Raw genomic sequence first — 126,856 nt, forward strand, 5'->3', positions numbered from 1 at the left:
GATGTTATAAAACATTGATAAGAAGGCATGCACGTATTTGCCATTGTTTCTCACTACTCAGGATATTTGCTAATTTCCATTTTCGCTATGTGCTCATTTTTCCCATTGGATGTGGTGTCACTTAATGTGCAATGGAATGAGACTTTCTGATGATGCTGACAGCAAGAAGAGCACATTCCTTTCGGAATTCAGCTGGAACAATATGCAGAACAAATGTATATGCTGAACCGAGGAAATGTGGTTTAAAATATACATAAAATATATTTGCTGTGTTGACTTGTTAGCTGAAACATATTCCAGGTACATACTCAATATGAATTTTTTTTGTCTGGATAAAGCACCCTGGTTGTTTAAACTAAGTTACTACTTCAGGTTGTTGAAGAATCGCCCATGAACAAACGGCTTATGAGAAATGGGATAAGGGGGGTGGTCCGGGTTTGATTTCCCCCTGGATGTGCTCCCACCTATCCATACGCTCTCTGCTTACACTGTGCTCATCTGATTGGAATTTCATGGTGTGACATGGAAAGCTGAAACCCTGAGCCTGCCTGGCTGTAGCATCCTACCATCTGCTCTCTGCCCCCACAACAAGGGTAATCTGTGATACCATTTTCATCAAGTCTGTCAAATAAAACCCTGGCCATGCACATCCAGTCCCATCCAGTTTGGCACATTTGTGAAGAAGGCACACACATGGGCTTAGTAGTCGTAGTGGTACTAGTAGTATACAATTTCATAAACACACAGGACTGGAGTGTGATACTTGTAGCAATAACATAATAGTAGCTATGTAATGTCTATAATGTATACACTTGGAACAATATCATAATGGTAACTATAATGTATATAATGTATACACTTGTAACAATAACATAAGAGCATAATAAGGTAACTATAATCGAAAAATGAGGGTTGCATAATGTGCAGTGCTTTTTTTCTCACTTAATTCAAACAGAGCCTGATGGTTCATTTATGAATGCCCTTGTCCTTTAGAATGGGACGATTACCATTTTATAAATTGCAGTCCTAGCAACAAGCCAATGTTTTAATCTCCCTTCTCAATTATATCTACTATAGAAAGACTTAATGATGGAAATGGACCACTGGCAATTTCAGCCGGGATTGATCATGTAAAGCTCTGAATTTGGTTTGGTAGATCTTGCAGCGTGTTAAGCTCACAACATTAAAATATGCCCGTTGTGCCGTTCAGCTGTTTATTAGCTATTTGTGGATCACCCCTGAATGCAGCCTTGTGTTACCTGGCAACACGAGTGGACTGAATGGGAGAAAGCCAGTCTCTTCCCCCAATCAGAATTGAGCGTGACTGTCTCAGTATGCTTGGGGTAGGGACCTTGACCGAGGCTTTCAGACTCAAACTGTTGCAACACAGTTGCTTGTATTTGAATGAATTCGACCTCTCTTTAAAGCAAGTCTTGTGGTATCCCTTCAGGATTTAAAAAGCGGCAGTCTGTGCTGATGAATTTTAATCATCCGTTTGCTCCCTGTCGAGTTTCGCTCAACCGAAAAACAGAAATGAAAAGCGAGTTTAGAGAGAGCGGTGTAAATGCTTATGTTTTTCCGACCCACAAGGCTTGCTGATCGTTATCATCCTTTGTGCCCGTCACATCGTATAAACATTTCCTTCCTGTTGTGGGAAGAGAGCCACTTCTCTCTCTCTCTCAGTCTTCCTGGAAAGTGGGTGACTGATCTAACCTAACCTTCCAAGAACAAAGTCTCCTGCTAACTGTTAGCCTCCTGTGGAGTAATTTGCATTGACTGAAATGAGTAATGACAGACAATTCTTTCCAGGGCTACTTTCAAGGGAGCTTGAATTATAATTCTCTCTCCGGCTCGATGTGGATTCTTCCGAGCGCAATGCTGCGTTTTGACACCGAACGTAAAAAGTCCCTTCTTTTCCAGGGCTCTATTTTCTAGACCGTTACGGTTTCCATGGCAACAGGGTGCATCTGGCAGGCTCTGTGCCTACCTGGTGTTCGCCTGCAACTCGCTCGCCCGTAAGCGTTAGCTGCCCGTTCACATGGTTGGACAGGCTGTCAACGTACTTATCACCTCCCCAACAAGCGCTACGTGTCACCCCCCCTTGGGTACGAGAAGCCTGGCCTACCAAAGGCCCTTGGAGTGGGAGACCAAGACCCCTGAAAAAGGTCTCGGACTGTGGGAGAGTCGTGCATGGCTGTATCCCGCGAACAACAACTGCTTAACCCTGAGGCTGCAGTCAATGTAGGCTAATGTCCAGCGTCCTTGTCCGGGTACAGTGGGAGTACTAGGAGGGTCACACAGCTCTGCAGGGCTAAGGGGAAAGGAATTCACACTTCCTCAGCCTGAGCGGGTAAGGCCATTCTTCTGCTATCACCGCGGAAGCAATCACACCCAGCAAAGCAACTGCAGTGACAGACACTGATCTGAGAGGGCATCGAGGTGCAAAAGCCCACCGAGCCTAGCACCTCCCCAAATAACCCATGATAACTGGTTATTATTATTTTTTTAAATATATTTTTCAGCTTTATTGGACAGTATAGTATAGAGAGACAGGAAGAATTGGAGCGAGAGAGGGAAAGACATGCGACAAATGTCAGACGGTCGGATTCGAACCGCTGACGTCGCGGCTCGTAATGAGCATGTGGTCAGTGCTCTACAGGCTGCGCCACCGAGACACCCGTGATAACTGGTTATTGTGCTAATATGAAAATCTTCATCTCAAATCCATGACAATGTATGGTGTTTTCCTTCAAGCGTCTGCCTCCTGAGGAGTGTAATAGCTGACCGGTCGTTTAATTTGATTCGTTTTAAATGGTTTCGTTTGAGCCATTACACATCGTTAGGAAGCCATGTCTCGAGGCCAGTCTTGAGTGATTGCAACAAAATTACAAAATTGGCTTCAGGGGGGAGAAAGAGCAGGTCCGCAGAAGGGAGAATCTGGACGAGAGCAATCACTCGAGGCACACTGCAGACTGGTCTGCCCTTCTCAGGGCACGTGGTCGGCTGCTGCTGGTGCTTTGGGCTGGGTTTGGGAATGAAACCGGTCTGATGTGTGAACAGCCAGAGCACTGAACCAGTTTAGGGTCCTGACTTACTGGAACCAGAGGGTTGTTGAGTTCCTTGGGGGCATTCTTTGCTTGAATTGCTCAAGTAAAGGGTTAGGTATGAAATAAGTAAGGTGTGAAATAAGCTGCCATGGAAGAGTAGAAAAAGGATTTCAGAGACATGAAAAAGTATGTGTGGACGTGATGCTTTAAAAAAAAAAATCCCTTCACAACCTTGAATAGACTTGATTGTGGCAATCATGCGGTAAGCATCATCCTTGCAAAAAAAACATCGAGCTAGCCGTCATGTTGGTTTTGTCCTTTTCTGCAACCAATGATTTTTCAGGATTCAGTCATGAAATATCTCAACGTGCTTCTGAAACTGTCCACCATGACACATTGTGTGACAACCTGTTATTATGATTAAACTAAATTATTCTTGTTGCAATGGTGTTTTATAATTGCTACATGCCCTGGACGGATAACAGTGCACAGTGGTGTTGGGGCAAAGTGTGTCTCAACGCTCTGCAACAAGAAAATGTGTCGAAAAACTGACTGGAGAAATAAGTGGTATATCTGTAAATAAAAGTTTGTTATAGATTAAATGTGCCAAGTCGGGTACAGTGCTTTCACATTATATTTCAGCAAGTTTTTCCTATTTATTTTTTCTCATTTGTGCACACTATATTAGCTAAGGGATTTAAAAAGTGAACACTCAGCTCCTGGTGACCTGATAGCTGGCCTCATTTGAACAGCTTACGTTGAGGTGGAGCTCCAGACATAAGCTGAAGTTGGTTTGGTTACTTAGCAGGCTGGAAGGGTCCACACTAAGGGACTGATTCACTAAGACCTTTTGCACAAGAAAACTAGTAACACAACCATTGATTGGTGCAAAATAAATACCATGACCAATCATTGATCATATTACTGGTTGTGTGTGTACTAAAAGGTTTTGCATGTGTTAAAGGTCTTCAGTATTACGGGAAGTATTTACTGCAATTGTTCATTAAGTCTCAGGAGAGAAAGTTCTTCTGTCGCTTCTGCAGACTACAGCAATATTGGGCTCTTCATAAAATGTCAATTTTTCATAACATTTCCCGAATATACAAGAGAAGATAAACCACCACTTCTGTAATAAATCTTTTTGCAATGCAGATTGAATCCCCCCAAAAGCTGAGTCAGGTGTCATTTGTCTTCCCAGAGTGCTGTTGGCAAATGCAAAGCACAGCATTTCAGAAATGTTAGAGCTGTGAATGAAAGAAGCACTGCTGAAAATGTTTGTTGTAGGACATGCACTAGTGACAGTTTGGGACGGTATATGTAAGCCCTCATTTTGAACACTGCTGCATGATGACAGGCTTTGTTAGTATATATGTATTTATTTATTTTTCTTTGCTTGTGCTATCAAAGTCAATTGCTGTCAGCCCATGTCAGAGCTTTGTCAGTGAAGAAGATGAATCCGAGTCAGTATAGCGTAACCGAGGTGAGCCAAAAGCCCCCATCGTCAGTAGCCATGATGTGTGGGAGGAGCCAGGAAATGGCCCATGTGTGCATGTATGAATAAGGTCATGTTGTTTTGCCCTTCGTGCATTAGGCTTTAAAAGGCCAAATAGTCAGGACCAAGCTCTTCGCAACACTGCAGTTCTTCCTTGAGTTGGTGAAGTCACGCAGATGTTCCCAATTTCACCTCTTTATTTGGGTTGCCATGGAAATCCAAGGCATATCTCTCGCTGCAGCATAAAATACCCAGAAAGGGAGAGAATTAATTTGGCTGAACGAGCCTTCATGGCATGGTATTCATACAAAGGATTTCTTAGAGCTCCAAAATAAGTTTGTACAAGATTGAAATCTAATTTGCCATCTTTGTCCTGAGATACATTTGCAAGCTTAAGGCCTCATTTTAATTGCTACGGGTGAGAGTGAGGGGAAATGAGAGAAGGGTGATTGTAGCCCAGGGCACTGGACTGTGGGTCTGCTGAATTTTAGCAGAATTAATAAATGGTGCACGATGGCCTTGATACCCCTGCCTATTGTTACAGTTAAGCTGATTTGTGTGGGTAAATCTTGTGAGCTCAGGAAGAGAGCCAATCAGAGGCTAGATTAGATCAAAACTTTGTCGCACTCGCTGATAAACTCCATACAAACTTCAGAAGTAGCAGTCACCGGTAGTGGGTTTTTGTTCCTGGCCCTTGAAATGTCAAATGTAGAAACTATAGCAGCAGGTCTGTAATCAGTGATAAAGAGGTGTGTCAAAGATCTAATTTAATTCTGAGATAGGTCAAGTGAGATTAACAGGCTCACCTTGAAGACTCAGGGGTTGGACTGGGTAATCCTTTCCTGTTGTCCGGGGAACACACACGCGGGTAATCAACATTACTGCCCTATGAAATCATAGTTCCGTGACCGTACACGGTAAACACATTGTCCCTGGTCCGCCTCAGGTGGCATTACCACATTATGGTGTACATACACAGTTTCCTTTAAATGCTTCCGTGGGCTGCTGCAGTTGAGTCAGTTTCTGATTGGTGGTGGCAGGAGGGGCTCTTCTTAGGTCGGTTGTTCAAACTCCACTAGGTCTTATAGCCTTAAACCCTGAACAGAGTGCACTACCTAACGACAAACAAGATTACAAAAGGCATTGAGGACTGCCTCATTTTCCTTCTCAGGTTCTCCAGTCATGCCCCTGTCACACTGAAAAAGTTTTTGACTGTGATGTTCAACAAGGTGGTAAGTTACTGTACTTGCGACAGGCAGCACTTCCAGGATTCCACTCATTAAATGGAGTTCTTCCAATTCAACACAGCTGGTGTACATTTGAGATCCTGACCTGAAGCCAATTTGGACTGAGGTGTGCTCTTTTTTCTGTAGCTACCACCTTCAATTTTCCTTTCAGCTCTCCGAGCGAGATAAACAGTGAGAGTGGGGCCTAATGTCTGTCAGCCAAAGGGGGAGCCAGCCAATCTAACGAGTGACAGGATGCGAAAGCTAACAAACCCGACGAGCCAGCAGGCAGCGGTGGCATTGCTTCACTGCGGCAGCTTTGGTTGGACTAAATGGAAAGCTCAGTGCTCAGTTTTTCCACACGCCCGCTTTAAAGGCTCGGGTTGTGTTTAGTTTTTATTTTCGGTGAGGAAGAAAGCGGGTGAGTGGAGCGGGACCGACGGGTGACTGAAACCAAACGAGCCGGTGAAAAGACACGGGCACGGTCCGCTCGGTCCTGGATGAAGACCCCGCTGTCGAGTGGGAGACAAACGGCCATTGTCAGCTAGTCTGGCGACGGCTACATCCGGAACCCCGCTATCGCCACCCAAGCGGTTACACTGGCTGGAGAGAGAGAGTGGGAGTTTCTCACCTCTGCATGAAGCGCGATAGCCTACTTCACCATCGCGGAAATATCGAGGTTCTAGAAAATCCATTGTTCCGATCTTCACCTCCCTCTATTTTAGTCGCAGAGGTCGACTGACGAGACGGGGACATGGACACAGACTTTCCCCGCCGATCTTAACGGCCGTGATTAATTGAGGGGACCAGGGATGCTCCCAAAAGGTTCAGCGTGCTGGAGCGGAGATAAATCAGTCCTGTCCCATTAGCAGCTGTTTTTCTGCCTGCGGTGGGGCTTTTTCCGTGATCCTGAGCTCGGCATACAGCACCGTGTCACATGCACAGTCAAGCTGGGGAGTTTATGTGGAGACAACAACATGAAAATAAACTTGCAGCGCTTAAGATTATGCCACTAAATCTTGTGCCAGACAGCTGTCGAACATGTTCACAATTCGCCTGAGCAGGGACTGCAACAAAAACATTGCTGCTGGGAATTAAAATAAATGATGACATTTTTCCGTTGTTCCACATTTGAAACGACCCCATGCCTCGCAGACAATTAATAACAGCTTCCTATTGGCGCTTCCTTTTTTTGTGTCGTTCTGCTGAGTGACATTTCAACAGAAATTGATTTCGAGGATTTTTTTCAGTGTTGGAACCAGCAGTGATTAAGCTGCCGATTGATTGTGCTGAAGAAAACGCGCTCCATTTTTAAAAGGGGAAAACTGCAATTCGGACGGCTTGTAAAACTAAAATAATGCCTCATTGGCGTAGGCACCACTCAGACCAGTGTTAGCAGTAGGCCATCAAGTAGCCACGTGATGTTAGGTTTTTTCACTGGTCTGTGCAGACCCCAAACATCTCTCCAGCAGTAATGTGCAGTAACATTACTGTAACTAAGGATCTTTATAAAAGAAATGATATCACTGCTTAAATTATTCAAGCTAAGGGGGCACTAGGCTATAAATATATTATGATAGGAATGGTGACATGAGAGAAAAAAAATGGAAATACAATTTAGGTCGAGGGCCGAAAAACTCAGATGGGCCAGGATCACGCATGAATAACAGTTCCCTGATACAAATAAAACCGAATTACTGGAAAAAAGTGAAGAAAATGCACACAAAAAAGAAACAGACAGAATGTAAAGGCACACTGCAGGTTATTTTTAGTCTGGCGGTATCCTGTGTTTGCAATTAAAGCATCCTCAACCCCGCCCACTCACCTCAGTTTTTATATTTTAAAATAAATCTAGCGTTTTTATCTTTATGTCTCCGTTTTTTCGATAGCTGGCACCAGTGAGGAAGGAGCCCAGTTGGCTTGTGGTCCCTTCGCTGTACTTTTGCCTCTCCACCTCCACCATTGCAGTAGCTGGCTAGCTACAAACGCTTAGCTGAAACGTGTCCAGTCCTGGGTGCCGGTGTGTATGCAGGATTTTGCTGCCACTTGTTTCCCTGGCTCAATCAGCTAATTAGCCATCTGCACCATGACTGATTTACTTGTAAATTAGACCACAATGAAATGCTACAAGACAAGAACATTTATCAGCTGCTGTTTATATTACAGACTGTGGCAAAAAATGACAAATCATGTAAATGATCGGGCTAATTAAATGAGAGAGCAGAAGTTGGTCTGAGATCCAGAAGCCACACCCGCCCAGACTAGAGCACTGCGCCCAAAAACATCCCAAATACATTTTAGAATAACAACTACAGGTAAAGGAGCACGAATTTGGCAATGCCGCACAATTGCTACACACTGCTAATGAATCATAGATATGCTGTAGCGTGGTTACTTTATACTGGAATATTTTTGAGGTAAAAATCCTGCCTTTAATTTAATCTGAAAATCAAGAATGACTTCAGTTGCTGGCTTCCTGGACACGCATCCAGGAGTAGGACGCCTGGAGAAGAGGGGACCAACCTCCACATTCTCACTGGTGCATTTCTGCGTGCCTTTCCTCCAAATAACATCTTATCTGGGTTGATATAGGCCAAGTCACGAGCATTCGCACGTGCAACCCGAAGAGCCGGACCAGCTGCATGTGGTCTCCAGAGCAGAGAAGGCTGTAAAGCATTAAACCCACTGCAGTAAATCAGATGCAAACTCCGAGATAAGGGAGTCCAGAGCAAAGGTCCATCCCTATGATTTACACCCCTGTGGCAGTGACTTCCTTACCCCTGCTGAGGCACTGAACTTCAATCCCTGGATAAGACTGCTGGCCAGACCCATGTAGCCCCATATTTAACCCAGCAGTGATAGGCTACATTTCTGTTGAGTCCATAGCTTATTTGATGCAACTTACCTCCCGTCCTTTGGTGAGATGTACCGTAGGGTAAAATAGCCAACTCATTGACTTGCCCATTTTATGCAATCGATTTATTTGGCAGACACAGTCATCCGATGCAACTTACAAAGCATCTTCACGAACAGGTGGTAGCCCGCTAACAACAAAGGCTACTTTGAAGAATGTTCTAGACAAGGTGATTTCATCGATCCGACTGGCGGAACTCGGAGGACGGGCTTGACGGCAGTCAGTGTCAGATGCCAGGACTTCCTGTTCCCTTTGGCACAAGGGGCCAGGCTCCGACAGTGTGGCTTTTAAGAGACTGTGAGTTGTGTGTTTTTTTGGGGGTTTTTTAAAACCAAAAAACGAATTTCATGTCCCAGGCTTTTTTTCTGCTTGCTTTTTTGACATGAAAAGAAGAACTTCACAAGCACACTTCAGTCGGCTCTCATCACACTGAAAGCCCCATGGAAACACTGAAAGGGGAGCTCTCAGTTTTTCCTACTCCCCTGTTACCTCACTGTCTGTATCTCATTACTTCAAACACACAGAGGATGGCCACATTTAACCTTACTTATTTCTTTTCTTTTTTTCCCCAACTAAAGTCTTGAAGGGAGTCAATTCGTAAGACAATAAATGACAAAATGACAAAAATCAAACATGGCATCATTACTGGAATCATATCCTTCTGATTTTATTCCCCCTCACCTCTTCAATGCGGCTAATTACAACACACACAATCTGCACCAGCTACGCCTGGTTTACTTTAGTAAAAACCTTTTGTGAATCCCCAAAATGAACCACAGCGACAGCACACATCGCAGTATCAAATGACACAGTGAGACAAAGCATAGTTTAAGGTTCCGGTGAACTTATGCAAAGTAGTAAATAATGTTTCAAATCATGTTTTCAAGTGCAAGGTTATAACACAAGATCTGTAATCATATTCATTTCATAAGGCCACTTTGGAAGTGGTAATTTGAGGATCTTCTTTACTACAAGCATGAAAAAATAGTGTATTTTTGTAGCCAACCAACGGGTGTCTTTTCCCCACAGCATATAAAATTAAATGTCTTTTAAAAACGAACAAAAACAATGGTGGATTCAAATGATCTTTAAAGGACCTCTCATGTCTAGTGAATGCTCCGTTTCATTGGCAGACAGTGAGGTCTGTGCTTCTACCTCCCTTCCGGGTGGAGTGCAGATGTCGCCGCCCTGGTGGTCAGCGTTGGGCATGGCTTGCCCCGTGGCAGCTGTGAGTTCCTGGATGATCCTGGCCCGGACCGCCGGCTGAGACAAAAGAGCTTTTATCCCGTCCAGCCTCCTCGAGAGACTCCCCGTTTGCGTTTGCAACGCTTTCCTAAAGAAGCCCGAGTCATGCTTCGCCCCTAAGAAAAAAAAAAAAAAAAAAAAAGAGACAACGTCCTCCGGTTTAAAACTCAAAAGGTTATTCCTCCAACCCCCTTCGTTACACGTGAGAAATCTGGCCTGTGGGACCACCCTCTCTCTCACACACGCGCACACACACGCACAGCTTGAGCAAAAGCCAGGGTGTAAACATGTTTCGCAGCGTGCTCTAGGTCCGGAGTGCTCCCCGGTAGCACTTAGCACGTTAGCGATGTGGATGCTGAATGCAGTTGATTCTGTAGTGATTTTTAGCTGAGTGGAGCTCCCGATTGTCTTTACGCCACGCGGCGCTGGCAGTGGAGGTGCCGCCGCAGACAAAAGCCCGGTCAAGGGACAATGCCGGCGGGAGTAGAGTTGCTGAAACCCCTCCGTCACCGAACCATGACCTGGAGGGGTGTCTGAAGCCCTTCGGCCAGGATGACAGGGGTCCTTCCACCACCTTCTGTATGAATTCCATCAAAGTTTATATCGCTCCCAGGGACCCGTGGAAAACAACAAACAAAAACAAACTGAAGGATATTCGTGATTTCAAACTAACTGAAACGGAAACGGTCGGGGCAGGGGTACGTAGGTGGCATCGGAGTGCTTGAAGCGCGCCGACAGTAAGACACGTATGGACTCTTCGACACGTCCCCCGATCCCTTTCCCCCCGAAAACACTCCTCTTCGGCGCGGGTCAGTTCGGGCCCCCTGCCCACGGGTGTCCCTGCAGCTCTCGGGGTCGGGGGCCGCCGCCCTGCTCTGAGGCCCCGGTGGCTCACTTGCTGGCGCTGGCATTGAGGTCGGGGCCCTGGGGCTTGGACTGGTCCCCGGGCTCCCCGGGGCCCCCGGCGCTCTGCTTCGTCTCCTCCATGTACTGCTGCACGGCGCGGAGGACCGCGTCCTCCACCAGCCTCTTACTCAGCCTCAGAAGCTCCTCGTCGTCAGGCCCCGGCACCACCTTCTTGTCACCTACACAACGACACCATCACAACAGACCAGGGTCACTCGCCTACCACAAGGCCACCGGCGACTGCAAAGGTTTAGAGAGCTGGCTCTGCAGCTCCAAGGCCGCTGGTTTCTTTCCCACGAGGGGGGGCTGCCATTTTTAGCAAGGAGGTACTTAATTTGAATACCTTCAGTAAATATCCAGCTGTATAAATGGGTGGTGTGTAAGTAATGTAAACTGTGTAAAACACCCAGGATAAAAGCAGCTAAAATGTGATGTTATGTAAATGTCATCTGCGGCTCCAAGCAACTGCCCGCTGTTTGGACACGCCTACTGTAAATATACGCTCAACGCTCTGCTTGAGCACTGTACACCTGATGCTCGTCCAAACACATAGGGCAGATCTATATCTATGAGCAGGATGTCGGTAGCTGCTATACTCATGCAATGTGAAACTGAGGCGCTCGTGAAGCACAAAGAAGCTATTGTCTGACTGACAAAATATTTTGAAATTATCAGCTCTGCATCAACCCAACGCTGAAAACAAAGCAGTGTTGCTCATTGTAATGTGAAGGATAACAGAGTGAAGATGGAAAACGCAAATGACATGATGGTGACAAGATGCTTTGGCGGAGACCCTGAGCATTGAGCCTTGGGCTTTAGTTTCAGCTGTTGGAATTGGTGCAGTCAGCCTGTGGTGTTGTCCATGCGGTTAGCTACACAATGCTACGTCTGTGCTAAGAGCATGAGAGGAAACACCACAGTGGAGCTCAAACACACGAGAGACACGTACTTGTCCGAGCAGCGCGGGAAGTGCCCTGAATAAGATCTGCAAGACAAATAATATCCATTTCACAACCACAGAATGCATCAGCACAAATGGAAATAAAAATAAATTAATCAGCAACTTTCTTTTAATCCGATCAAATTATCAAATCAGATGTCACCAATAAGAAACTGTGGCTGGATGGAATTAATGTGTTCGTTATTCACTGTTGATTTAGTTACAGTGGTGACATCAAACACAGTGATTGGTGAACATGCTGTGATCAGTTATTTTATGTAGGAAGCTGAAGGCGTTGATTGGCCTTTCAGAGAGACATTGAATGGCTTAATTTAACGATTACCCCCAGCTTCGCCTTGTGACAAACAGCCGGGCTGCCTGCTACTCCAAAGTCATTAACATTTCCACAAGCGGGCAGTAATTAGTTCTGTTGGAAGTGCCAAAATAACAGCCTTTTGATTCATGGCATACTGGGAACCCAAAAGTCAACGGTGCGGCTTTAGGGGAAACTGAGAGCGGAAAAATCAGAGGGTGTAAGACAACTAGACAAGGATTCTAGCACTAAAACCGTGAACTAGGTTGCCTGCAAATGGATGCCACTTTGCTCCTTGGACTTTGGCGGGATGTCGTTGTCCAGTGCGTGTTGACGCGCTGGATATTAATCGGATGAGAAGGCGATAAGAAACGCACACGCTGCATCCGGGCGACAGTGGGCTGGGGGGGCCGGGCGGGGTGGGCACTGTGCAGCCGCGTCGAATTAATGCGCGCAACGCTGTTCTCTAGAGCGAGAGTCTTTGACACACCCGGCACCCACAACGATTTGTTGCGCTGTAATAATCATAACGTTCAAATGCGGAACAAAGGATGAATTAGCCTATATTTCACTCGCTGGTGTTAGAAAGCTAGCTGTCCGCTTATATAACCATATGAGCCGTAAACGCGGCTCTTTGTCTGTGATTTATCTGAGAGGAGAGATAGCCCTGGAGCACAGGACACGGAGGATAACTTTTAACTGTTTAAACCCAGGGCGGTCTCGCCTTATCCGTAGCCAGGATTCGAGCATTTGGGTCAGGTGCAGACCAGTCATGTGATCTCTGATTTGGCAGGGACCAGATGAGACCCCCACCGACTCCTGCCACCGATACCGGCTTATGTTTAGCACGGATTCTGGCAAATCCCTTATTAATGTAGGGTCTTTCCTCAGCCTAACAGTGCTTCCCGAGAGGAACCGACGAGGCCATTAGCGAGATCCTGTGGTCTCCTCCTTAATTTCAGGGCTAGCTGAGGAGAGTGGGACACTTTCAGTGCCCTTTCAGGTACTGGACAGTAATTTCTGCAAATTACCGCCAGGACAGACCTCGATACAGTATGAAACTGTATAAATAATCAGTGGAAAGGCCTTGGGAAGTGGCTTTGACGAACACACATTTGATGCTTTTGGCACGGCAGACTGCAGCTGTAGATTTTTATTCATTTACATAACATGGCCTTAGCTTTCAGAGCCACTCGCGCATCCCCTTGATGTAAATCCTTTTATAGCAAATCCATAAGCCCGGGGTTTGTGTGCATTCCCATTTAAAAAGCCACGATTGTTCCGCATTCTTCTGTAAACACGCAGTAAGGTCTCCGAGATCAATTCAACTGGATTCTACCCACGTGCCAAAGACGACCCAGGCTAACACTTCTTAACTTGGAGTTTATAACTAGTAGTATACATATTACTTTTGAAAAATGAAAAGTGCTTCATAGATAAAGTGCATTCGTCTTCTTATTTTTATTATTATTAGTAGTAGTAGTAGTAGTAGTAGTAGTAGTAACCGTAGCAGCCGCATTTGTAGTAGTAGAAGTAGAAGGAGGAAGAGGCCATGCCGCCCTGAAAAACATGTATCAATATGAATGGGCTCCTCTTCCAGTTCCACCCCAAATTTCTTACTACTGTACATACTGAAAATAGAAGTCTTTAGTAAGAGTAAGAACAGTTTAAGTGTATCCGCCTGTATCAGACAGTGTGGCACGTGCGTTAGCGTAGACAGCGAGGTGAGCTAAAGGTCAGGTGTCCAGGGCAGCAGGTGTGGGCCCACAGGGGCCTCCCCAACACGGACGCACAACACAGGACAGCGCCCCCGCTGCCATCAGCCGCGGCCCAGCATGCACTGCGTGCCACTCGTAGCGACCGCATGTGAGACAGACGGGTCAGGCCGGGGAGCGCAAACACCTTGGCTACGGCTGCACGCCGTTCGCTCAACTGGTTGTATGTGATGCACGCGTGAGCGTATGGTGCGATTGCAGAGCAGGAAAAATGGACAATGGAATGATCATTAAAAATACATGCAGGATCGATGATGTGAAGGAAAGGTAGAGAGGTAGACGATCCCACTCGATACAGTGTGTGGGAGCACGTGTCAACATTCAGCTGTACAAAGCACCCGCCAACCCCCCTACTCTTCCCCCCTCCTCCTGAGCAGGAGCACTGTCTGACCGTGCCCCCCCGCCCCACCCCACCGCTGAGATTTCTGAATCTCACTGCCATTATTTGGCACTGCGGGAGCTGTCTGATCCCAGCAGAACAACAGACAGGCCCCTGTATTTGAAAACACTGCCACTGTTTCACACAGCAAGCAGCAGGACAAATGTCCCCCCTATGGGCTGAATTCTGGCACACAAACAGACGCATACACACACACACCAAATCAAACCCTCTCAATCAAACCGACTCCTCCTATCCCTCCTTATTCTCTGCCTTTCTCTCACTCACTCTCTCCCCTCTTTCTTCCCCCCCCTCTCTCTCACTCACTCTCCCCCTTCCTATCTCTCCCCCCTCTCACTCCCTTTCCCATTCCTCCCTCTCTCTTTTTCTCTCTCCCCCACCCTCCCATCACACCAGCCAGAACTGGGGCATACATGACAGGCTCTCTGACTGCAGCCTAGCCCCACAGGCAAGAAAGCACCGCTCTGGGTCTCTCCCTCCCCCCTTCTCTCCCTCCCCCCCTCTATCTCTCTCTCCCTCGCCCCTTCCCTCTCTCCATCTCCCTCTCCCTCAGAGAGAATTACAGTGGGAACATTTCCGCCTGGTTCCTTTATGGCCAAAACTCCTCTCCTCCACTCCACTTGTGTGCTCCCGCTACACAGAGCTAACGTGCTGCATTGCTCATTGTTAGAAGGGCACTTACCTCACAGAGACTCTCCAAACAAACACATGCACTTTCCCACACAACTCACAAGTCCCTGGTTTTGCACACGGCGGTACGTGAATCGGGTTTTCTGATGTTCCGTGGCATTCACGGCTAATTATATGCTCACCTACTCTGCGCTGCAAAGACAGACAAAGCGTTATTTAATTAACATACTGTCTGAGTCTCGCTTTCCCTCAGAGTGTGCACACAACAAACACACACACAGACCAGACAGACACACACACACACACACACACAGACACAAAAGCTGCCCTCGTCCTCCCGACTCCAGCAGTAAATCGGCCTCGGTCCCCACAAGTCAGCGTGTCCCCACGACACTGGTCTGCAGCCAGCCCGGTCCGCCCCGGCTCACGGCTCACGGCTCACTTACTGATCTTCTCCTCCGCTCGGGTAAAGGGAAAGCAGCACAACTGCCCCATGACGGCGCGCGGAACGGCCGCTCTGCTCCGCGTGCCTCCCCTCTCTCCCTCTCTCTCTCTCTCTCTCTTTCGCTCTCTCCCCCGCTCTCCCCTTCCCTTCCCCCGGTGGAGACGGGCGTGCTGTAGAGTCCAGGAGCGGCGGTCCTAACGGCGACTCCACACTGCCTGAGAGGGAGCGAATGGCTTGCCGCTGCGCCCGGTCTACTGTGACAAAGGGGAGGGGGGAGACTGTGTGTGTGTCTGTGTGTGTGTGTGTGTGCGCGCGTGTGGGCGTGCACGCATGTCTGCGCGTGTGTGCGGACTCCTCCCCCCCCCACCCCCTCGCTGCTCGGCGCGTTCGCTGGCAGCGGGCTGTCCGGCTCTTTCGTTTGCTGATCTCTGAGCTGAGCCAGAACGGGACGCGCTCCCGTTTCTCCCGGTTCGGATTAGCCCTCTCCCTCCCCACACGGGGCAGCCTGATCCCAGGACAAGCCTCTCCCCCTTCTGCTGAACACACACCTAGAGACGCACGCCCCCACGCCCAGATTCAAAACTAAAATTTCTCAATGAGGACAGAAATAACTTGTGCCGGGAAAGCTACCGTTTTTGGCTTAAGGCTTTTATAAAACAAAATCTCATTACAAAGAGCAGCTGGACTGTGACTTTATTGTTTTGCCCCATAAAAAGAGCTATCCTAGAGAACATACCTGATAGACTCCTGACAAGATAATACATATACACAGGTAACATAATCTGTCTGTACCCTGTCTGTACAAATTGTTCTGTTGTCCATATTAAAATTTATCAGTAATAGTCATGATTTTTCTTATTATTCTTAAAAAATTTTATTTGGCTGATGTTTTTATCTAAAGCGACTTACAGTTGATTAGACTAAGCAGGAGACAACCCCCCTGCAGCAATGCGGGGTTAAGGGCCTTGCTCAATAGCCCAACAGCTGTGCAGATCTTATCATGGCTACACCAGGGATCAAACCACTAACCTTGCAGGTCCCTACACTGAATGCCAACACCATGGTGACAAATATGAAGCACATAAAAATTGAATCTTAAGTGGTCCCTTTATCTATGGTTATCATCTCTTCAATAAATGATAACCTTTAAGGTTAGCTATGACTGTCCCACCTAATGTTGATAATGATGCACTGGCACAGCTCGAGGAAAGACAATATTTGTCCAACCTTGACTGGGGCTACACCCCATCAGATATCTAATTATCCTCGTATTTCTTTTTCTCCCTCCTTGTCGCACCGGATCTGGGAACACGACACGCTAACAACGGCATTACATGAACTACTCTCGAGCCTCGAGACCGAACGTGGCATCGATTAGAAGGAGGGGGAAAAAAAAGACAATCAGGCAGAAAACAAACGAGTGGAGATAAGACCATGTTTCCCTGTGTCAAACTGCTGGAGCGGCGTGTAAACACGCTATGAGTCTGTCTGTGATGACAGCCCCCTCGCTCCAAGCTAGCATGAAATTCTGCACCTGAGCTGATGCTCATCTCCGCTTAACCCTCCCCAAATTGGATTGGGTCCCAGGTGCACTTCATTTTGCACAGGGTACTGGTATACAGGTACATGCAAGGCAGCCATCAGGCAATTGTATGGCCCAATTTGGCCTGGTGACTCTGGAGAAGCCTCCCTCACATGCATTCTGCCGCAAGCTGAACAGTCCCAGGGGAGTCTAAATTTACCCCTCTTTAACAGAACCAATAGTGCCAAGATAATCTTTGCAAATAACATCTGCTGTACCAAATCCAGACAACTGTGTCAATTCTTCCAATGATATTTCAACACAAAACAGGGTATGTAATTGTCTAAATAACCTGGATTTTTGCATCGACTGGTTGAAGATGTGTAGAACAGATAATATCCGAAGAATATATGGAAATATTAAATGTTCTATAAGCTGAGTTATACCTATACTCATCTATGGATATGTTGTGCAACAGAATTATCCCCATGTATTGAGTGTTCAGGTCAGGCGGAATACACAATCATCTTCCAAAGAGATTTTCTGGTTTGAGCAAGGAACAATGCTGAGATTGGTGACAGACACTGATCAGGAAATGAAAAATGGACGTGGTGGGGCTAATGGAAAAACACAAGCTTTCACTCTGAAAACAGGATTTAGTGCCAGCAGATTTAATAACTCAAACGCACAGCCAAATCAATAGAACTGTACGTTTAATATCCGCAAACTAGGCAACATCACAGTGCACAATGTCTCCTAGACCAAGCACAAAAAACGAATCGGGGAGAGGTCAGCTGCTATTCTGTAAGTGACATTTTTCATTTTTCGCTCTGTCTGTTCATAACACCTGCTTCAGCTGTTCAGCTTAGAGAGATCGATAGCAATCAACTGCATGATTGGCACAATGATAGAGCAGGAGACGGGGGCTTCATAAACACCCAGTTATTTATCTGAACCAAACAGAATTCGTAATGATAAGGTCCGTCATCTTGGACCTCGTTCACCAGATGCTCCTCCTCGAGCTCAGACGGTGAAGTGATTGTTCTGTTTAGAGGTTGCGAAGGGTAAGGGGTCAGATAGAAGCCAGGTCACCGATTTGAACAATGCACTTCTGACCAGAAGGCTTCCTACCCGTGGATGTTTACTAAGGAGTTCAATATCGACCAGTAATAAAATCAACGTTTTCTTCAAACTTTCAGGGAGCCAGACATAATAAAATGGTGTAAACAAAATATTTACCCATTACAAGAGCCAGATTGATTTCTCTTTAAAAAAATACAGAAACAGAAAAAGGAATCACATAAAGAAAAAAACTGAAAGGGCTGCAACTAAGCGATATATCACCCAAACATTACTGCCCAGGTTCAAGATGTAGCCACATTTTGTGTAATATAGGCCATTTTACAGTATAAATTATTTAATTTAAAAACGCACCACACTATATGCATGCAGTTAAATATACAAAAAAATGTAATAAAATACAACAGCTGATTGTTGATATGTCCAAACTACATTTGAAGGAGTTACCTATTAAAATCCTATGGCCAGAAATCCCATGTACAGAGGCAACTATTATAATGCCACAGAATATTTTCGCATCTTTTTGTGAACAGCGTTTTCTAAGGCCTATCTTGGATCTCAGGCATGAGTTTATTCACTTGGCGAAAGGTCGGCTCAGCTGGGCTGTGAAGCTATTACTCTATATCAGAGCTTGATGGATGAGATGCACTGATAAACAGCTGAAAACAGCAGATAACCTTTGCTATTTCACCGCCCGTTTTCGCTAACAATACTTAATTTGCTTTTCAATTTCGCACCGGGAAAATTACTTTCAAGTCGCAAAGCTGTCGCACAACGCGTTTCCGTGTCCATGGAAATCTCTCCCGACAGAATGGATTTGTCAGCTCACAAACTTATTTATTTACGAGAACACAAATCCAACTCCTGGGGAATTTCTATTACCACATAATTTACAGTTACAGTTATTTAGCTGACACTTTTACAAAAGCAACTTAGGGGGTCTAAGGGTATAGAGACAAGGCTATAGGCCGCCCCACACACTGTTTGCGTATTGTTAATCAAACGACCCAAAATTGCTCGCCATTGTATAGTGTTCACTTTGGTGTCATTTCAGGTGAGGTTTTTATACATTTTTGGGATAGAGAGATGAGTGCCACCAACTGGTCATCCATGAAAATAACATCGGTCACATCTTTGATGTCCACTCTATTTATTGCATCCAATGAGCTGTATCCCCCTGCAGTTTTCTTTCCGTGAACTAATGCAGTGTGGCTCTGAACCGGAAAATTATTTCCTGGAAAAGGCTCAAATTGAAGCCATACGGTTTCGATGGCAATACAGCTAGAGCCTTTATACTGGGAGAAATATTTTTTCCCCATTGTTATGCAGTTGTTAGAAATACAAAACCACTGATTATGAAACCGATGTTAATAGTCAATCTAAAAAGAAATGTTTTTTTTATTTTTTATGAGAAGATTCTTCTGCTCATTGTAATATGCCTCATTTTAAGCTATGTATGCGTGTATGCATGTGCATATTTATGTAGAATCTCAATCTGCACAGAACAACCAGTTTTATGTTTATTTAAATGCGTCTCTTGGATTTAATTATTTCTGCATGATGAATTATTATTGTCAGTGTTCCACCAATTCCACCCACTATTAGACAGAGTGAGCAAACATGAAGATACGTGCTCATTCCAGAATCAGCCTCTTCTAATTGAAAACATGCAGAGAATAGAAAACTATGGGACACGTGTGCTCTTCCGCAAGGCACGGTTTGAATGTCACTCCAAAATGAATTCATTTTACTGGGGGCCATACTAAAACTGTCTGATCATTTGTCACCGTTCCCAATCTCTTTATAGCAAATGTGGATGAAAGCAGAGGTCATCTGTGCCTGAACTAGGGTAAAATGCATATACTGTACAATAAGATGTTCCTTCCTGTGTCTCCCACAGAGAGAAATCTAATCAGAGAGGATTACACTGTTCACGTGGTGCAGCTATGGGATTACAGTGACTGTTAAAGACAACAGCCATTAAGATTTTAAAACGGAAAATATCCATATACTGTACATCAAAACAGAAGCATGAAAATAAGGGCATTATTACATTATGCAGATTAACTAGAATAATTCTAGTTATGGAAAAGTATGTCACTCAAATACATCACTCGAAAAACTGCAGGAAATCATCAGGGAAACATCAGAATTACAGATTTAGAAAATTTCCCTCAAAAACCAATTTGGTAAATGTATCCTTTGGGGAAGTTTCAGCCAAAGTCATATTTTCATTGATTTGAGTGGACATGTCGCCTATTAGAAGAGAGAGACCAAAAACTTGCTGCCCAAATTCCTCCAATTAAATACATGCTGCATTGTAAAACTAGATGTATTAGAGTATGTTGTAAATGTACAAATGATACTCACAATTAAAATGAAAAAAAGGAAAAAAAATACAGCTGAGTGCTGTGTTTCTGAATTGGAGTCATAGGCTCAAAAGGGCAATATCAGTTCCTCCACATTTCAAAAATGCCTATGTGTAAATTTGCATAATTATGCAGAAGACGAGTCACTTGAGGTTCTTTAAAACCAGCTATTTAAGTTTCAGATACCTTTCATTTAAAACAAACAAGCCTCATGAATATTAATTCATGCACAAAAACATGTTTGAAACATTCTTCGGTTTAAAATTGTGATACTTCCATGTGGCCTGTGTTGGCTGAATATTTTTCCGGTTTAACATTAAAGGTATATATACTACAGTATAACATAACATGGGCATAGGATTTCACAGCGTAAAATGGCAGGAGTGGCAGGAGTTCAAACAATCAGAAAAAATGGTTTTCTGTGGTGGATTTGTGATGAATCCTGACAATGACAATCGTGCTCCTTCACTCCACCCTTTGGAGAGATGGAAAAACTGAGGAGCACTGTAGTTTAAATGAGAAGTATAAAGCATGTCCTAAGAGCAATGGCTGAGAATCAAACTCAAACAAATCTAACTCAAACCCCCTTCAAACTGAGCATACACAACTTGCTCCAATGACGTCATATCTGCAGAAATATTCCTAACAAAGTGCAAAATACTTTCCATTCAAAGGAATGGGACGCATGAAACGGAGCATTTGATTTGTGACATCTCGCCATTTTCACAAGCCACTGGTGTTCCCAGGTCTAGCGGCACTATTATTTATAACATCCAATGGTTTTAACAAAAAGAGTGTTTACCTAGGCCAGGTTTACATAGCCTTTCTAGACTGCACCTTTTCAGTAGCAATTACAGCATTCATGCCAATGCTCTGGTATCTGATCCGATGTCAAGACCTGCATTTCTCACTCGGTGAAAAACGCACACAAACACACAATTATTTTTTCAGCTATTGGAACAAGGGTTGATAGGAATGTATGATGAAAACGTCTGTAATCTTGTGATCAAGCAATTTATGTGGCTTCATATCAGATCCCTCAAAAATATGTAAGCATTATGAGAATTAATTCCTTGCATGCTAAATGCAGGTGTGCCAATTTAGTAAACATGGACCGCCACCCTGCTGTGTGCAGTGATGATCCACCATCCCCCTCCCTAATTGTGTGTGATAGCTTCCTAATTTATATCCATTAGCATCTTCAGATAGTCCGTTTCACTTCTGAATACCCAACTAACTGCAGGATCTATGTGACACAAAGTCCCGAAATAACTGCATAATTTGTGGTCAAAACAATCCCGCAAATGATCAACAACAAAGATGTCCAAATGGGTTCAGCATAATCGCGCTGTTTTGTGGATTTGAGGATTTTTGAGCTTTTCCGAGTTGACATGCGGCCAAAGTCCAGGCCTGTGTCTAACAGCTGCTGTTCATCTTTGGCTCTTGTAGATCCTGCAGGCTCTCATTGCCTGCCAGTGTTGAGCATAACTAATTTAACCATAAATTTGACTATACATCTCTCCCAAGTTCTGGGATTTTATTGGATTGTTGTTGAATGGGTGTCAGTGGGAATAGACATTATTGTGCTCATCTTGTACTTTTGAAAAAAATTCAAATAAGTCCTGATTTTCTTGTAAAAATAAATAAATAAAAATCCTTACTGCAGTAATTTTATATGGTAAAGGATTTGGCACCCAGTTCTCAAGTTCATTACTATAACAGCAAAGGTCTTAGTGCATTATGTGCATCAAGGGTTTCAAATGTAACTTTCATTTAATTTTAATACCTGATCAATCAAACTTAATTTTGATTGCTCAGGTACTACTGCTGATTTTGTCTTGCTGATATTTCTATTAAAGGGATCAAATGATGTGCTAAACTGTTTCTAGTGAAAAATTAGAGGTTCCTCCATAGACTGGATGAAAACCAACAGATCCAAACAAACGGTTCCAAGTCCCCATGGTGCAGTTAGAGGTGATTAATGACCAAGTGGCAGAACAAACCAAGGTCATAAACAATGAGAGAGATAGAGGGATAGAGAGAAAGAGAAATAGAGAGGGAGACAGAGAGAGAGAGGGCAAGAGAGTGTTCATGCGAGTTTGTGAGAGAAAATCATAATGCATCACTTGTGCATTCAAAGTTTATTTTATTACACAAACAATGTGACACTGTACACCATATTGACTTTTCAATGAATAAAGATAATTTCTCAGAGAACCACAAATATAAATTGTATAAAGTGCAGAATGACAAATGACAAACAAATAGTCTAAACTTAATCCAGCCTGTAATTTCAGCGTTTAAGTGAGTGTCAGCATGCGCACAACGAAACGCACACACGCACGTACGCACATTCACACTCACACAGACATGCGCGTACGTACACACACACACACACACACACACACACACACACACCTCATGCAGCGGTCTAAAATGAGCAGTAAGGGCAGACCACAGATCTTGCCTTTTCCTTCTTTGGCGTTTGCTGCAGGAAAAGGGGTTTAAAGAAGCCTGGTGGCTTCAGCTCCCCTGATGGGCAGGCGGTCACCATGGTGCCAGACCAATGTTTCACAGCGGGTGGAGCCCCTGCTGCCCTTCACACCGGTTCTAACCGGTTCTGACACTCGGCCAGCTACAACTGGCCACACAGGCCAATTATCCCAGATCACAAGGTCTGCTCGGAACCCCGGCCTGCCTGTCGTTTGTGACCTGCGGTGCGATTCGCCACCTGCGACAGAGGGAGGGGCCTACACTGCCCCTCCAAAGAGCCCAACCGGCCCCTGCTTCGACACTACACTAAAACGGGCTCGCTCGATTACTCCACACAATTTTCACTATTTTACACAGTTCAATTTTCAACCACACCTGCATGTAACCATGTTCCTGTTACCGACCCTGAACTTTTAAATGTATTATTATGTAATGTAACATTATCTTTTATAAATGTGATTTGTAAGGGAGCCTTTCAAGTTGTTGTGAAAATGGACAAACTATGCAATGAACTGAACTGAAAGGCATGAGACACGAACAGTGATTCAGTCATACCTACCACTACATTTATATCCGATCATTGAAATATCATCTGCAGTCTCTCTGGTGTAGGAATGTGAATCCAAGAATATTTATAGAACTTGCCTGGGCGGTGTAGCCTATTTCTGTGATTCGTAAAACGGTGTGCACTTTGTGGCAATATTGAATTCTATCGACTTGCGGTCCTTGTTCTAGCACCATCTGAGTCAGAAGTACCATTATCTCATCCAACTGGAGCGGCTCCAACAACACGTTTAGTACCACACAAATTCAATCAGATTCTTTTTGCCATGAGCGATTCTCTGAAGCTGAATGCTAAATGTTTTATAAAGACAGCCAAATATAAGCTTTGCGCCAAGACTGACCAAGGCTCTTCAATTTATACTCGCTAATTGTATCCATTACTATATTCACAAAGCACAATTTGCCAAAACTTACACTTACGTAAATCAGTTACAGATTCCAGACCACAATGGAAATGAAATATATGCAATAGATTGAATATTATATATACTCACAGCAGAGCACAAAATATATTCCTACATATGAAAGCAGGAATAATGTTCATATATACCCATATGCTGTGAAATGCCATAATATCTTCATAATATGCAATTTCAAAATACTGTCAGTATATTCCATTCCAGGGAAACAAACAGCGTGATACCTGGTCAAGACTCATACACATCTATCAGCAGGGGGTTTAACGATATGCCATACATCTACACCAATGATGTCACTGCCGCATACCACGGGTAGCCTACATTCTCTTTCCAATATCAGCACAATGTCTGCTAACAGCTCAGCAGGGTCATTCTGGGCACTGAAATGCTACTGGCAGTGAGGGAGCTAAGGGTGCATGACGCTCTGCGTTTGGCGGGGGACTATGGTAGTGCACTTAGCCATCTGCTTCTAAATCCATTCAAAATGCAGGAAAGAATGCTATTACATTCAACAAAAGGGGAAGCTGACCTGGTAATGACTGCTAGGTGAAAAATAAAGAAATAAAATAAATGTGCCATCCACAATCAGCCTCATTGTGGTAGCCTAATGCTGCCATTGCCATTGGGGAGAAAACCTGAAAATGCCTTTCTCTGAAATACACACAAAGGAAATATAATTGAAGAAAATGCTGTGAATGCCCTTATTTCGTGAGGCAGAAATGGAAGCCTAACTGGTTTAGAGCTTGCTGAGGTCCCTTCTCTTCTAATGCACCTTTATTTGGCTGTTGGAGCATGCCTGAGAGTGCCATTGGCATGCAGAGAGAGAGCCCTTAAATCCCACTGCCATCCATCTAAATGGTCTCGTAAGGTCTCGCTGACGGAGGATTAAATCGTTTCCTGTCGTCTGGAAGCTGGCCTTTAGGTCTCCGCCGGCTGTGTCAATAGCGCGGGGGGAATAAAGGGGTTGTTTTCGTGGGCCGAGACTAACGGTGGGCGACAGGCAGTGCACATGAATTACCGCGCTCGTTCCCACGCGGCCGGCATGGCTCTGTCTCCTCCGTCTCGGTCCGATAACGGCCAGACAGCGCCACTGTCCTTTGAGTTCCGGCGTAGGCTAATGCGCGTCCTGTTTGTTTTTCAGATTTCACAACGAAAACAGTGCATTCAGCCGCGGCTAATTCGGCTTCTGGCGCGGGTTTTTACGGCTCGTCGACTATTTTTTGGAGGCGTCTCTCAAATTCGCAGTAATTGTTTTCATGCCATTTAATGTCACCTGTCAAGAACTGACTCATTGTTTACATTTCTGCTTAAATACACTGCCATAAAAAACGCACATCCGCAGGACAACGGTCCAAGTGAGGTGAAACTTTTCTCTTCATTTTGATGATCCAGACAAAACAAAGGCAGCAATACCACATAATAAGATGGTCTGTATTTTCCTTCTGTGACCACTAGAGGTCTCCCAACAGCAGCCGGTATTCGAAAATGACAGCGATAATCTAGAAATAGTTTAACCACCCCAAACGAAATATTGTCTGTAATCATTTGAATGAAAAGCATTCACAAGTTGCGCCTAAAAATTGTATTTTAATATTTAAATGAAACCTTTCAGTAACATTTTAATATGAAAGATTTTTCATTTTGTGTTACAAATGCATAATGTCACCCAATTTAATTTTGGAATCCCACCTATGAAGAATAATTAAGACAGAAATAGCATCCATTGTGCCAGATGGTAATGTGTTCCCTTAAATTACTTGTACACCACAGGACAACCAGTCAAATTAATGTCCTCATGAATTTTTATTTTTAACTAATTTAACAACCACCTGGCAGACAAAAGAAATTAGACAAAACGGGAGACTGTGTACTGTCAAAAAAGGTGTCTGTTCTACATGCATGACACATAGCACCTTGTGCACAGAAAATTAATCACGGTAGCTCCTGAAAAACGACTATCGGTGATATTAATGCGGGAGGAAATGCAATACAAAAAGGTCTGTGCTGTGTCATATGACGAACAACGCTGCCCCTAGTGGTAAAGAGGCGCAACTGCATGTCACAGGATTGACACAGGAATTGTAGTACTCAGTGGTATGTTTCAGTTTAATTCAATCTAGAAACCAATTTGTAATTAGTAGCTTCAGCTGTATCTATGCAACACACAACTTCTAAACTATACATTCCAATGCTGTAAAAGGTTTCTCAGTGATATTTCATTATTTACTTCTTACACCATCAATCTCCAGTTCTTACACTCCAATTTCAACCCTGTTTGAGGGTTTTTCTCCTACTAGGGAGTAATTTACCTCATATGCTATTTGGGGGCTTAGGGCTGATATTATTTGAATTGAACCCCACATTTTTAGATTTACCTTCCCAGAAACATATATTTTTATCTCAAAGCATCTGCACTTTCCAAGCATTATTCAAATGTACCATTGCTTTCAAACAAACAATTACTTCATCTATCATATTTACTATGCATTGTTTTGGACCTTTTTTGCAATTCATGAAATAAACCGAAAATGGATTAATGAAATGAAAATGCCCATGAAGTTCTATGACAAATTCCTAATTGACTTTCAATCGACTTCTTGATTTTTTTTTTACATTCGTTTACATAAGACAATAAGCAAAATGTCTCTCAAATGTCTTAATTTGCTAAACCTAGCTATTTATTAAACACATGCTTTCAGACACTTTTTGCCGTTTACATTTCAACAGATGCTCCTGGTACACCTGACGAAAAGCAGTACAGAAGCAAAATCAGGCGTGTCTAATCTAGTCCAAAAGGGCCAGTGTGGGTGCAGGTTTTTGTTTTTGTTTTTAGCATTCCACCCGATTCTCCTCATCAAGGTCTTGATTGAAGACCATGGTTCATTAATTCATTCGTTGATCACTGCGCTGGGCTAAAACTAAAATTGCACACACATCAGCCCTTTTCGGACAAGATCGGACACCCCCGATCTATACTCTTCTGAAAAATACTGCCCCTGTGGTCAAATAAATGCACATCATTGCACCCTGACACAATGACTGTGCAAGCTGCCATACTTCATTAGCAATTACAGGAGCAGTATAAATTAAGCTTCTTGTTTTAAAGGAACCCCTTTTCCGGGTTTAAACTGGGCTGAACAAGCATGCACAGGTATCCACAACAAGCATAATTACACCAGGAGCAGCTCTAATTACACTAGGGGGGTGATGATCCAACTCTTTATTTCCTTCCCCCCCCGACACCCAGGTCACCACACAGATCTCTGCCTGCTTGGCTGATCTCTCTGCATGGATGACTTCCCACCACCTGAACTCAACCTTGCCAGAACTGAGCTTCTCTACATCCCTGCTAAGTCTTCTCCGTCAATCGACCTCTCACTGACTGTTGAGGACTTTGTAGTTTCCTCCTCCCGTACGGCAAAGAATCCTGGGTTGACTCTTGATAACTGCCTCACTCTGGCTCCACAAGTATCTGCCAGAACCTGCAGGTTCTTTATGTATAATATACGCCTTATCCGTCATCTCCTGACGGAGAAAGCCACCCAGCTCCTAGTACAGGCGCTCGTCATTTCCCGCCTGGATTACTGCAGCTCCCTCCTAGCCGGTCTCCCAGCATGTGCCATCAAGCCCCTCCAGCTGGTCCAGAATGCTGCAGCCCGCCTGATCACCAGTCAGCCCAGGTCGGCTCATGTCACCCCGCTTGCATACAATCCTTGATCACTCCCTACTCCCCAGCTAGACCACTCCGGTCTGCCAGCTCTGGTCGCCTTATGGTTCCCTCTCTACGTGCACCTGGCGGTCGAGCTGCACGTTCACGCCTGTTTTCTGTTCTGGTTCCTCAGTGGTGGAATGACTTGCCTACCACTGTCAGGACAGCAGAATCCCTCCCTAAAAATGTAAATGTAATGCATTAACCACAGGACTATATTACCCAGCCCTGGGCTCTACTTAACTTTTTCCGCCTCTGCGGAATCCTTCTAGAAAACGCTTTCACTGACGTGGGTGGCAGAGGTACGGACATAGAACCAAGGTGTTGTGAAAAACAATATTGGTTCAGCTCCAATTCCTGCATTAAATCACCCACTTTAAAATATTATTTTTCCAAAAGAATTAGAGATTTGTCACGCTTAATCTATGACCTGTGGTTAGATAGGTGTATAAGCCATTTAAAGATTTTTCAAAAGAAAATGGAGCAAATTTGCTCTTCAGGGCTGAAAATGGTTGACTCTGCCGTACCAGACTAAAGCGACGGGTGGCTGGCGTTAACTCACCAAATGTTACGGAGGTCTCACAGTGGTAGTACCCATCCGGAGTCTTTTTCTTCAACATTGAGCAGAGGTCTAGCCTGGAAACGGTCTCCTCTCCGAAGCTGTGCTGGAGGAAGCTCTCGTAGGCTTCAGGGTCGATCTTCCTTATGCCCTGTGAGAAACGCAGTGAGGCTCATTTTAACTTTTACGTGACGACGCTGGTTTCCCTAGCGCTTTTGCCGTTGTGCGGAAAGGAGGAACATCTCGTATGCTGTCGGTTGGGACTGATAAGGGCAGGAAGCCTGTCGGTCACACGGAGGAGAAGATAAGGGGGGGGAGGGGGACCCCCCATCTCCCCTACAGCCGGTTAGGTCCTCACCTTCTGCCATCCGTGCACAGAGAACGCTACTGTACAGCTAGCTAAGTAGCGCACCAAACACTGCACAACAAAGCACACACTCAGAAACACATTCGCTTTATGTCTGCTGACGGATCAAATTTCATTTTACATTTACTTATTAAGTTAGACTTAGATTTCAAATGTTTCTCACTTCCTGAGCTCACTGAAATGTACTGCATTGGTATTCCATGACAGATGGTGTCACTGGGCATGCTCAAAGATCTGTAATCATGCCTGCAAGCGGTATTACACATTTCTCAAACATGCTACACAGGAGGCGATGGGAAGATGTAGGACGTTACAACCATTTTGAAGGATCGTATGCACAAATGATATCCAATTTATTGCATTTTCAGCATGTTACTACAGTAGAAGACAGCAACTAAAAATGCAAGCCGCTAATATTGATGTTTTTAAAAGTATTTTTTTCAATAACAACCTAACAGGACTATATTACCAATTTAACAAGATGGTTAAGACCGCTGACTTTAAACTGGTTTCTACTGCTACCAATTCCGTTGATTTCATTTCAGATCAGATTTATAACCTTGTTTGTTTATAAAAGCCTGCTTTACTGTAAATCCACTTGCAAATGCATTATACTAATAATATCATACATGGGGTGAAATCCAACTTCAAATGCAGGTAACAAATACAAATCTTCAGTTGTTGCATCACTTTTTTGAGAACTCATAAACAAAACATCTAGCTTGCCAACCTTTATCCTACATTAATAATGACATTTCTTCAGATGAAATATTTGCTCAATTAAAAAGTCATACAGAAGCTGCTCCAGCAAGGATACAACGGTCTAAGATTGTTGCCTTAATAATTATTAAAAGGCAGTTGTCAATTTGAATCCACCGTGTTCAGGTGAACTGCTAATTGGCAGACATTTCAATCCTGCACGTCTCAGCAGAAGCACACTGCATTAGAGAAATCAAACAGCTCACCTGATGGAGAATGACTCAGCTTCTGCATGCAGCACGCTCACACAAATTCAGCACAACATTACCTAGACCTGCTCCGTCATCTCTCCCCTCCGGAGAACAACAAAACTTTGCAGGAAAGGGGGGATGAAGGAGAGGAGGAGAGCGCAGCCGCTCCGCTCTTCCCTGCCCGGATGGGGGACCTCACCTTGCTCCGCAGTTTCGGGGCTCGGGAGAGCTTCATGAAGGTCAGGTGAGGCTTGAAGGCTTTGCCGTCGCCGGACGAGACTCCCCTCTCCTCGAACACCTTCCTCACCGCCTCTGGAGCGGAGAGAGGGAGACAGAGAGACGGGGAGGGGAGGTGAGAACAGCTAGATCCGCGTAGCGTGTAAGGACGGCCAGGAGGGGTGGTTGGCCCGAATGTAAGAGAAGGAGATAATCAATAGGAGATGTGGGGGGTATACAGCAAGCGCCAGGGGACAATCTGATGACCTTAGCTGGCAGTCTCCTCTGCTCCTACAGAAAATAACGAATGGCATCCCCCCTTTACTTCTTGTCACCTGCCTGAAAACAGAGCGAAATACTGCTCAGACAGAAAACACCCTTGAAATTTCACATTAACGCAAATCTGATTCATGTGATGCAGGTGTGCTGTCCGAAACACCAGCAATTTATCAAAAACCTATTTCTGTAGGGTGCTGAATTTAAAAACAGGACCAACACAATTCATCACTGAAATTGACTGGAAAATGTATGTGGTGTTGATTTACCCAGCGTTAAAAGACACGGCCATTCACACGTTAACATTTATATTAGTTATTTAGCTGACACTTTTATCCAAAGCGACTTACAGCTGATTAGACTAACGGCCAATCCCCCCTAGAGCAATGCAGGGTTATGGACCTTGTTTAAGGGCCCAACAGCTGCCACTAGGCACTAGGCTCTAGTCTTCCCACAAGCCTGTATTAAGCCACGTATGGGGGCAGCGGGCGCGGAAGAAAGTACGCACCTGCCACCTCCGTCAGCGTGGAGACGTGGGCACCCTCGGCCAGCTGGACGAAGGCCACCTCGTTCCGGAAGTTTCCGATGCCGAAGAAGGGCAGGACCAGCTCCCGCCCCTGCAGGAGGTCCCGAAACGTCTGCTCCATTTCGGCCACCGCACGCCTCGCCCTGTCGCAGCAAAGAGCCGTCAGTCCACATCCTGTACGCTATACACGCACTTCATATACAGCGAGTACAGTTTCCTTCATTTACATCGAAATCCTCAGTAATTTGCATCAGCTGTTTTTCACTAACAGTGTATGAAACATTAGAAAGCCTTTGTTCTGTGTAAACCCGCTGACATTCATGTTACATCTGCGGCTCAGAGACTGAATTATCATTTTAATTAGAAAATTAGACTGATTATAGATGGTTAATTTTCAGTTCTTCATACACTCAACTCAAAAGGATGTGTCAATATCCAACAGACTTTCTGTGTTACGTTCAACACATTTTGTACTTCTTCTGCGTTACAAAAGTGCAGTTTATGTGTTACAGTGGGAGACTTTTTAAACACAGACCCTGTTGAAAGTAACACAAAATGTATGTTAGAAATGACAGGTTATGTTGTCGAGGACCCGGCCCTAGGCCCTCCTGATGAGAGAGTGACAGAAGATGGGTTAGGCAGGAATGCATTGTTAACCCCTCGCACACGCCAATGGGGTAGGAGTAAAAGCTCCCGTAAGAGGAGAAGTATATGGTACAAGATAAATGTACAACCGTAATGTGCTGTTGTTAACATATCCATTTTGAGAATGTAAGGTGAGGATTGACATGACGAGCCCATGTCTGAGGAGACTGCAGCCACGGAGCCACTCACGCTTCGACTTCCTCTTCGTTGCTCAAGTAGGTCACCAGCAGGGTGATGTGGAGGCTGCCCACGGGGATGAGGGCACGGGAGTATTGCTCGTCCTTCTGCAGCACCAGGTCCTGGACCGCCTGGATCCCATCCCTGATCTAACGATATTTACCTCACGCTATTCTTCCATGTACTGTTACTAATGCCATCACGTCATAAAGAAGCAACCTCGTTTCTCCACAGCCAGACAGCAATGTAATGTCAAATGTAATCATAATGCACCACTAATGTGTCCATCGACTCGATTTATTTGATTTGGCTGAGCTGAAAGTGGCGGACAAAATCTCAGCGGAAGCGTGATGACAAAACTTCCTTTGCGGATAGAAAGGAGAATACTTCATAAATAAATATCTACATTAATGTCATTTTTCAGTGAAGGCTCATATCTGGAAGCCGTTCAGAAACTCTTTGGAGAGAAACAACTATCGAAAGAGACAAACACCACAGGAGGGGGCCATCTGCAGTGGCACTATGAAGGTTCTGAGGTGTGATGTGTCATAACTGATTCAACTGGAGATTTCTACTGTAACATTAATTTTCTATCAGACAGGACAGAGCCACCTATCAGCCTTCACCAATGGGTGTGAAATAAATCTGTACAATAATATTTTAAAATAAACAAAATAAACAAATGTACAGTATTACATCCCAGTTAGTAGCTCTGGATAAGACCATCTGTTAAATAAATCACATTTAAAAATGAACAGATGGAAATGCACAATTTTGAAAACACTCGAGATGCAGAGAACAGCTATGCTAAAGAGAAGAAATAGCATGCTAGCGAGGCTGTCTTGGTTAGATTAAAAACGGGTTACAAAGGCCTGCACCTTTGGGTTAGTGATGGGGATGGAGACAAAGTAGTTTGGGCGCGGCTGTTTTTTCTTCTTCTTCTTATCTCCGTCCTCCTCACTCTCCCCTCGCCCGCTGTCTCCTCTCTTTCGCTTCTTCTCTGAGGGCTTCTCCGAGGTCATAACTACGGGAAACAAAAATAGTGAGGGTACGGGAAGTGTGGTCTGAGGAGATATCGCATCACCGGACAAACCTATGGACAGAGAAAAACTTCCTGACAAAGGGCTAAGGTGCCCACGGTCATGCAGGTTTGACCATGCTGACTAGGAACTTGTCAATTTTGTGACAAGCCTGGAAATGTCGCCCTCTTATCTGTCTGTCCTTGGAAAAGACAGAAACAGACAACAAAACAAGAGCATTATTCAGAACTGCTGGCAGCTGGGGGAAATTTGAATCTAACAGCTGTGGTACAAGGAAGTTCCTAGCATCACTTGGCAAACACACATAATCGCTCGTTACAGAGTTAGAGTTGGACAGGGTGCTTTCAGATAGGCCGAGGAGAAGTCCATTTTGCTCCTCAACTGCCTGCTCTCTGGACTGCTTAAAGTGCAGTGCTATCATCCACCTAGCTTCATCTCAACACTCCAAGGAATTCAAAGCATTTGCAAGCAAAGGTAAGTTTGACAATAGAAGCTTCCAGATTGCAGCCATTAAAAAAAAAAAAAAAACTGCCTAAAACGGACTTTTTTTTCCAGCTTTACTCGTTTCTCCCTTTCTGGTTTTGTCAGATTCTTTGAGTTTCTGTACTTACAGCCAAGATCCTTCCATGTTTCGGCGTTGGCAAATGGAAGCTCTTGGAGAAGGCTGTCGGCACATTCCAACGACTTTGCTTTCGGCTTCCGGCCTCTTACTCTGGCTTTCTTGGGTTTCCTCCGTTCCCTCTTCTTTGAGTCTGAAGGCTCTGATCAAAAACACACAGGGGAGCAAGACACAGGTCACCCCTGGATAGATGCAAAATTGACCTACCAGCAGAGGGCAAAACCTCTGGATATCAATAAAGATGATATCCATTTTTTTTAAAGAATATCTTTATCAGGGTGTCAATTGCTTTAAGAGCTGACTGTAATGATACCCCTTCTCACAATGATAACCAGCTCTGAAGCAGCATATTAATCATAGTGGAGTAGAAGGAAATGGAAAGCAGTAGGCCAAGTATTTTCATAGAAATATACAGATATTAATTTGAAAAATTAAATCTATTTTGGTGTGTGTCTGTTGGGGGGTGGGTGGGTATAGCATACCCATTTACTCCAGTGCCAATATCTGATTAAATTTGGAGGTCAGACCCCCTTCAGTGGCACAAGAGGCAGTGTCTCCACAAATTTACATCTTTCAAAGTAACACTGTTTTATTAGAGACAAATACCGGTTTCCATCATCAAAATCATCTTGCACGATTACCATCTCAAACAGCCATCATCCCAATCCACAATTTTATAGTAGCACGCAAATATAATTAATTTTAAAGCTTGCATGACAGATAAGACTTGATTCTGGTAAACCTAGGCTGTCTGTAAAAGCAGTACATTAGGCAGTAAAATACATCAGAAATTAATCCTTTTCGGAGCACAGGAATACAACGATTCCATCAACATCAAATGCAAAATTAAAGTGAGTGATCTGTTGCTTCCACAATTCATCTGAACTTGTTCAGAATTTGTTGGCTTGTTCCACCAAACGCAGTGTGTAGAGAGTCCAGATGACCTGGTGCATTTGTCACAATCAATCCCGAGACCTCAGAGGAAAACTTCAACTCAGATCATGGCCATCTTTCTGGTCCTAGTGTCAGCATATTTAATCAAAGATATCATTTCAGCACTGTAAATTACTTGAATTCATAAAGCACTCCTTGGTATTGGTCATACATTATCTATGTTCAAACTGTTTTCATGGGAAAGACAATGAGATTTCAAATGTAGGTCAACCAGTTGTTGTAAGAGCGGATTTAAACATGAGCTCAAAGTAAGTGGTATTGCTAGCTTTGGCCAAACAGCTTCATAAATCCTCATGGATAATGCACAAACACAAATGCGTTATGGGTAATGCAGAGAATACATAGGCTGGTTTTTGTTCCCAACTACAACTGCAATCCCACAGCAATTAACAAATTGATCATTTGTTTTAAAGTAAGAACTAATCACACTTTTCCTGATTTGGGGGATTTACCCCCTGTACCTGACTGTCAGAAATAACTATGCATTCCATTAAAAATAATTCACGTTACTCTAAGTTACTGTAACTGTGTCATTAACTGCTTTAATTGATCACTTCTACACTTCTACAAAAGCCAGCACACCCTGCAGCTCACGTTCACCAGGAGTAAGGACCACAGACATGTTTTAAACTGATCAATGAAAGAGTGAGTTGAATCACCTGGCTCCTAATTGCTTTACAAATGATAACGAGCCAAACCTGCATTTTGTTAGCACAAGAGGGTAGATAATCACACTTTTCCTGTTTTGGGGAATTTAAGACAAATTAAAATTTTATTTAAACTATGGGACTGTAATTGGGGAAAAAACATCATACACATGGGTCCTCTAGATAGAGTTTGAAAACCACCGATTTAGATAACCGCATTGGTTCACAGTCACGAAACCATCTCAGATTTACTACACAGTACAATTTCTATATATAGCGCCGCCTACTGAACATAGGGCGCCAAAGCAAATATTCCATTTAAGAATTAATCCCACCGAGCTTGCAGACCCTTTAAGAAGGAACGGTTTCAGTTTCGCGTGATTATTTGGTCCAGTTATGTCCAAAAATGTAGTCAAACTGTCAACTCAATGAAAGCAGCGCTTAAATGCGTAGCTCACCAGGATCGATGCGTGCTTTGCAACATGGTCGAGATTGCAAGCAGTCCTCTTCAGTGGTTATATCCACCAGTGCATTAGGTGCATGTGCAGGCAGGTGGTCACAGTCACGCTCCATACTGGCCTCGACTTCGACAACGTGGATATCCGTCTCAGAGCAGCTAACAGTTTGCGTGCCTGTAAAATGTACCTGTCCTTGAGGTAGTTTAGATAATCCGTAGGATTGACAAACGACCTTTTCTGTCAGATTTACCTGTCCTCCAGGTAACGTGTCAAAGACTCTTTGAAGATTTTGACGAGCTAATTTTGCCGTAATCTTGCGAGTTTGTAAAAGCAGAAGGGGAATCATAACTGGTCTCAAGAACTTCTTGGCCAGCTAACACATTATCTTTCGCAATTCGTATAACGTTAGATTGTGGTTTCGTTTAGTGTTAAAAGCTAGCTAGCTAAAGTCAATGTAGTTCTGCTAAACGTTAGAAGTTAAACCAACAACTGGCTACTTAGCATATTCATAAATTACGTATAGCCTAGCTCGCTTGCAAGCTATTGGTAAATTGGCTACACCAGCTGCGAAATGCAAAAATCTAATATGGTTTCACTGGGCTATCTAGGTAGTCTAGCTGGCTAACACATACGGCTCTCCGACTTCGACGTTTTTAAATAAGCTTTCGCTGTAAAACTAACTGCCTAGCAATAGCTATGGATCAACATTTGTTAGCGTTGCCATTTTACAAATGTTCTGTAGTTGACGGTAGCTATAACGTTAACATTATGTTAGTGTTTTCTTATACAACGGACACTGCTTGCTAGCTAAGTTAGCCAGTTGAGCTAAACATTTTTGCAGAGCTATTTATGCTTTGCTTATGCGTGCAGAACAGAAGTATACCGGCACGCAAGGGGTCGATATTAAGACGACTAGCTCCGTATCCTAGTTCCACTTTCATTACTAAATGTAGCAAAGATTTGCTTGCTAACTTACTCTGGGTACCGCTGCTAGGCTAGCTATATTTGTAAACACACATCTACGGATACCACAAAGGGCCATAATAAACACGCCAGTTTCGAAAATGAAAGTTAAAGTCTCATATGACACACTCGTGCTAGATGATCTTGTTTGGACGCAGCTGGTAATACACTTTACAAATATCTCCTGCCCTCTTTATCTGATTTTCACGAACATACTGTACTCATTTACAATACGTTTCTTAAAATGACCATTGGCTTTATAGCTACTGAAGTAAGCAACTAGCCCATTATCATGAAGCGTTGGTTTTCCTAGTGAAACTCAAGTATTTCCTTCCTACCTGATGAATACAGATACATTAACTAGTAATATGGTAATTTCGGTATACGGTATATTTGAAACGCACACGATATTGTAATCCTTCATGTCATAATTGGTGTTGACATAGCTAACTACATTCATGTCTCTATGAATGAGGAAGTTCAGTTATTAACCCAGCTCCCAAGGTTAATTATTTTTTGCAACTGAAACTGGACCCGAAGGAGTTGGTCTGAGATCATGTAACGGTTTATATTGAAATGTCTCAGCATCACCCTACAGATTTGTATTATTTAATCATGGACATCAACACCTTCAGCATGATTGTGTGAAGTCATCCTGAACAGCATGAAGTCAGCCAGCAGCAGGTGGTGACTAGCAGGGCCAGTGTTTTGTTCTTTTTTTTATCACAATGATGAGCACACCCTTCCTTGTAAATATCCATCCCCAGGATATAGACGGTGCTTGTTCTGTGTCTGTCATTACATACCAGACTATCCAAATCTCTGGTACTTTTTATCTGAGCGTTGACTGTTTTGTAACCACAAACAGTTAATGACAGTCTTTATGAATCTCTCATTATGACTGCCATTGTTGATACTTTTCTTCTATACTCAGATACTTCAGAATTCTATACTTGTATGTATTTATAAGAAAAATGGAACAATAGTTGTAATACCTTTTATATCAAGTAAACATTGTTAAGCCTCACTATTAATACTAAGACTTGTATGTCAAAGACAGAAGAACTGGGTGGAAACATAAAATCCAGATACAAGCTGATACTAACAGCCCAGCATACAGTCTAGCTAAACACTTTAAAACCTCAGCTAATGCATCTTGATAACAGATGAAGCTACTGAATTTGTTGTTTTGCGACAGACAGGAGTGGTAGGTTCTCAGCTAACCCCCAAACATGCTCAAATATCAGCTGCATTGTCGGTCGAAAAACAATACCTTGATGGAGGCTCAAATATTTGCCTCTGCCCCTACCTTTCACGCCTTTGTGTGTGTTGTGTAACTGTATACCCTGGGGTTGGGTTTCAGATTTTGGAAAGGAAACCGACCTGGTCAGAAGTGGAACAGGTGTAAACGCAGGACCAGTCCGCTGACTCTCTCCCCAAAGAGAGACTCGTGACCGTGTATCCGGATCTCTCCGCCTTACCTCCAGGTGCCTCACGTTAGCACAGTGTGGGACCAAGGCTTTCAGGTGAGAACTTGAAACTCATATTTACTCAAATGGTTTTTTGTCTTCTCTCGCTCTCTGCCTCTCTCTGAAACTCTCTTTGAAACTCTGTTTATTGGCTTAGCATCCAGTTACAGTCTATGTTTTGTTTATGAATTTTTCATCACCGACTGAAGTCGGGAAAGTGCCTTGTTGCTGAAAGGACAATAATCTTTTTTTTTTAATTTGGTTAAATATAGTGAACCAGGAAATGGTGTGATGAGCAAACATTTGGCAAAATACATTATTGTACTTATCTAAAAAGAAAATTATTTCAATAATAATATTTAAGGCCACAATATCTAAAGCCCTCCTTAGTATTGAGAGAATGCTTCAGGTATCAACATTTATTGATTTGAACTTGTGCACTGCAGTATTTTAGTCTCAATATCTTATGGTAATATTTTGAGGCATGACATGAATGCTGTTTAGAATTATTAAATGGTTATTATATGAAGACAAAGGAAACTAAGCTTTCTCAGCATTAGTACAGCCACTAGGAGATGGGGACAAGTCATTTTCAAAACACTGTGTCATCGCTCGTTCTAGATATCTAAGAGCCTTTCTAAAGATAAACTGTAGGATTATCAACTGATTAATTGAAATAGTTATTCATACATTTTTAGACACTGATAGATATTTTGAAATGAGATCTCATTAATTAATTAATCATGAAGGCCATCATTGAATAATACTTTGCCTGTGCAAACGCATATATCTTTCTATTTGCATGCATTTAGAAAGCAGATTATGGTAGCCGGGATTAAATTTACACAGGAGTCATTTATCAACCCCACACATGCTAGGGTCATCCTGTCCCATGGAATCCAATTAGGACATTAAGAACAAAGCAGCCACATCCAGGAGGTATCAAGACAACCGGCTCTTTTCATCTCAGACAGAGGCTGTCTCTTGTTTTCCAAAGAGGTGCGGTCCTAAAGCTGGGGCTTCTTTGTCCATCAGTAATTCCAGGTTGAGTGTGCATCTCAGCCACAAAGTTAGCATCAAGAGGATTTAGACACATAAGTGTCACTGCCTCAAGTGCTGCTTCTCTCCTCTGCTTATCCACAGTTAACTTTAACCCTGTCCTCTGCCATTGGTCAGCAGCCAGGATGACATGACAGACCTTATTTTGCTCACTGCAATGTGCAGCTAAACCCAGATCCTGGTCTATTTTCACAGGTGATGTTAGGCAACGATGTACTAGCTGCCTGATAGGAGCAGGCCATGTAGTTTTAACCCCCTTGTTTTATTCAGTTTGATGTCTGTGGGCCAGATGGTGGATTGCGATAATTCTTCCGACTAATCTCTTTTGAAATCTCCAGAGCAATGCTCCAGGATTTGACAAGAAACAACATCCTAGAGTGGTTTACAGAGGACTGTTTTTTACCCTGGTAATATCATTGTACATATCATGCTAATCAAATGGTGTTAGGAATTCTGTCTCTTTTGTATTGATCCATGTCCTCTGAAAAATAATAATAATATCATATCATAGCTATTTAATTCCGATATCTATTGTTCTGTTTTCTTGTTCTGTTGTTATTGTGAATGTGAAGAGACTTGGTTTAAGTTCTAAAGTTGCCAGTAATTCAAAAGTGATTAGGCCTAATTTAGTTTTCTCTGTCTTTCTTTCACACTCAACTCATGTGATGGATTCTGTGACTCCAACTTCATATGTGAACCGGACCATCTCCTTTTGGTGAGTTTCTTTTAACTATACTTGAATGAGAAATGCTTGGTTAAGTATGGCAGATCATTATAGGCTAAATATATTTGTAACTGTTCTTAGTCGACTAAGCGATCATTTCAATAATTGAAAGTGAAGGACTAAATGACATTTCTTGTGAGCACCCGACATTTTGATGAGTATATTATGTACTGTGAAGCATGTTGTTCTCTAAGTAGATTAAAATACAGTTAATTTTATTCATATAAAATTTTAAAACCTTCCTAAATAAGCAGTAGCACCTGACATTTCAGTGCTTTTTAGCGCATTGCATTTTGTTATGGTCTCTTCGCTTTATTTAGGTAAAGTCAGAGCATCATGTCTATCATTAAAAGGTCACCATCAATAATATATTCTATGCTGCCTAAACTGCTACTCTACAACTCTCTTGGTATACTTCTTTCATATTTATTTTTTTGTGACCAAAATGTTTTATTGTTCTGAAACAATTTGGGATTGACTACCAACACAAGTGCCACAATTATCAGTTGCCACTTTTGCCAATTTTCCTCTCAAAAGACACATTCCTAAAATATTTTGGTTATTTCGGCTTTTCTAGGCTTTCTTGGACTCTTAAGGCAAATGGTGTTGTGTTTTGTTTTGATGTGGCTTAAACAAAACTTGTTTGAGTCATACGCATAGAATATACCCTCTCATCACATGAGACTGATTTATGGTTTGCTCTGCTCCCAGACTCCCATTGGTCAATGAAATAACACAGTGCAGTCTGCATGTAATGGAATGTGAAAGTGCTGTTTTGGAAATGCAGGGAATGGATTGCCAAGGGGTAATCACTTATAATTCATTTTGCTGATGGGTAAAATTGTCATAATTAAACAATGTTGTTTTTGCACATATAAAAGAAATCCAAAGTGATTCCTAAAATAAATAATAAAATAAAGAAATATTTGCTGCATATCTCGACAGTATTATTTCAAAGCGGTGCCAGTAAATGCCAAGGTTATAACGAAAGACAAGCCTATCGACCTCTTCTGTGCAGCTAAAATGCATTCTGAGGTGACCTATGCATTAATAATGAAGAACCAACCCCCTTCCAGTCCTAAAGTGGTAAATGATGTTCAGCTATTGATCCAAACACCAAAATATCTGTCTGTAATGGATATTTGATGGCATGGGAAACTGCAAATGGTTGTTAACTGTGTATTTGTCACTACCCCACAGCAGGATATACCATTATTTTCTGTTGTCAAATAAAGCACTGTTTGATTTGAAGCTTTCAGTCACTCTTATCTGGTGCTGCCATGGTAGATTTTTGCAGTGCATTAAAGATTTCATATGTAAAATGTGTATCAGCTTCAATATTGAAGCAATTTAAAACATAGCTACAGAGGCACAGTGTTCTTATCTGCACTGTATCTTATCTGTTGGAAATCTTAAACATCTATTAAACATCTGCTGTAGAGGCTGATCATTCAACAAATAATTCTGGGCCAGTTTGTAGTTTTAAACCATGACAGTGGCTTATGTAGCTTTTGTCAGGATAAATTATGATTTAAAACCATATGAGTTCCACGTTGGTAATAAACAATGACTGGATACAGATTTTTCATTGAACTGAAGATTTGTATTTTTGCATTAGCGGTTAGTACATATCGAATCGATTAGGCTACTTGTAGCAAGTTGATATTATAATAGTGAATTAATTTGAAATTATGCAATTACGCACTATTATCAGTAGTGGGAGCCTTTTAACTTAAAGTGAAGCTCTCCTAGATCACCGGTCATAGCATAGCAGATAGCTTCCACCAATGAATAGCTAGTAAGTTCAGTTGACAGATCCAAAAACCAATCATACTCAATGTTATGAGAGCAGCCTTACGCCAAGGCCAATGAAAGTTCAGTGGGAGGATCCCATCTTCTTGGTCTGGGGATGTGTTCTCCTGCGTTGGCTTCCCTCCCAGTCAGATTTTGGTCTGGGAATTTCAATTTGTGATTTTGGTGGTTCGTTGGAGCACATTTTTACAAACCCTCGTAGCTAGCTAAAGTGAAGGCAAGATTCTGCCCATCTTTCCTGCATCAGGTAGGGCAGTCAGGTTAATTGATAGTTTACACATTCGAGCGCATTATAGAAATGAATAGATTATTAGAATATGATGATTTCAAAACTCTTGTATGAAACCGATATGCGAATGCTAACGCCAATGTTTCCTAGTCTACTAGCTAGCACGCTAAGGTGGTTAGCCGATGATAACTTGTTCATATTATGGTGTTCGTTAAAGTTTCATAGCAAACGTGTGAATGGAATGACTGGATTTGCAGCGTCTGTAAATTACAACCATCTTATTAGCACCAGTCCACATTATAGGTACATGCTTTTGATTGACCAAATTTTATTAATGGAAACATTTAGATTTACATTTAAACAATTCCATTGCTTGCTTCTCACGTCCACTGTCTATCTAACTACCCAATCTTTCAAATGAATTACTAAGGTGCATTGTGGATGTAGCTGGCCAACTACCTAGTATGTTTGCTGTTCAGCTGAGGATGAGCTGGTGTGTTTTGCTAGCTAGCAAATCCACACGACCGTTAACTATGGATGCGGTTATTCTTGTTCAATTGAACTGTTAGCTAAGTTACCGTTAGTAAACCATACAATGATCTCAATTCTTGTTTTGCATTATGCTGGCTAGCAACTTGTTCGGTTATATGTTGATCCTACACTGTTCACAGCTAAATTAATCTCGATATACAGTACACCAGATGATAGATTAACGGTAGAGCGAATGCTAGCTAGATATTATGAACAAAATGTTAGTTTTTTTTAGGCTTTTTAGAAAGAAAAAAAAATTGCTGATTTCTGAATGCATTTGATTGGCTAAATTAGTTCTGTTTACAAACGACATTAACGGACTATCGAACGTAACCATAATGCGCATAACGTTACTTGGATGACGTTGGCAAGTATTCTTTACGTTCTGTAACGAGTTTGTTACGAGCCAATCCCTCATCTGTCCGGATGTCCCAGAATTAAGTTAGATAGGGCAGGGATTCTATCTTGTTGCTAGCTCTTGTTCCCTTACCCACTCCCCATTGGATTTTTAGCATCCAAGGCGTCCACGAATAAATACATGGCCACACAACCAACAGGCTGCATGCAGTGGGATTTAACTTTACTCACGCTAACGTAACACAGTATTTTGCTGTCTGTGTATCCTCAGGGTATTCAAATTACGGTGCGGGTATTTGCTAACCAATTACCCATGCATAGCCAATTGCGCGCTATATTATATATATATCCGATTATATGTTTCATTTGAAAATATGCGCTTAAAAACCACATGCTTTAAATGAATGATCTTGAAATGTAATTTGCGGAAATCCGTCTAGTGTCCACAATTCAACGTCAGCATTTGTTTGGTGACAATTTAATTTGATTTTACAAATTGATGTTCGCCTGCTTATATCTGGCGTAACGTTAACTATTTTTTTGAACGATTGGGGGAAAACTCGGCGACGCCATTTTACACACAGCGGTCTAATGTTACAGTGCTTCTGCTGGCTGTGATTTAGTTGACCTAGTCAGCCTTACCGCAATGCTTTCAGATTAGCTAGCTACGTTAGCTGTTTAACATTTACAGCTGTTAAATGCCGTATTATGATTACATTAATCGTTTAATGCATTTTAGGGGGACTAGTTCTACGATTGCAGCGCTGCTTGTCTGACAGTTGTGTTTACACTTGGAGTGGCCATGCCTTGAGCATTCAGGCACAGAGGCATTGTTCACCTCAGCTGTGTGCCGCGAGCTAACTTGATTGGCAAAGAGATTGGCAGCATTTCAACTAGAGGGGTAATTTTACCCTCTGGTTATCTGGAAAAGCATCAACTTCCTTAAAGCATTAAAACCTCTACACAGCGTTGCTGTTGTTTTTCCGTCTGAATATATCAATAAAATTCAAAATGTCACTCAAGTGAAACGCATGATACTGAAAACAAATGAAGAGTGCATATCTTTATTGTAGACTTAAAATGTTTGCCTATTAAATGTGCTAATGCATTCTCCAGATGATCTTTAATGTCTGAACATTTATGGAAAGTGTATTTTGTTTTACTATTGTGGCTCATGTGCAGCAAGCCATCTGTTTTTTTTTTTTTGTTGGTTTAAGGGTGTTTGAATTGTTTTGTTTCATTCTGTCAATCATATTTGTATAAGATCGTGAGGAAGACTGACAGATGGTCAGCTCAGAGGAAAGGCTCACTTGTAGACACCAAAATGGGTGAACAGAGCCATATTGGAATGGATCCAACTGTAATTAAAACCTCAAAACCTCTCCCAAAGCGTAACTATAGTCCCAACCCCCCCCCCTTAAACGATACTGTAATCCTCATGTTGTTCAGGTCAGCAGTTCATCATTACTTTAGAGACAGGTGTAGAAAAAGTGTAGGCTATATGATCCGTTTACACTTGGTGCAATGGTTTCTCTGTCTTCAATTCGGCATTATGTTTGCTTGTTTAAGTTATTTGGTCTTTAAACAAATACACATTAGTGGAGTCAGAAAAACAGAAAGGCCTTGTTTTGAGTTTTATCTGTTTCTTATTTGCACTTATCTTATGAGGCCAACAATCCAATTTAGTGCCAAAGGTAGATTTACTCCAAATCCTCACTACATATAAACATGCATTATGCATATATTTTTCTACATGTCTCTTGGAACCTTCTTCAGACATGATACTGTCCGTGACTGTCACTTGAAGCTCAAATCTCTTAAATCTCGATCACCAAAGATAGTTGTTAAATAAAAATAGCTTGTATTAGGAACTAGCTTTAGGATCTGTCATCCTCAGATTGTCAGGTAACTCATTCAGAACTTTCATGCAAGCAATAGCCTACAAGTTAGTTGCTTGAAATGTAGGCTATAGTTTAGTTGGTAATATTTTGCCAAAAAAGGTTGATCTTATCAAGCCTTTAGTCATCATATTGTTTACTATTCAAAAGTTGTGAGCCAAAAGTTTAAAATGCAAGGATTATCATCCTCATGAATTAAAAAAGTCCTGGAAAATGTACCTGGTTACAGTATGCTAATGTGGCAAGTTGTTCAGTCCAGCAGATATGAAACATGTTCTGCCGTGGGACTGTGGATAGAACTGGAGAACTTCTCATGACTCAGTACTTTCACATGTCAGAGGTTCATTGTGGGTTTGTAGGGTTGTGCAAAGCAGTATAGTACCCCATTGTGGCTCACCGCATTGGAATAGCTAATGAGTGTTAATTCACTGTTCTGCAGTCGCTTCCTATTCTAATTATAGGATTTTGTGGAATGATGGTTTCAACTTGTACTGCGACAATTTGGTTCCCACAAATCAAAATGCAGGTTTTCTTTTTGACTTTACAGGATATAACCCTTGGGGGGTACAGCATGCTTTAAATGTTCAGTCCACCTGCTGCAAAATGTCAGCCCTGCGGCCATACCAGATTAAGGCATTGAGATTGATGTCTGGATTAGATGGGGAAGTGAGATGAGAGCAACTGCACATGCTTGTATTTTCCTGTTGTGAATTCTGATATTGGTCTTTGACTTATAATGGTTAAAGCTGTCTATTTAAGCAAAGTCTTTTGCATTGTGCTTGTTGAACCATGTCAACATTCATTGCTTTAATCTATGTTGAACATTTTTAGAGTATGATTTTATCTTATGTTCTTTACAGTGGTTCTTAAGTGGTTTACAGACCTGATTTGTATTTTGTTTTCTATAAAGGCTAAATATGTCTGCTAATATATTTATGCTGGGCGTCAAACTAGACCAGTGTCTTCACAAGCTAACATTCCAACTGAGAAGTACTTGCTGTCAGTATGTAGCCTTGATTTATAAAGTTGAATATAGTGTCATGGGACCTGCGATTTGGGGTTCTTGGACTATTTTAGAGTCCTGGACGAGAGCACTGACTGTTACCCCTGGCTGTACCTGACCCCACAATGTGATCAGTTCCTGGGATTCTGGTGAGCAACTAACAGACATTCTGAGACCTACATTGGCTATATACAGGGATTTATTTTTCTCTCTTGCATCTTCATGTGAAGTGCCTTTGACGAGGGGGGTCATAGTTGAAAAAGCAATGAATTTCTAATCAATTGAAGACCCTTTCCTTGTAGATGTTTGAAAGCTTTGCATGCAGGTAGGGTCTATTGTAGGTCTCCAGTCTCTACTCCATAGTAATGTCCCCATTATATTCAGCCTCATCACACTGCACAGCATGTAAGGACATGGTATCTGTACAGTATGCCCTCATCCCATAGCATACCATACCATTATGTGCCTGGCTGCACTGCTGATATGAAATCCCTGGTTTTGAAGAGATTCGTCATAGCCTTGGATATGAAGGTCAGGCAGAGAATACAATGTTGTCCCACAGAGAACTCTGGCGAAAGAACAAATCCTAATTTTTTCATTAGGCTAATTGCCTTACATTTGGATTTACTACAATATATAGTTTTTCATGCCAATATACTGTAGGAAATAATAATGCATACATTTTAAACAAAATCTACAAGATTTTGTAACAACACTTGGGGGGGGGGGGGGTTCGCAATAGCAATTTGATCCCCCCGCTGCATTTCCTGTTATAACTAGCTGCCTTTGACATCTCCTGCCCTCCTAAATCGGCACCGCGCCGCGGGGGAAGATTGCCTAATCATTCGGAAGGGTTGTGGGAACATCCCGCTTCGGAGAGCCGTGCCACTTCCCCCGTGAACGCTGCGCTCACAGAACGCCCGGCTCGTCGGAATCGGTCCTGAAGCTCGACCTTGACCCCGGCTAACATAACATCCCCTCGCCTGGCGTCCTGTTCCATATGCTACCCCTGCCCGCTTTATTCCGTTACTTTGGAAACCGCGGGCGTGTGCAGTAACACTGGCAATTGTATCATCGCCCTGGAAGCCGTATTCGATGTCAATCAGGGTAATGTCTGCGCTGTAGACGCATGACGAGCCGATTTTCTTTGTTAAAGAGAACGTCAATGTGAGTTTAGTAAGTGCTTATTGATGATTTGACTGCAGGGGCATATTAGTTTTGGACTAAATCAGTCTTGGTTACGCTGGGTTGCTCCGTACACAACCAAATGTGAAATGGCTTGATTAGTTGGTTGTCCTCATGCAAGTCCTTTACAGTACATTGATTAATAAAATGGCGGCACTCATGTTTTTAATTGCCTGCTATTGAACTACAGATCCAGCTTTGACTGCAGGGATGCACTGTTTTAACAAGGCATCACAGTACTGCATATTTCCTTGAATATGGGGCGAGGCTTGTACAAATATTATTTTTACTAGACCTTCTTTTGTTTTTCATTGTCTCATTTTCAAAAGAATCATCGAGCTTCATAAATTGAAGTTAAATCATGATATTGGATTTATGTAATCGTGAAGCGTAGGCTGTTTGCATACACGGGCTGTAATAAACAAGTCTTATTCCTGAATGTCATCATGACATCCACTTTATCACAGGGACCGAATAATTGTTCTTTTACAAGCGAAGCTTTTTATTCGACAATTTAAAGAGAACTGTGGTCTCCGACAAAGGAATACCAGGGAGCCTCGTTTTAAAATGTGAACGAGGGTAACTGCATATAGTTGTTGCCTAGGAAATCGCATTACAGCATACATCAAAATGGTGTGTTGAATGGGAATTTTGGTATTATATTCAGTCCTGAGTACTAATAAGTCACAAGAGATTACCAGTCACAGTATATTCTTATTTTTTCCTGTCATGAATAACAAGGGACTTCTCATTGTTGTTGTGGTGTACATTTGTTTATCTTTCTACCTGGCTGAAAGGAGTGTGTGGATAGGTGTGGCCACAATTACAACAAGGTAATGGTCCTCATCTGCTTGCAATGTCTATGAGAGTGAAACCTTTTTTTGAATGCATTGGATCACTAGTAACCTGCCAAAACGTTAATGCTTCCTTCTAAAGTACACACATACATCTTTCAAAGATCGAAGGGCAAGCTTGCTAATTAGCTTTGCACATCCATTCTCACAATGCAATCTGTGTTGAGTTATTGCTAGTTTACCATGTCAATGATATATAGTCACATGAACACGCATTCACCTTTTGATAAATGGCTCGTTTGCACCAATGACACTTGCTGCAGCTTGCACAACCTGCGGCTTCAGATTCACCAATCTCAATGTGCTGTTCAGTCCAATTTAAAAACAACTGTCATACAAACCTAAGAATTAACATCATCCATCATTCAGGTGAAGTAGTGCCACAGTTACACTGGAAGACATTACGTATGTCTTCCAGTATGTTGTTAATAATAAATAAGCTACGGTTAAGGATTTATACTGTCAATATGAAACAAAGCAAAATACATTGTGAATAGAATCGTTTTTTTTCCCTTTAAAAATGAATTACAGGCTACTGGATTTAAAGTGCTCTCATTACCGCATGCAGGAGTGGTGTGGGGGCAGGGGGAAAAAGTCAGCAGAGTCAGCGATTTCCCAGAAAGTATCCAGCTTTGAAATGGATAGGATGAAGAAAAAAGTGCCCTGGAATTATGTGCCTAACGTTTGGACCTCTGCCAACTATAGTTAAAAAGAGATTATCTGTAGGAGTCCAATTTGGCTGAGAAGGCTTTCAATGTGAGACAGAGAATAAATAATTTGGATCAAAAAACTTGTCTACAGTTGCTGTGGAACCGTTTATTAACTTGTTCTGTACCTGCCAAAGACGTTGGAGAAAATCGGCCAGTGTTGAATATCTGTGTAGATTTTCTGCAATAGGGATTTGTTCAACGTGTACTGAAGTGTGGGGACTGGATTATGCATCCCACAGTATCATTCATTCAGTTTTATATGCACACAGTGTGATGCTAAACAGCTGTGCGATGCTGCTGCAGAATTATAAAATGGTTTGGATGTTTATGACAAGGGTGCCATCCCTTGAAGTCATGGGAAATGTAGATGGAGATGGGCTATTATTCCAGCCCAGAAAATGTAAGCAAATCAAAATTATAATTTCGGAATCATGATTGGACAAAAATTGCCCATGCTGTCCAAATGTTTCAGTTCCACATTCTTGCAGTTACATATTGTTTTAGGAAACTGTGTGACCTCTGTTATAAATAGTCCTCTCCGATTGAATTAGCCTAACCCACATTTCATTTCAATTCATTTTCATGACAATTTTGTTCTCATAAAAAAAAAAGGTGTTGTCTTTGAACTAGATACAGTATTTTTTTAAATAATCCAAATCCCTTTTTAATGAACTATGCGGAAAATGAGTTTGATAAAGACTTCAGTTTTAATCAGGAAGCCATCAAGCGGCAGGGCCTCTTTTCCCAGTGTCGTCTCTTTGCTGTGAGTTTGGCCTACATTTACAGTGGGCTGGGGAGGGGGTTGGGGAGAGAGAGAGAGAGAGTGAGAGAGACAGGGGGGGGGTCCTGCAGGATGACGGACAGTGATAAAAGGCCCGGGCTGTAAAAACAAGATGAGCGCTCCTCGTTCCTGGTTGCCCGGGGGACGGGGACTGGAAGGTATGGGAATGCCTTACTCCGGGTCCCACTTTTCCCATCAGGAAATTGTCCGAGGTAGAGGTTTCCGCCTCTGCGGCAGCGAGCGAATAATCGGCCCGGGTCTTTTGTCCAACCAGCTGAGGTTTTTCTCCCTTGCCCCTTTCCGAAAAGTGGCGGTCCACCTCTGAATACTAATTGGCGCCGCGCTCACAGACGGTCTTGTTCCCCCTACCCATTACTAACGGTAACTGGGGGGGATTCTCCCGCGTTTCATCCGCCATTAACTGATCCCTCTGTAAACCGAGCGGGCTGCAACCTCTAATCATCTCCGTAGGACGGCTCTCGTCTCAAACTCCCATTTAGCTCCAGTGAAAAGAGGCGCTTGACTGCTTTCATGAGTGGGATTCAGTCGCCAGGGCGAGATGTTGCGAAATTTAAATGGCACTTGATCATCAGAGGGAAAAGCTTTTCGCACTTTTTTTTTTGTCTTCTTCCGGAAGTTATTTCCAGCTAAACCTTCTTTGCTATAGGGATAATGGCGCTGAGACTGTATTCGCAGCATTGCTATTTATTTCAACACGCGTCAGTGGGTTCAACGTGACAATGCTGGTGTGGTGTGGTGTGGTGTGGTGTGGTAAAGGCCTTGGGTGGGGGAAAGGTTGCTGTTCGGAGGGGTAGGTTGGACAGAGAGGAGGAAGGAGAACAGGATTTAAGAATGGATGGAATCGGCTCCGTGACGGAGGAAATGAGCGCGTCTGTATGGGAAGGAAGGAGCGTGTCACCACGGCAGACTTCCTGCCTCCCCCCCGGCGGGCCAGAGTTCAGGAGCTGTTTGTGTCGGATTGCAGGAGGAGCAGATGGCCTCTTCATGGGAACGTAAACACAGGCCCCGTCACCCTCGCCCCTCGGCCAGCGGACGCGCCGGGGTTCCCAGCTCGTCACACGGGTCCCCGCGCCAAACCCGGGAGGGTCTTTCCAGGACCGCCGTGGACGGGTCCAAAAGCGTTAAAAACGCTGTCCCGCTTTTCAGAGCATGAGGATCTGCTGTCATCCAGCTAATCGGAAAGCTGAAGACAGCCCCAGACTCCCCAGTGGTCTATCCTCGTAAAACCACACAAGTCCATCTAAAGAACACTTAGCTCGGAAGAAGACTTGCTCTGGGGAGAAGTCTTTATGGAAAAGCACCAATATTTTTATTGCATTTATTATGTCCACTGTTTAGTTCGCCTTTTTCCGGCAAACACGCAAGGCAACGTGTACTAAAATGACCCAAATGCTATGCTGTAGCCTACGCCCCGAATGTCCTGAAGGCACACATTTTAGGCGCACTGGCACACGTTTCCTTACGATTCGCAACAGGCAACGAGTGGCGACACGGCGGAGTTTCCATGGCAACCCGCAAGCACCTGATCTGCCGTCGGCAACCCGCGCGGGTCCCACGTGATTCAAGGGACGCACGCCCGACTGCGCTAACGCAGATTGAATAAGGGAATTTGGAGGAGACAATGAACAGTTATGAGCGGTTTGGGAACACGCAGCCTTTCAACGAGAATAAAGGAGGAAAGGGCCTGCCATTTAGGGATCAGCCCGAGTGTACAAGCGCTTATACACTGGCGCTTTCTATATGAATACAGTACGCATTTGTGTCCGTCACGCTCCCCTCGGTAGACTCCATTTTGTCGCTGTTGGAGACGCCCGCGGGCAGCGGTTCGTTATTTTTCACATGCGAGGCATTTTTACAGAAATGATGAAGTGAATTTAGAACCGGGGAGCTCTCTCATCGATTAACAGAGGGGACGGCCCTGCACACAAGAGACCGCGTCCCCAAATGTACAGGTGTGGGCTGCATTTCCTGTCCTTCGGTTCAGAAGCAACATTGGTGCAGCAATTTGGAGGCAGCGGCTGTAGACTGGTTCAGCGTTTTCCCCCCTGCCTCTTAAATGAATAAATCATGGCTGTAGTACCGCACTGGGCACAAGCTCCTCTCTCCCTCTCCCTCTCTCTTTTACTCTCTCTCCCTCTCCATCTCCCCCTCTCTCCCTCCCTCTCTCTCTCACTCTCTCCCTCCTTCACTCACTCTCCCTCTCCCTCTCTTTTACTCTCTCTCCCTCTCCATCTCCCTCTCTCTCCCCCTCACTCTCTCCCTCCCTCCTTCTCTCTCTCTCTCTCTCTCTCTCTCTCCCCCTATTTCACTCTCTATCCCTCTCCCTCTCTCTCTCTCCCCCTATTTCACTCTCCATCCCTCTCCCTCTCTCTCTCTCTCTCTCTCCCTCTCCTCAGGTCTTTGTTTATCCAGGGCCCTGCAGCCACAAATAGACAGCGGATCACATGATGTCACGGCACAGGCTTTACAGCCGAGCGCAGATCAGCGCTTTGCATCTCTGCCTTTTGTAATCCTGTAATCCACGATTTAATGCAAAAGGAGTGAATTTGCAGCATTCGAATGCGGACTATTTTGACACCAGAAAACAAAATCCGTTTCAGCCCGTGACAGATGGCGACATTGAAACGAGGATTATGGACGCCTGGTTTTGTTTTGTTTTTTTCAGGTGAAAGATAATTTTTCCCTGTTTGTTTTGTTTCTGTTTGACCTAAACTAGGGCAGCTTAACCAAGAGGGTTTGCCTTTCTGCAATTTTGAATGAGCTCCCATTTCTACCGTTCATGTACCACTTATTCCTCGTCCTGTACCAGACAATCTTCTCTCCAAGACAGTGTCTACGCAATATCGCCTCTGCTTCATCTGCCCCACACTGAGCTGTATGTGACCAGAAAGGTCATGCTTTATTAATGTCGGATTAGGCAAAATTGAATCTGAAATTGTCATCATAATGCATCTGCAGAGTTCTTATTGAATTTAATTTTGGGACACCGGGCTCTATGCAAACATTTTTCCTCCCCCAAAGAGCGCAAATGCATCCCAATTGGCAGATGTGCTCTTAGATTGTTTTTCCAGTGCACATTAATTTTCAGAGGCAGATGGTCCTAAAATGAGGAGCACTGTAAAGCAAAGCAAGCATTGTCTCTTAGGGCTTTGTGTTATCTAACAGGGATGCTCGTGCTTGATATCGATTCTCCATTTTTAAAAGCGTGATAAGAATACTATCGCCATGGGGTATATACTGTAGGCTACGTCTTATCTTTTTCTTCTTCATACCTGGTCCGGTGACGTAAGCTCACCTTCTGTTCGAACATGGGGAAGTGGCCTCTTCCACCAGTCCAACAAGTCTTTTTTTGTAGTTTTTCTCCTGAGGAATGTGGTTCATGATGATGGTTGCTTATTGACCATCCCTGACACCAATAATTGAATTGGACCAATAATTATGGAGTAAACGACAACAAACTGCACAACGTCCCTGCGTTCAGAAGACCGTGTTTGCTTCGACCACCACCGTATAAGCCTGCCTGGTTCATAGTCTCTCATTAGCAACAGCTTCCCCACCACAGTGTCACAGCAGAACACTATTATCATGTCACTGTATGCTGAAATGGATCGCGTATGTGACTCGTTTTATGAAAATGCACAAACACACAAAAGCCAAAGTTGATCTGGGAGTAATGTTTTTAGTTATTTGTCATGAAAGTTGCACTGTTCGGAACATGGTGAGCTAACTTGGAGTTCAGAACACAGTGAGTTTACGGTCGTCAACAACCAAACATCAGAGGGAGAAAATACAAAAGATAGCCCACGACAATGGTTATTCTGACTAAGCTTTAAAAAAAATAAAAAACACACAAACTTTTCACACAGCCCTATTATATAATGCAAAAACATTGTATTATAAGCATGACTGGTGTTATGCTTAACAAAATTAAAAGGTTAGAGTTGAGGTTAGGACTGTAGGCGGCTATCTCCATGGGGTGTGGGTGGGAGAGTTGACATAGCCCAGCGTTGGATCAGAAGCGCTGGCGGTCTGCACGCACTGCGGCCCAGCGGGATTCTGGGACAGCCTAACCGGGGTGGTGTCCACCCAGCTCCACGCACACGATGCAGATGTGTCCCCTCAGGGGTCCGTCCAGGGCCGGGCCCCTCTCTCTGAGCCCGGCCCCGTGAACATCACAATCCTATGACATCAGCTGTGAGGGTCCAGACTTAATCCACAATAACAGCACCCCCTCCCTGTTCAGCTGCCAGCGGGATTAATGGTCTGGGGTGCGATTCCTCTTTTCTCATGCTGTCTGCATCCCTTCTGGTCAGTCTCTCGGGGCAGCATTGTTTTTTAACAACATGGCCTATGTCTGTATACCTGATATATCCGGTACAGGGCTGTGCAGTGCTCCCATTTTAGGAGCATAGGTCCTGAAAATTGACCTGGGACATGTATTCTGGAGCAAATCTTGTAATTGGGTTTGTGTACTTTTCAGCCTGGGAGCGCATGTGCTAGCATATTAGCATAAAGCCCCTTGGTACAATTTGTGGAATAATGGCACATTTGGTTTAATTGCATTTTAAATGGTTTCAAAATACATCAAAGTCAACTCCCTTTACTTCTCCCGAGCCCATATATTTGAGGCTTCTGTCTTTTGTTTTCCGAATTGGAATGCATGCCGCGCGGCGTCGGGCGTCCGCCCTGTCGCCAAGGAAATCCACGCTCTGGCGCGGAGCAGCGTCAGGGGGCTCTACGGACAACATTCCCGCCGTTGGAGGACGGCCCGTCCCGCCTCTCCGCGCAGACACGGAGCTCGAAGGGCTCGGGGAGAGGAGAAACAGATGCTCCGCGGGGCCTAGGGGGGGAGGTCGCGGACAGGAAGTGGGGGGGGGGAGGCAGTGTCGCGAAGACAGAAGCTCCTATTACGTCACCAGGGGGCCAAGCCCCTTCGAGCTCCGGCTCATGAGGAGAGCCTGGTACCTGGGGCCTATCTCACATCCCCTTTCACACAAGGGGCATCCATTACATTAGTTATTTAGCTGACGCTTTTATCCAAAGTAGGGGACAATCCCTCTTGAGTAATGTGTGGTTAAGGGCCTTGCTCAAGGGCCCAACATCTGGACTGATCTTAATGTGGCTACGCCATAGCTTGATCCACCGACCTGCCAGGTCCCCCTCAAGCACCTTAGCCACTAGGCCATAGGCACAGCCATATTGGACTCCTGTGTGGGTCTGGGAAAGTGTCTGTCAGTGTGGCAAGCGAAGATCTGCTGAAATGCCTTTAGAGCAGCAGAAAGAGTGGCAAGGGAGCCCATGTCTTAGAAGTTACCACGACTTTTAGTGTACGGAAAATCCGTATAACCAGTGATTGGTCATGGTATTTGTTAGTTTTGCACGTGCTAAGATGTTTTGCGCATACTAAATGCATTTTCTTAAATGAAATCGAGCCCTAAGTGTTATGTTGTGGGAGCGATGGCGATAGCATCATGAAAGATTTAAGATGCAAGCAGGAGTATTTACAGTAAGAGCGTGTACCTGTAGCTCCAGCTCTTGATTGTGCACATTTGTCCGGTTTTGCCTCAGCACAGCGGTCCAGCTGTGAGCGCTCTAAATTTGGAAAAGACTGCTTTTGACTTGTAAAAATGCACAAGGCGAGTTGACGCGGTTAATGCAGTGTCCTAATGCACCAGATGTAGTCATCGGAGCGGATGCACTGTATCGGGTCCATTGCAGCCCGGGCCTTTCTAGAAAGTTCCATGGCCATGGTAGTGCAGCACACTGGGATACGCTAATGACCGCTCGAGGGGGTTACGAGAGGACTTGAAAAGGACAGCCACCCAGGGGAAGGCGGGGCCAAGCCTTTGATGAGCTTGCAGTGTCAGTCCAATGACTGGCGCGTTAGGTCTTGGGGAGGATCCTAGTAGTTTGCTTGGTGACAGTGATTGATCTCTTTACATTGTTCACATAGAATGTGAAGGTCATTGTAGCAGAGACTGAATTGGTTTTGCTGCCCCAGCGATGGACATTGACTATGGGAAGAATTCATAGGCGACAAAGGAGATTCATTATCAGACACATTATTGACATTTAGTCAACAGAGCTGGAGTCAGAAGGGGGCGTCACGGGACATAAAGGATGCATTTTATATTTCGTGGTCACTGCACTCCAAATTGCTGTTGACCAATATTATATAACTGGAAATTGAACACAGAATGAGGGTTTTTAAATTGAAATTAAACCATCAATAATGGTCAATTTGACAGACTCGAGTATTAGTGGCTCTCTGTAGCTTTAGTCTTCAAGTTCAAAGGAGGACTGTTGCAGTTGTCTGGCTTCATGTATTCCAACTCAGGAATGAACATTAGGAAGCTGCGTTGATTTGCTGGGCCGAAGGGCACTCCAAACGAACAGTTAGGGGTGTGGAATGCGGCTTAAGGATCAAGGTGTGTTGTGTGCTGTAAATTTGGATGAAAGCCTCTGTAGTGACAGCATTGGATTCCATTGTGTCTCTTGTTCACCTTTTATTGAGGCAAATTCATTGGAAAGGGAAAGGTGAACGTGCTCGAATATCTCTTTACACTTGCAGTTTCCTTGTTTGTGGTTCTACTACTGCTTCCTTGTTCTACCAGTTTTGTGGCTGAACTTGATACCTGTGAAGGCGTAGAGTCGATTATATCGTAATTTATTAACAGCATCGCATTTATTTGAAATGATAGAATGTTTAATGTTTGCCTGGCACTCTACAGAAGCAGTTCTCCGTGCTGCAGCGGGTAGGGGCTGTAGGTCTTAGCAGCCCTTGTTATTTTGGATGTGTCCTAGGGCGCAGAGTCTCGAGGGGATCCGGGTTCAAACTCGGCCTGTTCTCTGGCGGTTTCTGCATCTCTCGAGTGGCGACCCCTTTTGTTACCGCTGAGGTAACAGAGCTGCACTGGCAACCGAGAAGTCGCCGTCGCCATAGCGATTCCTCCGAAACACCAGATGGAATATGCACTGTTTACAACGGGGAAAGTCTACCCTGGTGTAGATTGAATTTGCCCTGGCTGCTGGTGCGCGAGCAGTCACACCCTCCCTGTCCCCAGAACTAAAGCAGGGGTGTTTCCACCCTGTGAGCTAGGTGGTAATTATACATGTGCACACTTTAACACAAGGAGTAGGTAAAGCTCAGCTGAAAGGATCTGAGGAAGTTTGCAGTCTCAGATATGCGTGTTCCTTATCAGGCCAGTCAATAATGGCCTGCCAGTCCATGCCCCGTAGGGGACCAGCCGAAAACAATGTCCCCATTGAAGCCCTCCTCTTGTTCTCGAATGTATAGAAAGCGCGGGGGGACATTTGTCATGTCTACGGACGGAGAGTGCGCTCGCTCTCCCTCTGTACCGTCCTCAGTTTGGAACCCTTGCGGTTAGCGCCGGGCTCTCATGTCCCTTAAATGGCGGCATTGTCTCCGGGCTGCGTTAGAATCCTTATACTGCGTTAGTTACAGTGGTGAGGAGTCCAGGCAAAGGAGGAAAGAAAGGCCTTTGTGGCATCAGACCCAGGCAATTAAACCTTTTGTCAGCCTGGCTTTTCATCCTGGAGGCGGCTGGAAATTCTTTGCGGTTGGAACCCGCTTCGACAACCCCCCCCCCCCCCCCTCGCCGGACGAGCAGGCGGCCGACGGCTGACGGCTCGCCACCCCCGCGGTCTCACCTCAGCGGGACGGGGGGGCTTTGATCCCTGCAGGCAGGCACGTCCTGACAAGCTCCCCTCTGCCCCAAAAGCAGATGTGCTTTTCTCCCCCTCCACCCCACATTACGAGCTCCAAAACCACGTGAAGGTCGCTTCAGTGTCCGCTCCTCTCTGGAACCGACCCACCAAGACACACGCACCGCGGGTCGAATTCCAGTCAAAAGTCACAGAGTTCGCCGGTCCGTCTTTAACCGTTAAAAAGCCGAGGTTTTTGAGACCGTGCCCGAGGAGAGCTTTCCGTTAGCATGCGAAGGCGGTATGTAAAGAGCTCTTTAGAGGTGATATTTTTATTAGAGCCGCTGGTTGTTTTTCCTGGCGGGACTCCGGTTCAGCAGAGCAGAATGGCCCAGCAGAAGAGTTAAACTCCAGCAGCAGGGGCTCATGTGGAGGGGAGGGGAGGGGAGGGGGGTAGGGGGGTGGGGGGTGGGGGTGTGGAGGCCAGTGACGGAAGAGCCCTGCTGCAGACGGAGTGGAGGGAGGGGGGGGTTTATGTGGAGTGTCCTTCCTCTGCTCACCTCGCTCTCTCTCCTAGCGTAGAAGGTCCTCTCTCTTGGCAGGCTTGTAGGTTTGGGTGGGGTCTGCGCCTTGCTCAGCTGCGGCCCTATCTGTCTTACTCTCTCACTCTCTCCCCCTCTTTCTCACGCGTGCTCTCTGTCGCTCTCACCTCCCTCTCTCTTTTTCTCTCACTCGGTCTCGCTCCCTCTTGCGCTCTCTCTCTCTCTCTCTCTCTCTCTCTCTCCTCTGTCTCTCTCTTGCGTGTACTCTCTTTCTCTCTCTCTCTCTGTGGTGAGCCTGCCTGGCTCTGTAATGACAGCATAGTGCGACAGGAGCCTGATCAGCAGGAGGACTGCAGCAGCGCACGGAGCTGGCGAGCGAGCGACCACGGTAGGCGTCCACCCCGACTCCGGGCTGCGGTCGTGGCGGTGCCCGCTGTCACGGCGACAGGTCGCGGTCCGCGCTGAGGTCCGCCGGTTAGCCGCTTTCGTTCGACGCGGGGTCAGACGTTTTGGGCTCGGTGTGACAAAGGCGTGTTTTCAGGGCTTCCTACGGTGTATGTGGGCTTCACTGGGGTCACAGGACTGGACTCAGCTGAAGTGCCCGAGAGCTTCTTGCACAGAAAGATTCAGTTTCAGAGTTTATACAAATGGGGGTCTTCATGTAATCTTTAGCCTTGCCAGATTAATTCCTCTGTGACTGACAGCCTGGAATGCGCTACATCTGCAGTTTGTTCCTCTTGTTTTCCTATAAGCTCATGAAACATTAATGAGACTGCTTGCTGTCAGCGTGTTATGTTCATGTGGAATGGTGAAATGCAGTGTCTTAGGGTGAAATTCCTCATGTGGAGAGGCAGGCTTAATGACAGTTGATGTACTGGTTACGTTTCTGCATCCACGTTTTCTTTTTGTGATTCAGAAACCCCCTTACACCTTGTCTGGAGAGATTTAGCATGGATAACAAAGCAAGCAAAAAAAAAAAGACACTTTTTACATCCTGTTCGACAATTCAGCGGAGACCCTAATTTAGCGTGAAACCAAGGCAACGTTTAACGACGGCGTCCCAGGTCGTGTTTGTTTTAGGGGGGGTCAGCGCGCTGGGATCAGAGCGGAACGAAAGCCGGCCCCTGACGCAGGCTCTTTGAAGCGGTCCCTGTCCGCGCTGTACGTCTCTGCGGGGTTCAGACGCTAAACATAACAGCGGCCCCAGCGCCTGGGCTCTGTGCTGGGGGCCGGGGGATTTCAGCTCCATTGTTTATTTCCGCCTCCGCTAAGGCTAACACAGCAGATATTAATAGCGTCGCATTCAGATCTCATCTGCGATTAGGACTCTGGCTGAAAAACAAATGTTTTATGCATTTCTGGTTTGGCGTGTGTGTTTTGTTGTCGCGGGTATGTCGATGTTTGTGTTGTGTGTGTGATTTCGGGCTGGCTAGCTGTCCCTTGCTTGCCTCCCATGCCTGAATCCTTATTGGATCATCAGCAGATGGTGTAGTGCAGATTACAGAACGCGTGTCATAAACATTTGATTCGCTTGATGGCAAAACAAGCCTTTTCGGAGGGAAAAATGGTTTGGCTGAAGGCAAGTAAAATTTGATTTCCCCCGTTTGCCCTTCATTTGATGGAAATGATTGGGTGCACTGCATGTGGAGGATGCCACTGCTTGTCCTAGTGCAGCTGCTGCTCTGGGGTGTAGGGTGGGTCCTGTACTGGAGAGCATGGCTGATGCAGGTCTTTAACAGGTCACGGTGAGTGTGTAACAGGGCACGAGGTGTGTGTAACAGGCCACAATGAGTTTGTAACACGGCTCGATGAGTGTGTAACAGGGCACGAGATGTGTGTAACAGGGCTCGATGAGTGTGTAACAGGGCTCGATGAGCGTGTAACAGGCCACAGTGAGTGTGTAACAGGCCATGAGGTGTGTGTAACAGGGCTCAATGAGTGTGTAACAGGCCACAATGAGTGTGTAGCAGGCCACAGTGAGTGTGCAACATGCCATGAGGTGTGTGTAACAGTGCTCAATGAGTGTATAACAGGCCACAATGAGTTTGTAACAGGGTTTGATGAGTGTGTAACAGGTCACAGTGAGTGTGTAGCAGGCCGCAATGAGTGTGTAACAGGCCTCAGTGAGTGTGTAACAGCTGTAATGTGTGTGTGTAACAGGCCACGCTGTGTGTGGCACGGGCCACGGTGTGTGTAAATGGGGCCACATTGAGTGTGAAATTGGCCACAGACTTGTGCATTTGTGTGAAGAATCTGATCCAAGGGAGAGTGAAATGAGTCATGTTTAACTGGGAACCTAACTTGAATTGCAACATTGCTTCATTGGGAAAGTGAGGTGGGAGATGGCAGCTGCTTCTAATTGGGGGACTGTGTCAGAAAGGCTCTGGTACATAGACCGACTACAACAGCTGTGCAGGTGGAACCAGCTAGAACCAGCTGGCCCAGGAACTGAGGTTCTGGCTGTCTGTGGGAGTCTACTGGTGGTTCTCAGTACAGCCTCGCGCTTATACTTAAACCTTTTGTTAACATTCAACAGGTCAACTTCAATAGTTATTTGAACCCAATTTTGGCTGCATATTGAGTAAGACCCTTTGTGCCCACGGAAGAAGAATTCCCTATGTGGGCTGTGGGCTCAGAAACATTAGGAGCCCACTTAAACTCGGCTGAGACTGGGACGTGTCTCACACCGAGGCCTGTCGCTGAGGTCGGCTCGAAGGTCGTGTTTGTCTTCGTGGTCTTCCGCCCCAGCGGAGCTCCCAGGGACGACATCCGGCCGGAGACGCAGCACAGATGTTCTCCCACAGAGCCCTGGGGCGCCCGTACGCCAAGCGGGGCGGAAACAGCCGTTTAACCAGGCACAGGGTGTCCAGAGGGCGCGTGCTGAAGGGCTGGACCGAAGGTGTTCTTCGCCCAGATGGAGGAGAGGTTACTGCAAGGATACGCCTCCTCTCATCACGTCATTAATATGCCTAATCAGCTTAATGTGCCCTAATCGCCTTTCATATCCATGCGCCTTCCAAGAATATGTGTGTGTGTGTCTACGTACACCATACACAGGTATGTATACATGCGTGTAGGACTATATGTATAGCTTTCCGCATGTCCATTGTGTCTCATAGTTCTCTGATACGTCCAATGCTCCTTCATCGAGCAATTGTAATTCTCCAATTAATCTCAAAAAGCAAAGTTTTTAGTGAAATGATTGCGTTTGCCAAAAGCCTCTAAGGACAGGAAATTAAATTAGGCATGTAATGCTTACATCAGCCTACGTCGGCTTAGGGCTCCTCCTGCCCGTTTGAGACCCCTGCGTTTCACAGAGGACCCTAATCCTTGAACTTGTCACTCTGCCCGTTCAAGGCCAACCCGGAGCGTAGCACAGAGCGCGGTCCCAGTCTCTCTCAGGGGCGACACAAGGCTCCTGTTACCCAGGACGACCTCACAGACTGAACCCTCTGCTCCTCTGACGCTCCCCCTCTCCGGCAGGTGTGTTGTGTCTGCCTCGTGCCCAGCAGCCCCCCACAGCGCTCGGTGATATGAGCCTCTTACAGTAAAGAGGATCTGAAAACATGAGAACGCATGGCGCCCTGCGCGCGGAGGCCATTTTGTAGCACCTGGAGCCTGATTGGCTTTGACAGGCTGTGCTGTCTTGCAGACTCCCAACTGCAAGCTGTGCAGATATGGGGATTTAGCCCCCGGTACGCGGGCACCGGCCTGGTCATGATACTGAATGGCTGACTTCACTTTTCTGGTGGGGTGGTAGGAGAGGGCGCTTATATGTGTGCACACCCTCCCTAAAAAAACAAAATAACAATTTATATTAATTACGTGCATACATAATCCCATACTTCCCGTGTCCATGTGAATTTTTAATGGATATGTTACATATAGGTGTGCCTATGTGTTTATGAAAACAGGTTTCATGAGAGATGAGGTGACAGTCATTTTTATGAGGAATCATAACTTTAGACATTGGCAGTAACGTCTAGGACTAGGAGTTTCATTGTGTCCCAATCACGGGAAAGCGCGCGTCTCTGAGCCTGGAGAACTGAAAATGAGTGACCTTTCGCCGATTAGCCTATTCCAAGTCTGCAAATGCACGGCTGTATGTGTGCCCCACTTTATTTCTGTTTACCCCGAGCGGCCCAATGTACCTTCGTGAGGAGTGGTGGTCGGGTTTGAATCCATCTTAACGGTCAGCTTAACCGGTTTGTTAATTCGATAAAGTCTGCGAGGAAGGCAGCTGTTCTTCATTACGGGGCCCTGAATGGCCGCTGTTGTCAGTGCGCGGCAACCGTGCAGTTAAAACGGCAGATTCTTCACAGTCTGTGCCCCCACGTCTTCTGCGTACATGTTTATCTGGGTAAATCCCCATTTTCAGGGAGCGCCAGAGAGCCGTTTTGAAAATTAACGCAATTAACAAGTAACCATACACAAAATGTGTTAATTGGTTGTCTTTCAAAATGGCTCTCAGGACGCTGTTGAGTCCTCTCTGTACTGTACTTATTTATGTGGCTGCATTCAACGTGTTCACACTGTTCAGAAAGCTGTTTTGAGCAATAACCACAATTAATGAGTGATCTAAAGTAAAGATAGGAGGTGTGACATACAGCCGTCTCTGAAGCCGTGTTATAAACGTCCTTGCGGTGAATGTATCTGCATGTGGGAAGCGATGGTTTCCAATGCTGTCCTTTCCCCTCAGTCTGTTTCTTCTCCTCTAACCCTTCCTCAATTCTCTGGCGTAAGATTAAGCGTCACATGACCAGCCTGTCCAGCCATGAAATGTGCATCCAAAAAAAAAAAAAAAAAGTATATAAAATGGATTCTCTCTCTCTGGAAACACTAAACCACTCACGCAAGAGGGAGTGTTTTCTGCCCTAATCTTCTGCATGTAGCCCATGGACGCACATGATATGTGCTTTTACCCATATTGATTGAGCGCTTACTGTAAGTGTTTTTTTTCGCTGATGAATTTCTGAATGTGTCCTACCACCACACCGACCGATGTGTAATTAAGCTATGAGGGCATCATACACCTTGTGTTTTCTGAAATGGTCACAGTAGGCATGCATATTGTTAATTGGCATTTATGTCTGCTCATTCCTTTTAGTTGGAGCTCATTAGCGCCCACAGAAATTCTGCTACCAAGAGAGAAATGTGTGCATCTGTTTCTTTCCCTGCATGGCCTGCCCTGTGAGAACAGACGCAACTTGAATTGAAAAGAGCTGGGAGAAACGCGTGAGAATTTAGTAGGAGTAAATATGCAACTAAGCGCATTGTTTGAATCGCCATCTGTTTGTGGTCAGAACGAAGATGCCCTGGCCAGTGTTTGAATCCGTCAAAAGAAATAACAGTCCATAGCTCGCGGTCCGACGGAGGTGCATTTACACATGGATTCTGCTGCGGAATGATTCTGGGCAGGAAGTCTCCGTTTGGGTCTGAAAAAACGGGCAGTTTTTAAGAATTCCTGTTTCTTTTTGTTGAACATTTGTATTGTATATTCACTGTGCCACGACCTACAGCTCTGGGGTGTCGGCATTGGCTGCATGGGCTGGGAATGTGCAGGAGCCGAGAATGTCAAAATGATGAATTTGCTCTTCGTTTGCAGCGAGCTACTCTTCATTTTGCCCCTGAGGACTTGCTCATTTCGGACATTGCATGTTGGGAAATGTAGTTCACCTCCAAACATTTCTTCAAAATGTCCTTCAAGGACGCTACCTACTGTGATGTTTGTTGTTGTGAAGCCAGGCGGAGTTCGCCCACTCCAGTTTCACACCTAGCGGTTGTGAAAAGCTTCTCGACAAGTTTCAGTCTGGAAACCAGTATGTTTTGCACGGCGACAGGTCTACAGCATAGGCCGACACCACTCATATTTCATAAAGGGCGTGTCTTCCCGCAAACATTGTATTTAGCGCACAATTGATAATCTTTATGCGACGCTCATTTCCCAGGGAAACTAAAACATTATTATGCAATAAAGCGGCTCGGCTTTCTTTTCATTATTCCGCGTTGGCCTATGTCCCTCTCTGGGCTACAAAAGGAACTATGGAGAACCTAAGCCCTCAGCCATTGAGTCCTGTCCCCCTGTTGTCGTGGTGAATTAGTGTAACCGCAGTCAGTGATATTTGGGCTGAGGCCCTGTCCCGCCCGAAGGCTACCTCGTCCATTTACCAAAATAACGAATCGCGTCTCGCCTTGAACCGCGCTTGTGGAATGCCTGTTGTCCCTGGCCTGCTGTGTTGACTCAAAGCACATCATAATGAATTGTGGCTTGAAAATGTAGACCCATTCGAGCCTTTCGGCTTTCATCGGGATGTCCCTTTCGGTTAACTCTGTTCCCAAAAGTTTTCAAGCCTTACATAGCCTAAGCCAATCCCAACAATCTAACATTCCCATAGGCCAAGTCAAACAACAGCATGGGCATGTGAGTAATGTGAGACCATGTGATATTTAGCCTCTTAGGGAATTAATTGAAATGGCATTTGCATTGGTCTTAGGTTCTAGTAGTGTAATGTTAGTGTGCACGTTCCCATGAACGAGTATTTTTTCACATCGTAACCTCAGTGATCATTACGCCGTTGAGGAGGAGTCAGAATTGTGCGTAGTGTCGGTTGTGACCCCTCATCCTGACCCCTCGTCTCTCTCCCTCTCTCTCCAGTGTGACCGGGGACCATGACGACAGAAGCGGGTTCTGAGACGGAGGTGAAGAAGGAGCCGGAGAAGGCCGAGGAGCAGCCAGCCGTGCCGGAGCAGGAGACCGCGGCCGAGCCAGCCCAGGAGGCGCAGCCGGACCCTCCCGCCGAGGACAAGCCCGACGAGGAGGAGAAGGAGAAGGAGGAGGAGGATAAGACCTCGCCCGAGAAGAAAAAGGAGAAGGAGCAGTCGACGGGCAAAGGGATCTCCAGGTTCCTCCCCCCATGGCTTAAGAAGCAGAAGTCCCAGAGCCAGGAGGGTCTGAAAGACAGCGCCCCCAAGGAGGAGGTGAAGCCGCCCGAGGGCACGGAGGCACCCGCCGAGGAGGCCCAGCCCGAGAAGGAGGAGAAGCACTCCATCGGAAGCGCAGACACCCAGGTACCTCCACGGCCCCGCAGGTCTCCCGCTCTCTCCACTGAGTTTCCATCCAGCGGTGCTATCCGAGGTCCCTCGGCCCACTCGTAACGAGCTTGGCTCATCCCTCGCTTTTCCCAGCGCTCTCTCCGCCTTTGTTTATCCGCCGCCCTCCCTCCCCTGTTTACGGAGAGCAGCTCGCGCCGCTGGGCCTGCCAGCCACATGGTCTCCAGTCCTCCCACCTCAGAGGCTCTGAGGAATCCGTCTCGTTCATTTCAGTCTGGTAGATCTTCTCTGACCAGCCTCCCCTCAGGCTTCATGAAATGGTCAGAAATGAGGCAAGAGAATATTGTGTCTGCAAGCACGCCAGCCTAGGATTGCCAAGGGTCAGAAAATTTCCGATTAATTCATAAAATTTCCTAGAATTTCCTGGGAAATTTCTTAGATTCCCAGAAACGTTTCCCGTGGCAAGTTTCCACTCTTGAAAGTTACTGAAATTTTGCTACCCTACGCACAACCTGTCTTAGACATTAAAGTGGATGTGAGTGCTCACACCTCAGTACTTAATGGGTATGTGCAAAATGCATTGATGTACTGTGGTTCCATAGGAGCATCTTCAGAAGTGTGCCTTGAGAAGTATCATGTACCACAGATACGATCAGTCAAGTTTACCTTAATGTAGAGTAGATGCACAGTCTGTAGAAACGAATGTGTTGATACAAGTGGTGGGCTGTGGCCTCATAACCATGTTCCGCTTCTCCAAGAAACGAGCAGTTTTAATCACCTACTTTTATTAGCACAATTGTAACTTATGGTCGCAATCAGGGAAGAGGTTCACTCTGATTTCATTAACAGGAAACGTATGTTTTGCCTGGGAGTTGTTACTTCTAAACATCTTTTAAGCACTGCAGCATGTTGCAATCGCAGTGCCTCTCCGTCCGTTGTTCTTGTCAGTATCGGGGCCAAATTGCTCACGATTTTCCATGTTTTCATTTCGATCCACCCAATGACATCACCACCCGTGATCAGGCCAATGGAAAACAAATCGCTAGTGAAAGCAGTGTTTCTTTTTTCTTTTCCTTTAGATAGCGCAATCATATGGTTGTGCTTAAAGCTCTGACGTTTGAAATCAACAGCTCAGAGTGTTGTGAAGATGAGCTGTTGTAGCATTCTTTCAAGGACTGTTGGGAAATAGCTTCTTCCAAGGGACCAAAGCTTCCTTATGTTTTAGTGAAAAAACACCACATTTAATTGCTATTCTTAAAAAATGACAGCAAATTCAATGGTATTCAACATCTAAAATACCAATGCCAAGTGCCTAATTGGTGTATTTAAACAGCAGACAGAACAGGCTTGTAATGCCATTTGTATAATTTTGCATCATTAACGTTTCAAAATCCATGTGTTTTTTCCCAACCAAGCTTGTGACTGTCAGCCAGACTGAAAAAAACGTCTGACCATTTTGCCTGGTGTTGTTCCCGTTCACAAGAACAGCCTGCCAATTGATGGATTATGTGTGAGACACACCCACTTCTGCGGTTTCTGCTTAGTTTGGATCCGTCTCGCACACAATGCAATAGTACAACACGTAAAAGAACATTAGAAAACCCAAACTGACGACAACTGTGTTTATTCGCAGTTGATTCCAGCCCGTTGCCTAGCGCGTGAAGTTTTAACTTTGTTTCATTGTGGTTCAGGGTCATTTTTTTTCCTGAGTGCTCTCTGCTTGATTTACGTCCAGCCTGCCAAGGAGGAGAAGGGAGAGGACACTTTGGAGAAGGACACGGAGCAGAAGGAGCCGGAAGAAAGTCAGACCGAAGTGAAGAAAGAGGAGGAGCAGATTGTTAAGCCGGAGGGAAAAGCAGACAAGTCCCCGCTGAAGCTGACCAAGAAGATGAAGATGGTCGTGTGCCAGGTGACAATGCTGGACGGCACGCAGTTCCCCTGCGAGGTGGAGGTGAGTGACCTACTTTCAGTGTCGACCTGGGAAAAAGAGCTTTTAATGGACCAACAGTGCTTCCGCAATATAAGTGTGTGGTCTCAGTGTGGTCTTTAAGACTCTGCGGTGTGTGTGTGTGTGCGTGTGTGTGTGTGTGTATGTGTTTATAATTTTGTTGTGTTGCTATTTTTAACGCGAGTAAAAAAAGTAGGAGTCATTGATTAATGTATGGCACATACAGTTGCTTCAGTTTCAGCCTGGCGATAGCCTGCTTTACTGGCGTTGATACTTTGGTCTTTCTGTTGAGGAGCAGACTCTGAACGCGAATGTCACACCTAGAATCAACTATTGTGCTTTTGTTTGTTTTCTTGTGCATGAACTAATGTTGCAAAGACACATAGCTGGCCAAGAAACAGCTGGGCATCCATTTCTCCAATGGCTTTTGTTCCCGTAAAATCGTGGACCATGTAGGAAAGATCTATAATTCCTGCGTGGATCACTCAAAATTGACTTAAATACCCTCAGATTAAAGCTGGAGGTCGGCATTGTAACCACATATTAATTTAATTTGAAATCCAATGTGCTTAAATACAGAGCCAAAACAACTATAATTGGGCCGCTGTCCTGTACTTTTGACAAGGCATCTGTATGTATGAAGCTACCGCTGCATTTGATGAACCCCATTAAGCTAACATTGTGTTGGGCAGAAGCACTCGTTATGTAAAGTCCAACTGAATGCATGAAGGGGATTTTACGCAAAGCCCATTGTCACTTCCTCCGAAGCCCGGCGACTCGCGGGTTATTTTTGGCAGCGTGGCGCTTATGTCAACAGGAGATCAACCTGTAAACAAGACTGAAGTGCCTTACATCATCGATGGACCTCGGTTTCCCTGAAAGAACAGGAAGAGAGCTGAGATGCAGGGCTCTTAGGATCATGGCTGTGAATGAATCGCTGTCTCAGAGAGGATGCCATTCATCCCCTGTTCTAGGGCATTGTTATTAAACTTATTAGTACTGTAGTCATGATACCATGCTGTATATTATACGCTATGAATATATGATTATGTTTATCGAGTCTCATATTATTTTGTGGTCGAATGTATTTAGAGCGTTGCTCCCGTTGGCTGCTTGCAGTCTGCCTCAGTCAACGACTCCTGTGGTCCAATGTGTGGGGTGTTTTAGGAGTGGGCGGGGCTGCCTGGCCAGCCAATGAGAGCTCACTCCACGGTGCAGTGGTGTGGCTTGGGGTCATTGCATAGAGCTTCCTGGTCAACATCCTAACCACGCATAATATAACCCCTCTCCACCTCTGTGTGTAAATGCTCTGAGGACAATGTCCGCTCCCTGGCTGTTTTCTGTTGTGCGGGAGCGATGGATTGTGTTAGACCAGCTAAGAAAGCAGGAGAGTTTCCCACAGGAGGGGCGGGCGCGGCATGTTTTGCGTTTACTCTTTTTCGACGAGTGCCTGAGCGTATTTTTCATTGGCGTGCTAACGGAGCGTGTGAAAATGGAAACCTTTCGAGAAACAGAAGCGTCATTTATTTTCAGAAGCTAATGTTTCTTATTTGAATCCGTTGTCAGAGCGCCCTGAGTAGAATCTCAGTCCGGCTACCTGGCCTGCGTCGTAGGACTTGAAAGTCACGTTCCTCCCTTGGTGAACAGCCCTGCTGGTCTCACGGGGACATGACTGACAGCAATGTTTTGTCAGCAGAAGCTGAAAAGCGAGCAGCCAACAGAAGCAATGCCTGCACCTCCCTCTGCATTGCGGTGCTGTGCTTAAAGGGATAGTTCACTTTGGTACAACACAAGCAATTTTGTGGAGCTTACCCCATTGTTTTTGCATAGCGTGAATAATAAGATCAGCGATAAGATCAGCTGTCCCTGGCGACTGTTCACAGTACCGCTGTATCTCTCATTTCTCCGGCTCCCAATTTACTCCAATTCACTTTTGGGACCTCGCCGTAATTAAGTTTTAAAGTGCACACTAACTACCGGGGATAATGGATTGGCTAATGGGAGTGCTAAAGTCAAAATTACTTGTGTTATACCAAATGAGAAATCCCTCTAAATCCCCACACCCACTGATCGCGAGCACACGCAAGCCCGGTCACGCCTGGTCGGAAACGCTTCGGCACGAGACCCGGGAGGTGCTGAAAGACGTGGGACCCCTCCCCCCCTTCCCCCGACCCCCTGGAGAACCGCTGGCGCTCCAAACCCAGACCCCGTGAGCGACGGCCGGCGGGCTAATCGGGGCGACGTCTCCCTCGCCCCGCGAAGAGGGGGTCGGGCTCTGCGGGGGGGCCCTGTCTGCCGGCTGGTGTTCTCAGCCTCACAGGGGGGATTAGAGGACTGGTGGGGATGGGGGGGGGGGGGGGGGGGGTCGGCGGTTCTAAGCTTCCAGCAGATTAAACCTACAGCATCTGCTACCACAAGCAGCCCCGGAGCATCATGGGAAGGGGAAGATGCCTCGACGGCAGACTCCGGCGTGTAGCTCTTCGCCACGTTGGTTTAGGAGGTTTAGGAGGGGTTTAGGCGGCACGGGAATCACGGTGCTCCACGAACGGCCCGTTTCTAGGCGTGGCTCCCCTGCAACTCGCTCCCTCGGGTTCTGTGTTCTCGTCAGCAGATATTACCCCAGGGCCGGCGGAGGCAGAGGGTCTCCCGCACAGCTGAACATGCGGTTGGATATTGTGGATGGTGAATGGGCCCCAGCGCTAATTGCTCAGTCCACAGCGCTGTTTGAACAGGCCGAGCTTTGTTCGCAGTTTTGGATGAGCTGAGGCATCACAAAATGCCATTGTTGGGGAGTATTCAACCAGAAGACAGTGGCATGTTTATGACGAGACGTAATGGCCCGCGGTCTGTTTGGGAGCATTTTCTTAAATGAAAGAGGGGAAACAAAGCATTCCAGAGATTAACTTTGATTTTGTAAAAATGTTTTAAAGCTCAAGCTCAAATCTCATCTGGGAAACAGCGAGCAGTTTGAAGACCTGGACCGCTTGTGCTAGTCCGTGGTCACAATGTGGTCTTGAAATAAAATGTATGCTCCCCTGCATGTGATTGACACATTGATAATGCAGAGACATGGCATACGCCATATCCCCGTGCTTTCAGCACAGCTGCCTGTTCTGAGCTTGGCTGAGGAGCACTCGAAGCTCACTGTGAGCTCCTAAAAGACATTTTCTCCCAGCTCTCTCTCTTTCGTCACCCTTTCTCCATCTCTCCCTCTCTCTCTCTCTCTGTCTGTCCTTGTCCTCCCTCCCTCCTTGTTCTTTCATTCGTCTGGTGTATGGCGAATCAGCCCCACCCAGTTAGCTGCCAGCAGTTAGCAGGCAGTGGGATGTGGGATAGACAGGCTAGCTGGAGTGCTGACACAAGCCCAGAGGATCACTCTGGGATATGGGTGGGTGGGGGGGCCGTGGAGCCGCCATGGAGTGGTCTGGGGTCCAAGGCCACAAGACGCCACGCTGGCCAATAATTTGATAATCCTGATTACCAAATTAGCCGAACCCGCTCTCAAGTCCTTCCATATCGATCTCTATCCACCAGCCCCACCGGTAGCTGACCAGACTTCCAGAACCTGAATCGACCCTCTAACAGAAAACGTGCTTATCTCACCTGCAGCTCTAATCCCGTGTGTGACCGGCCGGTTGGGGGAAGGGGCTCGCGTGCGTACAGGAAACCCCTCAAAGCTCCGCAGTGCCCGTGTCCTATAAAACGCAGGCGTGCACTGGCTTATTTTCAGCCGAGCTATGTATAGCATGCCATGGTTTTTATTTTGTGCTGGTTTACAGCATGAAATCGCCCCTTTAACGAGCTATGCTTGTTTTGTTCAAAATTATAGCCATTTCACTGCATGCACTTTTGTACATAAACAACTGTTTTTGAATCTTGAAATTACACGGCTGTTTCACACGGAGCACCATTCCTCTCTTAAGGAAACTTGAATTATTTACACGTCCTACTCGGTGCACGATATGCCTCCTGGAAGTGAACAGGTGAAAACACTCGACGGAGCCCGCCATGTTTTGTGTGTGCTGTTGTCGGTCACATGACCGTTACAGGGAATGCTGGGATGTTTCCTGGGTCAAAGCTCCCTGGTGGTCTGCCGTTTGGCTCCCACACCGCAGGCAGGCTCCTGCCGTTAGTTTGAGGTTTCTCAGAAAGGCGTGGCCCTGGAGCAACCCTCTCCCAACTGGCGTCCCCCCTCCACCCGTCCCACAAGACCCCGAGTCCGTTCCAGCCCACGGCCAACATTCCTGTTCCTAATCGATGATGGAACCGTTGGAGGCCCACTGAAACCGATGTGGGCCGATTAACCTCGCTGAGCGCAGCGAAGACACGGCGCGTTGGCAGCCCCGCTGGTCCGTGGTGCCGGCGGCATTAAGAAGCGGAACGCGGAGTTAGCACTGCAGCGCTTGGCCTCACGCAGCCCCTCCCCCCGCCCCGTCATTCCTCGGGGGTCTCCGGGCTCTCCAGCCGGTTGCCAGGTTTGCGGTTTCCTCCCACCCGACGCGATATTCGCCCCCGTCAGCCGCCCGAAGCCCGCTGGGCATGCCGGCGAGAATGCGGCGTGTGGATCCACGGCTCGCCGGAGGAATTCAGCGGAGGGGAGGGCGCTTCCTTCTGCTCAGACAGAGGAATGCGTGTCCACAGCCGAGTCCCACGGCCGGCCTGCCCAGCTTCTCTGCACCTACCGCCTTGACTCGGGTCACCGGCCGACCGCAAACAAGTCTTCTCTGGGAAGGGAAGAATACGGCAAGGTTAAAGGACAACGTGCGACGTCTCTGACCCCCACTTGTAGAATTGTATGTTGGGGGTGGGTCAGGGGGAAGGGACCCTCATCGTGCGCCCCATTAAGTCATTAGTGGACCGGCCAAGCTTTTGATTATTCCAACTCGCCACTCTCAATTAGGCGTAAGCGGCGCTCTGCCTCCATCCTCACTGGGGTTATTGTTGATTGTGTCACTCGCTGCCCCTGTCCCTGGGCTAGGTCATCTCCATAGCGTTTGGATGTTCCCACCCTGAGACCAGACGTGTGTTGAAGACGGCGAACGTGCAACGTGCCGCGTGTCACACGGGTTCTGGGAGGATTCGCATTGGAAGTCCTCCTTAGCCTGTCCCCTATGCCGTTACTCTTGCGATGGCTGAGGGAAGATGTTTCTTAATGTGGGTTCACTCATCCGTTATTTACCCGACAAAGGCTTGCAAAGTAGGCAAAACGCCACTGTGCGTGCTCGCAAATGTCGACGTGCAGAGGTCCGGCCTTCCGAGTGCTGCGTTTGCGTTTCTTTGTCTGCCGTAAGTGCGCAATCTGAAAAGCCGGGGCGCATGTTGGAGGTTTAATGAGCCCGACGTCTCGGGCCCCGGTGATTGATGCCGCCGCCGGGAGCCATACGACATGATGTGTTGCCGTTCCGCCCCTCCGCCCGAGCGCTCGTGTCGGGGAATTTCCGCGGAACGCCTCCCCGGGCGTATAAATTCTGGGCCGCGTCGATCAGCGCCTCGCCGTTGCGGCCTGCCTGTTTTCTCTCCAGTCTGCCAAGCGTAAGGAGCGCTCGGCGGTTCACAGGGGCCAGTGTTCTTGGCTCGTGCCGTTTAAGGCGCTGTGAGTTTACTTTGATCGCCGTGTTTGCGCTCTTGTTTCTGGAATTCGGTCGGATGAGAGGGAAGCGCTTTACGCCTCTGGAACGGAGCCGTCAGACTTACTGATGGGAATAGCAGGTTGCAACACAAGAGACGGTGAATCAGTGGAGACTCACGAGTTTCCAGGTGTCCGGTGTTGACTTGACTGGACTTCAGCTGTAATTCCACAGTACTCTTCCAGCTCTACCGCCTAAGCTACGGAGCCAAGATAATATCTTCTGCTCCATGATTTGATTATGTTAGTGTGTTCGCTGAAATTCTAGCCAGTAATAGTTTGGGGGAAATCTTCCATAATCTATTGGTCTGGAATTTGATTACATTTTTTTAAAGTGCTTTTCCTTCCATCACAAAGGCCATTTTCTGCTCTCTTAATGTAAAAAGCTACTTAACATAATGGTTTCTCCATGTTTAGTCTGAATCTATTTATCGGTTCTGACAGTGAACCAGTCACCACTAAAGTTTCCAAAGCCCCATCTAAAGACCATGGCCAAGGGTGCTTTGTCAGAGAATCCATTGTGGCAGTTATAACGGGGCTCATTTTGTACAGACTGATAGTAGCGTAGTGTATAATTTGAGTGGATATCAGCCAGGCTCAATGAGGGGGTGGGGGCCAGGATTGCAGTGGTAGTTTTTGTCAATGTGATCGTTTTTGCCCTTACATGAAATGACATTGGAATTGAAATTGATAGTCTATGTTATGTACATTAGGGGAAACTGGTTAACCAAATATGCCAAGCAAATTAACACAGCAGAGGTATACAGACACACAAGCATCTTGTGTGAAGAGAATACACCTGTTGGATATTTGCATTTTATAACGCCAGTAAATCCCTGACCACGCATTCTGGCAACAGTGGCTTTTCAACGGTGACTTGTCGCGACGGCGTTATCGGACCGAACGGCACGCCTCTTTCCCCAGGCATCAAGATAGGCACATGTGAACAGGGTCCTTTGTCGGAGAGAAGTATCAATTCAGCCCCTGGACGGCGCCTGTTCCCAGAGCGACCAATGATACCAGCGTGCCTCGCATATTTCCAGTCCAGAGAAAGAAAGAAAAGCGCGCGACTCTTATTTTCCCTTCGGCGTCTAGAACTCAAAGCCATTGTTCTTTGTCAAATGTTTTGCCCCCTCGTTTGTCCTCTGGGCGCGAGAAAGCGCTCTGCCTGCGGAGGTAGAGACCGCGCCCCCGCGCCGGGAGGCGTGATTCATGCGGGAGCGCTCCTCATTCCGCGAGTGTCAGAGAGCCTCCGCGAGGTTTCGCCGTGCAGCCCGCGCCTTTCCGCTGCGCTGGCGGGCGTGGGAACGACCGCGGAGCTGCCAAAACCCTCAGACCGGCTAACACAAAATGTCCTCACCGTGCTGGTGGAATGTTTTGTCAATATGATAAGATTGCCATTGCTTCACAGTTCTACATTGAGAACATTTTGTGTTAGCTGGGAGTGGCTACCGTCACCCTTGAGCTCCTGGTTCTGTACAAGACGACCGAACGTTGCTCCAGGGTTGCGGTCCAGGCACCAGGATGTTGACACAAGACACATTACCCTTCCTTGCACACAAACAGAGCTTGGGTATGAGAACCTGAATATAATGCTAACACATGTGACAAGTGCCCCTATTTGCTCATGTCAGTCTCACAGAGTGGTTCCTTTTACAGCTGTGTGAGAGTGTGAGAGTGTATGAGTGTGAATGAGTGTGAGAGTGTGAGAGTGTGAGAGTGTGAGAGTGTGTGAGTGTGTGAGTGTGAGAGTGTGAGAGTGTGAGAGTGTGAGAGTGTGAGAGTGTGAGAGTGTGAGAGTGTGAGAGTGTGAGAGTGTGAGAGTGTGAGAGTGTATGAGTGGGCTCATGAGCAAGGTCCTATACCTCAGGTGCATCTTTCGATATGACTGTTAATGAACTGCAACAAATGTAATTTTAAGTTGCTGGAACTGGCCAATTTGCCACATATAAGCATCTTCCTCCAAAGATGCATCTTTGAAGAACGTTTTTGTCTCATTGAACGATTATTTAAAAAAAGTAAAACTGAAATCTCTTCCTTTCTTCTTGTGCTTTTTCAATTGCCATTTGGTTGTGGCCAGTTGTGAAAGGTTTGTTTAAACAGTAGGGAACTTTTTCTCTCTATATAACTGCCTTTTATCTCAATGTGTGATGTCCTTGTTTGTATTCGTTTCAGAAACGGGCGAAGGGCCAGTACCTCTTTTTCAAAGTGTGCGAACATCTCAACCTGCTGGAGAAGGACTACTTCAGCCTGAGCTATAAAGACCCCACCGACCAGAAGGTAGGGTTCTTCTTTCAGAGCAGGTCTCCACACAAACCTTTCCCCCAGTTCTGCTCGGAGGTCCTTTCCTTAGGTTTCCTCTATACCCTGAGAGCGGTCCCTCTGCTGCCGTTCTCCCCAGGAGCAGAGCTTTTCTCATTCTGTCTCCTGCATTCCACAGGGCATTCATCTCTGCTTTGTGCTGTTGCATTATTCATATGAAACCCATATAACATTTATGTCCGGCTCATGTATGCTTTATGCTTTTAGTCATTTAATTTTACTCCCGGCTAAATGCACTTCTCGGCATTCCCCCCCCCCGTTTTATACACATAAGCTATACATATAAGATGATTTCTGTTGCATATGGTATTGTTTTATAAGCAGCTGCCATTGGTAATGCGTTACAGAGGGACGTGCCTTTCTGAGATGTGCCAATAATCAGTACGAACATTCAGTTCTTTTGGTATGACTGCAAGAGGCTACGGTGTTAACCACACACAGGGGCCGTGTGGGGTTTTGGAGGCCGAGTGGCTTCAGGGCGGTTAGCGTAATTCGGAGGGTCGATGAATTGCCACCGTGCGGACGTGGTTTGTTCGAAGGGCACCTGAAACCACAAAAACGGCAGACGATATCCCACTTCCCCGTCTCCATTTCGGTTTTTTAAACGGAGGAGCTCTTTAACATCGGCGGAGACGCCTCGCCGCTCCGCTTCATCGCAGGCTTGGCAGCGGGCGCGTCACCCACGCACGATCCAGGGCCCGGTTTGATTCTCAGCCTGCGTGTCGCAGCCGGAGCGTAATGTCAAACAGAGACCGCTCCCCGGGCCTCAGATCCGCGCGAGGCTGTCTCGGGAGGGAGGGTTAGGTCATCGCTCTCTCCGATTGCGCCATGCGGGGTTGGGTTTCGCGGCCGCGCCAGCTGCCCGGAGAACAGGGGAAGATGGCTCAGCTGGGCTGCTGGACGTCTGGAATGGGAAGCATCTGTTCGCTTCGGTGGTCCTGCTGCTCAACAGCCAGAAGTAAAAAAAAAAAAAAAGATCTAATAAAACTAAAATTCTGATTAGACTTGTTCCATGGAACCACAGTTTTTTGCTGTTCTGCCCCCAATATTTAATATTAAATTGAAAATGACAAAGGAAGGAGAACCACACACTCAGCTCTGCATTTTCTTCCATGACTGGCATTACCCCATGCCAGTTAGCATTAAGCTAATGCTAAGGTAATTATCATGGCCCTTCTCATGTAATTATCACTGTTAAATTGAATGTGGAACTCTTGTCTTTTTACCTTAAGAGCGTACCAGTAGCCTACGCCTCACCAAGCAGGGTGTGTTATTTACAGCCCTGTGAACTCAATGATAACACAAGGAGTTGTTCAAGTCCACTCTTGAAGTCGACTACTGGTTTCTTGATTGTTGAATTGAGCAAAGGTTACCGTTAGAGTACCTGCATTGCTGCAGCAAAGTACTGTGGCATTAAGACCGAACATGTTTACAAGAGTCTGAGCGGGCGTAATGAGTCAGTGTCGCTGGTTTGTGTCATTAACTGGAACCGCGGTCCAGGTACTGTGCTGGGTAATAGTGGGAGGGAAATGGTGTGGTCGTTTTATATCGGCCAGCAGTGTGAATCTCCACTTCAAGCTCACTCGAGGAGAAAATTGCCATGGAAACTGAGGGAGGGTGCGGTACTTATTTTATTTACATTACATCATCACTGCTGTAAACTCCTGTGGCCCCCCGAAGACCGTATTTCATGTTTTCGGTCAGCAGGAAAGGTCTGGTGGAAAGGCTTCATTTCTACATCACGGTAGTCATTAATTTGACAACTTTATAGAGATTGAATGTCAGAATCGTGAAATACTAAGCCTCAAGGGTTGCGTTTATAGGTATTAATTCTTAGAGCCTGAAGCTGTGTCTGGCTTTGCACTGGATTAACTTCCTAACATTTGTGTTTGAAAAACTTGACATTACTTTCATTTGCTTTCCTCTCCAGTGCTGGCTGGATCCCATGAAGGAGATCAAGCGTCAAATTCGAAGTAAGTCTTATTTGTTGTGTAACTGTGTAATTGTAACTGCCAAGTGTGTCATTAAACCAAAGACCACCCCACGACTCAATTTGGTTTGATCCTGAAGCTCCAATGCCAACCCTGGTCTCTAATGCAGACCTGACAAATCATTACAGTGAAGGGAAACTGCTAAATTAACACTGAGGCCCCTTGCTTTCATTACCTGACTCTGCAATAATTGGCGTGACTGGTGTGCACTCCTACCTGAAGCCCCTTGTTGAGCTGCCTCGGCTTTTAAATGTTTGTGCAGCGAGTCCCTGCTTTCTCCTGGAGTAAGCTGTGCTCTCTTCACATCTGGCGAGTAAATTGCTGTAATTAGGACACGGGCGGAGGGGTCTGTTGTGTATTATGTGTGCTGGGCGGAGGCGGCTGCAGGTCTCGCTGGAGTCCCCACTGGATCGGGCCGGCGGTGACGGAGCGGTCCCAAGCGTGCGGCGGCCCCGCGGCGGGATTTAACCCGTGTCCATGGCGACGGCCCCCGGGCGGCGTCTGGGACGCGTTAGGGGCGCCGCGCGACTCCCCGCCGCCCCGCGTTCCGAGCCGCGGCGTGTCTGTTGACATCATCGCCGGGGGGCTGAAGGGCGGGCGCGGGGCCAGGGGAGAGGATCGTACCGTGGCCTCAGAAAGGTGCAGCTGGAGCTTTGGCCCGCTGCCCAGGTGACCAGGGCCGGGAGTGCCGGTGATTAATGTGTTATTGTCCAAAACGCTCTGCGGAACTCCACGAGGTCGTTCAAGAAAGGCTACGCTTATTGTGCCTTTTAAATATTCTCTCAGTTGTTGTTTTTAATCATCGCCATTAGTAGTGTACCGCTGCTCTCGAGAGTATTGGCAAGACTGGAGTAAAGAACTGTAAACAAGAGGAAAGCGTAGAGTGATTGTAATGGGGTTTCTGTCAGTACGGTGATAAAATATCCGGTCCCTACACTTGCCTCTTGTCCGGTAGCCAACGTAACTGTCATGGAAAACCCTCTTTATCCAGGGCTCCGTTTTCACATCCTTACCTGAAGCCCTGAAACTTAAGTGTCTTGTTTAAAACTGGTTTACTCCTTAAACACATTCATACTCTTTTACTGCTCCGAAACCTGTTGCACACCGAGAAGGCTTGCCCTGGACACACACTCGCCTTTCTGTAGTAGTACTAGTTCTGTAATTCAGCATGACTAAGAAAGACACTTGAATGTAGAGATACTCAGTTCTGTGGAGGTTTGCAGAGAACAGTTTCTAGGTTTACAGAATTAGATGTTATCTTATCAATGTGCTAATCTTCACAAAAGGCCACATTACTTTTTTAACCCCAACAGCAGAATATGAGAAACAGATGATTTTCATAAAGCACATTTTCTGTCAAGCAGACACTGAATCCATCTTTATAAAGATAAGGAACTGGTCTGTTTTTGCGTGGAGTCGTGTCTTCTCCACGCTGGGGATTGATATGGCCGTCTGCAGTCTAGCGCTGAGGAAATTGCCATGTTGCGGAGTCATCATCTGGGGAAATTTCACATGGATTCACTGCTCCTCTGGAGGTTCTGTCTGCCATTTTATGAGCTCTTGTTTATAGCCGACCTGATTCAAGGCTGTACGGTTCGTAGACGGGGGTGAGCTCGTCGGGCCAATGTTGTTCAAATGTTTTGTCACTTATTAACGCGTGCTCCCAGGGTGTTTCCTCTCTCAGCCTGCTTTCTGTCTTTCTTTCTCCTCCCATCCGTCTCATTCTTTTAGCCTCCCTTCTCTATCTGCAAGTCTGAATGTACCAAAAACACATCTCTCTGCAACTGTTTCTGTGCAAAAAGTACATCTCCGTATCATTACATTTTGAATGCTTATCACCCATGTGGACCCTCTACTAAATTATTAATTGCAGAAAAATAAATAAAAGGTTTTTCATTTACTATTAGTTGTTTTAATGTGTGGACAGACCCTTAGAGTGTTTTTCCAGTGTTTGAATTGAACTGAGTTGGGTCTCATCAGGCTGTCACGTGCTAAGGGGCCGCAGACGTTTGTTTCCACAGACTCTGTGACTCAGCCCCTGGAACATTTCAAGCGTAATTGAAAATAGGAAAAACAAAATGGGAAAGAATTCCCCCGCGGCTGTTAGCCTGCAGTTTGTCTGCCTTTGTGTGGGGTTATCGCTGTTAAAATGGCCACTTGAAGGCCCGGTCAGTCGACTCAGCCACTGTCGCCTGGACCCTCTTAGACAAAAACCCGGAGTCCAGCCCCGTTAATGGAAGAGCTTTCACTGAGCTCCCATCCAACAGAAAAAACATGTTAAATTGACTGCTGTTGTTCCCTGTTTCCTGTGGTTAACATCGAGGATAAATCCATGAGTCATTGACATAACATTGTGTGTACAATTTGCCCAAATTACTTAAGTGCAAGTGAAATTCTGTTTTTGTTTTTGTCTTTTGAACATGGCGGTCCTCAGTAAAGATGCTTACAGGTTGCGTTTATAAGCTCTCGCTGTGAGAAGCCCGGAGTGCGCCGCACGTCTCTAATTTGGGCCCTAATGCGTAACACCTGACCGCAGAGCCGGGCGCGTGCCCCCTCCTTTGTTTCTGGTCCTCCCCGAGACGGAACGTTCTGGCATGTGACTCCGCGACCCGACCAGCTGCGGCACGCATCTTATTTTTACACCCCTCCGTGCGGCCCGGGCCCGCTCCGGCCCCGTCCGCCGGCTCGGCCGTTTCGAGTCCGGGGGCAAAGAGGTCGACCACAATACGCCCACTGTTCGAGCCGAGTGACTGCAGGCTCCCGGTGCGTGGGGCTCATTCCTGGAATTCCTCCGAAATGACACATCACTGATGTCCGAGCTGCGTGTCCTTCGATCGGGCCGCGGTGACTCCGCCTGTTTGAAAGCGAGGGAAGCATTCGGCGTGGAATTTTTTATTTGCGCAAAATATGTCCGCTATAAGAACGGAAGTCGGTTACTTCAAATGAGAGACTTTCAGTGCGTGCCGATGTATGAGTAAGTCAATGAAATTCTGCTCTCAACATAATGGGGTTCTTTTTTATGCCTAGTCCCTAGGTGGACACGAATGGCCATAACAATGATTGATAGAATATATAGTGGCTTTCTACAACCCAGGAAACAACGTGGGTGTCTTTTAGACAGTCATTGTACAAAATTCAACATTCCCGGTAATATTGCTCAGATGGATGTACTTTGTGCTAGTTTGTTGTTTTTTTGGCTCATGTGCCTCTGCACGTCAGCTGTGCGGTTTTTGGGGATTTGTGCGACTTGCAAACCCTCATGTTAGGGATCGGCGTGTTTATCAACACAACCGTCCCGTAAGGTCAGGTCTAAAACGCTGCCAGTGGCCATCTTTACCAGCGCCGTTTAATCCACCGGGGCTTAGCCGACACAGCACAGCACAGGGTTTATCTCTGCCCAGGTTCTGGGCGCTACGCTAGGTGCAGAACAAGAACTTGCCAAACTACAGCCTCTGTCACAGTCACGGCCGATGATAACGGTAGTCTGTGATTGGGCAATGAGGAAGGACAAGGTGCTGGGCCCGGTTGACACTTTCTCATGCCGTCCGTGCTCACAGACCCTGCTGTGTTTACGCTAAAGCGATGCGACACACTTTCCTGACGTGGCCACGGCCATTAACTCGCGATACGGTCGAGCTGAAAACGAATGTCTCGGTGTTTCACCGTGCAAGCTTATTACAGCAAAAGCCAACGGTCGCTTGTGTTGAAAATTCAGCCTGGCTAATTCCAATGTACTTCATTTGTGTTTAAATGGCAGTTGAGAGTCAACTCATTTAGCATTTTTTCGAGATCTGTGTTTAGTCAACAGAGCCCAGCAGTTGAAGTGGCCCTGTTTCTCTTGATATCTGGTTGCATTGCTTCTCAGACCATCTCGGTTGAAGCGTTTCTTTAAACGTTCTTGCAGTTTTTACAGGCTGAGCGAAGCATGACATCAAAGTGGCCCTCTCGCGGCTCCAGGCTGTTTTATAATTGCTTGCAGCTGCTACATCCTCCTGGCATGTTTTCTCTCCCTCTTTCCTTTTCTCCCATTGTGCCCCGTCTCATTCTTTCTCTCGCTCTCTCGCTCATTTTTACCATCTCCTCAGTCTCCCTCTCTCCATCAACATGCCTATCCCTGTCTCTCTTTCTCCTTCTCCACTCACTCCACACCCCTTGCCCTCCTCTCTTCCCCCGTTCTCTCTGCCTTTCGTCCCCTCACGCTCTCCTCCCCCCCTCGTCCTCCATCTCCCTCTCTCCATTTCCTCTCTCCCCGGCTCCCTCTCTTGCGACAGTGGATGTGCACAGCTGTCGAGAGGTCCTCTGTTAGCAGACTGTTTACTCTGCGCACATCTGGCTTTAAAGAGGCTTTCGCAGTGGCCTGGTTTCTCCCCCCCTTCTTTTCTTCACTAACATTAAATGCATGTTCCCCCTCCACCAACATGGCTGCCGGACAGATATACAGTCAACAGGGGTCTCATCGGCCCCTACTGTAGACCAGGATGGAGCCGCAAGCGTAGCATTAGCGTCGGTATGGCGCACTCAGTCTGGTAATCAGGTTAACCTTTCCGCCTTCTCTCTCTCTTTCTGCAGACTCTCCTTGGCAGTTTGCGTTCAATGTCAAATTCTACCCTCCTGATCCCTCCCAGCTGACCGAAGATATTACCAGGTACTGTGCACATGATTAAGGAAGACACACATGTACGCACGCATGTGTGTGTGCGCACACACACACACCCACACACATCTGTCCACTAGTCCTCAGAGTCTAAATTAAAATGTTTGGCTTTACGTCTCTCATGAACGGATAAAATGATCAGCGGGTCAGGCAAAGAAGGAATGCATTTATTCTTGCAGATGGCCCGTGGGTATTGAGAGCATGCGGGGAGAAATGAGCATTGTGAACTCTGGAATTGTACTTAGTAGAAGTATGTGATGAAATGGATAAATCATGTGGAAAAATGAGACCCTGGCTGAAAAAATCTCAGCTTGCAATGTGGCATATAAAATGTTCCAGGGTTTACATTATACACTCACTGGTTTTTGAGAAGCATGTACAAAATGCTTACACATACTATACACATACTTATATTACTATAATGCTCATTAAAATGTACGCAAACGTAATTGAGGTTTGTTGTGAAGAGCAACGCGGACGTTTGCCTATGCCAGGAGAGGTGAGGGAGGCCGTTTGCCCTGAGGGCTCAGTGGCCATGCGTTGCCCCAACTGGCTCACCCCTCCTGTCCGCACAGCAAAGTGGGGGCATGTCAGTCACCTGGAGGCCCGTCCCTCCCAGAGCGTCAGGCATCAGTTCTGTCGCCACCCATAAAGTCAGCACAGCACTCAAAATGGCCGACGTCTTGTAAAGCCTCCCAGCTGAGGGTTGAGGCCTGTTCGCACACCAACCATTTCCCGTCACGCGACTGCTGTCCGTGTTTTAAAGACGTAAATCTGCTGTCCGAGATTTACGTCTAGATGAAAACACCAACACATCTGTGGAGAAAGTTTGTTTTTTGTATGTGATAGTAGCAGCGAGCTGACCATTTCCTCTCCCTCCTCCAGATATCTCCTGTGCCTTCAGCTCCGCGAGGACATGGCCTCCGGGCGGCTGCCCTGCTCCTTCGTCACCCACGCCTTGCTGGGCTCCTACGCCCTGCAGGCCGAGCTGGGCGACCACGACCCCGACGAGCACCGCCTCGACTACATCAGCGACTTCCAGTTCGCCCCCTCGCAGACCAAGGAGATGGAGGAGAAGGTGGTGGAGCTGCACAAAACTCACAGGTCAGGCGTGCAGGGTGGGTTGGGTGAGGGGCACGTATCGCCCTGATATAGAGGTTAGGGAGGGGAGAAGGGCGCAGGTGGGGGTGGGGTTTTCTGCAGGAGATGTGGTGGGTCACGGAGGTTTGAGTATCTCCATAAAATGTATTACATATCAACTCAACATAATTCAGGTCCATATCACTGGTAATATAAGAATATAGACCATTGATTAAATTAAAATCGTTGATGATTGCACAATAAAGTCAAACAACTTATTTCCATTGTAATCCCTTGAAGAAGACAGCATGGCGAACTCTTGCATTTCAAAACAAACTCAAGTAATGTCCATTCAGCACTCTATTTTGAGGTTTGAGGTGAAACCTTTCTCAGCACCGTACTTAACATTCCTCCGTTGGTACGTCCAAGTGAAGTGTTTGCTGCTCCAGTTAGGAAGCCCATTGTAGCGCTTCTGCGGGTATGCTAATCTGGAGTATTGTCCGCCCCATTTGTCTGGCTGCAGGGGGCTGACTCCAGCTCAGGCAGATGCCCAGTTCTTAGAAAACGCCAAGAAGCTGTCAATGTACGGAGTGGATCTCCACCATGCCAAGGTACGGTAGCCCCTCCCCCTTCCCAGACTGCCCTGTCCTGCAGGATACAGCCGCTTCCTCACCCCCGCTGGTCAGATCCGGTTCCAGTCTGTCTGACTGAGGGTATGCCCTGCAGGACCTTAATTTTACATATTGACCAGTCAATGGCTACGATCATCTGTGGTTTAAAGCATGTCCATTGTTCTCAGTAATAAACACTTAATTTCCGTGTTAAAATTTTTAAAAATATAATCACATGTAAGTAATGTAATGATGTAAAATAATGATTGAATATGCAGTAGTTTTCAGTGTGAAGCAGATGAAAGCTTCCAACTGTTGCTTCAATTTGGCCTTCCCGCACAATAATTACACCCAGACGTTTTTAATGACTTTGATTTGACAGGTTGCCGCAAGTCACTGGGGTGGCCAATGAAGCATTTATTTTCTGTTGACCATGTGTAGTTCAGTTCTGTAAAATGCACAAAACACAGCCTTGATCACCCCCCCCCCCCCCCCCCCCAATCACCAGATTCAAAAACCTGAACATGTCTACCCAAACCGTTACTAATAACGTTAGTTAAGCCCAAAGGCATGTGAAGGACAACACAGACAACCATGGGAGCCAAGACTACAACCCCACTGAAAATAACCTCACTGTTGACCTCTCCAGAACTAACATATCAAGAAGACATTATAAACAAACAGATTTTAAATTAACAGTGGTCTCCTCTGAGCCCTTCAGGATAGCCTTCCTACAAGAGGTCAAGCCAACCAATAAAAGAAGCCTCCAGTCCAATTTTAATTTGCTTTTGGTTTCATCTCCAAAAAGCACCAGCACCCACACGTCAACTCCAAGAAAGCACTTCCACATTAAACTGCCAAAAGGACATTACAACCTGACATTCCCGGGGCATAAATGTCTAGTGTTTTTATAGAGCCTGGCACTCACTGCTGTCTAGTACAGGGGTCCACAACTCCAGTGTTGGAGGACCTGCCCATATTGAGTTTCTTCCCCCCCTGCTGATGTAGTTTTATTCAGAATGTGTATCACATCGCAGTTCGGATTTCTTGAAACGGTATGGTGCAGCTTTTAGCTGTAACCCCACTGCAGGGAGTCTTTAATATGTAAATGTGACTCAGGTAACGGATTTATGGGACTAGGCATGTGCTGAAGGCACAGTGTGTTATTTGCATTTAGTTAGCCTGTAAAAATAAAAAATATGTTGATTTTCCCTCGCCACACATCAGCTGCTTGTGGGAATCCAAAAGAAAGGGCCCTTTAGGAAACGTGACTCCGGGAGGCCTCTTTTGATGTGGCGCACTGCGAGGGTAGGAACAGCGGCGGCCAACAAAAGCGGAGGATTTCTTCTGGAAAGAAGAGCCCCGACCAACCGCCTCAGCTGTACAAACACAAGCTTGGTTTTTCTGTGTGGGAACATTGCCCACTGTCAGCCCAGGCGCCGCGACCCACCGAAAATCGCCATTCTTTCACCGGAGATCCATTTCAGAGATTACCAGAAGAAAGGCCCTCAGGGTGTGAGACAGATGTGGTTTACGGGGTCCCCATGTCACTGAAAGGGGGACCCAACACTTCAGGAATGCGGGCCGCTGTTTAAAAGCCTCCATTTGACGGGTGGTGGTCTCTATCCAATACCTCCCTACCATCCGCATGATCGATTCCGCCTCACTTTACAGTCGGAGATCAATACGCACTCAGTGCTCAAAATGGCATTTTCGATGTCATACAAAAACAAGGTTAGGAAAACCTTGCCTCATCATTTAGCCGGTAATTTTAGCAAGACCCCGCATCTGGTTCAGTCCATTGACCGGTTTGTTATCCATCCTTCTTGGAATGAGATTACACTGTAGAGCAGGCAGGGCTGAAATGTTTACCCATCGATCTGTTGGGCGGTTCCCGCTCTTTTGTCCTGACCGGTACTTTGTCTCCCCAGGACTCGGAGGGGGTGGACATCATGCTCGGAGTGTGTGCCAACGGACTCCTGATCTACAAAGACAGACTTCGAATAAACCGCTTCGCCTGGCCCAAAATCCTCAAGATCTCCTACAAACGCAGCAATTTCTACATCAAAATCAGACCGGGAGAGGTGAGCCATTGTGCAGCTGTTTTATTGTTTCTATTGCCATTGTTATGAGTATAACAGCCCAATTTCCCAGTAGATTAGGTATCGTAAGGAGAGACCAGCATAGCTGACGCTTCACCAGAAAGAAGGGCACTGCAGTTCCACAGATGTAAATTCTCAGATTTAGGTCTTCTCGGAGCCCATAGAAACAAAATGGCTCAGAAGCTCACTTATTTTAGCTGCGTGTCCATTTCTTAACTCTTCCTTCTGATATCTTCCAGACGGAACAGTTCGAGAGCACCGTTGGCTTCAAGCTGCCCAACCACCGTGCCGCCAAGAAGGTGTGGAAGGTGTGCGTGGAGCACCACACCTTTTTCAGGTAATGGGACACTACTGTGCGTCATCCGTGGGAAATAGGATCCCACTACTTAAACGTATCGGGAGATGCAACTCCAGAGCCTCCATATAGCCTGAAATCCCACCATCCTTCGCATTCTATTCCAGTGACATAAGCATAAGATGGCGAATACCTCAGCTGTGTGGAATTTAGATGTATGTCGGCTAAGGTTTACTTTGTGGACTCATTATTGGTTTTGTGAAGTCCGTATCATAATGACCATGTAATAAATAGCACGTTCATATGTTAAATAACATGTCGTAAATCGCTGCGTATGTAGTTAACCTTTAATTATCACTGTTAAGCTTGCACAGTAGGAAGTTTTCTCCAGCATTGTTTGTTTTCCAGGCTTTACATGCCATAGGATACAAAAGGAACAAGAACTCTCTTGTGTCCGACTGTGCTGACGAACTGTTAATACGGTGAAGCAAAATAAAGTGTAGCTGGAATTTGAGTGGGCTGAGCTGGGGGGAATCTGCAGGAGACCGTGGGGCCTTCAGCAAGTGCACTACCATCGGAGCGTTAAAGCAGAGCCCCCACTGTGAAGGATCTCCTGGCTGCGATGCGTGGTAGGCCCCTCTTCAAAGCCAACGTGCCCAAGATGCTTCCTGTCTGCTGAAAAGATGAGTGCACAGTCGAGTGGAGCAGGCTGCCATGAAGACCCCTTTTGTGCGCTTATTTATTCAGGCGGCTTTTCAGACGCCTAAAGCCCTCACCGTCACGGAATGTTAACTCGTCCCATTTGACCGTCTTGTAGATTTGCACTGTAGCAGTGGAAGACTGGAGAGCCTGCATTGGCTCGTAACATAGAGTAAACACTTAATATCCCCTCAGAAAGAAGCTCAACGTGCTTCACCTCCAAACAGCAGTTTTCATTGCCGACACACCCTCCTCCAGTGAATGTTATCACCGTTTAGCTCGTGATGAAATCAATCTGCCGCTGCACCCGCCACAAAACACAGCGGATCTAATGAGCATCGCCCATCGCATGACGCATTGTTTGACAGTGTCGGCCCACGCCAAATAGAAACCAGATTTGAGATGCTCCAGGACTTTGATTTCACTGTTTTTCTTGGCTTTCCAGGAAGGGGAGGGGCTCATCCCCTTCATCAGACAAGTGAAATCACAGGATCAACAGCCCCCCCACCCCCCTCGGCCAACGCCCTGTTTTGCCGTCTCTTCTCTCATTTTAACCTTTATGCTTAAAAGCAGCGCTTGATTGTCCTCATTAAAATGGCAATTTTGAACGGGTCCCTCCTGATTCATTTATATTTATTTATTTTATATAGTTTGTTCCCGCCCACTTGCCCTTCATTTCCTGAGTAGACCTACCCTTTGAAATAGACACAAGGCGTGACATGAAATGGCAGAAATGAGAAGCGCTGCAGCCACAGACATTTTGATTCAGAGATATGCCCAGAGATATTGATTCGACTGCCATAGCTGCGTATCCCTGCCACGCTTTAAAATGTCTCCACTCTCCTCCCCTGCCTTTTTCCTCTGGTTCCCTCACTGTTCTCTTTTCCTTTTGGAGAACTCCTTAATCCCTTCACCCCTGTCCAGGTGGGGCCACTTCCAGAGTCTGCAGCTGCTAAAGTGCTGGGGGCTGCAGGCCTGCAGGGAGAGGGGTGCGGGAGTATGTGTGGTTGCCAAGGGAGATTATTCATTATCAGATGATGACGTCTTGTCAAACACAGCTGCTGCAGGCTGGGGAGCCAAAGGGGTGAGCTAACGGAGCGGCCACGCCCGGGACTGCACGGCCTGCACGGTGACTGGAACGTGAGCGGATATCCCGGGCCTTCACGCTTCACCCCACCCCCTCCCCAAGCTTTGCCCAAGCGATCGATACCAACGAATCTGAGCGATGCTTTTATGACCATTTATTCCCCTGGTTCAACGGAGAGACGGCGGGAGAGGGCCATCCAGGCCCTGGGGCCTTCCGTTTGCAAATAACCATCACTAATAAGCTCAGTGCCTTGAACAGAGGCCTTCAAAAGTCCTGTCGTCCCCCCTGCAGCAAAGCGCCCTTTACCCAGACGGACGCCAGCATGCCTAACGTACGTTCCTCTTTTCCGAAGGTTGATGAGCCCCGAGCAGCCTCCGAAAGCCAAGTTCCTCACCCTGGGCTCCAAGTTCCGCTACAGCGGCCGCACCCAGGCCCAGACGCGCCAGGCCAGCACCCTCATCGACAGGCCGGCCCCCTACTTCGAGCGCACCTCCAGCAAGAGGGTCTCCCGGAGCCTGGACGGAGGTTGGTGGAAACGGTCAAAGGTCATACAGCAAAAGAGTGGGATGCTTACATTTTCACAAACATGTCTGGGCAAACTAGAAACATACATGCGTATAAGCTTCCAGTTGGGGTTGTATTTTGTAAACAGAAACAGTGTTTATTTAGAAGCTCGATTTGAGCTAGACGTGTTTTGTTGTAGCTTTTTAAAAACCGTCCACTCCTGTTCTCAGATGTCATTATGTTAATCTTGTTGGGTGGGGGACTCCGGGACTGCTGGTTCAGGTTTTGCACAGTCAACAGATCCCATTGTGACTCTTGCGGGTCTCATTCATGCATTCCTTTGTTAAAACCGTGGGGGAGCCATTTGATAATCACAGGCAGCATTAACTCCAGGATCAAAGTGTATCCAGGAGCTTTATAAACTCGCAAGGACAGAGAGATCAGAGCAAAGACGTTTCAGTCAGCACTAGGGTTGTGACAAATCATCAGTTTTTGTAAACTGTTACCATCCCACTTAACCGTGTAACCGGAACTGCTTATGACCGCAAGGGGTTGTATCTTATTCATGGGAGAGAAAGCAAACTGGAGTAGCCTGCTGACAAAAAATTTATTGCATTTTCAAACTTTATTTTGGGCCACCTTAAAATTGTTTCATTTAAATGTCAACATTGTGAGTCAGATAATTGCCTAATTGCCAAATTAAGGATTCACGTTTCACTGTTTACACCCCTAGCACAACAAAGGGCTGTTCAAGTGTTCTTCACATTGCCTCTCTGTGACATAGAGGGCAATGTGGTTTTATCCTTGCCATTGATTGTAATTTGAACACAATTCCTGAAGTTTTGTAGAAATGTGTAGTTCCATTGCAGTAGTCGCCAGGTTGTAGTGCTTTGGTGGATGCATTTACCTGTGTTGTTAAATAGAGTTTTTTTGGAGCAAAATCAGTTGGATGTGCAATATCTGCAAGTCCCTGCCTCTGGGAATGAAATACACTCCCCATTTACCCTGGTATCCCCTTTTGTTCCATAGTGGATGAGTGGACAGTTTATTCTGACCAATGGTGAGAGTTGTTTTTATGACTGAACTGGGCTGTGTATTACGTGATTAGCAAGAAAGAAAAAATATAAAAACTTTTGTCCAGTTGACATGATTTTTAGGCATTACTGTCTCCAGGGATACATAGATTTTTTGAATTTTTTGAATTAAAAATTTTTTTTTTAACCACAAGTGAACTATATTTGTCCCCATTCTTTCTTTCTTTTTTCTTTTTTTTCCATAACAGAGCACTGCTAATATTAGTCAATGGGCAGACTGGAATGTACACTTTGATACAGTATCGCACAAAATGGCGACACAAACAGTTTGTTATATGGATGAATAGTGCAGCCCAGGACAATTTGGCAAAGTTTCAATCTGACCCCTGTGCCTGATAGTCCGGTCACTATATACAGAGCTTAACTGTGTTTAAAATGGCTTGTTTGCATCAGTTAGATATTATGGAGCCTTTTCATTTTAAAAGCATGTCTTGGTAGCCACACAGTCAGTCTGGTTCTGCAGTTCAAGTAAACCTGACCGTTACATACTCTATATCTTGTTTTTGTTTGGGTTTTCTAGTATGGTTTGTGTGTGTGGGTCAGTGTCTATGTATCTGCTATTATTTATCTACTATGTAAAGTCGGTCAGACCTTTTGCTCAATTCTCAGCAAGTGTCCTTTTTTTTTCTGTAGAATATTTTTAGATACCTTTTTTTTTTAAGCAGGTCAACCGAGGTCTCTGTTCTCATTTGCCATGACTGCTCTGGGAATCGAAGTGGGAAGTGATTGCAAGGATTTGTGTAGCCAATCAGGCGAAGGGGGGTTTTTGAGGTCACCAGACGTAGGTACCTGCGTAGAGCAGTCGTCACTCTCTTTACTGTGTCTGATCTCAGATGCGACTCGATGGACATGCAGGTTCTCAGAAACGTAGCTGACGGTTGGTCGGTTGCCAGGAAACCAGCCCACTTTCTCCTGCTCCCCTGTCAGAGAGAGCGGGGCGCATTAATGAAAGTGGAATATTCGAACGCCCGGAGTGCTTTTGCGCCGTTTATTATTCACGCGCCATTCCCCTGGAGCTGGCCAGCCTGGGCTCCCTGCAAACCTGGCACAGAGCTCTGATTTTTTACCCCTCTTCCTCCTCCTTATCCCGGCTGATCCTCCCTACGTCCGCGTGTTATCCTAGCGCAGTTTGAAACGCTCTGCCGGAGGAGACTCCCGTACGCTCTGCACGCCCGAGCTCTGGCCCTCAGGTGTAGTTCCAGCTCCAGCGGTGGAACGTTCCGGTGGAAAACCCGACCCGCGCAATACTCTTGATGCTGTGCGGAAAGGCCGCGGACACAATTTCGTAGAAACCCCGCAAATGAAACGACACGCACCTCGCCCGCTACATTCGTTTGTTTTTGTTTTTTTTTCCCTTCTCCGTTCCAAGCAGTCTTGAGTTACAGGCCTCCCAGGGCGGTCCTGCCCCAGCAGGTGTGTGACCTCGGTGTAGCATTATGCAGCAAAGTAACGTGCAGCGCTCTGACACAAGCAGGAGAAGAATTGGGTCTGCGTGGACCGGGTGGCTCCACGCAGATGCTGTAGCGCTGACATCATGCCCGGCCCCTGGACATAAGCCCCAGGAATCTGTACGAATCCGTGACCGTGTCTGTAAACGTCGCATTAACTGTTCCCGGTAAACGTAACGGCAGCAGTGGCTCATACGAGAAGCTTTCCGCTGTGAACCGTTCCGTTACGCACACTTTCAACAGGCCGTGTTGCAGTAATTTAAGCAGATTGGATTAGATGTGGATTGTTTAGTAATTCTGTTAAGCCGTTTATCAATTCTTTTTCCTCGTAAATTGCAGTTGAGCATGTTTGAGAGATGAACATCTGCTAGTCATTTATAAAAGATAAAATTGCTTATTTAGTTTGAGGGAAAGTAATTCAATTAATGAACTTTCTATGTTTTATGGATTGCTTATAATAACATAATATACTGTGTAGCCCAGTGCTACATCGCTCTCTGCTGGTCAGTTGGGGTTTTACACAGAATTTGTTTCAATGATGGAAAGATAGTCTAACATTATTAATTTAATCTATTTAACTATGAATTCATTTAAAGAAAACAAGTTCCAGATGCTGAAATCAGTTGTATTATACAGAGATATAACTGAAGAGCCAAAATTCTGACAACAAATATAGTTTTTTTTAAGCTTTTAAATGCAAGATGTCAGAGTAACGCTGGAGCATTGTTTGGAGGCTAGCCAGCTTGTCATCATGTCACAAAACAACCACATCAGCTATGTTAATGATTAATGTACTTGCTTTCATGGTCTGTATGTCTTAATGTCTACAGTAAATGTTCAGAATAAAAATGTAGTTTTAGACTAGACCGCTGTGATTTGGTTGCACTCAGAATGAAGCGGGACACATCTCCCTTGATATCTGGAGTAGAAAGATAACTTTGGTATCGTTAGAAAGTTTACGTTCCCCTGTTTCGATTAGCTTCTGAAACTCAAAATACGTTTTGGGATCTTGATTCTAATCTTGATGAGCGCCTGTGAGTCTGACCTTTGACCTGCATTTTCTTGTTCTCCCTCCAGCCCCCATGGTCAACATGTCCGACCAAGGAGACTCTTTGGTCCCTGGCCTGTCTGTCTCAGCAGCGGACAAGGAGAACGGCCGAGACCCCTCCCTGGAGCTCCCCTCTGACTCAAAGGTGAGGCAGCGGCAAAACAAGGCCACTTTTCCTCTTTCTTAATTAACCTGCTACGTATCCACAGGTGCTGGTGTCCCAGGCCTGAGCTGGGACAGAACGTCCATTTTGGCTCTTAAGCACGATAATGACCACATGTGTACTGTTGCTGAAGTAAACTTTTTATTAATTTCAGTAAACCCGATATCTTTGACGGAGCTGCCACAAACCTGATCCGGACTATTGTGCATTTTCTATTTCCTAAATCAATTTTACCTTGATTGAAATGTTTCTTTTTTTCTGTGAAATGTGTTTTAAACCTCCCCCCCACCCGCCTTCCCTCCCTTACCCAAACCAAGATTTGTTGGGATTGTCTGCGGGGCAGGGTCAAGGGTCAGGTTGGAATAGAATTCGGCTTTACAGCGTCACTGTGAACCATCTATACTGCGCTGCTTCAATTAAGGAAGTTTCAAGACACCGAGCTGACATTTGTTGCTGTCAAAGAAAGCATTCATCCTTACAGTTGGCCATGAAAGAATGCATTGAGCATTATATAACCTGCGCTGAGGGGACGCATTCAGCGTCTCGACGGACAGCGCTAAACCAGAGCGTCCACGGACACTGTCTCAGTTGTGCTGTGCGAAACCTCCCTATAACCCGCCCTTTCACCCCAGTGTCTTCGCAGTGTCAGACTAGCCCCAATAACCACATTCTTGTCCGGCAGATGCTGAGTGGAAGGTAGGAAGGGGCACTGGGTTTGTGTTTACGACCAAGCTTGCTGGGGGAAGAAAAGAGGCACACTTTCAGCTGTTCAAGTCGCCTAAATGGATATCATTTGAGAAGAGCCACGGCATCGTTCAGTCGATTATCTTTCCCAGAAGACAAATCTCTGTCGGTTCTGCACCACAAAAGCTTTCTTGTTTTATTGCCCCCCCCCAACCCCTCAACCCCCACCTCCCTCTCTGCCTGGTCTCTGTCTGTCCACTGATAATGTCAGCTGTAGGATTGTGTGAAATCGTGGCGTTGTAGAATTTGCTTGCCCCCACCTCAAACCCCCACTTATCCCCCCCTTCCCTCCCCTCAGCTGTGTGGGACACCCCCGTGTACCGTCACTGCCCCGTTTCTGCTTCTGCACTCCTGATCGGTTTCACTGACTAACGGTGTGTTTCTCTCTCCTCTCTCTTTCCCCCGCGCACTCTTTCTCCGCTCTCTTAATTTGTCATGCACATTTTTTCTGTCACGGTTGTATTTCTTTCTGTTTGGCTTTTGTTCCCCGCATGGGTTTTCTGTCATGGATTATCTTTATTTGGCGGGTTGGGTTACGTCGGGGGCGCGTCACCCACCACAGTCTATCTTCATGTTCCCCCTGTCGCCCTCCTGCTCCTCCATCTCGTCCCTCCCCCTCAACCTCGACACCATCTCCGAGCTGGACGTCCTGTCCGACATCTCGGAGGACGACCCCCTGTCCTGGGCGGGCCCGCTGGACGGAGACTACCCCGGTATTTTTGACCCCGGGTGCGGCGCGGAGCATGACGAAAGCTTCGCGGCCCCCACGCCCGAGCCCCCCGCCCCTCTCGATCCCGGCCCGGCCGAATGGGACGAGGCGTTGGCGGCGCCGGCGGAGGCCCCGCCCCCGGCCGCCCAGCCCCCGCCCCAGCCGGGCTTCTCCCTCTCGGGCTTTTGCAAGGGCCTGCGGCTCCCCTCCCTGCTGGATGAGGACGGCTACATCTGCTTCCCCAGCCTGCCCGAGGACTGCACCTCCTTCCTCCCCGCCCAGCTACAGCGGTACCTCCCCCTCAGCTCGCCCTCCCTCATCCCCTCCTTCCTGCTCCTGTTCGCCGTGCTGCTGTCCGCCACGCAGTCCCTGCCCGCCTCCCTGGCCCTGGCGCTGCCCCTGGCCCTGTCGCTCTGCTACCTGGAGCCCAAGGCGCCCTCGCGCCGCGCCCCGCCCGTGCCCTCCCTCGCCGATATGGCCACGGTGCTGGAAGAACTGTGCGACCCCGCTGCCTAAGCCCCGCGCCCACCCTCCCACCACCCCCTCCTCTCTGCTGCCTCCTGCCTCTCCCACGCCTCCTTGTGTCGCCCTCCTGTTATGTTCAGATTTCCTTTTCCTCCAATCTTGGCAAGATTTTCTGTGTAGAGCGACAGAACCGCCCTTCAGAGCAAGCGCTAGCCTCGAAAAGCCGGAGGCTTATTTCTTTCCTTAAACTTGACGTGAAGTTATCTTGTGGGACTTTTCCTGCCTATCAGAACTGATACAGGTTTTGTCTAAAAAGTGGATGTTTTCCCTTTTTGTAAAATAATGATAAATATTCTAATATCTATGAGACCTAAAAGGAATATTCTTGCATATTAAGCCTTTTGACTCACCTACCTAATTGAATATTTCATTTATTTCGCAAAAAGAAGTGACTGCTAAAGCTTCGTAATGCTTGTAATGTTTTGAGACTTGGATCTGTATGTGCCCCTCCTAGATATGGTGTTTATTGTGGCAAATCTTGTGTATAATTTACCATATTATAACTGTCTTGTCACACTGGCCCCAATCTGTGCTTTAAAAGTAGAGGCTGCTTCAGGTATTTTGTACGTCAAAATGACAAGCGATGTTTCAGTCAGTGAAAATACACAGAAAAGTGGCCCGTCTGCCAGTGCTCTGAGACCAGCATGCCCATAGTCTCACCCTCTCGCGCCCTACCACCGCCCGGCCAGCGTTGGCACCGAACGTGCGCCCTCCCATCACATCGCACAGTCCGCAGTGCCGCTGGGAAGGAAACCCTTCCCATCATCCATTTCACCTCTCCGTTTCCCCTCTCCTTCCCCTCCACCCCCTCCAAAAAAAAAAATGCTTCTTCACCCATTTCTACGAAAACGCAGGTGGAGGAGGAGCCCAGTGCCGGCACAGCGGCCGAGACCACAGAGGCTGAGCTCGTCGAGGTCTGTGAGGGCTAGCCAGCTTTCCGCTTTCACACTTCTGCTTGTTAAAATCACAGGGGTACAGTGGGCAGTGCCCGCACTCGACTAACCTGTCCTTTCCTCCCCCCCCCCCTCTGGCTCGGGCAGACGGACAGAGGAGACTCACTGCTGCAGAAGGTCGATTGATTGTTCTGTGGTTCATTTGTCTGTGGATTATGTGGGCCTGCACATTGCCGTTTCTTTCGTGTGTTTGTGTGTGGTTTGTTTTGGTTTTTTTTGTGTTTTGGTTGTTTTTACGGTTTCATTTGCTTTGGGCTGGGAATCTGGGTTTTGGTGTCCTAGCGATGTTGTGGTTTACTGTCCAAAGGCGTCTCGTTTGATAATGGCACACCTAGTGGCATTGTAGCTGCCCAATCACACTCCGCCCGACTGGCACATGCAGCAAATCAATGAGCTGCTAGGACAACGGGTTGCTCCTGTCACAAGCTAAGAACCGGGATTCATACATGTCACAGACACATAATCCAAAATAAATCTAAAGCAGGTGGGGGCGGTGCTGTTATGCACAGAATGTTTTTTTATTTGGAGTCTCTTGGACGAAATCCTGCTATATAAACATAACCATCACGCACACCATCTGTTTATTATCTGCGAAAACTTTATGCGATAAAATGTTGATCGTAATCAAAGTTTGGGTGTAACATTGTGGTGTTGAAACATGTAAGCTCTACAAGCTGTAGATAAATGCCTAAAATGGAGTGTAATGTTCACCCTTCCTCTGGATGTGCGGTGCATTGATGTGGAATGTGATTGGACAGCTGCGGAGAAGGCCGGCGTCGTCCTGGTGACCAGGCCCTCTCCATGTGTGCCGATGTCACACGACCCCTCTGTGACACGGGCTTTTCACCATTCAAAGTTTTTTTCGTTTTGTCTGCTTTTGGCCTTTTTGTTTTGCAAACGTCTCGTTTTCGTTTTGATTCCACAGAGCAAGTTGAGAGTAAAGGGGGAAAATATATATGTCAGACATAGCAATCTAATGTTGGAGGTTGGTATGGCGATGACGACCAATGTAATTTCTCTGGCTCCTGTCGCGGGCTGCCTCGCACTCTCAGGCTCTGTCTGGACGCTGTGCATGACCTGCATGTGGGACGGGGGTGCATGTCTGACCCCTACACCTGGGTGCTGGCGGAATAGTCCTTGCTTGCCCCGAGAGCCAATCACAGGACGGGGTGTGGGAGCGGGTGGGGCCTGGGTGACCTGGGGGACGGTCGCTCTAGTTCTGGGAAGAATGGAATGCGCAGAGCACACTTCCAGTTCTTTCTGTGTTCGATTGCTTTAACAAAAAGAAACGTGTCCGTAACACGACTAATATCGTTTCCCTAACCGGGCAGGAATTCTTCCGCTTTTCACGCTTGATTTGATTATTTGTTTTGTCAAGATTTTGGAATTTTAACAGACTAAACTTGCCCATGGTGTTGTGCAGCCTCACATCAAAAGCATGGGTTTGTTGGTGGTGCCTTGCAATCAATAGGTCTGCCATGGTTGGATCTTGGAGGTACTCTGGTTCAAATAATGCAAGATGGTCTTGGTGCTTCTGGAAGAGGGAAAGACGTAATCACACCAATCATCCATCTTGAAAATTAGATATGAATGCTGTGGACTGCATTGTTTTTCCAGCGATGTTTTTCCGCGTGTGCGGAAATGTGCGATGGGCACTCCGAACGGAAAAGAAGAGAAATATCAGAAAAATGAGATAAGCTCCTGCAGTGCTAAAAATGTTAGAAATGGAACCACTGGCTCATCTCCATGGCACTGGAAGAGCACTTTTAGGCCGATAAACAAGGCTGACCCCACGCAGTGTGCAGAATATGGCGGGGCGTTGTACCGGCTGGTTCGAGAGTCGCATCCAGCGCTGCAGGCGGCATTCTTCCACAGCTGCCGAGTCTCGTGTGGCGGATCTCCATGGCAACGGGAAAATGTTTGCCACATCGTCTGTGTTGTAAGCATTGTGTGAAAGGAAGAGGGGAAACAGTGACCGAATACCCGCTGGGAGAGAGCGAAGGTTAAGAGTGTGTGCCGTCCCCTTTGTTTGAACCCCAATAGCCCGGGTGGTTCACAGAAGATGGGCTCTGCCCCAACATCTGGCAATATTGCAGAAGAAAAGACCTTCTGAACCCGTTTTATTTGTGGAGATTTCAGAAGACCCAACAGTCAGACATTGGCCCCAGTAGTACAGTGACATTGTTTGACCAAGGCGATGAGCAAACAATTGGAGCTTTAATATTTTTTTGAAATGTCATTCTAGAGGCAGAGGCACCACTGACTTCCATGTTTTTGATGTGCAGGTAGATGTCTGGACTAAAGGGTGAAGCTCACACACACGGCTTGTCTCACTGGTCCGGGTCCTCCACTTCTCGCTTAACAGCAGAGAAGTTATGCTCATTTCTGTGTAATGCACTGGCAGAAGGGCACAGGCCTGGTAATCCACTTAAATGGCTAAATAGTGATAAGTTTATACTGCTCTGGATGGCTGCTCATGAGCAGGACACATGTAATGACTTGAATGAGTCACAAAATGAATGGCAGCAGTTTTACGGTGCCACCTGCTGGCCATGAGAGGAACTATCATGCAAAACGAAGTGTGGTCAAAATAATTTGGGCACGCACCATTACTCAGTGAGACATGGCGTGTTCTGTGACCTTTTCTGGGGATTTTCTTTTTTTTTTTTTTTACAAACTAATGTACCTGTTGTTCGTTGTTCCTTGTTTTGTCCCTCCTCGACCCCCCTCCCCCTCCTTGGCTGTGTGTGTGATGGGACCTGCTGCTAGGACCTGGATAAGGCCCAGGACGATGTGTTGAAACATCAGGCTAGCATTAGCGAGTTAAAGCGCAGTTTTATGGAGTCCACCCCCGAACCGCGCCCCAGTCAGTGGGACAAGCGTCTTACCGCCAGTCCCGCCACCAGCCTGCGGCTGCAGCTGCAGGCCCAAGGGGTACGTGACCGGCGTCCGACTGGCCCGCATGCCCGGCCCGCGCCCTTCTCCTCCTCCGCTTCCTGTCAGGGAGGAAGTGACACGGCACGTGAACGCCAGTGTGGCAGCTGGGATGATGGCCTTCCTTCTCTCTCTGTCGCTCTCTTCCTTTGTGTCCGAGCTGTCCCCTCCCTTCTGTTCAGCCCTGTGCGCTACGCTAGCGCGCTAACGGCTGCCTGTCCGCGCGTCACCGGAGAGCTGTTCCCTTTCTGTCCGATGGCGTTAAGTGGATTTAGAGATTTTACCCATAATCCCAGCTGTCACACCGATGCCTTTGTGGGCCCTCCTACCTGTCAGAGCTGTGCTGTGCTGTCGCCCAGTGGCACAGCTCCACTGTCCTTCCTGTGTCTGTTCGCACTGAACTCGATCTCAAATCTCTGATTAATACCGCAAAGCCTTCGGCCTGAGCTCATCTGAACTTGACTATGTTTCCTGTACCGTATCAAGTGCTACTTTATTTCATGCATGTACTGTTCCTGTGAGCTTTCAAGTCTCTATTGTATGTTTGGTCTTTGTTCCTTCTGTTGCTTGTGCACCTTGTGGTTTGGTGGTTTGTTTGTTTCAGCTACTTGGTCCAACAGGTGTTCTGGCCTCGTTTCAACTCTCCCACTTGTCTTTGTTTTATTTTCCACATTGTTTCCTTTTCTGTTCGATCTACGGCTCCGTTTGTTTCAAACTGTAAATTAATCTGTCACAAAAGGTGGTGTTTGATTCAGGCTTGAAAATGTGTTTGTGCTTTGTAATGAAACACCTTTTTGTAGCTTTCTTGTGTTGTCTTCTGGTGCTAGCTTTACTGTGCTGTAAATGAAGTGATGTCAGAGCTACACTTTGCAAATTCCAAGTTACCACGGTTACCCTGTGGTTTGTTATTCAGGTGTGAGCTTAAGTAACATAGTCAAAAATATAGTATATAGCACACTTGGAGCAATGCATGAACTATTTAACTTTTACTTGTTTCATCTACCCCCACCATCAGTACTTCTTGCTGCTTCCACATTGGTTGAGAGCATGTCAATCCCTCCTCCACCTTTGCTATTGGTCAATAGCAGAGTGTGGTTTAATGGAGAGTTACACCATCCTGGCCTCATGTGACCTCCACCCATCTGTCTGTCCCTGGCTCCATGGCATCACTTCAATACAACACCCCAAATTTTCACTAAAACAGCAGCTGCCTGTTTGCAGGTGTGGTGTTTGCCTGGAGGCGTTAGATTGTATCGTTTCCATTCTGCAAGCCCTTTGCAGAAGTGACAGTTTTTGTTTTTCTCTTCTCTCTTTGGTGTCTTCTGTGTTCTTGCACTTGTCTTTTAACCTTCTGGTTCTGTTCCTTGTCGTTCTCTAACCCGTTGTAGAGTTTAGAAGAGGAGATAACCTCCATTTTATTCAGTAAACCGAGCTTTTCCTCTGGTCTGGCTGGCCACTTCGATACCAGCACGCAAGCAGCAGAGGGCGCTGTTGCAGTAGTCTCTGTGCCTCTGGCCCCGCACTCTGTCGAGGTGCTCGTCAGCGAAACCCCACGTTTGGTGACGACTAACGGCCTCTCACCGCCGTGCTGTCCCATGGTCCATCTCTCCGTCCCCAAACAAGTTCATGTCCAGTCCAGACACATACTTAACGGCTGTGTAAAGATGTGATGGACAGTGACATCACTGATGGACTGTAATTTTTAAAATCTCATAGTTGAGGATAAGACAGGAAGAATATGCTTGACATTGCACATTTCTAGATGTTTCCATACCATAAGCAGTGGTTAAAGCAGGCATCCATTTAGTTAGTGTATCTGTGTTATGGGCAGTCCTGTCTGCAGATTTACAGTCTCGACTGCAAAAGTGTGTACATTTTTATTTCAATGTATCGTCCTTGTTAAAATACTGACTGGATGATTTGTTGTAAGATATGTACCCTTTGTATGTATCCTTCAAAATTTGAAGCTATTTTTACCTCACGGTTATTTATAATCATGGTTTAGCATTTCGATTACAAGTCTATTAAACATGTTAACATTAATTTATTAATTTATTTGTACTACACATACGGTCATAATGTCTTACTCGGATTTTAAAACAGGAGGCTGGCCATGAACTTTGGAGTCAATGTTTTAATATAAAGACAAAAATCATTCTCATCCAAAACCATCCATGCTAGTAAATGCTCCCCTGTTGTCTTGCTCCAAGCATCCCGCTTTAACATTCATTCCTATAGGACTGTAAAGGGTTCTTGTTTTGTAAATGTGAGTGTGACTGCTTGGGATAAAATGCGTGGGTCTGATGGACAGGAGTCATATTACCCTCTCCTCCTGCCCAGCCCAGGAGAACCTGTACAGTGCTATAGCCTTGTGTGTCCTAACCGCCTCTAACCCCAATGCGAGTGAGTGACCGCTTCCTGTGATTGCCTCTTATGTTCCACAGAAAACTCCGCCTAGAACGGACGGCACGCTACCTGACAGCAAAGAGGAGGACAAGGTGGCCGTCACGTTCCTCCACCCGGTTCCCTTTCCCCTTCCACTGTTGTCCACCAACACCCTCCATTTATTCATCTTTCCATCCTCTCCTCCGCGTGCCTCATCGTCTGTCGGCTTTCAGCTGCCATTTTGTTTCCCTGCCTTCCTATATTTGTGTTCTCTTTAGTTGCCACTGTCATTTTGTTTTTCCCTCCTTTTTTCGCTTGTGTTGCCACCTTTTACGTTTGTTTCTCTCCATCCGTTTTTGTTTTGTTTTGTTCTCTGGTGTAGAGCGCAGATGACAAACAGAAACCAGAGCCAGGCGAGCAGGCAGAGGTTGAGATAGAAGAGACGGTAGTCATCGAGGAGATCAGGAAAGTCCCCAAGGCCAAGGCGGCGACCCCCGAGGTCATCCTCGTCGTCCCCGCCCCCACCGTCGTCGTCGTGGAGGAGGAGCCGAAGAAGGAGGAGGAGAAAGCGGGCCAGGAGGAGAAGAGGGCCAGCACCTCCTCGGACAGCCACAGCGAGAGCGAGGAAGAGGCGGAGTACCGCCCCGAGGCCGTCACCGTGGCCCAGATCAAAGAAGAACCGGAGGAAGAGGAAGTCGAGGAGGCCCCCAGCAAGGAAGCTCCGCCACCAGAACCCGAGGCAGAAGCCCGGCGCGGCGCGGCAGACGCGGGAGAGGCCGTACCCGAGGTGAAGGAAGAGGAGGAAGAGACGGCAGAGGACGAAGAGGTCCCGACGGACGAAGCTCAGAACGGTCACCCCGAAGCGCAGCCCGCCCTGGTGTCGGTGGCGGAGGAAGAGGACGAGCCCCGGGTTAACGGGGACGTATCTCACGCCGAGACGGAGCGCGTGCCGCAGGTTATTTGCTGCTCCGAGGTAAATGGCCGCTCGCGAACCTGCGTAACGCACGTCCGGCCCGTGCTACGGTTACGCACTTCCGCCTCCTCCTTCCTTCCTTCCCACCTACCTACCTGCCACTTCTTTTCCGCCGTGTGTCGGTTATTCCTGTTGCTCGGCAACCGGGCGCAAGTGAATGCCGACCGGAGTCCTCGTTTTTTGGCGCAACAGTTGCCTGACGATTTTTGTTTTTTCCTTTTTTAAAAAAAAAAACATTTTCTTTTAAAAAAAAGAAGTTAAATGTTGTACGGAGTAATGATTATTCCCCGGAACCTTCCTTTTTGTAGAGTTGAGACAGTGAAAAGCCCTGCCCTCTACGCTCCTGGTTTCTGGCTGCCTCTCCTTAACTGAAGCAGCTCGTCAGTTAGCCCTGCCCCCACGGCTTCATCTAAACCATTCCACAGCCTTGCCGAAATCTAGTGCTGTGTGCGTATGCCTGTGTGTGTGTGCATGCGCGTGTGTGTGTGTGCGCGCCTGTGTTGTCACTTCCTGCGAGCCCCATCACGTCGATGTCGTTCTCTCCGCGAGCCACGCGCATGGAGTATCAGTGCCTAGTCGTTTCCCCTCTGCCGGTCTGGTGGTTTGTGTTTAGCGTGCAGTGTTTGAGCCCACCACTAGTGTGTGTCCTCCCTCTGCATCTCCCTGCTCCCTACCTGAGGACTGTGTTGTTTTAGACAGGGTATACTGAGGACGCAGAAAGGTTCGGATTAAGCCGCTAGCCCAAGTCACTGTCACCTTTTTATATTTACTTATTTTTCCTTCTAAATCTTTATTTAACTTCATTTTTTAAGATTCATCTTTTAAATATTATATTGTGAACTTCTGAGTGTTGTGCATGTACTGTGCTGTGATGTTTTGTTTGCCGCGGCCTAAGACCAAAAGAACACACCCGATTTACAATGTGTAGCCTTTAATTTTGCCTGAATAATAGTGCATGCCGTAGCTGCATGGGCATACCAAAGACTTCTAGTTTATAGTTTGTGTTATTATTTTGTAGCTAGACATTGCATGACCTGTCCCCTTGGACTGTAGAAATGACTGCGGTTGCCTTGCATGTGGTGTTGGTGTTAGTTCGGTGAGCCAGACTGTGTTTGCGTGTGGTAGTCACCGTCTCCATCTGCGTTCCGCAGCCCCCTGTGGTGAAGACCGAAATGGTGACTATCTCGGACACCTTCGCCGCTCAGAAAACGGAGATCTCCACAAAGGAGGTCCCCATTGTGCACACGGAGACTAAAACCATCACGTACGAGGCAGCTGAGGTAGGAGTACTCTGCTGACTGAGCTGGTGTAGTGGGAGTACTGGTATGGTAGGCGTATATTTCTACCTGAACGAGTTGGTATAGTGGGAGTATACCGTGGGGTCCAAAATTTCGGGCACCCCTGGTTTAAATGTCTGTTACAATTAATCTGTATGTGATCGAAAGCAAACCTGAACTTAAACAGACTTTTCTGCAAAGTGTGAAGCAAGATTGCTTTTTACTGTTTATAAAAAAGGAAAAGGGCCCTGTGCAAAACTTTGGGAACCCTTTTGGATAATTCTTTGTTCATGTTTAAAAAGATGATTACTAAGGCCCAGACCCAGGTGATTTATTCTTTAGGGCTTCAGTGAGTCGAGTGAGTATAATTCCAGGGCTTCATTTCCATCAAGAAAAATAATTCTGTTTTAAACTATTTCCACTGTCAGAAAACATTATAAGAAAATGGAAGATAAATGGAACAGTTGAAGTCAAGGCAAGGTCTAGACCAAGAAAGATTTCAGATAGAATGACCTGGTGAGAAATGCTCAGAAGAACCCACACATCACTGCCAAAGAGCTGCAAAAAAGTGTAGCAGACACAGGTCTTGCTGTTCACAGGACAACAATACAACCTACTTTAAACTACAAAGACCTACATGGTAGAGTTGCCAGAAAGAACAGCCTCAACAGAAAATTAAGTGTCTGAAGTATGCAAAAGAAGACATTGAGAACATCCTTTTGGAACAATGTGCTTTGGACTGATGAAAGCAAAATTCACCACCAAAGAAGGTATGTTTGGAGAAAAAAGGGTGAATCCTTTGTAGAGAAGAACACCTTGCCAACTGTGAAGCATGCAGGTGGATCCATTATGCTTTGGGGTTGTGTGGCAGCTGGGGAGCCAGGAAATATTGTGCGAGTGGGAGGTATTATGGATTCCACCAAATATTAAGAAATTCTAGAGGCTAATGTTCAAAGGTCAACTTCACATTGAAGTTGAAGAGAGGTTGGGTATTCCTGCAAGACAATGATCTGAAGTATACCTAAAAACCAACCCTCCAGGAAAGATGGATGAAGGTTTTGGAATGGCCACCACAGTCCCCAGACTTGAATATTATTGAAAATCTGTGGCGAGATCGCAAACATGCCATACATGCAAGGCCAAAGAGTATTTCTGAGCTCAAGATGTTCTGCCAGGAAGAATGTGGAAAAATTCCAGAAGCGAGAATTGAATGACTGGCTACAGGAAGCATTTGCAAACTGTTATAGTTTCTGTTGGCTTAGATATTAAATGGCTTTTTGACCAGGGGGGTATCCAGATTTTTGCACACCACTCTATTTCTGACTGAAAGAGCTGGTATAGTAGAAGTATAGGCATAGGAGTATATTTCTTTGTGGTAGTTTCTGGGCCCAGTACAGAGTTGTCTTGTGCTGGTCTTGCAGTTGGACGGTAGTGGGGAAGCTGAGCCTGGTGTTTTGATGACTGCCCAGACCATCACCTCTGAGTCGCTGTGTACCACCACCACCACACACATCACCAAGGTAACACCTCTTTTTCCTGTGCCACCACACACATCACCATGGTAACCATTCACTCTGCACCAACTCCACACACATCTCCAAGGTAACACCTATCCTGTGCCACCACACATCACCATGGTAACCACCATTCATTCTGCACCTCCTCTGCACACATCTCCAAGGTGATGGCTCTTATTCCGTGCCACTACACACATCACCAAGGTAACGCCTCTTGTCCTGTGCCTCCACACAAATCACCAAGGTAACCGATAACCACCATCCGTTATGCACCACCACCTCCTCCACACGCAGCACCATGGTAACGCACTCTCACATTGACCCAAAACCACCACGTACATTTCCAATGCAATCGGCCTTCAATCTCAGGCCTATATGCCAGCGAAGCTATGACTGGAGTCCTACACGTTCTGTACTTTTGGAATTTTTAAGGCAGTCAGAGAGGCTGAATCATAGCCCCTCTGGCATTCGGCAGCTATCAGACGCTTCAACATCTGAAACCGTCCAACGCCATCATTAATATATCAGCAAGCCTTTGTAGAAACTTTTGCCCGCTTCACAGCTTCACACAACTGGGTCCCTGGCTGGAGATGAGCTGGTCTGCGCATGAAGCCTTTGAAATGTGCCAGCCTCTACTTTCCACAGCGAGACATTAGCATTCTGCAGTGGAGGCTCTCTGCCTTTCAGTTAATCCAAATATGAGACATTCCCTCAGTCTCCGCTTAATTTTATGATAAAGCAACAATATGCGGCTTTCATGTTTGCTTTTTTGAATTAATCAGCTTAATCGTATTACGTTTTGTCATCTTCCCCATTTTCACCGCAGACATTAAAAGGCGGGCTTTCAGAAACGCGGATCGAGAAGCGCATCGTCATCACGGGAGATTCTGATATCGACCACGATCAGGTGAGCAGCAAGGACCATGGCACGGAGCATATGATATGATAACTCAGTGCTGTGTGCTTGAGGAAGCAATAATATAGGCTTTCAGTTTAATGGATTAGCTAAAAGGTACTGGAGATTGACATCAGCTTCAGCAGCTTGTGCTGAGAATACAAGGAACGGTTGCCAGACCCTCTTGTCTGTGGTGCAATCAGGTGCTTTTGAACAACCTTGCATTAAATATTTGTAGCCATTATAGCAAGTGAAATTGGCGCCATGTTTATATTATGAATAAATGACGGTTCTGGCTTCTTTCGTATTTCAATGAATAAATGAATGACAGAATAAGCTGTTAATACCTCAGAGCTTAAGCAGGTGTTTTGTGGGTAACAGGAGAGATAGCTGTATATTATATAGTGGGTTTAACAGTCACTTGGGCAAGTTTGTACATCCTATTTCAACATGGCGTCAATTGTAAGAGAGACTACGCAGCTTTGTAATTGCTCCCAGGCTTCTTAAAGAACTGAAATTAAGAAATGGCGCGATTAACATTACTCCCGATACCCAGCTGGCTGAATAATATTGCAAGAATATAGCATTATTTACAATCCAAGCTGTTCTTCACATATTTTTAGCTGTACATTCTGATTGTGTTGGGTATATGCCAATGCTAGCATGCAGGCTAACGATTTCAGTACCAGGAAGTAAGCGAAAACGGTATACCTCTAGAGTATCACGCTGTAAGAGGGTCACTAAAGCTTGTGTCGGCTTTCCGTTTGTGAACTACCACTGAGAATTCTTCCTTTAAAAAAAGGCATGCTAAGTGTGGAGCCAGGGAAAGAACAAAATCACATTGTATAGGTACTGTACCATGGTACTTGGGCACATGATTTTCATTGGGAAACCATTAGATTTTTTTTTGAAAGGCTGTCCAGCATTGAAAAGTCCTTGGATGATTATAAAGTAGATGGTTATATTTGTATGCGCTCTTGAGACCGGCGTTGCCGTTTTTCTGGGTCATGGAGCGTGGCTTCTTGAGTGCGCTGCGCCCTCAAATTGCCGTTGTGCGTTGGGCAGTGCTGCCAGTCTTATGGTGTTGTCTCCTCTCTCATTTACCTACTGAATTTTAATTGCCTAAATTACCCAGATCAGTATTGCTATGCTATCATGCCAGTCTCCTATCTATCCGCAGAAGGACCAGTGATTTATTCAGTGTTGTTAATAAAACGACTGCAAATAACAATTTAGATGCCAAGGTAGGGGCTAGCTTCATAGCCAATTATCTCGGGTCGTCGCAAATGCTAATGAAAGCGTCCCGGCAAAATTGCTGTGGTGTACCTTCTCAAACGGCAGGAGACTCTCATTGACAAAGGAGCGCGAGCCCTGTTAAATTATAGACGTGGGTGGCCAGTTTTTTGGGATATGTTAAATAATTCAGCTACGGGGCTGTGGCGTGGTCTGTAGAGGACAACACCAAACAGGGAGAAAACCACACTGAAATGCCATGCTCTTCAGAAGTCTGGCTTCCAGTCTGGCACTTTCTCTCTCGGGACTGGTCTCCTTGCTCGCTTGGCCTGGCAATTTTGGTGGTACCTCCAGCGCGGAAAACGTGCGCTTTCGAAGGCTGGCGCACAGAGGGGACTCGGCCTCTGTGTTCGACCACAGCGGTCCCTTTCCCAAACGCTAGGCGCGGGGCTTCGCCCACCCGTCCCTCCGTGGCGCTACTGCCACATCGGTCGCTACGGAAACCGCCGGGCGGCCATGTCTTCAGGTCTACTGTGTGAAGGACACAGACTCTCCCCCGTTTTCGCCGAGCGTTGTTAAGCCACAGAGAAACTCGGGGAAAGCAAGCTGCACAAAATGGCTTCTCGGGTACGAGCAAGCACACAAAGCCCTCCCTTCACCAAACCAGCCCCTTTTTCCCCCTTTCATTTTTTTCATTTGTTTTCTTTAATTTTATTTACATTGGTGCTCATTAGTTTGTTTTGTTTGTTCGGTCACCCCTGCCTTTGTTTCTGTTAATCCCACTGTTTTCCTTTTCTGTTGGGGTCGTGGCTGGGGCTCGTCTGCTAGGCGTTGGCCCAGGCTATAAAAGAAGCCAAAGAGCAGCACCCAGACATGTCAGTCACCAGGGTGGTGGTCCACAAAGAGACAGAGCTGGCGGACGAGGCCGAGGACTGAGCTCCAGGTAAGGACTTTAGGCCCACCACCCCCCCCCAAACTACTTCAAAAAAAACCTCACCCGCAACTAATCTCGTAGAGCCATCAACACCCCCGTCATTATTGTCATCCGTCTCTGGTACTTTTTGTCCTTTTTTGTGGTCGGTAATTCACTTTACTTTTCCTCAGTGTGTTATCCATTTACATCTGGATTTACGCAAAAATACCCATCTCTGTTTTGGTTCATTCCGGTTCATTTGGTATACGTCTCACTTGCATTAACGTCTTTTCACAGCACTTTATCTTTTAGCACTGCAATGGGCACTTTAATCTCACTAAAAGGGGCTTATTTGGAATGTAAATTAATTCATGTCGGGGAGATGACTAAAATATTCCCTTTAGCGGGTTTAAATGTCCGCTGACAACTGATTTGTCTGCTGAAAGCTTAGTTATTGGTCGCATGCTGTTCAGTTTCTGGGTCCTGACATTTAAGGTTCTCTTGAGTAGGTCTCACTGCAATATATTTATATATTATTTTTAAATAAGCAATGAACCACATTTTTTGAAGGCCACTGACTAAAACTGACATAGAAATTCAAAGACCTCCATCTTAGTTTACCAGAAGGCATTATTCAATTGACAGTTAAGTGAACTGTTCCTGCTGTAAAATTTCAGTGATGTGGACCATTACCCATGGACCATTGCTGTTTGAATCAATACGTATGTTCAATCAATAATCATGTGGACCAATTTCAGCTGTCTATCAACACATGTACAACAAGCAGTAACAATCAGTCAATATTCCTTATCCACAGGTTTTATAGCAATTCATGAGTTTTTCTGATTATACAGTAAGAGATAAGCATTTTCTTTAGATGGTTTGTCATGTTTGCACAGTTGTTTTGAAGTGCATACAGCTAGGCTTGTTGAAGTAATTTGACAATGGCTATACCATTTACACGCCATACTGGTTCCCTGAACCTTTGCCCAGCTGATAGAAAACAGCTGACTAATCCTGAGTGCTGATATTGAAACCTAACACAATACGTAGATTATAAAAGTGATTCATGTAACATGTCTATGCTTTGTTCTAAAAATCCATTAGCCCAGCTGCACCTCTGCTCTGGCTTTGCGGGGGCTTTTACGACAGGAACCGGAGTTTAATAACCGCAGAGGTGGAACAGTGGGAAGCGTTGCGCAACCTTTCACGGTACTGCAGCAGCACGAACGGGGTCTCCGGTCATTTTAACACAAGCCGCGTAACACGTTTCCCCCAGGTCCTCGAACAAAAATGTGTGCTGAGCACACAGTGACCGCCCCAACCGCCGTCGTGTCTGAAATGCGTCCGTCCTGCAGAGATAATGGAAATATCAGCGGGGAAAGAGCCGGCGGTAACGTAGCCGAGACGTCACAGACGCCAGGTTATCATGCCATTTATTCATTTGCGCTTTTCTTGGTATTTTGGGAGTCTATGATTAGTGCGCTGGCCTAGTCTGGGTATTATCTAGGAGTTGGCAGTGCGGAGCTGGTGAAATTGAGGAAATTGAAGAGATGATTCACAGGAAGACAAAAGATAGCTGCTGAGCCTGTGACGTGTCGGGCCTCTCTGCATTTCGGGAGAAAACAGTGCTTCTGCCAGTTAAAATGGAACAGGACCCTAGGAACCGCCTGTAGTTACATTACATTGCATTAATGGCATTTGGCAGACGCTCTTATCCAGGGCGACTTACAGTTGATTAGACTAAGCAGGAGACAGTCCTCCCCTGGAGCAATGCAGGGTTAAGGGCCTTGCTCAAGGGCCCCACGGCTGTGCGGATCTTACACCGGGGATCGAACCGCCGACCTTGCGGGTCCCCGTCATGTACCTAAACCACTACGCTACAGGCCGGCCTAGCAAGTCCTCTGGGTAGCAAGCATATCGGACCTTTTGTGGTTCTGTGGTGTCGAGGTGCATTGCCTGATCAAAGATGTGAGTGGTGCACCTTCCTGATCAAAGGAAGAGAGATGCTTTAGTGCCATTAAAGACATGGCCTACGCTTAGCGCCGACAGCCTTAGCGCCGACAGCCTTAGCTCCGTCAGCCTTAGCTCCGTCAGCCTTAGCGCCGACAGCCTTAGCGCCGACAGCCTTAGCGCCTACGCCTCGGGGATCAGTGCTTTGTGTCCTTCCTTCGCCCAGAGGCATTACAAAATGTGCTTTGCCTCTGGAAAATGCTAATGGAAAATCTTTTCAGTTTTGCAGCAGGTCCCATCCAAATCACAGACTTTATCTTGGAACAGTCTTCTTTAATGCTTTATTTCAAAATGAGCCCGCCCTTTCTACATGTCCCCACAGTGTTGTCTAACAGCAGAGTAAATGCTTTGTAGTTCTCTGTCTGGAAGATGCACTGGGTGTGGTCTCTGTTGTACAGCAGGATGTAAGAAACACCGTTGAGCCCTTTGAAGAGTAGGTTTTTTTTTTTTTCTCCAAAATTCTTAGTGAGTGTTCTAAAACTCCATTGCTTTCATTCAGGGCAACATTAGCTCAGGAGGTAAGAGAGGTCGTCTGGCATTCAGAGAGTTTCGATCCCCACCCTTTTCGAACACTGTTCATCCCTCCCCCTTCTCTGTGAACATGCTGACGTTGAATTAGAACTCATTTTAAACCCATGAGCTTGAATTATCGTACGGCTACGCAATGTTCTGGTAAGGAGTGTCGGTCAGCCAACTGTACATTTCGAAACCCGAATTTAAGGACTATAAACACAGGCAGAGAGTGAGTCAGCATGTCAGTGAGCCTTTTTCGATGATAGGAATGGATTCCTATAACTATGTTTTGACACAAAAATCTTGCCTATTGTACTTTTAATGGGTGACATCTCTCTGATTGCAGAGCTGAGGAGCCCATGACTTCCGCACGTTGTTCTGCGGGAGAATTCCAGTCAGCCTCAGAGCAGAGCGTCTCCTCGGTTTCTCCCAGAGGACCTAAGAAGATCCCCAAGGCCCAGCTGAAACGTTTCTGTGCTTTGCACATTCCTTTTTTTAATCATTCAGACGAAGAACCACTTAGCTTACATCCGTAGCTTCTTTTATTTTTTTCCGTGCTTTTTACAGTTTGTCTACCATTATTAAAACCAGATAGGATTACAATGAAGTGGTCATTTTTATTGTTAAGTAGCATTCACATTCCTAGTGTGTACAGAAGGGTTGTGTGTTTTTTGAGAAACTACACGTTAAAAAAAACAAAAAAAACAACAGAATAATTGATCCTTCTTCCTGAGTTCATGCAGTTGGACACACATAGTATGACCAAGCGGGCAGCATAGCTTTGGAACTGGTGTTTTTACAGCACGTAGTCTTTGCGTAAATGTATATCAACGGGGAAAAAAGATCATCAAATTCATTTCATTGGGTGCGTTTCCAAGGGACCAGCATAAGACGGAGCACTGTGTCATATTGTACGTTGCACTACAGTGCCAACACAATCTTCTATGCAGTCAAACAAAAACATTCCACATCTGGGAGGTGCTTTTTAATCTACCTCCCTCTAAGAGAAAAATAAAAATACAAAAACACTAAAAAAAAAAAACTTTTAAAACTCTAGGCAGCTTGAAATCTTTCGCTTTTCCGTAACTTTCCGGCGTCATTAATCAGATTTATATTTGTAGAAAACTTTCTCTTATTTTTTTTTTCTTTGTTTTATTTTTTTTTTGCTACCTTTTAAACTTGTCTTAATCTGTAAACTGATTTAGATGTCAATGAGGTGGGTTTGTTCGCCCTTTTAAATATTTTTAATATATTTCTTTCAGAACTTTTTTGAGGACTAAAAGAAACACAGAAAAAAGAACGGCGACCCTTTTTAATCTTTTTTCCCCCCCTCTTAGGTAATGGAGGCAGCTTCTCTGTGCTTAGCGCTCTTTAAAATCTGACCACCCTCGCCCCAAACTCAAGGATGCTGTCAGTTTGCTCTTGGACCCTGTGTATAGCAGATAATCTTAGGTTTTTAGCAGCTTGAAAGACGTGTTGTGTTTTTACCCCCTCCACTGCCCCCTCCGCCCACACACACCTCTAAGTGTAACACAGTTGAAATAAAAGTTTGTTTATTCTCTAATTATCGGATGGCTTCCTGGAGTTCATTTCCTTGCACACAACATTTCTATGGATTTTTATACAGGCAGTGTCATAATTGTATAATTGCTGATATTTTCTGGAAGGCTCTAGATTGCTTTTTACCTGAAAGTAAAATATAAACATGAATGTATTGTAATGCTGTCAGACGTTACAGATACGCATCCTGTTCAGCGCACTTCCTCTGAAGCTCTTCTGTTCAGGATTTTATTTTTATTTTTTGTAACAGCAGCATCGCTATGACAACAGCAGCTGGTGCACAGGCACTTCTTTGTACCTTGTTCTTATGACGCTCGTCTTGGAGGCAGTGGGGAAGGCTGGATTTTGAACTGGATGTCTAACTGTCTCTGTAAACATTCCCCCGACAAAATAATGAACAAACATGGCAGTAAAAAGAAGTCATGCATTTTAAATGCACGAAAAAAGGTGTTTCATATCAACGGCTCACAAAAGTGACTTATGGAAGTAGCTGTCGGCCTGTTTGTAGATGTCAGGCCTTCAGTAATCACCAAATTGCGCTCGGTTGTCCCAAAGGCAGTCCGCTATATGCGTTCTCAAACACGGTCTGGTCCCCTCATTTTATGTTCTCTGGAGTACGAGGGTCCGTTCTGAGCCAGATGTTTCCATGGCACCTCATCTCCCCGCGTGAGTCATCTGCGGCCTTGGCGTCAGGCCTGTTCTGGTTTCCTCTGGATTTTGGATCTGCTCGGCGCCCGCCCGGCCTCCCCCGGGACCTGTCGTGCGTCACCCGCCCCCGGCGACCGTCGCCGAGCGAGACCCTGCGTGCCCGGGGGGCGCCCGTCTCTCAGGTGCGCTGCCGTCCGCCGCTGCCCCCGTTTCCATGGCACCGTGCACTGGCAGCGGCACAGGCTGTAGGCGGTGTCCCTGGGGTGGTGGGCCTGGGCGAGCTTGCTGTCCACTGTGATTGGCGGGGGGGAAAGAACGCGACATGTAGTTATTGGAGCGAGCTTTGGGGGTGGGGGGGCAGTGGCGTGGCGGTTTGGAAGCTCCCCGCTGTCCCTGTCCGTCAAAGTCCGCTTTTAAATCGGCGGGAAACGCACCCTGCCGTGAGGCAGAATGCCACCGCGGATAACGTCAGTGGCTAATCGGCAGAAGACGCACCGAGACACAACTCTCCCCTGCCAACGCTTTAGGCTGGCTCGCTGGCCCTCAGGAAATCGCTAACTTCTGCTCCTTTATGGCCAGAACGTGGTGAAATGTTCTCCCGAGTGCAAGGGGATGGGGTTTTTTTTTTTAGGTGTCATGGGAACTCATTTGAATAATGGACATATTAACTGCTGTGTGGTCTAACACCGCGGCGGCCAAAATCGCACATTGACACATCAAGGCTTCGCTGGCACTGCGGTCTGTAATTACAGATCCTGCAGACAATGACAAATCTGTCCTTTAAGAACACTGCATGCTTACAGCTATTATCAGATTAATCCGCATTTACACTGTGAGTATTAAGTATACCTGCACACCAGCTTGTTAATGCAAATATCAGCCAGGCTGCAGCAACTAAATGCATAAAAGCATGCAGACATGGTCAGGAGGTTCAGATATTTTTTGAATGTTCACATCAACCATCAGAATGGGGAATAAATGTGGTCTAAGTGATTTTGGCTGTAGAATGGTTGTTGGTGCAAGATAGGGTGGTTTGAGTATCAGAAACTGCTGTTCTCCTGGGATTATCAGGCACAACAGTCTCTAGAGTTTGCAGAGAATGGTTCAAAAAACATCCCGTGAGCGGCAGTTCTGTGGCCAAAAATGCCTTGAGAGAGTTAATGAGAGGTCAGAGGAGAAGGACCAGACTGGTCGACAGTAACGCAAATAACCACACATTACGACAGTGGTATTCAGAAGAGCATCTCTGAACACAACGCATCAGTGAATAGGCTACAGCAGCAGAAGACCAAAAAGTTTTAAAAAGTGAAATACCTAATAAAGTTGTTTTTTTCCCCAGGCTTAAGATTAAAATTAAAATGACAATTGAGAATTTAAAATATCCCGTTGCAGTCTTAAATGAGAGCTTTGTAGCATTAAATCCTATATAATACGAAATATAAGCTGTATATCTTTACAAATTCCTGTAACGATTATCATTGGTTAATTACAATTTACATGCGGACGACCAATTTAACACACACACCTGCAGATTCTGGTGAATTCCTCCAAGCTGAATACTCATTTTCAGAGAAGGGTTTTCACAAGGGATTTGAATGTCCTTGTGCGCAATGGAAGTGCATTCCTGTGTCATGGCATTCAGTAATTGGATTAATCTTTTGAGAGCAGTACATACCTTCCGTCAGCTCCCATGTCAGGTAAGCGATTATGAGAATGAGTAGCAGGAAGACCGGCAGGAAGATCCCAACAAAGAGAATCCAGCCCGGCACCGCTGTTACAAACAGGCTGACTGAGGACATGTTGGAGCGGAGGTCTGGGGCCTGCTCGGCTATCGGTGCTAACTTGAATCTAGCCGCTGATTTGGACTTTGAGCAACAATCCCATGATTGCTAAGAGGATCAACAACATACAAGTTAATGGTTGACCTAGTCTGTTAGTTGATGTGGGGGAGATATTTCTCACTGTCTTGTATATACCGGACAGTGGGCTTGAGAATTATTATGCTTAAAAAATACTGTAAATGAAAAAAATAACTTCTTGACATAAGCTTTACTTTCCAACATGTGTAGTGTGCTTTATTAATTATTTCATGAAATCGACCAAAGTCTCACATTTTTCAAATACAATTATTGGCACCCCTGGTTTAATACTTTGTGCAAACACCTCTGCCAAAGATGACAGCCACAGGTCTATTTATTATATGCAGTGAATGACAGAGGCATTTTACATAAGTGTGCCTCTCTTTAGACCCCCGAAAGGAAACAGACTGTGTTTACCATGTTGACACAGGGTCAGCAAGGCTTGTTGAAAAGACAGGACAATACAATACAGCAAAATTGCTCGTATCATTGTGCTTGCACAATTCTGCCACCTCAGTGGAATGCCCCCAGAACTGAGGTGAAATAGTACTGTATATATCATGGGTTTTACACATACAGTGTTTAGTGTCTTTAGATAGCTCATGTTGTGGGAAATAGTTTGGTGTCATTGGTGGTGTAGTACACTGGTTGCTGAATAAAGAGCTTGTTTTTCCTGTAAACCCTGGGAATATAGAGGGAAACGTGGAATGGTTTGAGGAGACTCGATACGACCTGCGCACTATTTGCGTATAGCCATTCATATTGCACCTTTCCACATTGTAATTATATTTCTGCACTGCACATTGTTGAATAAATTGTATTCATCTGCATCCTCCTGACTCACACCACTGCACACTTGATACCTGCACCCAGTCACTGGCCTATACACCAGTGCCATCACAAGATACATAAGTGGATCATTGTAGGCTATACTGGCCACAGGCCACACTATTGGCGGACATTTGTTGAACTGTTAGAACAGAGGAGCAGTTGAAACGTATTTTTGGAGTCAGATAAACGAGAACAAAATGAAATGAACCCTGTTCCAGTAGCACCTGGTCAGACTACAAGCGTTTCCTTCACCTCTCAAATACTTCCGCTTTTTGGTCTATTTGGGGGTTCTTACAGCGGGTTCTGATTAAATTATCAACTGTAGTTATATGAACATAATTCTGACCAAGAGGTGGGGTATTCAGCTGGATAGAAATACTAACTAACTTGATATGGTGGATCAGGTCGAATGAATGGCAAATCTTATCGCACCATTATCAGTCTTCATAAAGCCAAATGATTTGAGTGTTGATTCCTATTAATATAGCACTCCTCAGGAATATCCTCCTGTTTTAGTATGTCAAAGTTTGCTTTTTACATTGGCGGTATTCTGCAGGGATTGTACTGGTGTCTAAAGGGTTTGACTCTGATTGCTGCAGAGTGAGATGCTAGTTGTCATCTCCTGGTTACGTTGCAGGTCTACAGGAACCCTCACCTTGCCTGTCTTTTCTTTCTTCATCTTGAAGTAACGTGTCCTTAGTTTTGTCACCACACTGATGCCGCCCGCCCCGCGCAAGAGGCTGTCGGACAGAGAGAGACGGGCTGAAGTAATGGAAGACACTCCTTTTCTTTTCACTGTTATGACCTTTTACCCTCACTCGCTGTCCTTATCCCCCCACCTCTCTCTCTCTCTCTCTCTCTCTCTCTCTCTCTCTCTTTCTCTCTCACTCTCTCACTCCCACTCTTGGCTTCAGTGGTTGTTTGATGAGATGTACAGTTTTTTTTGTGTTCTGATGTACGTGTGGTGGTGTTGTTACCCCCCCTTCCTTTACGCAGGTCCCAGAAGTACCAATATCATTATAGGGTCCATTGCAGCCGCTACTGGCAGCAATAGTCCTAGGGGAGACAGGATGGGGATTGAAGTAAAAGATCTGCCATGCCTTTGTGTACCTTTCTGCGCAGCAAACGCCAGCATATCTCTGAAGAGCAGGGCTGCCATCTCCACAGCGCCCTCTGCTTGTGGTTTTTGGCCACCGCAGACAGCAAGCAGTCCGTTCCCCCATCTTGTCACTTCGATATCCCTGTCAGACGAACGGCAAAGTTGCTCAGAAGATCACGCAACTACTGCCACACCAGCGTTTTATTTTCATTTTAATTTTTTTAGCAACATAATGGTGAGGGAAGTAAAAGGTAAAAAGATATTGTCTAAAAAGACAATGCTAATATACTCACTGAGCACTTTATTAGGAACACCTACTGTACACCTACTTGTTCATGTCACGTTATTATCTAATCAGCCAATTGTGTGGTAGCAGTGCTATGCATATAATCATGTAGGAAGTTCAGGAGCTTCAGTTAATGTTCACATCAACCATCAGAACTGGGAGTGTATGTAGATATTTGTTTTTTCGCAAAGCAGTAAGCTAACTTTGAACTACTTTGTTCTCATTAAAAACATTAAGAACTTAAAAGTACTGATTTCAAATCATATGGTATCTTCAAAATGGAAAATGTGGTAGCTGAGCAACTCTGACAGGTAAATTTGCCTGGTAAAACCCAGCTACATCCATAGTGGTAGATTCCATTGTTGTCATTACATCTGTATGAATTCATTTTCCAAATAAGAAATTTGTTTACATTTTCATACATTTTTTCTCACTGCACTAGTGCTTTGCGAGCTTTGCACATGTCTGAACCCTCTATTTTTAGGCTGCAATTTAGTCACCAGCCATTCAACTTGATAGTAATGTGGTTGCACGCAGCTGCTCGTTTTTTTCTGCTTGTTTATATTTTGGCTTTGGCTGGCTGCGACCCAGTCATTCAAATGAGTCACACACCAATTACCTCAATTAGAAAAAAGAAAGCAAATGGCAAATGTATCATGCCTGACATTTTCTGAGGCGTTCTATTCACTCGTGATTTGTAAAAGCCTGAGTTTCTGTTTGGTAGAACTGTAAAATATTCCCTCTTCCTGGTGTCAATGATCAATTCCAGATGCAAGGTATTGTGTTGCTGTGTGTGAGGATTAAAATGTATAAATATGTCTGCCTTCGGTAGGCTGATTGCTGCTTTGAACCTACTGAGTTCAGTCTCTCCAGCACTTTATTATGGCCCAACATCTTTCATACCAATGTTTGTGTTGAAACCGCAGTGCTGTATCTCACTTTTACGGGTAAGTCACTGAGACACAATCATTTATTTTAAAGTCACCTCATTTTAACTGGCAAAGCACTGTTGTCTTCTTCAGTGACTGATGGAGTAAAACAACCATGTTATTTTCTGGTTAATAATGGAATGTTGCAGTGAACTAATCAGGGGTGGATACATTCTCCGAAGCTGTTGGGCATAGTTAAGCTTCTCCCTGTGAGAATTTTAAAACGACTCCTACACCCAATTTAACCTAATGAGCCTACAGCAACAATTCAGGAAATACCTACTGTGATTACTCACAGTATTCAGAATTCCCTGTGAGAACAGAAACAATGTGTGGGTTGTGATAGAATGTGCTCAATAATCGGCGGACCTTATTTAATGATTTCGTTTTACCTAAATGCTGCATTCCAGTGCAATTATAAAGAGAGAAACCACTTGGAAGTTGCTTTAAACCCTCTGATTTGCTGATACGCAACTTAAATAAATCGCCAAAACGGTACACGGATTTCGCTTTTTTTGTGCAGTCACATCAAATTACTGTAAACGATTGACTATACCGAACATGCCCGTTGGGTAATAGATGATCCGTGATAACTGCAGGTTTACTATTTATATCAGTTGGATGAGCACAGGCCCCATGACACTAACCGTATAGATATGACAGTCCAATGCTGGTCTTCATCTCAGCAGCGCTCTGATGAGAAGAATCAGGCCTGTTGTGACAAACCAGCCAATCAGTAGGCCTACTTCACTGCACGTTCCCTCTCCCCACAACACTCATAATGCAATCAGTAGGCTCGTGTCTGACATTTGAACGTCTGCCTCAGTTGCATATTTCTCCAATGAGACAATTATTTATATTCCTGCTCTGTCCTCTATCAAGGAGGGCGCATGCTCTTTAGCGCAGCCGTGTCTTAAACAACAGAGCTGGTATATCTCCGGCACCAGTTCCCATAGCACATTTCGCACGACACCAAAGGATTAGACTTGTGTGCTGAACCACCCTCATTTATCAATATATCTTGGTTTACAGTGGGTTTGATCTTACGTGCAGATCAATACAGACCAAATCTGCTGCCGTGCCAAGGATAAATCGATAAACAGACTTACGGCTCCCGTCTTTAACACCGGAATGATTGCATCGGATTTGGGCGGGGTGGACAGTTAAACTCAATAAAAATAATTCTGATTCAGATATGTCATTAATGGTATAATTTGGCCTGTAATTTCCTCAACCCTCCAACTGAGACTCCCTGTAGAGTGGATTGGGAAACCAAGCTTGCATGCACATTTGTTTTTTCTTAAATTATGTGAAAGATTTTTAAAAATTGTAAAAAGCACGATGTTGATTAAAAGCAGTTATTTCTATTCATGAAATGCCAGCCCACACATTTGTAATTTCCTTTATCAAGAATGTGGACAGCTGGTCCTGTGATTTATATATTTTGCGCCTTCTTTAATTAGTGTCATTTTAACTGCAAAATAGAATGCGAAGTAGTTCCGTAAATCTTACCCTGTAAATAGTATCCTCAGTAATAGCTTTGACAGTTTTGTGTTGTATTGCTTGTCATAGTGGACTCCAGGCAATGGCCAAGTAAGCATACTGTATATTAGTCAAATTAGTACCATAATTGTGCATTGGTCTACAATCTACTGTAGCTCTTCATATGCTCATGTGCTGTAAACCCAGAATTATCCTCAGTGTTACGTCATCTTTACTCAAAAGTACAAACATCAATATACTGTATAACAACCTATTTATTTTGCTCAACGCACCATTTCTAACCGTAAAATGGTATATGGACACCACCGGCCCCATAAACCACGCTAATTTGACAGCCTTGTTTGCACACACGGTTTGACTGGCTCCCTCTCTGTCGGTCCTCTCTTGTTGAAATAATTACAGCACCCTCCAGACGACGTGGACACTCTGTTCCTTCTCACTATTAGGACAGATCGCAGCAGGAACCTCAATCACACCTCTGCTCTCTCATCTGCAATCAACACCTACCGTTTCTGAAGAGACCGCGAACCCTGTCATCACGCACTTCTCAGAATTTGATTAGCATTGCATTCGCTGATAATAACACACCTGTAAAGTGATTCACCGTGATAGTGACCTCAGTGTTTTCTAAGAATATGACTGAGAAGCAATCAGAAGTAAAATCTTATTTTAATTATGTGTTAATTGATTTCGGCACTATGATTAAACTGCGCAATCGCACATATCCAATATTTATCATCTAAATGAATGGTGCATGTCATGTACATTTAAATAAAATATGTTTATCTGAAAGCACATATTAGTACTTATGACATGTAGCGAAAATGTTTTGCTATATTAATGAAACTGATGAATATCAGGTGTGTGATTAAAATGGATTAACATACAGTAGAGCAGTTGATGGCATTGAACTTTCAGTAGTGATTTACACTCAGTGAGCACTTTGATGATGAGATCAGTCTGGCTCTTCTCTGCTGACCTCTCTCTCAAGGCACATTTGACTGCAGAACTGTTGTTCACTGGATGTTTTATATTTTTTGCATCATTCCCTGCAAACTGTTGTGTGTGAAAATCCCAGGAGATCAGCAATTTCTGAGATACTCAAACCACCCTGTCTGGCACCAACAATCATTCTGTAGTGAAAGTCACTTAGATTACAGTTCTTACAAGCAGGTCAACAGGTCTACTCTATGAAGTGTTCACTGAGTGTATATGGACCAAACTTACCCTGATAAAAAAGTTCCTGAGTTTTTAAGTATTTTTTCCACACCAAAACTTTCACTCTTTGCATCAAAGCTTTTTTGAAATCCTTACTCTTCTTTCGTAAGTACAAAGTAACTACGTCGACCATTGCTCTGTGTTCTTATTTCACATACCTACATTAATAAATGATTCATATGTAAATCTACACAGCAATAACAGTGGGTTTTCTTCATAGTGCATGCATCTGTTTTCTGCTAAACATTTATTTTATGCATGTAAAAATCCCTTTTACTCCATATATTGTAGTACCATTTTATTTTCTTTGTGGAATATGAATTCTTACATCGAGTACCTAAACCCCTGTATGTTGAATTCAGATATATTTATGTGGAATGCAGAGCAGGTTCAACTTCGCTGTTCTGTGCCTTTATTCTTTATATTCGGATAAAACATCATAACTCGAAGTACGAGCGCAAGCCCCATACAGTACATGTAATAGGCACGATTGTTTGGTCCATTGTTTGTTTTGTGGAAGCTTGTGAATTTCAGTCTCTTCAATTCATCACTCATGCTCTGCTCTCAAAAATGTTTGGTCTGTGAGACTCCCCACAATTCTTATCCTTGAAGAAACATGAAAGGGTTTGAAGACAATTTTCAAGAGAAATGACTGGAAACGAAGGAGACCAGTGCTGTTTCATGTTACAGAACCTTGGTTGACCTGAGTACGAAGCTAGACAGTCCATACTTCATAATGTCACAGAATAAAGGTATCTTCATTTCCAAAAAAGCATTTTAGCCTGGTAATGAGACTTAATATCATTTTTTTACCTCAAATAGAAAATGGTATTAAATCAACTCTCAGCTTCCTGCTCTTAAGAAGTAGGATGAGTAAACCATGGACAAGCCTGGAACAATAAAAAACTGCCATTTTCTTTAATCAGGTTATGCTGTTTTTCAAATATATTTATTCTGGCTTAATTAGGAAGGTATATTTCATCATTATTGTACAAGTACTTTCCTTGAAAACACAAGGATTGCAGAGGTTACCTATTGTTTATTCAGACGACGGAATTTGATAAGCCACAGCTGTGTGTGTTAAACAGAGGTGCCAAACCCAAAGGCTCTGTTAGTGGGCCTGGAAACACGAATGTGCTTTAATTTGGGACTCCATGTTCACATCGAAGGTATTGTTCTGCTGCATTTATCAAAACAATTTAAAACCCTAGTGTGTGCGCGTGTTCCTGCTGCTACAATGGACCTGTGTGACGTACATTTTTCCATTACATTCCAGTACATTTTTCCATTCTTCTACCATGCCAATAATTTGCAAGGCCCCAAAAGGCTACCGAGCACGACAAAGAACAAGAACAACCATCAAGATGTTATTCATGGAAAAATTAATTTACTCTCGCTGGAGTCTCTTCTGTCTGTCAGGCTGGCACTGGTGGACGCCGGCCAAACAGCACTTAGGAAGCCACAGAAACTGACAGCGGCCACACACACCAGCAAAAAGAACTAGACATGGGTCTGAAGTTTGATGTAAACATTAGATCAGAGCTGTGGACTTGTGACAGACCCAACAGGGTGAAATAAAGATGTATCGAAGCATAGAATATATTTATAGAAGCAAGGGGAGTGATTTTGTTGTACATCTTTGGAGAGGATGACGGTGAGGGGATGATGGCTAGCATATTGTTTCTTGCCTGACATATTGCCTGAGTACGTCTAAAGTCAATGGTCTTCATTCCAGGTCCCGGAGACCTGCAGGGTGTGCTGGCTTTCATTGTTACTCAGCACTTAATTGATCGATGAAAGCAGTTAACTCACCTCACCTGGTTTCTTGGGTCTGAATCGGTTGCTGCTATTAAGTCGTTCAGTTGTCTGAACCATAGGAATATTTGAACCATGGGAAACAACATTTGAACCATGCAACCATGCAACTGTGTAAGACATGTGCAGTGTAATGGTGCGGATGTGTCAGTCAACATTAGCCAATGGTGAATGGTGAAATCCTGATGCAGTGAATTCGGGCCAGCTATGGCCCCTAGGAGGCATGGAAACAGGCAGAATGTGTGATTCCCCCCATGGTGATTTTTTTTTTATAAAACCAAAAGCAATTCGCCTGCCAGTTAGAGTAGTTTAATTTGTCTCATTTCAACAAGAAAGCACAAAGACTTCAAATTTATGGCAAACCCCCTCTAATGACCACAGGGGACTGGGCATCTCTCACAGGCAGAAATGTTTCTAAACGGGCTGACTACAGCGAGATGCATCCGTGGCCTTAACTGCTCTCGTCTCAGAAACACGACGGAAGACTATGACCCGGGATTATCACTGTGCCTTGCCGTTTCATCATTTTAAAGATGGCAGCCCGCGGGGGGGAAAATACACGTGCTGCTGCAGAACGATACAAGGTGGGGCCTCGATCCCTGGAGATCTCATTAGTCATTGGCACGTCTAAATTTAAATCTGTTGTTGTTCCTCTGAAGCTAAGCCCATGAGCTGACAGCACACATACACACAAACACACATACACACACATGCACACATGCATATACACACACACCTCAGAGAAATATCTGAATTCTGTCGAGAGAACCACAGAATTCTGTATCCAGTCTTGACTTTTAATTATCCTGTTTTTGTTTTTTTGTCAAAATGAGAACCAAAGATGTCAAAGAAAGTCAAGAAAGCCATTATGAGGCTGAGAAAAATAAACTTTGGCTTACCAAAATTAACTGTTTGGAACATCATTACGAAGAAAGAGAGCAATAGTGGGCCCAGTAATTGCAAAGGGTCTGGTAGGCTAATGAAGACTTCTACAGTTGATGAAAGAAGGGTTCTCACCATAATGAAGAAAAATACCTGTCCGACAGATCAAAAACACTACTCAGGAGGCAGGTGTAGATGTGCCAGTGACTGTTGTTCACAGAAGACTTCACAAACATTTCACCGCAAAGATGCAAACCAGCAGTTTGGAGCAAAAACAGAATAGTCAGGTTACAGCTTGCTAAGAAGTACCTAAAATACCTTGCAGTTCTGGAAAAAGGTATGTCGGACAGTTGAGACCAAGATTCACAAAGATTCAGAGCGATGACAATTGCAAAGTGTGGAGGCCAAAAGGAAGTGCCCAAGATCCAACACCATCTGTGAAACATGGTGGCAAGGGCGTTATGGGTTTGGCATGTATAGCTGCCACAGATACTGGCTCACTTTCTTAATTGATCATGTAACTGCTGATAGAATATGGTGTGTACAGAAGCATCTTATCTGCTCATGTTCAAAGCAAGTGCCTCCAAATTCATGGGACGAAACTTCATCCCAAAGACCCCAAACATGCTACTAAAGCAACAAAAGAGTTTTTCAAAGCCCAAAACTGGAAAATGCTTGATTATTCTTCACTGTGAGATATTGATACAATGCAATATTTCATGTACCAGGCTTAAGAATGGAGCACTTAGATCTTGGGGGACGTTTATATTTGTGACACAACTTGCCATCCTGCATCCATCTAAGAAAGGGAGAACTCCTTGCATATATAGACTTATAGAATATATAGACTTTAACTTGCAATACAACCCTGTGCTAATGATAAATCATGATGTTAATATACAGGAATGCTAGCCAACTTTCCAATCTCTGACAAGCCACATGAACAATATTATTTCTGTTTTACTTACTAAATGTTTAGGAGAAATGCATGCATGGTTCTGCAAAAGGTCAGTATTGCTAGCCTTCTGAGTGCATTTGTAATTATTGTGCAATGCTTCAGGGAACAATTCAGGGCATAAGCATGCAGTCCTGATGGACTTATGCAATATCCATTTGTTTTTACTGTGTTACCATAGAAACAGGCATTTATTTAAAAAAGGTTATAGCAGGACATGAATGAAAAAATGAAGAATGATGAATAATGAGAATTCATGTTTTTCTTATTTTCAAGTCTTTTATGTAGAAAGTAATCAAAATATACAAAAACATTCATAAACAACAGGCTCATATATTTGCAAACACATATTTTGCTTTATTGGTTTCTGCATTGCATAATGTTCTATCATGCAGACATCTAGCTCTTTGGTCATTTTTTTGTGTAATGTTGTGTGTTTTATAGTTGCCTGCAGCACTTGGGTATACTTATATTGGGAACATTTAATTGTATTTATTGTCTCATATTTTCAAAGCAAACTATTAAGAGTTTTATTGCTTGCCAGTGTTTTCCAGAGGGAATTTTAAAAAGGAAAAATTCAATTTAGTAAATTACTCTAATGAGAATCAGTGAGAATAACCAAAAATCGACATAGATTAAAAAATAAAATAATTTAAGTTCCAAGAAAAATAAAGGCAATATAAAATAAATACCTGAAGTGATTGCTGGCACCAATGAGACTGAGCAGCATTTAATACCCGTGTGGCCTCAATAACAAACGTCCGTTTCTGAAAGAACACAGTGTGAATCTCAACTGTTTATTTTATCCTAATGGCTCAGCAGTGAGAGCAGGGTGGTGAGACAAATCGCGCCGTCGTATTTCATCCGTGATAACAAAAAAACACTCTGAATATTTTACTGGCCCTCTGTTAGATGCTCAGACAGAATTTACAGCTGGGTCGCCATTCGCCCCAAAGTCAGGACAGCATTTTAGTGTAGAAAGAATGAACTATTGATCAACTTTGTTCTCTGTGACTAAATAATCAATAAACTCTGCTCTTTCCTGTTCTTCTCTCAACCTCTTGTTCTTCCTGCTCTGTCTTGTATACAATCTGTAACCCATTCCTAGCTACATCGCTTCCACCGGGTTGTGGTCAAAGTCGGCCATTTTCTCATCCTCCAGTGGAGGTTGTGTGTTAAATTAAGGATGAACCCGGCATTATGTATTCAGGCCCTTCCGGCATGCCTGTGTGTTCATGTGGAATGATGACATGAAGCAGTTGGCATTAAAGAAGAGGCTGCACGGACGCGTGGATGCAGTCACCGTCGACATCACTCTTGTTTGCCGAAGCTCAAACGAGACATGGCCGGGCGTCTGTGTGCTCATGTGCAATATTCCTCACTCCCGTGGATGACTCATCACTCTGTGATATGGAAATGGAACTGCAACGAGGCAGCGCAGTTCCTAAGGCCTTAAATTGCAGAAGTACATTTTGGAATATTGGGTTACTGTACACTCGTGCACATTCGGTTGTTTGTCAGGGTGCTCTGTGTTCTTCTGTCTGATGTACAAGCATGAAATTAGATTCCACTGCTTTGCATTCAGGCCTTTGCTTTGAATAAGCTATTTAAAGATGGGCCAGCTGATTACACAAACAACCATGTTCAAATATTCAGCTTGGTTGTTTATGGCTTTTACCAAATAAAGAAAAGTAGTATAAGAGTAGACTTCATCCACTATTTTTTTGGGAATTTCCTGCCAGATATTTGACAGGCACAAGGACATAGCTACTACATGCACAGTGGGGTCCAAAAGTATGAGACCACATTGAAAATCTGAGATGCTTTTTTCATGTAATCCTGGAAATAAACAGATAGTTTTAGGATTTTGAAAAAAATGAAAACAAATTAAGGTCACTTCAAAGCTTTGCAAGAACTACGCAGAGCAAAGAGTGCTGCACATTTCACAACCACTTGACCTCAACCCCACTGAAGATTTATGGGGGCACTTGAAGACTGACAAAAGCCGAGCATTCAGTAACATCACAAAATGTTCTTTGGAACATTGTCAAAGAATGCTGGGATAACATGAATCATCAGGTTTCAACATTTCTAATTGTTACGCTGATAATATTATTAGCAATGAAAAAGTCTGTATTAAATTATAAAAGAATGCATAATAGAAGCATTTTCAATAGTGGTCTCACACTTTTGGACCCCACTGTATATGTCAATTGGGCATGCTTATGGATCAAGAATGACATGAGATGTACATCTATTAAGGATAGACAGGAAGAGCATTGTTTGACATTTTGTATCATTTTGTCCTATCAGTCCCTCCTATTTTAAATGGGAAATGTCCAAAGACATGTAGGTTAGGTTAATTGCAACGTCTAAATTGCCCCTTGGTGTGCTCCTTGATGGTGTGCTCCTTGACCAGGGCACTGGCCTCAGAACTGGAGTTGGTTCCCGGGTGTTGCACTATGGCTTCCCACAGCTCCTACAGTAAGTTATTACGATGGGTTAAATGCAGAGGACACATTCCGTTGCCATACAGGTAGAAGGCAATGACAACCACAAATAAATAATAAATATGGGTTAATATTTTCCCTGCCAGTGGCTGGATGTGTTTAAGGACATGTACAAAAGTAGTCATAATATCATAATATCAGGACTCATGACCTTTACAGTGTGAAACCGATGCAGAAATAATTCCAGTGGGATATAATAACTGTATTGAACTGTGATTTTCATCATGGGACCAGACTCTGGGAATGTGTGAAAAACATAGAGAACACATATCTATTGTGTCCCTTCCAGGGATTCCCCCAGTGATTTTGTATATTTTTGTTAGTGATATAACCTCAGGTGCTGGGCTACTTCTGGAGTGATTCTTGTGATTCCAGAACTTTTGAATTCTAGAGATCCTTAAAATAATCCCATTGGCCCACTGGTAGGTTAAAAATAACATATTTGTGAAGCTCTTCATGCTGCCAGAAACTGCCAATTTAAAGTGTGCCTGTTATTTTCAGTGTTAACCAATAAATACATGTTATAGCTACATGTCTGGAGACATATTCAAACAAAATTAATAATTGTTCTTATGTATGCTGCTTTTTTACAACAAAGTATTCTGCATTAATTCTCTAATCAGCGGTATACACTAATGCTGGTTCAGTCATATATCAGACCACATAGCAATGTTTTCTCAATGTATTAGTCTCCCTAATCTCTCCCTGGAGAAAAACAAAGTCTGAGACCTTGAACTGACCTTGCAAGTTGTATTTCATTTTTCAATCAGTAAAACCTGTAAAAAAAACGTACAGAATGTATTTTCTCAATATGTGTGACTAATCTTTATTAGAGATTAGAGTTATTTGAATCAGACTGGGTCTTCCTTACAATCATACATGATGGCTCATTACTTAGCTCTGGAATTTCTCCATTTTTTAAAAAGCTACACTTTCAATTGTTTCAATTGATGCACAATGCCAAAAATGTCAGTCATGGAGAAAATAATAATAATGCATGCATTATTTAAATTGGATGCTTTCACCTGTGAAATCATGTTAGACACACAGGAGCCATTTAGAATTGCAAATACAAGGCTTTGTTTCTCAAACTCCCACAACTTCTCCTGTTCTATCACCTTGAGCAATGCTTTAGTCATCCCCCAGGTTTCCTGTTAATAGACACATATCACTGGAGCTATTCGCCAGTGACACAAACAAAGCCTTTTGTGTAGGGAATCCATAAATAGGACACTGGACAGCCAGTATGCTAAATGCCTAATTTGATGAAATCGAATTCATTGGGCAGAAGTAATTGCAAACGTGTTTGCTCATGGGTACACTGGGATTTGTACTTTTTTTGACAGATTTTAATGCAGCAGACATTTGCTTAGGGAACCATGGGGGAAATCAGAATCTATCCGAAGCTCTCTGATATGTTTGTTGTTGTTGCTACAGGAGTCGTGCCCCTTCATCTACGGCAGTTTCTCGTGCCACAGGGCACACCGTCAGCCATACGCACAGCCTGGATACAGTGTAGTAGAACAGCATCCATTAGTGTCCTGGTGAGGAGGCCAGCATACTACAACAAATCACAAAGCAAAATGGCTGCTGAAGGGGTTTTCCTAACTGAAAAAAAAACAGCTCCAGTTAAGGTTTGAAACAGCGGGTAGCTGGCTGACCAATAAGACCAGCTCCAAACTCAACATGGTTTGACCAGCTCAAGCTATGTTTTGAAATTGGTGGTAGCTGGTATTTCAAGCTGGTCAAAGCTGGATTTTACACCAGGGTTCACCTCTGCTTCCGATTGATTCATGTCAATTCAAATAGCATTGAAATCAGTACATTTTCATTTGACTTTAAAATTATTCAAATTTTGTTCAGATGCCCTGTCTTCCTCAGGGTACATATTACAGTAATGCAGCCACAATGGAATAGGAATAGAGTATAAGTTAGCTTTGAGGTTCCGGGAGCTAGAGGACAGGAATCTATCCTGTGTTACACATTTGCACATTTCCCAGGGTTACTTAATATGGATTCATATCTGGGACAGTGGGAACATGGGAATTCATATGGTGCACTTGATGAAATGTTTTATTTACCAGTGTATTTTAAAATATGTACACATTGATGTGCATCCAAAGAGACAAGCCACCAGACAGAGCCTTAATGTGACTTCATAGGCACCAGGAATGCAATATAGAATGTAAACCTATAACATAGAACCCATAAAATAATATGGATCAACACACCCATATGTGCTTTATATACTATATTTAGTCTAAACTGCTGTCTGTGTATTGTGTGTTCTGCTACTGTACACGTTGCTTACTGTTTGTTCTCAATCGTTCTGGGCGATGTTTCCTGTAAGAGCGGTTTAGGAGAGATTGATCCTGGATGATTGACAGCTCCCTGACTGCTGCGTTCGCGTGTGAGGTCTGAATCGCTCTTCAGATGCACAGCGGTGTGAAGTTCCCCGGCCCCTCCAGCAGAGCAGTGTTCAGAGCTTCTGTACCCACGGGGGAAGGAGAGCCGCGTGTCTTTCAAACTCTCAGCTTCCTCTCTGGGTGATGTGTTCTAACTGGAGTCAAAGGCTCTGTGTGAACAAGGAGGCAGTGAGGAGCAGGGAGAGGAGGAGGAGGAGGCTTGTATCTCTGCTCACACGTGGAGGCCAACAGCCTGGCCTCGTTAGCTGGACCTCCTCAGTTTTGAGGGAGCTCCCACTGTTCTGTGTGTCATCTGACACCTT

The 126,856-nt window shown here is 45.4% G+C and overlaps 2 protein-coding genes across 9 annotated transcripts; one reads left to right on the forward strand and one right to left on the reverse strand.

Moving 5' to 3' along the window:
• Window positions 1–8,729: 8,729 nt before the first annotated feature.
• On the reverse strand, window positions 8,730–35,941 carry LOC133128229 (A-kinase anchor protein 7). 4 transcript variants are annotated; one of them, XM_061241605.1, is made up of 9 exons: window positions 34,924–35,941; window positions 32,857–33,006; window positions 32,084–32,229; window positions 31,218–31,354; window positions 30,366–30,526; window positions 29,565–29,677; window positions 28,052–28,199; window positions 11,780–11,815; window positions 9,904–11,009 (listed from the first exon to the last, which is right to left on the reverse strand). In XM_061241605.1, exons 1-9 carry the CDS (start codon window positions 35,267–35,269, stop codon window positions 10,816–10,818), a joined length of 1,431 nt encoding a protein of 476 aa, XP_061097589.1. In that variant the 5' UTR covers window positions 35,270–35,941; the 3' UTR covers window positions 9,904–10,815. The 4 variants fall into 4 exon arrangements, with proteins under 4 accessions (XP_061097588.1, XP_061097589.1, XP_061097590.1 ...); XM_061241604.1 differs by lacking the exon at window positions 11,780–11,815 and having other exon boundaries at window positions 8,730–10,040; XM_061241606.1 differs by lacking the exon at window positions 11,780–11,815.
• A 20,879-nt stretch (window positions 35,942–56,820) lies between these two features.
• On the forward strand, window positions 56,821–109,597 carry epb41l2 (erythrocyte membrane protein band 4.1 like 2). 5 transcript variants are annotated; one of them, XM_061241598.1, is made up of 24 exons: window positions 56,821–57,114; window positions 63,382–63,794; window positions 65,513–65,728; window positions 73,527–73,631; window positions 75,604–75,646; window positions 80,234–80,309; window positions 81,204–81,422; window positions 81,922–82,009; window positions 83,941–84,093; window positions 84,351–84,448; window positions 86,545–86,717; window positions 90,316–90,431; window positions 93,282–93,341; window positions 93,468–93,497; window positions 94,306–94,365; window positions 96,150–96,314; window positions 97,703–97,846; window positions 98,759–98,812; window positions 99,082–99,672; window positions 100,824–100,952; window positions 102,371–102,469; window positions 103,293–103,373; window positions 105,423–105,537; window positions 108,380–109,597. In XM_061241598.1, exons 2-23 carry the CDS (start codon window positions 63,396–63,398, stop codon window positions 105,528–105,530), a joined length of 3,207 nt encoding a protein of 1,068 aa, XP_061097582.1. In that variant the 5' UTR covers window positions 56,821–57,114; window positions 63,382–63,395; the 3' UTR covers window positions 105,531–105,537; window positions 108,380–109,597. The 5 variants fall into 5 exon arrangements, with proteins under 5 accessions (XP_061097582.1, XP_061097583.1, XP_061097584.1 ...); XM_061241599.1 differs by lacking the exons at window positions 93,282–93,341; window positions 93,468–93,497 and having other exon boundaries at window positions 56,823–57,114; XM_061241600.1 differs by lacking the exons at window positions 93,282–93,341; window positions 93,468–93,497; window positions 94,306–94,365 and having other exon boundaries at window positions 56,824–57,114.
• Window positions 109,598–126,856: the final 17,259 nt, after the last annotated feature.

This window comes from Conger conger, chromosome 5 (genome assembly GCF_963514075.1).
Source record: "Conger conger chromosome 5, fConCon1.1, whole genome shotgun sequence".
Classification (NCBI taxonomy): Eukaryota; Metazoa; Chordata; class Actinopteri; order Anguilliformes; family Congridae; genus Conger; species Conger conger.

Excerpts from the sequence above, each read along its gene's own strand:
- LOC133128229 (XM_061241604.1), bottom strand. The coding sequence starts at position 35,269 with ATGATTCCCCTTCTGCTTTTACAAACTCGCAAGATTACGGCAAAATTA. Across the intron at positions 31,355-32,083 it reads TCCCCATCACTAACCCAAAG|ATCAGGGATGGGATCCAGGC; the intron begins GTGCAGGCCTTT and ends AAATATCGTTAG. Across the intron at positions 29,678-30,365 it reads CACGCTGACGGAGGTGGCAG|AGGCGGTGAGGAAGGTGTTC; the intron begins GTGCGTACTTTC and ends TCTCCGCTCCAG.
- epb41l2 (XM_061241598.1), top strand. The coding sequence starts at position 63,396 with ATGACGACAGAAGCGGGTTCTGAGACGGAGGTGAAGAAGGAGCCGGAG. Across the intron at positions 73,632-75,603 it reads AAGACCCCACCGACCAGAAG|TGCTGGCTGGATCCCATGAA; the intron begins GTAGGGTTCTTC and ends TTTCCTCTCCAG. Across the intron at positions 102,470-103,292 it reads CCACCACACACATCACCAAG|ACATTAAAAGGCGGGCTTTC; the intron begins GTAACACCTCTT and ends TTTTCACCGCAG.